Source organism: Nipponia nippon, unplaced genomic scaffold (assembly GCF_047370975.1).
Source record: "Nipponia nippon isolate SJK-2023a ecotype South Korea unplaced genomic scaffold, ASM4737097v1 scaffold_57, whole genome shotgun sequence".
Lineage (NCBI taxonomy): Eukaryota > Metazoa > Chordata > Aves > Pelecaniformes > Threskiornithidae > Nipponia > Nipponia nippon.
The window spans coordinates 317,219-461,397 of NW_028262377.1; the positions used below are offsets into that span (position 1 = coordinate 317,219).

Below are 144,179 nucleotides of genomic sequence, written 5' to 3' on the forward strand. Positions count from 1 at the left end.
TTTAAGCTAAAGCTAATAAAAAGACAAATGCAAAGAGAGTACAACAAATAAATAGCATAATAGTAATGCTATCACTAGAACACAACATCGATTATACCACACTCATTGAGGAGGGGGCACATATGTGAAGAGGCAATAGTCCTCTGAAGATATACAGCGTTAAAGACGCTTTGTTTGCCCCTCTGATAACCAAATCAGCTGTGTTTTACTATTTCCAACTCCAAACTAAAACAATGATTGAGCATTGCTAAGACACAGAGTATAACTGCCAAGGTCTTCCAAAGTCTCCCAGTTACCTTATAACTGGAGGAGGAAAGCTTATGTAGCAGTTAATTTGCATTGCTGAAATTACTCAGTTCAGGATTCTGTTAACATCCAAAGTCAGAAAAGATTTTGTTATTTTGATCATGGACAAAAAGTGAAACACAAAGATGTTAGCCAGGAAGATGCTGGAAAATTATATGATGTCCTTACATAACTGCAATGTTTATCGTAACCCACTAAAGCATTTTATTTTCAGGCTTTGTCTGGAGGGGGTATGCAGAAATGAAGGAAGTGCAATCGCTGAACATGGAAAAAAATGGCCATTGCCAATTAACAACAGATATCGAATTATGGTTAGGTTTCTTAAAAAGTAATGTTCAAAATAGTAACTTAAAAAGATTTTAACATCTACAGTTACTCCTCAGTTAAGAGCGCAGCACTTAAATACAATCAAGAAAACATTCAAATGACAATTATGGGGTTTTATCCTTATCAGTTTATAATTGGGAACAGAAGTTATAACAGGGCTTAAGAGATATAGTATAAGGAACTTTTAAAAATACAAAATAATCTTTTACATACTGCAACAACTTCTCGATTGCCACTTTTGAAAACTCTCTCCAAAACTATACTGCCATCCCAAATATTTCTGCAACACAAAACAGTACTGTGTTAAAAGCCAAAGAATTTAAGCAAGTATTTTTACAAGTCTTCTATTTATAATTTCTTAATAAAAAAATTTGTAATGTTTTTGACTTCATGATTGTTGTGGTTTAACCCCAGCCAGCAACTAAGCACCACACAGCCGTGTACTCACTCCCCCCACCCCAGTGGGATGGGGGAGAGAATCAGAAGGGTAAAAGTGAGAAAACTTGTGGGTTGAGATAAAGACAGTTTAATAGGTAAAGCAAAAGCTGTGCACGCAAGCAAAGCAAAACAAGGAATTCATTCACTACTTCCCATCGGCAGGCAGGTGTTCAGCCATCTCCAGGAAAGCAGGGCTCCATCACGCGTAACGGTTACTTGGGAAGACAAACGCCATCACTCCAAGCTTCCCTCCCTTCCCTTCCTTCTTCTTCTCCCAGCTTTATATGCTGAGCATGATGTCATATGGTGTGGAATATCCCTTTGGTCAGTTGGGGTCAGCTGTCCCAGCTGTGTCCCCTCCATACTTCCTGCGCACCCCCAGCCTACTCACTGGTGGGGTGGTGTGAGAAGCAGAAAAGGCCTTGCCTCTGTGTGAGCACTGCTCAGCAATAACGAAAACATCCCTGTATTATCAACACTGTTTCCAGCACAAATCCAAAACATAGAAAACTCGTGGGTTGAGATAAGAACAGTTTAATAATTGAAGTAAAATAAAATAGAATAGTAGTAATAGTAATAATAATAAAATACAATAATAATATGCAAAGCAAGTGATACACTATACAATTGCTGACCAATGCCCAGCACATCCCCGAGCAGCGATCGCTGCCCCCCAGCCAACTCCCCCAGTTTATATACTGAGCATGACGTCATATGGTATGGAATAGCCCTTTGGCCAGTCTGGGTCAGCTGTCCTGTCTGTGCCCCCTCCCAGCTTCTTGTGCACTGGGCAGAGCATGGGAAGCTGAAAAGTCCTTGACTGGTGTAAGCACTCCTTAGCAACAACTAAAACATCAGTGTGTTATCAACATTATTCTCATACTAAATCCAAAACACAGCACTATACCAGCTACTAGGAAGAAAAATCAACTCTATCCCAACTGAAACCAGGAAAACATCCACCCCTTATTCCATACCATATACGTCATGCCCAGGTCTTACACTTTCCAATACATTCCAATTAATCACCACCACTTTTCCAGTCTTTTGAGAGAGATATAGATAGATAGATATACATACACACACACACACATAGATATAATTTCCTTAGTCTATAGGCTATCCGTCGAAAACATTTGTTGAGTTCATTTAGTCCATGACTTGGGGCTTCATCTGTCATAACAGTCTTTCAGGGCAGGAGAGATGGTGTGTGGTGTTGGATTGTTGCATGCTGAAGCCAGTTCTGGTTCCATCACCTCTGCACTTTGCTCGGTTTCATCAAAGTTCATTCTTCATTAATCTGGGTGATTCTTACTGTATACTGTTGATAGGGCATATAGCCACCATAGAAGTGATGACATACAGCATTATATAGCAACTAACATTATACAATTCAGTTCATTGGCTATTTTCGCCCCAAATCAAATCCCCTTGAGGTACACATCGGACTTCCCCATCCTCCCGCATCACCCACCAAGTGCACCCAGGTCCTTGAGCAAAAGCAATCCCACGAATGGGTTTACCTCTGCCTGAGGCAGGAGTAACCCAGACCGTCTTCCCCAGCGTATTTTTTATGTGCACTACAGGGACTTTATCCCCCTCTACAGTACGTAAAGGTCTTGATTGGGCAGGGCCAGCTCGATTGGCAGATCCCCTAGTGTTGACAAAAACCAGGTGACCTTTGCTAAATGCGTATCCCAGTGTTTGAATGTCCCACCACCCATTGCTCTCTGTGTAGTCTTTAACAGTCCATTGTATCGTTCGATTTTCCCGGAGGCTGGTGCATGACAGGGGATGTGATATACCCACTCAGCGCCATGCTCTTTGGCCCAGGTGCCTATGAGGTTGTTTCGGAAATGAGTCCCGTTGTCTGACTCAATTCTTTCTGGGGGGCCATGTCGCCATAGGACTTGCTTTTCAAGGCCCAGGATAGCGTTCCGGGCGGTGGCATGGGTCACGGGATATGTTTCCAGGCATCCGGTGGTTGCTTCCACCACTGTAAGCACATGGCGCTTGCCTTGGTGGGTTTGTGGGAGTGTGATATAATCAATCTGCCAGGCCTCTCCATATTGATATTTCATCCATCGTCCTCCATACCAGAGAGGCTTGTACCGCTTGGCTCGCTTGATCGCAGCGCACGTCTCGCATTCATGGATAACCTGTGCAATAGTGTCCACGGTCAAGCCCACCCCTCGATCACGAGCCCATCTCTATGTTGCATCTCTTCCTTGATGGCCTGAGGTGTCATGGGCCCACTGAGCTAGAAATAATTCACCCTCATGTTGCCAGTCCAGATCCACCTGAGCCACTTCAATCTTAGCAGCCTGATCCACCTGCTGGTTGTTTTGATGTTCTTCAGTGGCCCGACTCTTGGGTACATGAGCATCTACGTGACATACTTCTACATCCAGGTTCTCTATCCGGGCAGCAATATCTTGCCACAATGAGGCAGCCCAGATGGGTTTGCCTCTGCGCTGCCAGTTGCTCTGCTTCCATTGCTGCAACCACTCCCACAGGGCATTTGCCACCATCCATGAGTCAGTACAGAGACAGAGCACTGGCCGCTTTTCTCGTTCGGCAATATCTAAAGCCAGCTGGATGGCCTTCACCTCTGCATACTGACTCGATTCACCTTCTCCTTCAGCAGTTTCTGCAACTTGTCATACAGGACTCCATACAGCAGCCTTCCACCTCCAATGCTTCCCCACAAGACAACAGGACCCATCAGCGAACAGGGCATATTGCTTCTCATTTTCTGGCAGTTTATTATACAGCGGGGCCTCCTCAGCACGCGTCACCTCCTCCTCTGGTGATATTCTGAAATCTTTGCCTTCTGGCCAGTCCAGGATCACTTCCAAGATTCCTGGTCAACTGGGGTTTCCTATTCGAGCCTGTTGTGTGGTCAGTGTGACCCACTTAATCAATGGAGCATCAGTTGTCTGATGTGTACAGGGGATCCTTCCTTTGAACATCCAGCCCAGCACTGGCAGTCGGGGTGCCAGGAGGAGCTGTGCTTCAGTACCAACCACTTCCGAAGCAGCTCGAACCCCTTCATATGCTGCCTATATCTCTTTTTCAGGTGGAGAATAGCGGGCCTCAGATCCTCTGTATCCCTGACTCCAAAACCCTAGGGGTCGACCTCGAGTCTCCCCTGCTGCTTTCTGCCAGAGGCTCCAGGGAGGGCTGTTCTCCCCGGCTGTGGTGTAGAGCACATTTTTTACATCTTGTCCTGCCCGGACTGGCCCAAGGGCTACTGCATCAACTGTCTCCTGCTTAATTTGTTCAAAGGCTTGTCGTTGCTCAGGGCCCCATTTGAAATCGTTCTTCTTCCGGGTCACTTGATAGAGAGGGCTTACGATGAGACTGTAATTTGGAACATGCATTCTCCAAAAACCCACAACACCCAAGAAAGCTTGTGTTTCCTTTTTGCTGGTTGGTGGAGACATGGCTGTCATTTTGTTGATCACATCCATTGGGATCTGACGATGCCCATCTTGCCATTTTATTCCTAAAAACTGGATCTCCTGTGCAGATCCCTTGACCTTACTTTGTTTTATGGCAAAGCCAGCCTCCAGAAGAATTTGGACTATTTTCTTCCCTTTCTCAAAAACCTCTTCTGCTGTGTTGCCCCACATGATGATGTCATCAATGTACTGCAGGTGTTCCGGAGCCCCACCCTGTTCCAATGCAGTCTGGATCAGTCCATGGCAAATGGTGGGGCTGTGTTTCCATCCCTGGGGCAGTCGATTCCAGGTGTACTGGATACCCCTCCAAGTGAAAGCAAACTGTGGCCTGCACTCTGCTGCCAAAGGGATTGAGAGGAACACATTAGCGATGTCAATTGTGGCATACCACTTGGCTGCCTTTGACTCCAATTTGTATTGAAGTTCTAGCATGTCTAGCACGGCAGCGCTCAGTGGCGGTGTGACTTCGTTCAGGCCCCAATAGTCTACTGTTTGTCTCCACTCTCCATTAGACTTTTGCACTGGCCATATGGGACTGTTAAAGGGTGAGCGAGTCTTGCTGATCACTCCTTGGCTCCCCAGTTGACGAATCAGCTCATGGATGGGAATCAGGGAGTCTCTGTTGGTGCGATATTGCCACCAGTGCACCGTTGTGGTAGCGATTGGCACCTGTTGTTCTTCGACCCATAGCAACCCCACAATAGAAGGGTCCTTTGAGAGACCGGGAAGGGTAGACAGCTGTTTAATTTCCTCTGTCTCCAAGGCAGCTATACCAAAAGCCCACCGGTACCCTTTTGGGTCCTTGAAATACCCTTTCCTGAGGTAGTCTATGCCAAGGATGCACGGAGCCTCTGGGCCAGTCACAATGGGGTGCTTCTGCCACTCCTTCCCGGTTAAGCTCACTTCAGCCTCCAATACAGTCAGCTGCTGGGATCCCCCTATCACTCCAGAAATACAGATGGGTTCTGCCCCTTCATAGCTTGATGGCATTAGGGTACACTGTGCACCGGTGTCTACTAGAGCCTTTTACTCCTGTGGGTCTGATGTGCCAGGCCATCGAATCCACACAGTCCAGTACACCTGGTTGTCCCTTTCCTCCACCTGGCTGGAGGCAGGGCCCCTCTAGTCCTGGTCATAGCATTCGTTACTCACTTCTTGTAAATGCGAATCAAAAATCCCTTTATTAAGATCAGGAGTAAGATCAGCCCTTCTACCCTGTCTGGGGAACTGCCCACTGGAAACTGGAGCAGCAATTTTCCTGGGAGAACCACCTTTTGTAGTTGTTTTTCCTTGCAACTCACGTACCCGTGCCTCTAGGGTCGAGATAGGTTTTCCATCCCACTTCCTCATGTCCTCTCCGTGGTCACGCAGATAAAACCACAGGGTGGCCCGTGGTGTGTATCCACTATATCTTCTCTCTTGAGCAGAGGGGGGCTTACTCCTAATGGCCGAGATACTGGTCCGTACAGGTGAGGAGTAGGACATGACCTCTTTGAATCGCTGGAACTCCCGGGATAATTTCTCAGCTAGCACGTCAGGCAGTTTCTCCACAGCCAAGATGCAGGCCCATAGGGAGGAAGAGAGACTTTCTTCGTATTGTCGGAGCTGGCCAGCCATTTCATCCACCGTTGGTCCCTCTTTACCTTTCCAGGTCATTATTGCCAAAGAGTTTGCATACGATGATGGTGCGCTCCGTACAAACTTCCGCCACATGGGTCGTGTGCACTGGACTTCATCTTGATCTTTGGATAACTGCTTGTTGTTCAGGTCACCATAAATCACCTCCAGCATGGCTAATTCCCTCAGGTACTGGATACCTCTCTCCATGGTGGTCCACTTGCCTGGGTGACACATAACATCTTCCTTGAAGGGATACCTTTCCTTCACGCCTGACAGGAGTCACCTCCAGAGGCTGAGGACTTTTGCCCCTTTTCCAATCTTTTTGTCAGTGCCCCCTTCCCTAGAAAGGGATCCCAGCTGCTTGGCTTCCCTACCCTCTAATTCCAGGCTACTGGCCCCATTATCCCAGCATCGGAGCAGCCAGGTGATGATGTGCTCGCCTGGACGACGACTGAAATCTTTTCGCATATCTCGCAGCTCACTCAGGGACAGAGATCGGGTTGTTACCATCTCATTTGTGGGTTCTGCCTCTTCCTCCTCCTGTTCCTGTGATGGCCCTGGTTCATCATCAGCCCTTACTAAACGAGTTGATTTCCTTGTGTCTTTTTTCTTCTGTATAGGGGCGACTGATACTGGCACAGGTTGGTTCTCTGGCGTAGCCACAGCGCCTGTTGCCGGGGCTGGCGTAGCCTCAGTGCCTATCGCTGGGGCTGGCATAGCCACAGCGCCTGTCGCCGGGACTGGCATAGCCACAGCGCCTGTCACCAGGGCTGGTGTAGCTGCAGTGCCTGTCGCCTTGTCGTCAGATCCAGAGGCCTTCTCTTCCCCTTGAGGGTTCTGAATAGTGTTGAATACGGCTCGGTAGGCATGGGCCAGGCCCCAGCACATTACAGTGATTTGTGTCTCCCTAGAATTGCCAGGGTGACAGCGTACTGTTTCCAAATGTTCTACTAATTTTTCAGGATTCTGCACTTGTTCAGGGGTGAAGTTCCAAAACATTGGAGGTGCCCACTGTCCTAGGTACTTGCCCATGCTCTCCCACACACCCTGCCACTCATAACTATCCAGCCTTGGGGCAGATCTCTAGATGATATTCTTAAACTGCTTATTAACCTTAGACAAAACCAAAACAATATTCCCAAGAAATACCAATAGATAGATCTTAACTACCCAAGGATGTTCAAGATACTGAAAAGTTGTTGTAATGAAGGAGGAAACATCATAGAAGAAGGCAGCGAAGGTGCCATTCTTTATTTCCTCCACAGAAAACCTCTCAGAGGAAGAGGTATAATTGCTAATTGTCTCCATGAGGTGGTACCCGAAGTACAGTGATGGCTTCACTACAGAACCCAAATACCAGATAACACTCAAGGTCAGTGTTTTAATAACAAATCTCCCAGGCAAAACATCACTAATCACGGCAGAGCACAGCAAACTGCAACACCCAACACCAATCTTTAACAGGTACTGCAAAAACAAGAGCATGGTGCAGATCAGGTAGACTAATAGTGAGAACAGATGAATCAAAATTATGACCGGCAACTGTTAACAGATACAAATTCCTTAATACACTCTGGTTAATCTGTTATTATCTCAAACCCTTTGGACCCCACGTTGGACGCCAAAAAGGACTGTTGTGGTTTAACCCCAGCCAGCAACTAAGCACCACACAGCCGCTCACTCACTCCCCCCACCCCAGCGGATGGGAGAGAGAACTGGAAGGGTGAAAGTGAGAAAACTCGTAGGTTGAGATAACAGTTTAATAATTGAAGTAAAATGAAATAGAATAGTAGTAATAGCAATAGCAATAGCAATAATAATAATAATAATAATAATAATAATAATAATAATAATAATAATAATAATATACAAAGCAAGTGATACACTATACAATTGCTCACCATACACACAGTCTTTCCAGGGGCATACCTGCTGTGGCATAGACTTATCCACAGCCACACTCGCTTAGAGGTGCACCTGTTCCAGCGTGGCCTTCTCCATGGGCCACAATGCCTTCAGAGATATACCTGCTCCAACATGGCCTTACCCACAGCTACAGTCCCTTCAGAAGTAAACCTGCTCCAACATGGCTTTACCTATAGCTGCAGTCCCTCCAGGGGAGTACCTGCTCTGTCGTGGGCTTATCCATGGCCACACGCTTTGAGGTGCTCCAGCATGACCTCATGCACAGCCACTGATGCTTCAAGGTGTACCTGCTGCAGAATGGACTTATCCACAGCCACAGGTGCTTCGAGGTGTACCTTCTCCAGTGTGGACTTATCCTTGGGCCACAATCCCTTCAGAGGTATACCTGCTGCAGCACAGACATAAACCTTCATAAGGTACAGACCAGAGTGAATAAGGTTTATTTTTTCTTGCTTGCTAAAATGGGAAGTGTTTGATGTCACTTACTATTTTGTAATAGATTTAATACAGTAATGAACAGTGCTATTTGGTCTTTTTTTCCTAGTGCGTTTCTATGAGGGAGTAGTAGAACTCTCTCTTACAGCTGCTGAGAAGAAAGATCCCCAAGGTCTTGGCCTTCATTTCTATAAAAATGGAGAACCAGAAGAGGATGTTGTTGGACTCCAAGCTTTTCAAGAGAGGCAAGTTTTCAGGATACCTTGTTACCGTTATATGGGGTGCTTTATTTCAGGTGACTGGAAAAGCAGCTCTTTTGGGGAAGGTATGGAGGGTAATGACAAACAAGCATTTTATAATAAGGGACAGAATATAGATGGTTTTGCCCAACATTATTTCCTTGATTATCATTGATACGGCACCAACTTAATTTGGAACAGAGGGTAAACTGATATATGCAGAAAACATTGTGATCTGAACATTACAGAAATATTTGTTAGATGATTGAGAACAAACTAGATATTGTGGCAACTAGCTGACAATAATCTATGACCTTTTTTCATTTTAGTAATTATGTTTACAAAGGCATACAATAACAACATTTGAGAAGAGCATTTCAGATAGTTGCAATGAAAATTGTGAGGCTTTTATTTTCTTTTGCTCTATTTACAGAATGAATAGCTACAAGTGTATCACTGACACCCTTCAAGAGTTAGTAAATCAAAGTAAAGTTGCTCCTCAGTCTCCCAGTGTACCCAAAAAGCCAGGTCCTCCAGTGCTGTCGTCTGACCCCAACATGCTAAGCAATGAAGAAGCAGGACACCATGTAAGAAACTTACAAAAAAAAAAAAATCATGACTGCACTCCAGAAATAGTGTGATTTGAAGGGGTGTAGAATTTATTATTTAAAAAAAAAATGGAATAGTTTAGTGAAGTAGATAATCGTCAAGATTTGTCATGAATTGGCTTCTTTATGTACAGAGTGTTCATAAAAAATGATGATATGCAAATAACATATGAACCTAAATATTGTCGCATGCATACATAGTGCTTGATGTAATGTAACCACTTCTGGAATAGCAGCTTTGGCCTTTTCTTCCCTTAGTTTGAACAAATGCTAAAGCTGGCTCAGCGTTCAACAGATGAACTCTTTAGTATTTCACTTTATAACTGGTTGATACAAGTTGATTTGGCTGACAAACTGTTACAGGTGAGCTCATCTCTATTCAAGGAAATAATTTGTTGGATGGTTCCACTGGGCTGGAAGTATCAGTATTATCAGTAATAATGCTGATGCTTTAAAAAAGAGGAGAGCGCAAGAATATAAATGTTATCTTTATGACCTTTGCAGGTGACTGCCCCCTTTTTGGAACCCTACCTTGTGCAGATGACCAAGATTGACCCAAACAAAGTCAAATATATAGATTTACTTTGGAGATACTTTGAAAAGAACAGAAATTTTAGTAATGCAGCCAGAGTCTTGGCTAAGTTGGCCAACCTGCATAGGTATGGATTATGTGTGATCTATTGCATATATTGAGGTAATTGAAAAATAAAATCAAAACCTAATAGGTTTTCTTAAAATACCTAACAGGTATTTTAAAATACTTAATTTAGGTATTTTAAAATACCTAATTTAGGTATTTTAAGAAAAGGACAAGGACAAGAAAAGGACGATGCCCAAGGACATCTGCAAAAAAAATTTTAAATGAATGGAATATGTTAGTTTTTAATCCATGGCATTATTGGGAAAAAAATGAAATATTTATTTTATGTATTATTCATTAGCTTGCAATGTATTTCCTGTTTTAAGTACCATATATTAAGTGGTCATTTCTTACACAGAACTTTATAATGTGATTGATAGTGTAACTGTGGAGCAGTGGATTGAGAAGTACTCTAAAACTGAGCCTGCACAAAGATGGGGTTTACATGGTTGGGTAATCTCATGCATGATTTAGTAAAATCAGGAGAAGTCACATTCCCAGGATCTAGTAAGAATATAACTAACCCTCAAATAATTATACTAAGTACCCATTTTACACTTTGAATATTTGTTTTGCAGCACAGAAATTTCTCTTCAGCAGCGTCTTGAATACATTGCATGTGCCATTTTGAGTGCCAAAAGTTCCACTGCCATATCCTCTATAGCTGCAGATGGTGAATTCCTACATGAACTGGAAGAGAAAATGGAAGTAAGAAAAAATATTAATCTAAGCTACACTGTAAATTTATTATTTCGCTTTGTCTCGTTGGCACATGATATTTTTATTACCAGTTCTGTAGAAACAGTTTTCTGTGCTTTCTTCACAACATGGCAAAGTTATGCAGCTGATAGGAGACTTTGAGGTGTAAGACAGTAACATTTCTACATTTAAATAAGTTAAAGTTAATTCTGGGTGTGTTCTTAAGCTTTGATTAAATTAATCCAATCTTCTTTGGGGTTTTTTTAAACAAGGTTGCAAGGATCTATCTTCAAATACAAGAAACATTACAGTGGCGGTATTCCCATCAGTCTTCAGTGCAAGATGCAGTCTCCCAGCTTGATGCTGAGCTGATGGATATAAGCAAGGTGGTTAGAAATTTCTCTGTATTAAATGTCAATTTATCACATTGGCGGGGGGGTGGGGTGGGGAATGCTTTGCAATGAATAATAATGAACTTATGTTGACTATGAAAAGTAATAGATAGACAGTTTGGCATTCCTGGTCTCAGAATGTCTGTGTTACCCTAGACTGTCTTTTTCTGTACTTTGATATTCCTTCAATTTTTAGTACTTTAATTTCTTTCGTGTATTTATCTTCTTTATTAAGCCTCTTAGATTTCTTGATTTATTGGGAGTGTCATGTTAGAAAATTAATGGTATTAATTATAACTTCATATAAAATTGGGGATTGTATTTAAGAGGTAAAACTAAATGTAGTAAATAAAAATAATTTTCATTTAGTGTTTGACAAGTTACTTAAGTTGTACCTTTACTAGTCTAATGTCTACCATACAAAATAAAGAAAAGTTGATTTTAAAAAATTCCTTTTTATCCTACTTGAAATATAAAACCTTTCTTTCGGCTGTATGGAGAATTTGCTGGCCCTTTTAAGCTCTCAGAGTGTAAGCCTGCAATTATACATTGTGCGGGTCATTCTGATCCTGTTTTGGCAAGAAATCATTGAGAAAGGTAGGTCTTAATGGACTAGGAATGGTACAAGCTAGAACTATAGGAAAATGGTACAATTAAAGCTTTTAAGACTGATTATGTGCTGCTACTGATATGCTGTCCAGGTGAGATGCATCTTTTCTGGAATATTCTGTAATATATTTGGTAAGCGTAGTTTACTAGTAATTCATTAATGTTATTACCTTTGGTTTGTGCGCCTAAAGGACAGAAAAGTAATATTTTTACGTATATGTTGGAGCATATTACATGTATGGCTTGAATAATCATGTTCCAGATAACATTTAAGAAGTCATTTTAAACTTTAATCAAGTGGAGTTTGGTTTGTGCGCCTAAAGGACAGAAAAGTAATATTTTTACGTATATGTTGGAGCATATTACATGTATGGCTTGAATAATCATGTTCCAGATAACATTTAAGAAGTCATTTTAAACTTTAAACTTTAATCAAGTGGAGTTTGATGCTCTCAAATATTTTATATATGGGTCAATACTATTCTCTGGAAACATAATGTAGGCAAACAAGTGTCATAACAAATATTTCTTTCCCAACCAGCATACAGAGAGATGACCAGTGCATGAAGAGCTCTGTTCTTGCTTGGGGTGTTTAGTAACACAGGACCCAACATCCAAGTAACAGAATCCTCTTTAGTCTTGCTTCATTGCTCTGATTTGAGCATGCTGTTTAAAGCTTCTTAACAGAAAAAACTTCAAGCCAGGATTTTGATCCTGTAAGTCCTTCTGCATTTCTGTTTCATCCTTTAATAGGAGTTGAAAACATACAGCTCATAAGATTGAAAAATAAACCAGCAGTTTTCAAAGTTGTGCATATACACTTGATTGCAGGATCAATGTCTAAGCAACTTTCCTGTCCTAGCCGTTCACTGAATGTATTATTAATAGAGTTATAAAGAGAACCTATTATATTCAACAGGTACTTCATAAGCACAACATAAGTGTATTTACTAGTTTCAAATTTAAATGCTATTAAGATAGAATTCACCACCTACAAGCATTAAAGGACAGAAAACTATGAAACAAATTGAGTGACAGAATCTCTTTTTACACAAACACTTCACCCTATAATCCGAGCGAAGTATATGCAGATGCCATTGTGTCTTTCAGAAAATACTATCTCGGGACCCATCATACTGCTAACGGATATACCAGGGTGAGACACGGAATTCCCAGAAGGAAACATGGGGGTTGACATACTAGGAGGTTGTAAACCTAAGGTAAAGGTAGGCAAATATTACTCCAATTATTTTTGATGCAAATAAAAAAAACTAGTTGAAAAAAAAATTCTCCATTTCTCCAGCAAAGGAAAAGAAGTCCTTACCTTGCCCAGGTGTTGTCAAAAAGCTAGGATTAGGATATGGACTATCAACGGTCAAATGGGAAACTAAAAAGGAAAAGAAATAAAAGTAAGTTTGTTTAAAAAACCCAAACAAAACAGAAAACAAACCCTAAAAACCTTGTGCAAAAGCAGCAAAGTTGTCAAATCACGTACTTTAAAGTTAGAAAACATAGAATTTAGTAGCTATACAGGACCCTTCCACAAATCCATTCCAACAGCTTTTAGTTATAGTTAAAGACCAAATTGCACTCATTTCTGATGGACCCAACATTCCATAAATGACCCAAATGGATATGATTCTTTCAATGGCAGTTATTAAGCATTTTTTTCAGCATTCATGTGTTATTTATTGCACACCATCTGTTCCCTGCATTGAATATAATACCGTCCACATACTTTTTCTTGTTCTTCATCTTCTGACTGCTCCCGTACCTGATATGGGCATCTACTCTCAAAGCACTCACTTTCGGTCATTAAGATCTTTTCAAAGAATACCAATTTTACCTTCAAAGCATTCAACTGAAAGAAACTAGTATTATTACTCTGATTTTTTTTACATAGGGCAGTTGGCCAGCAACACTGCAGCAACACTGTTAACTTGGGACATTCAGTTTGAGGCATCCCAAGTCTGCTTTTTTGCCCAAATGAGTCTAGAACAGAACTGTCCATGACCTCAGATTCAGCTGTGAATACTTAACTGTCCAAAACCATGAAATGCTTGCTACTCACTGGCAGGAACAGAAGAACTGAAAATAAGTCCAACGTTGCTTGGAGGAGGCAGAGCTGACGGAAATCACATTTGTGCTTCTCCACCATACCTAAAGTTTACATGCCAAGACAAAAATTCCTCACACTTCATACACAGTCCATTTAAATTTCATGTCTTTGAGAATTAACAGCAATTTTGGGGTTCTTCTAAAATGGGGAATAAAAATTAAAAAAAAAACAAAAAAAACAGCATAACTTTTCAGAAATATTTGTGACTCATACTTTTGGCACAAGAAAACTAACATAATACATGTTATATGAAAAGCATTAACATATGCAATTGCAAAGATAAGTTAGATGAACAACTAATATTTTTGTGGATGTTTTAAGTTCTGTGGTGATATGATCAGGCTTTAAAGAGAAATTTGCCAAGTCTCAAAATCAGGCTTATGCTTTAGTATCTTTAACCCTTCACTGAAAGAGTAGTCAGGCACTGGAACAGGCTGCCCAGGGAAGTGGTTGAGTCCCCATCCCTGGAGTTATTTGTATAGACATGGCGCTTAGGGACATGGTTTAGTGGTGGTCTTGGCAGTCCTAGGTTAACGGTTGGACTCGATGATCTTAAAGGTCTTTTCCGACCTTAACGATTCTATGATTCTACGATTAAAGAGCCTGTACGATAATTTAGTGGCTGTAGTGATCCTGAGCATAATATTCAGAACAACCTAAAGAATTGAAACTTACCTGAAGAATGCTCGCATAGCCCAGGCAGACACTTCTCTGTCACACGCGGCATTAGAACAGGCCAAGATAAAGCAAGTGGCACAGGCCTGATCCTCCTAGAGCATATTATACTATTAGTGTGGCAGCTTATATCAAGTTGATAAGAAATATACAGAAGTTATATTGGTCAATAACTAAACAGTAAATACTTCTTGCATCATTTTATTTAAAAGGCAAGGAAATCAGCTCTTCCCAATTATAGACAGGAAGTGAATCATAGTGAGGCATCCCACTGTAGCAGGTAAGCTTTTGTTATACACATTTTTTGCAAACTCAGTAAGGTTACTGGTAGGAAACAATCTCCATGTCTATCACCTAATTATGACTAAGATTAATGAAATTTCTACAGAAATGTAAATTAAGATTGTATTTGAAGAAAAAAATCTATATAAGTAATAATGGTTTGCATATTCTAATAGCATGTTAAAATATCACTTAGTATGTCTTATCAAAGCACAAGAGAATAGATTACAGTGAACATTCACTACAGATACTAATCAGTACTAGTCAAATTAAAATTGTAATCCACGACAGCTTCCTTCCTGCTTGTCTGTTATTTACCTTAAACAAAAAAATAGACCAGTTTACACATTTGTACTGGCCTTCAAAATGTAAAAACCTCTTCTAGTGGTAGGAATTTAACCTTTTTAGAAACTCTTCCTCCCCGGTCTTAGATTAACTCCTTTCCTAAACTAAGAACTCCATTATATATCTGCGTATGAGAAATATAAAAATTTCAGGAAAAGTGAATTACACTTCCATTTTTAGATATCATAAAAATGAGAAATTATTTCTCATTATACAATCTTGTTTTATGCAGACAACACAGGAGGAAAAGCTAATACTTAAATCAATAAATGAAATGCTAACTAGAAGTTTGTAGCAACAACAACAAAAAAAAGGACACATGCTAAAGAAAGCTATTGGATTTACATAAATATTATAAATCTTCCACAAAAGTTCTTACCTGATGCAACTCAAAAAATCTTTCAATCTCTTCTCCATCTCCACCTATATTGCTAACAAGAAGATGCCGCAGTTGATTGACAGGTCTGAATTTATGAAACATAAAACTCCCCTAAAAGTAACCCAAAATAATACAAAGTTAAAATAAAGCTGTCTTTACACTGGCCATACCAACACTCCCTCCCCACAATGCTTATCTTTAGCATTCTGAATTTTCCTTCGTTGCATTATTGGATCAAAGTGTAATGTGAATGGTGCCTAAAGCTTAGTTCCAATTCATATGCAGAAAATTCTCTGGTGAGTCTAGGAAAGGCAGGAAAAATACTGCAATGGCTATAAACTCTCCAAAAATTGAGTTGTGCTGGTTTTGGCTGGGATAGAGTTAATTTTCTTCATAGAAGCTAGTATGAGGTTATGTTTTGGATTTGCACTGGAAACAGTGTTGATTATACAGGGATGACCCCAGATGACTGGAAGTTAGCAAATGTGACGCCCCTCTACAGGAAGGGTCGGAAGGAGGATCTGGGGAACTACAGGCCTGTCAGCCTGACCTCGGTGACAGGAAAGGTCATGGAACAAATCATCTTGAGTGCCATTACGCGGCACGTGCGGGACAACCAGGGGGATCGGGCTCAGCCAGCATGGGTTTATGAAGGGAAGGTCCTGCTTCACTAACCTGGTCTCCTTCTATGACAAGGTGACCTGCTTAGTGGATGAGGGGAAGGCTGTGGATGTTGTCTACTTGGACTTTTGGAAGGCCTTTGACACTGTCTCCCACAGCATTCTCCTGGAGAAGCTGGCTGCTCACGGCTTGGATAAGTGCACTCTCCCCTGGGTTAAAAACTGGCTGGACGGCCAAGCCCAGAGAGTGGGTGGTGAATGGAGTCAAATCCAGTTGGTGGCCGGTCACGAGTGGTGTTCCCCAGGGCTCAGTGTTGGGGCCGATTCTGTTCAATATCTTCATTGATGATCTGGATGAGGGGATTGAGTGCACCCTCAGGAAGTTTGCAGATGACACCAAGTTGGGTGGGAGTGTCAATCTGCTGGAGGGGAAGGAAGGCCCTACAGAGGGACCTGGACAGGATGGATCGTTGGGCTGGGCCCAACTGCATGAGATTAAACAAGGCTAAGTGCCAGGTCCTGCACTTGGGTCACAACAACCCCATGCAAAGCTACGGCCCTGGGGAGGAGCAGCTGGAGAGCTGCCTGGCAGAAAAGGACCTGGGGGTGTTGGTTGACAGCCGCCTGAACATGAGGCAGCAGTGTGCTCAGGTGGCCAAGAAGGCCAATGGCATCCTGGCTTGTATCAGGAATAGTGTGGCCAGCAGGACCAGGGAGGTGATAGCGCCCCTGTACTCAGCACTGGTGAGGCCGCACCTCGAGTACTGAGTTCAGTTTTGGGACATTGAGATGCTGGAGCGTGTCCAAAGAAGGGCAACAAAGTTGGTGAAGGGTCTGGAGAACAAGTCCTATGAGGAGCGGCTGAGGGAGCTGGGGTTGTTTAGTCTGGAGAAGAGGAGGCTCATGGGAGACCTTATTGCTCTCTACAACTACCTGAAAGGAGGTTGTAGCGAGGTGATTCTATGATATTTTTGAATTCTGTTAATTCATACAGTCTACTCTGAATTACACAATGCAGCATCTGCAATGCTGATTAACATCAAGAGGGAGAAACTTACTTTTCATGGGAAAAAAAATACAATATATCTAAATAAAAAAAAAACCCAACATCCTCCCCAGTACCTTATGATTAACACCATGAAGTGTTGTATTATTTGGTGAATGTATTTAATGCACTGTAACACAATGTAAATGTATGGAGCAGAGCTATATGAGGTACAATCTTAACTTTAAGCTTATTAAGAAATGCAAGAATATGAATAAAGCGATTCCTACTAAAAGAATTATTACTATATAGGCAAATAAGGAAACAAACCTGCAAATTATAAACATATCACTGCCATCTGAAAAGACAACGAAATTATTTTCAGGTTTATTCATCCTTAAAATAAGTTAGGCAGGAGAGCTTCAATCGCAATACTTCAAAGTACTAAGGCCATATTACTTACCATTGTGGGAATGACTGACCGCTGTATATGTATCAGTGTACTTTTACACTGTAAAAAGTGTAAATTTACTTAGAAAAGTTAGGCAATTAGTATTATTTTTTTCTACTTTTTGGCATAATCAAAGCCCTAGCATAAATACAACAATAACTTTAGGATATTAGATATGTCTAACTAAGCAAATGCATTTTCCTTTCTTCCATCTCTAGATGATTTGGCAGCAGTATTACTAACTCTTAAAAATCCTTAAATGCTTATTCAAAAGTTTCAGTAAAACCTGAAAGGAATCAAGATAAGTTAAATTGAATAGCACACCTCTGTGCTACCAGTAAACAATCTCCCACTACTGTAATTGCCTAATTTCGATATACCAATAAAATTTCATTGGGAATGTGTTCTCTACATATCCGTCTTCATAGTTCCACATAAAAATGTCACTGTCAATGGTTAGCCAAGCTCTGCTGATTTCTGAAAATATTCCCATCATACAATTTTACTGCATATCTGAAGCACTGCTGATAACTAAATGCATTTCAGCTAGCAAAGGCAAAATCCCCTTTGGAGCACTTTAAAAAATAATATTACTTTATATATAGTAGTATGCAAACTATGCACCATAAACATTCAAAGTTCTTCATACAGAAACTAATTCCACCAGCAACTCTACACAAATAGACCTTGTTACCACTTGGAGCCTTATGAAGGGAACATGAACAATATCAAAGTTCATTTTTGGGAGTCTGACAGAAAGATCAGGGAAAAAAAAGATTATGAAAGAAAAACGTTCATTTGTAATATTATTACTTACACAACCTAACACATTATTTTTCATCAGGATACGTCCAAACTGTTCCACTAGCTCTGGGGGAAGCGGGACTCTGCGGACTGAGCTGATCTCTGGAAGATTAGGTATTGACAGCAAACTGTAGCAAACACTACACATCAAGGTTATCCCACCAGATCTCCAGCCGACCCAGGCTTTATACCCCCAGCAGTAGGTGTGTCATGTTATAAGGGGCGGAGACAAGGGAGGGTCGACCCTTAACTCTTTCCGTACAGCACGTGATCTTCCGGTCGCCAGCCCTTATCTTTACTACATTTCCCCCTCCCTTAGCTCCAGTAGTTCTGGATCTTGCTGGGGAAGCTGCGTGTAAAATAATCGATATATGGTAAGACTTATACAGACACCCATCCGTTACGTTCATGGATTTTGCCCAGTCCAGCCAGTAGTTCGTCGCGGCTCCCTCATTACTCCCCCACACCATCAGGATGCATAGGGAAATGGTAACCTGTCAAGATAAGACTCAATAGATTGATTAATGTTTATACGGTCGAATATTTCGACTGGGTACCCATTCTAGCGTCCCTTTCTCGGTTTGCACACACGCATACCCACGTCCCAGGCAACGGAGGGAATAAGGCCCCCCCCCCCCCATTCACAGGTTTGCAGGTCCCGTACTTGAACCAAAGGGTAAGGCCCTTCGTTCTCATCGAGCCGGAAATGTGCCTGGGTTGCAGTCTGGGTTTTATAGGTGTTCCCTCGAATGGTATGATTTAAGGTAATTAGTGCCGTCGTCAACAGACGCTGTGCCCGAAATAAGGGAGGGTCAAGGGGAGGGGGAACCCCTGTTCCTGGGCTTATCTTTTCCCCCTCCCTAAGTTGGTCGAGTAACTCTTTTAATGTGCGGTGCGCGCGTTCTACAATGCTTTGGCCCGTACTGTTATAGGGAATGCCATGACTCAACTGAATATCCCAGCGCGCGCAAAAGTCCTTTGTCTTCTTGCTGACATATGCCGCTCCATTATCTGTTTTAATTTTTTGTGGGATGCCAAGTTGCGCCATACAGTCCTGCCAATGTAAAATAACTGCGAGAGCATTTTGTTTAGCATGCATAGTCGCTAAAATAACTCCACTGCAGGTATCAACTGTGACATGCAGATACTTACGTGGATTAAAGGGTTCATAAATCGTAACATCAGACTGCCATATTTGGTTGGGCTGCAACCCTCGAGGGTTTACCCCTGCCTCCCAGAGGGGACCTTTGGAACACACAGGACAAGCAGCAATCACAGAGCGAGCATCTTGCAACATAATGCCAGCGAGCCTAGCTAAACCGTGAGCTCCACAGTGGAGGAGCTCATGCAGGCGGAAAGCTCGCCTTAGGTTAGAAGTTTCTTCAACCGCCAGTATGCTCTTTGCTAAGCTGTCTGCTATTTCACTCCCAGCAGAAAGAAAACTCGGTATGGAACTATGACTATTAACATGGATAGGACAGACAGGAGCGGTTCTCATTTGCAGTGCGGTGAGCAACATTCCGGCAATCTCCGACATTGCCCCAAGTGCCCATCGGCACTTCTTCAGTAACTTATATACATAGCAAGAGTCTGTGATTAGATCCAAGGCCTCTTCGGGCCATTGAGTGAGAGCCATCCATACCGCTTTGGCCTCAAGATACTGCACGGATTGCCCTTGATCTTGATAACTAATGTGGGTCCACTGACCATCCTCCTGCCATGTAACGACAGCTTTCCCAGTAATCGATGACGCGTCGGTAAAAACCGTGCGGCCTCTGGTGGGTTGTTCAACTATGGCACTAGCTGGCAAAAAATGGAGTACCTGGATTATCTCCCCACAGGGGTGTGGTCTTAGACCTTCAATACGACCCGTAAATTCAGCTATCGCCGCTTGCAGGAGCCCCACTTGTGGAAGTACCAACTCCCACTGTGCCAAAGAACAGGGCAATGCGATGACCTCTGGGTCCTTCCCTGTTAAGTGTTGAGTTTGCCTCCGACAGCGGAGAATAAGCTGGGATAATAATGTTGGCCAAGAAATTAAAGCCGTCTTTGGTTTGCCTTGATACAACCAAGCAAAAGGCCAGCCTTTTTCACCATTATTTTGAATTAGTAAACCATGGCCAGCGGTATCGGTCACGTAAATCAGGGCAGTGACCGGTTGTTCAGGTGTAAATCGAGCGAGACCCCAATGCTGGGCCTGCTCCATAATTGTCCTAAGAATCTCCTGATGGTTTCTTGAAAGAGTCCTTGGAGCTAGGGGGGAATCTCCTCCTTTCAGGAGTTGATATAAGGCACTCATTTCTGCCTCAGATATTGGAATAAAGTTTCTAAGCCACAATAGTTGTCCAATTAATTTTTGTGCCTCATGGAGTGTTGTCACTGTAGTCCAAATTTCAAATGATTGTGCTGTCACGCTTCGTGGCCTCAGTTGAGTACCTAAATACTTTACTGCACGCCCTACCTGTGTTTTCCGAGGCTCAATGTGTAACCCATGTCGCTCCAAACTGACTATCAGCTGCACGTGTGCCTTTTCCAGTAACTCCTCTTGGTTGGACGCCAATAAAACGTCATCCATGTAATGGAAAATGATGACCGTAGGGAAATTTTCTCGAATAGGGCGTATCGCAGCAGCTACAGCAATTTGACACAAGACTGGTGAGTTTTTCATGCCCTGGGGTAACACCTTCCATTGATATCTGGCGCACGGGTGTTGATTGTTAGGCTCAGGAACAGTAAAGGCAAAGCGTACTCTATCTTCTTCATGCAAGGGAACACTAAAAAAGCAATCTCTAATATCTATAACCACTATTTGATAGTCAGGTGGAATCATGGCCGGAGAAGGGAGGCCCGCTTGTAGCGGACCCATGTCTTGTATGCATGCATTAACTGCGCGTAGATCATGTAGCAGTCGCCACGCTCCCGATTTTTTCTTTATCACGAAAATGGGGGTGTTCCAGGGACTTGTAGAGGGTTCGATGTGTCCTGCGTCAAGTTCTCGTTGTACCAATTGTCGAACAGCCGCCCTCTTTTCCTCTGTCAATGGCCACTGCTCTACCCACGCTGGCTTATCTGTCAACCAGGTGAGTTTTAATGGGCGGACACAGGCAGTGGCCATTATGATAAATTTGTACGCAGCACTATATTCATCTTCTGCAAGCAACATCGTCCCAAGATGACAATGGGTAACTCAGCAATGACGGGGTTACACCATGCTACCCTAGCTTGTCCGGATTCCGGATCCTTCAACATAATTTGCATTGGGTTCCTGCTTTGATGCGAGGCCTGCATGCCTCCCACGCCTTGCAGCGAACCTCTCGGTTCGAGTGGCCAATCATCTGGCCATAGATGTGATGGGATTACTGTAACATCCGCTCCTGTATCTAAAAGGGCTCTTAACACGAGGCGTGGTGGTCCCCCCAACTCTGGGAGCCATGGGGTAACTATAATATCTACTTCTGGTCGTGTGGTCATGTTTAGGGTGAGTGCCACATACGGCGAGGCTCTATCCCCAGCCTCCTCTATTGCGCGCTCCCATCTCCCCAAGGCAGCTGAGTTGGATATTGCATCATTGGGACCGCAGGCAACTGTGCTGGTCCCGGGGAAGGAGAGACTCCCTGTGCCATACATTGCGCTGCTGTCGTCGGGCCTGTTGAGCTGATCACTGGGGCAGGTGGGGATGGCACGGCCCTCAGCCATCCCCTCTTCTCGTTTCCCCAGCCCGGTCTCCTTTGCTGACTCCCCGATTTGCACTGTCGAGCTCTGTGGCCTAGTCGCCCACAGCGCCAGCATCGTAGGTCTCTCTCTCCTTCCCCTGTTCCGGGGGTGTTTATTTTTGAAGGGCATTGTCGCGCCATGTGTCCTTGCCCCCCACACTTATGGCACGTAAGTCGTGCGCCGCGGCAGGCCGCATGGACCGCAGCCACTACCGGTTGCATACTTTGCACCTGTTCCTGTTCCAGCACGTAACGAATCATCTGTGAAAGCGTGGTCCCTATGGGTAACTGTCTTAGCAACACTGCAGTTTGTGGGTTTGCTTGCGTACGTGCACAGTCAAGCAATATCGCCTCCTTAGCCTGCTCAGGAAGTCGAGCAACCTGGAGCGCCGCTTGCCCTTTGTGAAGGGCTCACTTAACGATTGCCGTATTTGGACCCATGGAGGCTCCCTTTTATCAAGAGCCGCGATGATGCGTATCGCTTCCTGGGCAGCTTTCGAAGATGCAGCAAAATCGCGCCCCCGCATTCGCTGAGCCTGTGCCTGAGGAGTTGCGAACTGCCCTTCACCCATCAGCTGCTCTAAAGTCACTCCTGCCATGGGATGGTTGGCCTGTTGCGCCTCAATAACAACTTGGGTGCACCGATTCCTCCACTCCTCCCTAAACAATACCATCATCGAGGGGGTCAATACGGCCCGCATCAACTGAATGATATCAAAAGGTGCAAGCGGCGTTGCAAAAACACGGTCTAGTAGGACTTGGGTTTCTGGGGAATTTAATCCATGACTTTTCACCGTTGTGACCAATTCTTTCACCAACTTTGCATCTAACGGTTGCCACTCATATCCTCCACCTGGGGCTGCTCGGATAGGAAATGCTTGAATCGGAGGGGCCTGGAATCGCACTCCTTCCAAGACACAATTTTTTGCAATCATCTGCCAATCCGTCCCGATTGCCCTCTCTTTCGGCATTCCCCCTGGCATAAGACTTTCCGCATTTGCCACCACCCCTCTCAATCGGCTGATCAATGCCTCGAGTTCCCTTGAAACCTCGTTAGTCCGTCTCGGAAGCGGGGGCAGATGAGCAACAATCGAGGATCCCTCGTCACCCCCTTCGCCCTCACTGCTATCAGAGCTCATGGGGTAATCGTGTACAGGCTCCCTCCACTGTGAGGGAATACCAGTTTGATTTCCCACTGCCCCAGGGATAGGGGCTCCCTCTGGTGGCTCAGGTATCACTGGCAGTGCCGGGGGAGCCCTACCACCCCCCCCCCCGATGTCCTGCGCTCCGCTCTCTGTGTGTCCAGCACTCGTCGATCACTGGGATACAATGGGGCGTCCTCAGGTGTTTTGCCTTCCTTTTCTCCTTCCCACCATCTTCCTTCATGTAGTTCGCGATACCGCTGGGATCCCACATCAGCCCCCGGGACCCAATCCAGCAACCTATCAGTCAGCTCCCTTTCCACACATTGTTGCAACTCGCCCCAGGGGTATTGAGGAAGTGGCAGATCCGCCGGTGCAGGAGGCGCCGAAGGTTCCGTGGGCGGCCGCTCTAAACTCCCCACTTGTATCGGGAACACCTTTCCCAACTCCTTTGTTCCCGCTGCGCCATAGTCTCCCTGCACCTCCCCTTCCTCCGTTGGCTCAGCCCCCAGTAACAACGGTTCCGTCTGTGTCCCACAGGCCACTCCTTCCCAGCCAGCCTGTGTCCCCTCCGAAACTAAACTTGTTGGCTTTTCATTCCCAGGAGATTCATGCCCCATCAGCACGCCACGTGCAGCAGGCCGGCGCCACCCTGCCGCAAACCCCCTCTTGAGCACCCTTGTCGTTACCGACTTTAGTACCTTTATGAGTTCCGCGAGCTCCATCACTGTTGCCTGATCACGTCGGGGTCACCACTGTGTAGCAAACACTACACATCAAGGTTATCCCACCAGATCTCCAGCCGACCTGGGCTTTATACCCCCAGCAGTAGGCGTGTCATGTTATAAGGGGCGGAGACAAGGGAGGGTCGACCCTTAACTCTTTCTGTACAGCACGTGATCTTCCGGTCACCAGCCCTTATCTTTACTACAGCAAACCTGGTCCTTGCAAAGGATAATCCATATCTGACATACCAGAAACAGTAGGGCTACCTGCAATTAAGAACAACGAAAAAGATTAGACTTCCTATAAAGGATTAGAAATTTTAAAAAAAAAAGTTTATATTCTCTTTCTCTGTCTTTACCTGATTGTTTCCTAAGCTGTGAAATCTAAATTAGACTAATGTGTGTTTCTTGTTTTAATTTAGATTAATAACACAGGCCTTCAGATTATGCAGAAAAACATGTCTTGATACTGCAAAGACTTTAAGCATATAAGTACCACTACTCACAAGATATGTGTGAACAAAGGCTTCTGTAGGAGCAGGACCATAAACAATAAATCTAAATCTCAAATCAGACATGAGATCTGCAAACAAACTCTTACAATAACTCATCTGGCCCCCAGCCTACTCTTTACACCATTTTTTCCATGATACTCCCCAGCCCTTTTTTCATCGTATGGCCAGACATTAAATATGCTACATGAACAAGCCAGGAGCATATTCCTTCACCTAGAAAAGCTAATCTGTACTTCCAGTATCAAGTTAAAATACCCATGTACCCCCATTATTTTATGTGCTGTGTATCCACGATGCTGCTAGGGCAGCTACACTTTGGCCGTGCACATTACAGCATATCATAACAGAAAACAGATACTCTTTATTTGTATCCTGACACCTGCTGGATATACATTGATTAGGTCACCTACAGCTCTAGAGTGCCTCTTCACAGCCCACTTCACCAGACAGTTGGCACCAATGAAGCAGAAAATGGTATCTTGATGTTTCAAGGAGAACAAAACAAATGTTTGAGAAGAGCTATACCATACATCATAACTACATGTGGCATACAGCTATAAACAAATAAAAGTCACTCAAAGTGCTAACCAAGGCCACCCTGCAGGGAGCCGCGGTGCGGCGAGCGCACTGGAGCGGCTGAAGCGACGAGAGCCCGAGGGCCACCGAGTACTCCTTACCAGGCACCGGCACCACCAGCAGCTCGGACAGGTCCGGGTAGCAGCGATCACACTGGATCTGGCGGTCGATGATACAGCCCGCGATCTCCAGCACCTCGCGCGCGGTGGGCACCACAGGGCTCACTGCAGCGGGCATAGTGTGAGGTGGGGTTGGGGAAGGCTCCACGCACGACCAGAAGGCGCGAGCTCACTACCTGCCGCTCCGCACCCCGCCAAATCCCGTCAGGCCTTGCGCGCGTGACGCAGTTCCTGCTGCGCTGATTGCCTCTTCCGCTGGCGGGAAGGAGTGTAGGGTAGGATAGGGCGGGGCGGGGCGGGGCGGCGGAGAGCGCAGTAGGGTAGTGGGTATCACGGCAGCTTGGAGTACTGGACAGGGATTGCCTCTAGGCGGTACTTGGTCGGCCTGCGTGGAAAAGGGGTTCCAGTGGGAGGTGACAGACAACACCTCCTGGGGCTGGGGATTGAGCATGGCTGGAGGGGAGCTGTTGAAGCAGGGCAGGCTGACAGTCGCGTCGGGGTCGTGCTGCTTCACCGACAGGCCCTGTGGTCTGGCGGGTCGCCGCGCTATCACTATGGGCCACCTGAGGGCCAGGCGCAGTCTGTTGTCGCGGGCCCGCAAAGGCACAGGACAGGCTCGAGGAGAGCAGTGGGAAGCAGTTCCTGTCAGTGTGTGACCTTGGGTGGTTCCCTGCCTGTTTCTCTGCTAGGTGGCCACTGTAGCTCTCGGGGTATGTGTATGTGTTCCTGTGACAGCTGTGTCAAAGATATTTTATACTGCGAGCCTGATGTGATATTGTGGCAAGACCATATGGATCAGAGTTATTAAAACATACACAGATTTTGTTTGTAGTGATGTAAACCAAAAAAAGTGAGAACTCCCCTTCAAAAGCATGCACAGAGTCTCTGTTTGGAGCTAAGGTGTGGAAGCAGAGTAAGTTGCCTTTGCACCGCACTGATGCAGTGTGGCTGTTGCTTTTCCAAAATTTGGGCTGATGCATCAATGTGACTGTAGCACATGCTGTTAACTTACCAGGATTGGGCATCTGTTAAGTGTTTCATCCGCTCCGGACAGTGTAGGCACTCCCAAGCCTTTGTAGGAAGTCTCAGGGCTGGGTGAAACCTGGATTTCAGGGAAAGGGTTTGGTTTGTAAATCATGTTTACTGCCCTGACTGCAGTGATTCTCTGCTCCTGGATCAGTCCAGTGCCCGTTCTGTAAAGTTTCTATGAGAGAGCCACCTGGCATGAGAAAGGAAATCCCCCCCACTTTTCAAGTGGAGAACCTGAAGTTAAGCCCAAATCCTGCAGGGTTTACATGGCAAAGTAGTAAATTCTCCCTGTATCTTCTCAAGACTTCGTCGAGGCCTTCCGAGCAGCAACGGGAGAACGGCACAAAGCCACAGCCGGCTTCTGGCGACTAACACATGAAGCCGGGACATGAAACACCCCGCGGGCCCTGGGCCCGGCTGGGGGAGCGTACTGAGCGCCTCTCGCCGCGCCCTGTCGCTTCCTGCCGGCGCCTGTTGTGATTCCGGGGCAGCCACAGCATGGAGCCGGCGGCGGAAGGCGGTGAGTGGCGGGGTGGTGCGAGCCGAGCTGAGCCCAGTGTCCCTGGCTGACCCCCGTGGTTGTCTTTCCCCCTCCTTGCAGGCGCTGAGATGCTGGTGGGACCCGACCCAGAGCTGGCGGCCACCATGGGCTTTTCGGGCTTCGGTGCGTTGCGATGCAGGCCGGGGGGCGCCGGGCGCCCGTCTGAGGGGCGTGGGGGGTGGTCGCTTGGGGCTGGCGGCCCTTGGGGGGGGGGGCGGGGCAGGCTGGCGGTTGGAGGTGGAAACGAAGCGGTCTTGCCCGTCGCCCCTCCTGGCCTGGAGCTGCCGGAGTGCCTGTGGCCAGTGTGAGTTTGAGTCTCCTTTTTCTTCATTTTCAGGGAAGAAAGCTCGGACTTTCGACCTCGAAACTACGTTTGAGCAAACGAGAACTGCCGTGGAGAGGAGCAGGAAGATCTTGGGTAAGAAATGCGAGTGTTGTCAGCTAATGCATTTTAAAACGTGTTTTGTTTTTCTGTCTTGGGATGATGTTTAAAGTGTATCAGATTGGCTAACTAGAAAACAAACAAACAAATGCAGTTTTGTTCAAGGAAGATAGCCCTAAACACTTTGGGGCTTGGTAAATAGGCAAGTTATTAATTTACATATGTTGTTAGAGTATGTAAGAGCAATGTGCACGTGTGAGGTTCCTGTTGTGAGGCATAGCTTACAGATACAGGAAAAAAGTGAATTTGAACACAAGACTCTCTTTCCTTCTTTTACTTAGCTGTGTATTTATTTTGGAAGGAAAGTTGGTACAGATAACTTTAATCTAGAGAGAACAGGAAAAAAAAGAAGAAATGTGTGTGTCTTATAACCTGCTGTTTGGTATATAGCAGCCCAAAAGTTTGTCTCTATCTTCTGCTGTGCTGGGAGCAGGTAAGTTTTCAAGGTGGTGGTTTGAGAGTGGGAGATGGAGAAAATTGTACGTTTTGCTGCCCGTATCCAAGCAAACACCGTTCCAAAGATGGTCCTTAGGAGACACTCATGTATGTTCTAGAATTCCGTTTGCCAACCCAAACGGTCCATGCTTTCTCCCTCTGCTTGGACAGCATGTGCAGAATGTGTAGGGTTTGGTGTTTGGGTTTTGGTTTGTTTTTTTTTCTTTTCTTTTTTTTCATGCGATGCCATCATGATTGAGCAGTTTCTGTCCTGCTAGATTAGGCCTAATTTGCTCTCTAAAATGTTGTAGTTTATGAAGATGATAGACTTGAAGCCCCTTATCATGAAGAAAGCAATTTTGTATGAAAGAATGAGATCATTGCAGTGTTGGTTGTTTTTGTTTTGATTCTACACAGAACCACATGAACAGACCCCTGTGGAGGCTCATTGACTTTATGGCCTTCAAGACACTGTGAAATTCAAATAGACAAGGGATTCCAAAACTTGATTTGGACCCTTTTTTTTGTATTGGCTGAATCTAAACACAACAAGATTTCTTCCATGTTGGAAACCTTTTCATGTTTGATACTGGTTCAGGTTGAGCTATCATTCCTTTTGAGAGATCATCTGCTTACACCGTGTTTTAGTTTAGGAGGGAAATCCAGTAAGCGATTACAAAAACATAATGTTTTTAAGTCAAGATATCTTGAATTGCATCTTGAATGTCTGTCGTCGTCCCCCCCCCCAAATGTTTCTAGGCTCATACCCATAAAGGAAGCACAAAGCATTTTATTGTTTATAAGATTAGTCATTTTACCAAAAATGACAAAGCTTTGTATATAATTCAGCTGTTTAACTTAGAAACAAATTTTGGTATTTATAATATAGTAATCAGAAAGGTGTACGTTTTACAGCTTTTTTTGGGTGGGGGGGGTAATGTGAGCATTTTATTTTCAGATTTCTTAAAAAACACTGTTGACTCTTAATTTTTTGGAATACCTATGATAACTTTTGGAAACATCTCCTCCGCTACCCGAGCTGTGGAGAAAAATGAACTGAGATCAAAATATGTTTCCTGGTTCTGTATCTTGCAGGCATTTGTGTTTCTCTTCAGAGGAAAATGCTTCCTAGCTTTGGTACAAAACATGTTTGGTGGTTTTGGTTTTTTTTAGTTTAGTTAGCAAACAGTCTTTACTCTTAAACTATGTGAATGAGCAAAAAAGAAAGTCATGTTTCTTGTATAGATTGAAAGTAATTTTTCTCTGCTTAATAGAAGTTATTTGAGCACTTTTAGAAATACAGTAGCTGTATCTGTTCCCCTGTCATAATCCTACCATTCTTATTTTAACTTTGAAATGGAAGATTCTGTTTACTTTGATTTTGTTGCAATGTTCCACAGGGATTCTTTTTCAGTAAGTGAAGTGGGAATAAAGAGAGTTGTATTTATTTTCCATAAGTCATATTTAGAGTTAATTTATTTACACATATGTATACTTATGTACTAATTTACACTGCGCTATGAAAACCTCAAGAACTCTCTGAGGTAATCATACTATTTTATTATAGTGTTGAAAATACTGAAATATCAGCATCATTATATGATCAACTTATGTTTGATAGTATGTACAAACTAACAACTATATCAGGAATAGTGTGGCCAGCAGGACCAGGGAGATGATAGTGCCCCTATACTCGGCACTGGTGAGGCCCCACCTTGAGTACTGTGTTCAGTTTTGGGCCCCTCACTACAAGAAGGACATCGAGGTGCTGGAGCACGTCCAAATAAGGGCAGCGAAGCTGGTGAAGGGTCTGGAGAACAGGTCATACGAGGAGCGGCTGAGGGAGCTGGGGTTGTTTAGTTTGGAGAAGAGGAGGCTGAGGGGAGACCTTATTGCTCTCTACAACTACCTGAAAGGAGGTTGTAGTGAGGTGGGGGTCGGTCTCTTCTCCCAAGTAACAAGGGACAGGACGAGAGGAAACGGCCTCAAGTTGTGCCAGGAGAAGTTTAGGTTGGATATTAGGAAAAACTTCTTCACCGAAAGGGTAGTCAGGCATTGGAACAGGCTGCCCAGGGAAGTGGTTGAGTCCCCATCCCTGGAGGTATTTAAAAGAAGGGTAGACGTGGTGCTTGAGGACATGGTTTAGTGGTGGACTTGGCAGTGCTAGGTTGACGGTTGGACTCGATGATCTTAAGGGTCTTTTCCAACCTTAACGATTCTATGATTCTATGAACTGGAAGGTGTTTGCATTTTCCTTGTGACATTTTATTTTTCTGGGTGATCATTGCAGTAGCCATGGAAATTTGATTTATATGGAAAAGTAATCTATTTTAAGGTAAAATCCTTTATTTGCTGTTACCTTTTCAAATATTTCATATAGGTCTGAAAATGAAGAAAATTGTTTTACTGTCCTCAGCAGGCCTCTAATTTTATTATTTTCTAAAAGTCTTGATTATTTGTCATTTATGCGCTCTCCATATTCAGAGGCTCATGAAAGAGAGAAGGAAGACCAGGCTGGAAAATAATTTAGAAGTCCACACACTGATTCATCAGCTTCAGCCTCCAGTGCAACAGGAGTGGGTACTTAGATATGGTGGGAGATTCCATGTAATAGCTTTCTTATCTGAAGAGTTGTGGTTTGGGTTTGGGTTGGGGTTTTTTTTGTTTGGTTTTTTTTTTTTTTTTCTTTTAGAGCATGAGCATCATTTAACTTGTGTGAACATGTCTATGTTATCTGAAGTCTTTCAGTGGAAATACTGATTTTTTTTTTTATCTATGCTTTCTTAAAGATGTGTCAATATTTGTAAATATTGACATTATATATATTTAATAGTTAATTTTGCAGTCTCCTCCCTAATCCTGTTTGGCATACTTTTGACATACAAGAATATACTTGTTCATGCCTGCTGAAAAATAAAGCAAAATAGGTAGAGAGACTCCGTATGCACATTGTATGGAGTAGCAGTGGGGTTGAGAAAGTATTTTGATTTGACTTCAGACTGAAATTTTTACTCCCAAATTTGTCAAAGTTTGCTTGTCATCGATGAACAATAAATGCTACTGCTTTGACTGTTTGAATTCTTAAATTTTGGGAAATCAAAAGTAGCTGAATATAATGGGGGCCACATCACTCAGGGATGTGTGGCAGGGATTGTGGAGGTCAGTGCACTGTAAATTTTTAGGTTTCTATATCTATGGAAATCTAATAACCCATACAAGACTCTAGCAGACCTATAGATGTGTGTGTGTGTGTGTATATATATATATCTTGTGAGCTGATAGAGTCTATATGTGGTAGGTGGTTATAGACAAACTTGTAGTGTTTCAGACTGTGAACAAATTTCTATTACAAAATTTATTTTTTGTCTGTTGCTCTATAGAAAGGTCAAATGAGCTGTGGACTCTCACTGAAATAACTGATTGCACAATATACTACCCTATAGATCCTGTGTTATGTCTTGTGCATGAGGGAAAAATATTCTGTGCTCCCATTCACTTTTGATGATCTTCGATACCTATCTGGTGAAATAATGGAGGATGACAAGAATTTAAATGTAATGTGATTGTGTACTGTATATGGGTGACTTCAATATAAGAAGTCAATTAAAACAAATGGTAAGGTGGAAAGTAGTCAGATTATATAGAGCCTTTCCCTAATCTTCTCATTTTGGTAAGGGACTTGAGAGAACTCCAGGCTCTTTGTATAAAAGAAGATAATAACTACCTTTCAGTATTCTGAGTTATTAGGTAGGATCTGGTAACTCACCAGAGTTCTGTTGATATTAAGTTTTCTTTGTTTTTCTTTTTTTGTTTTTACTGAGGTTTGAGAAGGGAGGGCATGACGTGAAAAGCTCATGGAACTGGAAGCTGAACACGTCAGCTTGCAATTTTATATTTCCTTGTAAATTATGATACGTAGTGTAGAACTTTGTGCTGAAAACAGGAAGCCGGTGAAAGCGACGTGCCATTGTGACTCGGCCTTAATTCAGAGGAACAATCCTACAACTGACAATTGAAGTCTGAAATGTAGGACTCTCAGTGCTTCTTTTTATAATGCAGATTTTAGTTACTGTAAACTGATCTAATATATTATGGCTTGTTCTATTCTCTGAAAATGGCAACACTTTCCTGAATATTACTTTTTAAAAAAAATTCTTCATACTAATTTTTTAATTTTTAAAAGGGAGTTGGTCACTCCAAAACAATGTGAAGAACAGCTACTGATTCTTTTTGTTTTTGAACTACTTTGCTACAGAGAAATGTTTCCAATAGTTATGGTACTTACATATTTATGCATAAGTACAATAATAATTATGCTTTGTGAAATGAAAGCATCTGCTAGTATATAAAAAGAAAAAGCCTGAGAAAATAGTGGATGATGTGAGGAGAGTGAACACACGGGGGAGATATGCCCACATACTTGCACAACTCTCAGAATGTTTTTCGTTATTTCCCGTGTGCCATCTGTGCTCTTATGCGGCTTTCTTTTTTTCCTCTTACAGCTTGTTTCACTTACTGAGGAGGTAATGAGGGAAAGCAAAAAACAATTCTTTACACTTCTCTGAATCCTGGAAAAGGGGCTGACAAACTGGTTCTTTCTTTACAGCCTCTGGTAGAGGAAGACTGTAAGGCTGAAAGTTGCAGGAAATGCCACTATATGTCTGCTCTCTTATTTTGTCCTTTCTGTCAGCACCATTCCTGGTCACTGTCAGAAGGGTATTACTCAGCTAGATGGGCTTTTGGTCTGGCTGCATTGGGATGTTCTTATGTTTGAATCTCTTCCAGTCAGGACAGAGGATACCAGTAGCTGTAGCACTTGGCTGTCTCTGCCAAGCTTGGAGTGTGGTGAAAAATAGCACTGCAGTTCTGGCCATTTCACATGCAGAATGATTACATTGCCTCTCAAAGTATTGAAATGTTTGAATCGATTGATTTATCCTCTCTAGCAAATGAGGGAATGCTAAGGATATGTAATTAGGAAGCTAGATATTGTTCTTGGGTGTCTATAGAAAGATCTGAAAATCTGGGACTCCAGGATTGGAAGGGCCTCCTTGAATCATTATATTGTATACACTCTTCTCACTGGCAGCTACAGTGTATGTTTGGTTCCATTCCAAAACTAATTACATTATTTATCTTTTAGGGAAAAGATATGTGGTTTGCTAGTCTGGGAATACATATTGACTCTTAAAATACAACTCTTGCATATAGTATTGTAAAATTGTTAGTTTTGGGGATACCGAACATGAAGAACTTTGAAGGTCCCAACCCATCCCTCACATGCTGGAAAAGCTTCCTTTTAACAAAAGGATCTTGATTGCCCCATTGTTGTAGAATAAGAGAAGCTCTTTTTATTTGATTTAGATTTATTAGATAATCATATCCTGATCTAGGTCTTTAAATGTCTCTCATCACTATGCAAAACAAAGTTTGTATGTAGAGGTAATATGTTTTATTAGGCTAGTAAATATAGTTGGAAAAATTAGACAAGTTTTCAGGCATGCAAGCCCTTCTCATCACTGTAACATCTGAGGGTCTAATTCATGTTGGTTTTAGTTTGTTTTGATTTCTTCCTAAAATAGAATTCCACTTGCTCATCCAAGACAAATATTTGCTGTGTAACCTATTACCTGCTTGGTGTACAGCTGTTTTGGGGAGGGCTGCATTCTCTGTCACAATTACACTTTTCTTAATGCTTTATTATGTTCTTGAACTTGTGTGTTTTTATTATCATTTTTAAGTGATAACCCAAACTTTAGAAAGAACCCAATACCTCTGTAGTCATCTTTTTTTCTTTTGCAGTCTGCTCACTTGTAAACTCACATACATGCTCTTAAAATATAAGCTCCAAAAGTAAGCCTTGCAACTTGAGCTTATCTCACTGAATCTGAAAGGAACAGCTGATTTCTGCTGCAAGGTATCACTATAATGATAGTATGTAACCTAGTCAAAAGGCAGTTTTCTGCTTATCATCACTTTTAGACCTTTTGCCAGTTAGAATGCCACCTACTTGATAACTACCAGCAGAGGGAGCACATTATTTTGAATAAACTGAATGAGCGTGGATTAAATAGTTCTACTTACTTTCCAGAAATTTTCCAATGCCAAAAATAATGTGTTCACACAACTGATTTGGACGACAGTGGAATGATAATTTAATGTAACTTTTAGAATCTAGATGTGTGATAGTTTACTGAATAGCAAATATTTTCTCAAAAGTGCCTGATTCCCTGTACTACTTTACTGGCATTATAAGGCAAGTGCCATGCTTTGTGTTCTCACTCTGGTTGTGAACCTGGACCATTACTCTTTTGAGTTCCACCCAGCCAACAGAGGTGCAGAGTGTCTGCACAAGCTGCAACCCGAAGCAGCATCTTGAAAATACTCTGTAACAACGTTTTCTGTTGGCTTCTAAGCAGTATTGAAACCCATATTAATGATGTGGTACTGTTATTTTTACAGTTCATCTAACTTTTTCTTTGTTTTATTCTTTTTCTTTGTTTTATTCTGTCCAGTTTTTTGAATTATGATATTCCTATGATATTCCTTTTTTTAAAGCTTTGTTTATGCTTTCAAGATGATGGTGGGCCTACACTGTTAATAAAAATTTGTTTACATTTTACTGCTAATTTCAGTGTTTACAAATTTATATCAGTGCTCAACATCTTTTATCTGAAAATTCCTGTGGAAGTGCTGTTGTTCTTGATATAGTAATTTTTTAAATTTTTCCATGCATAGAGACAGCCTGTAGTAAAAGTAGCTCAGATGAAGAGTTAATGCAATCTGTGCAATCCCAGACTTCTGCTCAAGGTCCAGCTGAGAATACTGATAATGATGATGAATTCATCGGGCCACCACTTCCACCTGGGTTCAAGGATAGTGATGATGATAATGACAATGATGATACAGAGGAGGAAGATAATGTAAGTATTTTGTTCCTCTTTAATGTTTTAACAGTTTGAGTAGACTAACTTGTAAGTATGCTCTTTCCTTTATGATTGAATTTGAAGGTGAAGTATGACTGTTGTTTGAAATGCAGGGGGTTTGTATTTTTTCTAATGATTATTCAACAGATGCAAATAATTTTCATTTAAAAATACCCAGATTTTTTTAAAATGTATGCATGTGAATCTCAAGGGAAATTCATCATCAATTAGTATACATTGTTTACTCTTTTTCTTTTTTGTTTTTGCATTTTGAAATAGCTATATAAATAAAGATTTTATAAAAATATTTTATATAGTTTGTTTCCCAATGCATGTGTAGGGTGTTTTTCTCCAAGAAAGGGGAGGTAGAGGTGGGCTTGAATCTAGGGAGAATCATTGTGCCAAAACTGTTCTGAGAAAATGTACTGCTGTAACTGAGGGGAGTGTTTTGTTTGTTTTTGGTTTGGTTTTTTTTTTCTAAATCTAAATAAGTGCTAGACTGGTTTGTTAGAGTGAATATAGGTTGTATATATGTATGTTAAAAGCAAGGAGAAAACCCCAAACAGCCTAATTTGGGTATCAGATAGTTGACAAATCTCTCTCTATTTAGTTAAAAGTTTAACGGTTTGATGTTCTTTCTCCAAAGACTCCTGGATTGAATATTTTGTGGCAGTGGATTTTGTATGATGGTTTCTATGTTGTTTTGTATTAACAATGGTAAATGGTAAAAGTCCTGTAAAAACAGCCTTACTTATGCTGTTTTGAACTATTTGGTAGCAAAACCTGTATGCCCTGTTACATAAATAGAAACCTAATCCTAAAAACTAAATTCTAAGGTGTCTCAGGGGTTTCTTGTCAATTCCTCTTCAGTTTTGACTAGGTGTTTAGTTCTTTTCCTGTAAAATCTCTTACCTTGCATCTTGTGAACTAGAAAACAAGTTTAGACTACTCGCTTAAAATGAGCGAGAGCAACTTCTTGAGCAATGACATAACTGATTTTTAGAGCGAGCCTAACCTTGTATGATCACAAATTTTTGGGGATTTTTTTTTTCAGGGGATAAGTGACGGGAAATTCTGATGCTTTAAGGTTTTTTATTACTTTGTCTGATCTGCTTGTTGCCTACTGATTTCTTTAAATATTAAACTGTACGTTTTTAGCGCCATATCTCCTGTGATCTCATCTCTACCCCAGATATGACTTGTTTTGTCTTAGGGAACCAACTGCTGATAAATCCCAAACTTTCTTTGAGAATGTTGTAAGTCATAAGTGCCTTAAGTTAACTCATGAATTAATATTGATCTATATCAGGAATTCCCTTAACTTTGAGGTGTAATGGCACTGTGGAGTGAGTCCATATTCCTGAGGATGTTGTAGACTCAGCAGATTTCAGTTGCTGTGGATCATGTCATATTGAAGTCACTACTTCTTTTCTGCCAATTTTCATCTTTTCTCCCATCTCAGGTCTGCTTGTTTATATGTATTTTCAGATTTTACAGTGCTTTATCCAGAAATTTAATCAAACATGAATCTCTCCAACAGATAATCAGAATAATAGTTCCTGTCTTGAAAAGTACTTACATTTTTTGATGCTGAAGGAAATGTTTGGTCTTGTTCAGTTTTGGCTCTAAATAGTTTTCAACCTTTTTAATTATCCAGAGTGTTAGTGTGTACGCAGATTGTGGTGAACCCAGATGCTTGTCATTTTGGAAAAAACCCACAATATATTGGATTTACACAAAGAAGAACAACTTCTGAAAGTATCTATTAATAGCTGCTAAGTTTGTGCATGTATGTACTAGGAAGTGGTAAATCTCAAAAAATGTATGCTTATTCTGCACAGGTATTTTGTTCTTTCTTTGGGGTCTCACCAGAATGCCCTTATAAATCACAGCTCTCCCTAGCTGTCCCTGTTTCTCTTCCCAGAAAAAACAATCTTTTGCTCTGCTTTCAGCACTTCTGAAGCTTGTAACTGCCTTATAGCACTGAATAATTAAAGCCACGCAGAAAGAAACAATCAGGCATGGGAATCAAGTCCTGCCAGGTATCTTTAATCTTTGGGAGAGTAAAAGTTCTTCAAGATGCTCAAAGGATTTCAGTGTATATGACACTAAAATAAAACAGTGTAAATTTGAAATCATGTTATATCCTGGCAACTAAACCCGAGGTTAAGCTTCATGTCTGCTAATATTTCATAGAAGTATTGCACAAAACTTTGCATCAGAAATCTCTTGTAGCTATTCATCCCAATCTTTTCTACGCAGACTTTACTGTTCTTTACTTTGTTTCCATGTTGCGTCCTTACTTATTTTCTTAAACAACAATGGAGATTTGAAAACACTAGAACTATAAGCAGCAATTGTCTTGGGGGGGGTGGATGTATATTTCTGTGGAATGCCTTCTTGTCAGGATCTTAAGGAATTAAATTGATTTCTAAACTGAGTGTCTCTAGATTGCTCTTCCTAATAATTAATGGAATTTTGGATGTGTTGGAAAATCATAGAGAATTTTGCTTAAAAAACACTCTTATCAGATTAGCTAAATAATGGTAGTTCATCTTATAACTAAATTTTTCTTGAAACTCATGCCAAAAATTACTAGGGTTTTCTTTTGCAAATGAGAATTGATACAAATAGCTTGTGGTTTGAGCATAATTTTATTGTAAGACTGGATTAAAATTTTGGAAAACTTTTCCCCTGGTTCCATGGTCTATTTGAGACATCACTTTCTGTGGTTAGCAAAAAACATTATATATTTAGCTTGCTGTAATTCCTTTCTGAAATAAAATACATATACCTTTCAATTAAGTGTGTTGGCAATGGTCTTGCCTACATATACTGAATTGGCAAAATTATTTGGTTGCATCAAAGAAAGTTTCACCACGTTGGTCAAGTAAGCTATAATGGAAATACACTAAATATTCAACATCTGTTTTATTGCATCATCAGTGGAAGGCTGGCATCCTTTGACATCTTTTTTGTCGAGTAATTTTAGTTGAGTAATTTTATTAGGTTCACATGAATCAAGAGTCCTATATATACTACTGTTTCAGTTTATGGTATAATCATCTCTTTCACCTCAGTAGTGAGTGCTATATGGATTCCTAAATGCTGTCATGTTCAAACTACAGATTAGTGCCAAGTTGTAGCTGACTCATTCATTTATTCATATGTATGGAATAAATGAGGGCTTGTAGGAGAAGGTAACTAAATGCTGAGCACTCGTTTAGGTAGTCATAGCAGTGTGGGAGAGCAATATTATTTAATAATTGAGAAATGGCAGGAAGATGCATAACATCTCTTAAGTGGTAAAACTCTGTGTATTTTTGGAGATAATATGTATGTTCCACAGAAAAGGGTAAGGCTTTCAGTAGTAGAGATAGCTTATGAAGCGAAGAGGGGATTATCAACAATGAAATAGAAAATATGTGTTTCTTTTTAATCCCTCTGTGTTATAGTGTGATGTGTACCTGTCTTCTGTTGTCCTCCATCAAAGATGGCTGCGCCTTAGTAGGGCTTTGTGCATTGAAATCTCTAAAATGCGGTCTATTATACATATAAATAATTTTGGAAAAAACGACTGGATTGTTACTTTAACTTGATGTCTGTCATGTGCCAATGAGATATGGATTTCTTAAAATTTTTATATAATTGCTTGTATGCCTGTCAGATTTATGGATTCTGTGCACTGAATATAACTTATTTTCATTATCTCCCTCTAAAGGGCAGTGGGCATCTTGTTTAGCGAAACTCTTGCTTTAGTTCTATAAATTTCTCTAGAATGTCAAAGGGAAAACAATGTGCAGAAACAGCTGATTTTACTTCAACCTGTCTTTCTCAGTAGTCACTTTGTTTGCTGGTTGACTGTTTTAATTTATAGCAACATAATGGTATTATTTTTTGTGTATATATATAGTTGAATAATGCTACAACTGGCTCAATAAAATGTAGGTACTGGAAACCAGAATTAAAAGGCCCCAGTGAAAAGTTTCAGACAGAAAGGTAACTTGCAGACTGGTGTGATTTAAGTTTGTCTGAACTTAAGACAATAGTTACAAAACAGTCTAGAATAGATTTGGTTGAGAATAAGCAGAGTGGCAGAAATATGAGACTTGTGGGTTTTCAGTCTAAACAGTTAATTTATAACTGGGAAGATTTTGTGTCAGCATGGATGCCAGAGGCCTTTGGGGTCTAGAGCCTCCCCTTACTGCTGCTCATGAACTCAGTTTTCTTTCCTGTGAAGGGAATTGAGAAACAGCTGTGCTCGCCTGATTTCCTGTTGATCGATTGGTGATCACAGTATGATCCTGTGAACCCCAAGGAAGGCAGGTGTTACTGTTATGAGAACTCTGTGATTCCTTTTTCTTGCTTGTACATCAGACTGGTTGGTACGCATGGGGGCAGAACTGGGAGAGGAGAAACAGAAAGCTCCATTGAATAATTCTTTTGTTTCCAGATGGATTGTGAGACTGTGTCTCTCTTGTTATCATATTTTGCTGCTGAGGTAACTTATTTAAAACAAAAGCATCTATATTTTTGACCGTGAAGGAAACAAATTTTTCTTTAATAGTTATATGAGGTGCAGTTCTGTACTCTGAAGTCTTGTGAACTTTGTATAACAGATAAAATGCATCAAAATACTGGCTTTGTCCTGGTAGCTTGCCACTGTCTCTCAAGCCTGACTTTAGATGTGGTTTTTATTACAGGGACATCATTTTTCCACCATTGCTTGTTCAGTTGTTGCTTTTGCTTTCTTACGAGAGACTGTCAATAGAGACATTTGTCAAAATTGGTTGCTATGAGATTAGCATCTCTTGAGTCTAGGGTTGGCCCAGAACTGCCCAACTCACATCATGTATTCTACTGAATTATCATCAGGTGGAAGGAGTAGCTGGTGGTTATTGTCTTTGAAGGGAATTTTTCATACCTTATTGGTGTTTTTATAGGAAAATTAATAATAGCAGTTAAATGCTGAACATTTTGCCTTGTTATGTTTTAAATCAGCACTGTTAGTTTTTGAATATTATACACTTCTGTAATTTACATTTACATATGATACAAACCGAACATAAATTTTTGACGTGAGCCATAGATATTGCATTACATAACAGATTTAAACGCATCAAAACCAAAAGTAGCACTCAGCCTGCGAGGCACGCAGCTGTGGCAACAGAAAATTCTGTGGCTGAGTGCTAGATCGAGGTGTACCAGGGGGGCTGCAGGGACCAGGGAAACCCGAGGAAGAGCAGAGAGCCCCACCAGGAGCCAGCAACTGTCACGAGAGAGGCTGATGTGGCTTGGGTGTTGCCAGGAGCAACCATGGGAGATTTAAACGGTCCTAGGGAGCACTAGCGACCAGGGCGTGCAAACAGGGATCGAGAGGGCGCACAGAGAGGGTGCTGCAGTTTGTGCCGCAGAAGGGTGCGTGAGAAGGGCCATGCGCACTGCTTGTAGGCCCACAGCCTAGGGAAGTGCTCTAGGTATCTGCCAGGATGGTGGGCACTCGCCTCAGAGTTAAAACCAGTGTTTCTACAGAGAAAGCCCCTGAGATGTCTGACACTTCCACCCAGATGGAACCGGTAAGGAAGGAGACTTCAGTACAGACGGTACGTTGCAACAAGTGCCCAGACCTTTCTCCTGGAGAAAGGGTAAATACCTGCAAAAGACATGCACAGGTTGATGATCTGATGCATCAGGTGGCCGAGTTGCAGGAAACAGTTAAAAGGCTGTGCAGTGTTAGAGGGGCCAAGACCGAGATAGATAAGTGGTTTCAGAACCATGCTCCTGTGGCAGACACCACAGAGAATGAGGCACCTTGGACCCTGGCGACCCACAAAAGCAGGACTCTGCTTCAGTCCCCACCCTTCAGCATTACAACCAAAACCAGATATGAAGCTTTAACAGCCGTAGACACCCACGAGCAAGGTCTGCAAGGAGAAACTACCAGCAGCACACAGTGGATACCGCAAAAAGAAATGACGTGTGCTCCTAGTGGGTGACTCTCTGTTAAGGGGCGCTGAGGCGCCCATCTGCTGGCCTGACAGGGAGTCACGAGAAATATGCTGCCTTCTGGGAGCTAAGGTCTGTGATGTTGCCGAGAGGGTGCCACAACTTGTCAAGAGCACAGACTACTATCCATTGCTACTCTTTCATGTGGGCACGAATGACACGACAAGCCGGAACCTGGGCAGAATCAAGGAAGACTACAAAGCCCTGGGGATGCAAGCAAAAAGTATTAGTGCCCAAGTTATCTTTTCTTTCATTTTACCAGTTAGAGGAAAGGTTGCAGCCAGAAATAGATGTATAATGAAAATCAACTTCTGGCTTCATAGCTGGTGCCTTTTTGAGGGATTTGGCTTTTATGACAACGGGACATTCTTCGATGACTATAGTCTGTTAGGGAGGGATGGGATCCACCTGTCTAGAAGAGGCAAGGGAATCTTTGGCAGCAGGCTGGCCAACTTGGTGAGGCGGGCTTTAAATTGAAGGACTTGGGGGGCGGGGTCCAAAGTGGCAACACTCACGCCATTGTAACCAACTGGGGAATAAGCCAGGCCAACCAGAGCAGTGACAAATGTTCCTTAGCTGCCTTCCAAGATGAGAACCAGAGGAGCAACCACCTCAAGTGTATGTATACCAACGCATGCAGCCTGGGGAACAAACAGGAGGAACTGGAGCTCCGCGCCCAATCAGAAAGTTATGATATCATAGGAATAAATGGAACATGGTGGGACAACTCACGTGACTGGAGGATCGCAATGGATGGATATAGGCTGTTTTGTAAAGACAGGCAGGGAAGAAGAGGAGGAGGAGTCGCGCTCTATGTTAAGGAGAACCTTGAATGTATAGAAGTCAACTACGGCGATTGTGGAAGCCCTATCGAATGCCTCTGGGTCAAGATCAGAGGGGTCGTCTCCAAGGGGGATCTTACAGTAGGCATCTGCTACTGACCTCCAAACCGAGACGATAAGGCCAGCGAAGCAATATTTGGGTCACTTAAGCAAGCTTTGGGTCAACAGAACCTGGTTCTTATGGGTGACTTCAACTATCCAGACATTTGTTGGAAGAACAATACAGCAGCTCACATGTCATCCATCAAGTTCCTGGAATGTGTAGAGGACTGCTTCCTCATACAAACATTAGATGTGCCAACCAGGAATGAGGCGCTGCTGGACTTGCTGCTCACAAACCAAGAAAACCTGTTTTGTAACACCTCGGCCTTGGCTGCAGTGATCACAATATTGTGGAGTTTGGGATCCTGCTGAGCACGCTGAAGGTTAGTACTAAGACAAAAGTTTTAGATTTTAGAAGAGCAAACTTCAGCTCGCTCATAGCTCATTTGGGAGGGATTCCATGGGAAGCTTCCATGGAGGATAAAGGAGCTAGCGAGCGCTGGGAGTTTTTCAAGAACGCTCTCCTGGAAGCACAAAAACAGTTCATGCCCTTTAAAGGCAAGGGAAGTAAGCTGAGCAAGAGACCCCCTTGGCTTAACTGCAAGCTTCCAAGTCTGCTCAAAACCAAAAGAGAAGCGTACCAGAGATGGAAAAGTGGACGAATACCCATTGAGAACTACAAGGGCATTGCCAGGGCATGCAGAGATGCAGTTAGAAAAGCAAAAGCTCAGCTTGAATTGAAATTGGCCAGAGATGTCAAAAACTAGAAGACTACAAGAAAGGGTTCTTCAGGGTTCAACAAGCAAAACCAGAAGGAAAATATTGGCCCACTGTTAAACAGGAGAGGTGAATCAGTCACCAACAATGCTGAAAAGGCAGAGGTTCTCAACACTTTCTTCGCCTCTGTCTTTGCCAGCACTGTTGGGTCCCAGGCCTTGGGAACAAAAATCCAGGTTGATGCAAACACAGACCCACCGTCAGTGAAGGAAGAAGAGTTAGTATGTGAACTATTACAGGAGCTTGACCCCTGCAAACCGATGGGCCCTGACAATATCCACCTGAGGGTGTTAAGAGAGCTGGCTGACGTCATTGCGAGGTCACTCTCCATAATCTTTGAGAAGTCATGGAGATCGGGGGACATCCCAGAGGACTGGAAGAAGGCTAATGTCACCCCCATCTACAAGAAGGGCTTAAAGGAGGATCCAGGAAATTATAGGCCCATCAGTCTTACTTCAATCCCTGGGAAAGTTATGGAATGGATCCTCCTGGGGACTATCACAAGTCAAATGAAGCACGTGATTGGGAAAAGCCAGCACGGATTCACCAAGGGCAAATCATGCTTGACAAACCTGATTGCCTTCTATGACAAAGTAACCTGCTCGGTTGACGTGGGGCAAGCAGTGGACGTTGTCTACCTGGACTTCTCCAAAGCTTTTGATACGGTTCCCCACGGCTTCCTTCTGGAGAAATTGATGTGTTACAGTCTAGACAAGTGGTCCACGTGGTGGGTGGGGAACTGGCTGACAGGCTGCACCCAGAGGGTGGTGGTAAATAGCTCCTTTTCAAACTGGCAACCCATCACAAGTGGGGTCCCCCAGGGATCGATATTGGGCCCAACGCTGTTTAATATCTTCATAAGTGATCTGGATGATGGGATCAAGTGTACCCTGATGAGGTTTGCTGATGATACCAAACTGAGTGGGGAAGTGGACACTCTGGAAGGGAGCGCCACCCTGCAGGAAGACCTGGATAGGCTGGAAGAGTGGGCTAACAAGAACCTTATGAAGTTTAACAAGGACAAGTGTAAGGTCTTGCACCTGGGAAAACATAATCCAGGAGTGCAGCTCAGGCTGGGATCCACCTGGCTGGAGAGCAGCTCTGTGGAAAGGGACCTGGGGGTCCTGGTGGACAGGAAGCTCAATATGAGTGAACAGTGTGCTGCTGCAGCCAAGAAGGCCAATAGGATGCTGGGTTGCATCAAAAAGGGCATCACCAGCAGAGATAAAGAAGTCATTATCCCTCTCTGCTCGGCGCTTGTCAGGCCACACCTGGAATACTGTGTACAGTTTTGGTCCCCGCTATACAAAAAAAGATGTGGACAGGCTGGAGGGGGTCCAGAGAAGGGCCACCAAGATGATCAAAGGTCTGGGAAGCCTGCCATATGAGGAAAGGCTGAGAGAGCTGGGTTTGTTCAGCCTTGAGAAAAGGAGGCTTAGAGGTGATCTCATCGCCATGTACCCGTACTTAAAGGGGAGCTACAAAGAAGATGGAGACTCCCTTTTTACAAGGAGTCGCATGGTGAGGGCAAGGGGTAATGGGAACAAGTTATTCCTGGGGAGATACCGATTGGACACGAGAGGAAAATTTTTTACAATGAGAACAATCGGCCATTGGAATAATCTCCCCAGGGAAGTGGTGGATTCCCCAATATTGGATACTTTTAAGATTCAGCTGGACAAGGTGCTGGGCCATCTTGTCTAGACCATGTGTTTGCCAAGAAAGGTTGAACCAGACGATCCTTGAAGTCCTTTCCAACCTGGTATTCTATGATATGTGAATTCTGACTTGAGTTACTTTTTTCTATGAATTTTTTTAAGTTCATTTTATATACTCAAGTCTTTGTGGTAGCTGTTGTAAAGCATTTTTCTGTGTTTGATTAAATTCTGTGTTAATACCGATAGTAGTTACATTTAACAAATAAATATTTAGTTTTATTGATTTATTTAGTATAGTTCACCTCCATTCATGCCAGCAGTAATGATTCTTAACAAGGCATAATATGCTTGTAAGTATTTATACAGATACTTTACAGTGCTTGTTTTGTAGTAGTGTAAGGGACATTGCTATATTGAGTATATTTTAAGGATGTTAGGTACACTTGGCATCAAGTCCCTCTGATATTTTCCTCTTGTTACAGTTTTCCTCTTTATATGAAAGACTTATTAATTTGGGGAGTGAGGAAGATGAGTAGAGTTGTCTATTTGAAGTGTGATCTGTGCTTTTCTGTAGTGCTTTTTCTTCTAACGGAGTAGAAATCCTGGTTGAATTGTCAGTGCTGGTTTTTCATATGGTCGTAAGCTGAGGGGAGGAGGGAGGAAGCAGAGCACTTCCTGTAGCCTGAAGCTTTTCAGGTTTGGTTTCTATCCCCCAAAGTATGCTTTTCTGGAAAACCTGAAGAAAATCTTTTGTTTCCAAACAGGGATGTTTTAAAAGAGAAAATGGCTTGTTTTTCAGAGGACAGATTCTTAACGAGGGCAATATTTCATGTCGTAAATTTTGAGGTTGGGAGATGTAGTAGTGTCTTTGTCAGCATTTTTGCCAGGCAAGGTGCACTGGGTGTGTATCTGGTGTTTGTGCAACCGAAATAAAGTCTGGCTGGAAGGGGACAGGAGACTAGCCAAAGCAGTTATGTCAGGGTTGGTGGGTAGACAGCTTTAAATCTAGGACATAGTGCATTTTTCAAGGTAATGGATGACACCTATTAAAATACATTAGTAAGAGAGCGTGTATTTATGAATATTATCTTCTACATGTGATTAGATAAATGTCCTGAGATCTTTTAACAGAATTTAATGGAGTGCTAGCGTCTTGTGACAATTTTTTCCTCACTTGAAGCAACAGGTATAGAGGTGGTTGTTGGAAGAATTCGCCAGATGGATTTGCAAGGCTTTATCTTCTGTATGGAGCTTAGTTACAGTTGATTCCTCTTTGGAATCCAGAACTATTTCTCCCTGCAGTACCAAAGGGATACTAATCATGTTGTAATTATGTCCCTGAAACAAGTACAGCCTTGGGCCTCTCCAAGGTTATGGTCTGATTTGGGCATATTTCCAAAATGATAGCATAGTCCTATTCCAAGTTTTAGAATTGCTTTGAGACACTTTTAAATTTTTGCAGGGGTTTAACAGGACATACCAGTAATATTCACTTGTTTGGAATGGAAGAAAGCCATTTCCTGCTGATTTAAATGGAGAATTTAAGTAGACTGTAATTGCTCCAATTAGAATTTGGCTGTGGTACCAGGCTAAAAATCGTGGTCTTGTAAAAATAAATAAATGTTATGGGAATTTTTAGTCATCCTAAGGAGTTAAAACATTTAGGCTGAGGATTGTCTGTTCTGGTAACTGCTGAATCTTATCTACTCAGCGATGTTTCATCTTGTCTAAAGAAGAAAAAGTGAAGTAAGCTGAGCAAAGCAATTTTAGTGTGTGCAATAGAGACAGAAAAGTGCAGTTTTGAGGATGAGAGGCATTCTTTTTGAACTACCTCTAGTCATTGATACATTGATGAAAAATAGGTAGCAATTATCATTGCTTTCAATTTCCTTTTGTATTACCTTCCTTATATGGTCAGGAGGAAAATACTTTTGTCAAATCTGTGCATAATATGTTCTTAAGTCTTGACAGTATTTCTGCTGTAAAAATCAGGAAAATAATTTTCTTTATATTAAACTTGGAACAAGTCATGGATTTTTTGTTAAGGATCATCGATGTAGCTACTAGCGTTGCAAAGACTGAGCAAGATTATCTCAAAAATGAGTTAGAAAGGATTTGCAAGCTTCAGAAAAAAGTTTAAAAAGGCAAAATCAACCCCCTAAATTTTGTATAACGAAGCTCATTGTAAATATGTGAGAGAATCAGTCAGAAGCTGGAAGGGAAGGAATACTTATAAAAAGAAACTGAGAGTATCGTACAGACAATGTACAAGAGGAAGCTAACAGGGTAGTTCCCTTAGGGAATGTTTGTCTTTCATAAAAAGGCATGGATATTTGTTCTCTCCTCTCCAACCCAGTGCCCCAGAGTAAGCAATTACCAATTGCCCCCAGAGAAAACAAATGTACTTACGAGATCTCTATTTATCAATTCTGCACAGCATAGTAAGGCCAAGACTTCTCTGCTGTATGCCATGCTATCCCTTTCTGGCATTATATTGGGTTTAATTAATTAATAATTTCATTAATTTTAATTAAATTTAATTTTAATTAATTAATTTAATAATTTAATTAGTAATATGACTAAATATGAGAAGTTTTAGAATGTTTTCTCTACAGATAGATACTTAGTCCTATGAGTTTGCTTCTAGAAATCTTTTGTGAGAAAATTAATAGGCATATAGTTGTTGACTTCAAGGTACTTAAAAATTAGAGAGAGGTGACTTTAGTAGTATTAAATAAAATGTGATGTAGAACATAATTATTGTTACTACTGTCCTTTTTAATAAAGTTTAGAGATATTATGTCCTGGTTTTACTCTTTGCCACCTTCTTTAGAGACCCTTCATCAGGTCAGCCTGACCTGATGGAGCCTGTAGAAAGCTCCTTTGGGAGCTGCTGGTACCACTTCTATATTTGGAAAGGGAACTGCTAAGAATGATGCAAAGTGTTCTTCATCTCCGGGCCAGATACACTGTGGCTGCAGAGCTCCCACACTTGAAAAATGGGATCCTCGTGCTCGTCTCTCCTGAGACCCTTGGTTTCTTTATAGCCAGAAGATTTTGTGGAAGCCGATGTCCTTAGAGGGAGAGTAAAAATGTTGTTTTCTGACAGGTGTGTTTGAGGCATGGGTAACTTTGAGGCTGTACAATTCTGTGACAATTCTCTTACGAAAAGAAAAAAAATTCTAAGTCTTTCTAAGCACATATTCTACATGCGTACCTCAGTCACAAGACTGAACTTTTGATATAGTATTATTTAACAAGAATATGTAGTTGTAAATGTTATGAAATTCCATTACACAATGGTATATGAACATCTGATCCTAAATATTATGACTTTATTTACTTCCAGTAGAAGTTGGGATCTTTGGGGATGAAGGGACTGAAATGACTTTATTCTTTGAGAACCTAAAACACGCAGTCAAAGCAAAGCAATGACTACCTTCTTAGATGATGCTTTTGTTGGCAATTGCAACAAATTTCCAATGTACTTTTATAAAGAAGCACAAATACCATATTGTATCTGTCAGTGTTAGAATGGATAAAATATTTCTAAATTTAGAAAGGGAGCTAACAGTGATATTAACACAGTATTCTACACTGTTAGTATCACTGTGGAATACATAAATGGAAGATAGCAGGTTTTCTTTGTATCTGGCATATGAATGTTGTCTTTTTGAAAAAGTTGTTTATGCTCTAAACAGAATAATGAGAAATACAAATATAGAGAACTCTTGCTTGAATGAAGAGAAAATAAAGTGGATGATAACAAGTATTTGAAATATTTATGATGGGGATGATTAGATAATTTAGGCTATATTTGAAGGAAGAGTGTAAGTGACATGCAGTTACATTTCCTTTACAAAACAAGTCTTCACAGGATTTTTGATTAACAGATGATTTATGTTAAACTGTTGGAGCTGCAGACTGCTCCAGTGGTATCCTTGGAGAGCAATTTTGTTGACTTGGAATATCTGCTGTTTGTTTAAAAGATGGTTTTGGATTTTTATCAATGTTTTACAACTGCTGCAATGGTATCTCTTATTTGCAGGTGGGCACTTAGCAGTATACAGGGACTATACATACTTGATGCTAACACTACCCAGATCACAAAACAATCATACTGAACTTCTTTCCTTTACTCCTGCTTATCTTTTTTTTGCATTTTAATATCTAATACAATTATTTTCAAATCATTAGGATTTGAAAAATATTTTGCTGAGTTACCTTGTCTACTATTTATAAACGTTTATTCAACTTGCATCATTGTAACTGAGGATTGATAAATGTTCATAGAACCAAATGTTATGGGAATATATTCAAATTTTTTTCTGATTTCCTTTCATAAATCAAAAGACTTTCTCTAAAGGAACTGAAGAATCATAAAGAATCATTCATATGAATTTTTATTAACCATCCCCTTTCATGGTCCAGTCCTGAGGCTTTTGAAATGTGTTTAAAGCTCTTAGTTGGATTCCAGTGAGTGCACTTGTTGCTTTTTTTTAAACTATTTATTCCTTTATTCTACTAGAAGTATTTTATTTTAACTTTGAAAATTATCAATGGTTTACATCTGTTGTTTTTGTAGAATAACTTTTTGAAATGTCTCAAAGAATACCTACTTAATGAGGAATAAGATAGAAGAAAACTGAAAAAGAAGCCTTTAAGATTTTACATCTATTTATATGAGGACCCTAATGTAGTTTAAAGTCAGGTGAGTTAAAGTCAGGTGAGCATTTGGTTTTCAACTAAAACATTACTTTGTAAAGCAAAAGTTATTTTCATATCACTAGCATCATGTGCAAGAGTAGTGAAAAGGTGATAAATTATGTAGCCTTTCCTTCCCAATATAAAAAAAAAAATAGTTCAGGCAGGACGTTTATGCAGTAGGGATAAGGAGCTTTCTGCTCAGTTTTCTAAAATGGGGCTTAATGCAAATAGCTAATAAATAGCTATCTCATGAAACTCAGGTTCATTATTTAAGGTTGGAGGATTAGATCCTTTTCCATGTAAACACTCGTGTTGACTTCATTGAGACTACATACGTGGACTTCCAGTTTTGTAAGTGGGACTGAGTATGCATAATCAGTGGAACTACCAGCATTGTACGTTTGCTTTTACACTATTAATGAAAAAGAAGATACAGACAAAACATAGTTTGCTACTAACAGGAAGAAGGTGATTTGTGACTTCCATTTTTATTTTGAGGTTTAATTAATTTGTCAATGTTTAGTAAATAAAAATGTATGATATTTTTGCAGCAAAGTGTGCTCTCAAGGTGCAAATAGGAGCTCGTGGAACTAAGCAATCTTCTATATCTCTGTGTGAGAGCGGTGACTGACTCCTAAAATAACCACCCTGCATTCTGGGCAGCTTGGGATAGCACTGAGCTCCGCACAGGCTAGCTACGAAGGAATGCACTGTGGGGGCATGGGCAGGTTGTTCATTCTCTGCTGTTGTGTCTGCACTGCAGTTTATACATGATTTACCTAGCTGATAAACAAGTTTGAGTTCATCTACATGAGATGCAGTCAGTTTGACTTAAAAAATTTGCCTATTTCTTTGATACACCTTAACCCAAATATTGCCAGCTAACATCAGTATTCTTTTTTTTCCTTCCCCAAAATTGAACTAGGGGGCAGTGAAAACATCTTAGATGCATACCAGCCTTCTTAGAACTTTTGTCTTGCACAGTTTCTGCAGCCCCCTTTAGCAACTAGCTTGGAACCAGTTTTTAGAGTAATTAGTACTATGTAAAGATTTTGATTGGGATTATTTAGATGCGTGGAATTCATTGCAGTGAGCATGTATACATTATCATGTGGTGAAACACGAGGTCTTAAATCAGGGTTGCCACGGTGGCCCTTTTACAGTACTCAGGTCCCATTGGTCATCTTTCATATAATAATTAGCATGAATGCAGGAAATTAATCCTGGAAGTGCTATAGAAATTAGGAATAGAACTTATTTTTCTATGCATGACCAAAACTTTTGTCGTGGAAAAAAAGGTTTTGAATAGTTAAAATAGTCAATTAATTAATTAAAAGCATATCTGGAATGAAAGCAAAAGCTAGAGTTCTTACTAATATGTGAGTTGTTGGCATGGAAATGCTAGAAAGCTTGGCTTGTTTTTTTTAAGTCAAGTATTTCACAAATATCACAATATAGATGATATTTTCCTATCACCTAGACACACACAAGTCTATGGGGCCAGATGGGATCCACCCAAGGGTACTGAGGGAGCTGGCGGAAGTGATCACCAAGCCACTTTCCATCATCTATCAGCAGTCCTGGCTAACTGGGGAGCTCCCAGTTGACTGGCGGTTAGCAAATGTGACGCCCATCTACAAGAAGGGCCGGAAGGAGGATCCCGGGAACTACAGGCCTGTCAGTCTGACCTCGGTGCTGGGGAAGGTTATGGAGCAGCTCATCTTGAGTGCCATCACATGGTACGTACAGGACACCCAGGGGATCAGGTCCAGTCAGCATGGGATTATGAAAGGCAGGTCCTGCTTGACTAACCTGATCTCCTTCTATGACAAGGTGACTCGCTTAGTGGATGAGGGGAAGGCTGTGGATGTTGTCTACTTGGACTTTAGTAAGGCCTTTGACACTGTTTCCCCCAGCATTCTCCTGGAGAAACTGGCCTGGTCATGGCTTGGGCAGGTGTACTCTTCACTGGGTAAAAAACTGGCTAAATGGCCGGGCCCAAAGAGTTGTGGTGAATGGAGTTAAATCCAGTTGGCGGCCAGTCACAAGTGGTGTTCCCCAGGGCTCAGTATTGGGGCCAGTTCTGTTTAACATCTTTATCAACGATCTGGACAAGGGGATCGAGTGCACCCTCAGGAAGTTTGCAGGCGACACCAAGTTGGGCGGGAGTGTTGATCTGCTTGAGGGTAGAAAGGCAGAAGGATCTGGACAGGCTGGATGGATGGGCCGGGGCCAACTGTATGAGGTTCAACAAGGCTAAGTGCCAGGTCTTGCGCTTCGGTCACAACAACCCCATGCAACGCTACAGGCTGGGGGAGGAGTGGCTGGAGAGCTGCCTGGCGGAAAAGGACCTGGGGGTGTTGGTTGACAGCTGGCTGAACATGAGCCAGCAGTGTGCGCAGGTGGCCAAGAAGGCCAATGGCATCCTGGCTTGTATCAGGAATAGTGTGGCCAGCAGGACCAGGGAAGTGATTTGTACTTGGCACTGGTGAGGCCGCACCTCGAGTACAAGAAGGACATTGAGATGCTGGAGCGTGTCCCAAGAAGGGCAACGAAGCTGGTGAAGGGTCTGGAGAACAAGTCTTATGAGGAGCGTCTGAGGGAGCTGGGGTTGTTTAGCCTGGAGAAGAGGAGGCTGAGGGGAGACCTTATTGCTCTCTACAACTACCTGAAAGGAGGTTGTAGCGAGGTGGGTGTCGGTCTCTTCTCCCTAGTAACAAGTGATAGGACGACAGGAAATGGCCTCAAGTTGTGCCAGGGGAGGTTTAGATTGGATATTAGGAAAAATTTCTTCACCGAAAGGGTCATTAAGCATTGGAACAGGCTGCCTAGGGAAGTGGTTGAGTCTCCACCCCTGGAGGTATTTAAGAGACATGTAGATATGGTGTTTAGGGACATGGTTTAGTCGTGGACTTGGCAGTTAATGGTTGGACTTGATGATATTAAGGGTCTTTTCCAACCTAAATGATTCTATGAAAACAGTGATTAATTCTAAACTTTTGAACTACATCTGAATGGCAACAATTAAGGCAGTTGAAACAATTCTTTAGCCTTTCTGAATTTTAGTGCACAATTTTCAGACTAGAATCTTTTAGAATCTTGGTTAAGATACAATGTAACATAGATTTATATATATCAAGAACTTGCTAGGCTTCACTTAAAATAGAAATTGGGGTGAGAAGAATCATAGCTCATAGAATAATTACTCTTTTTTTTTTCTGAAGTCTGTAACCTTCCAAGTTTCATGCAGCCTGTTGCTTAGGGAGTCTTGGAACATGCTGTTCTCTGCAAAGAAAGCAAACTTGCATATCAGGCTATAACCACAGCTGTAGGGATCAGCTGGCTTTCAGTGCTACCAGATTGATAACCTTTTTCAGTACAAATAGTCAGTGTATGTCTCTTGCAAATCGAATGTCATGATGTTACTGCTCTTGTCTTATAACTAAGAAGAAACATATTTATCAGTGACATTCCTTAAGTAGATTAATTGTATTACTACCTTTTCTACTGAGTACTGAAAATATCAGGAATGCAAATTCAAAAGAAAAAATAACTAGCTTCATTATTCTCAGTGTCTACAAATTGCACATACCTATTTTACAAGACCACTGTGACACAAAGTACTGAATCACTTTAAAGACAACCCCTTCTTATTCTATAGTTTTAAGTCTTGGTTTTTGTGAGCATTCTGTGACTTAAGACCATCTAAAAATTAAATTTTTTTTTAACTCCATTGATTCTTCCTGTGGAAAAAAATTAAAATTCTTGAGAAGATGTAAACTCCCACATACTAGTTGCTTCTTTGTATCTCGTGTGTGTTCTTTGTATGTTTGCTTTTCCTCAGGTTTTCCCTGCCTCATTTAGATGACATACGTGTGTGTAGGCACACGAGGTGAAATGTTGGGTCACATAGAAATGTGTGATAATTTTGTGACTGACTTCAGTGGAAGTATGTGTGACATCCAAAATTATATCCTAGAAGTAACAATGCCAGAGTCAACCTCACAGTATATCTCGATAGAAAATATTTTCTAAATTCTGACATGGATCTGTTTTCTGCCAATGATATAGTAACTTGTTTTAATGACTTCGTTTGTTTTAACTTGGAATTAATTACCTCTCTTTTCACAGAGTCCTTCAGAGTTGTTCGTCTGTTTTAGGATTAAATACTGCCTTATCTGTTTCTTTGGTGAGGGCAGCCAGTTGTAGTTGCTCTCCAATTTCTCCGATGTTTTTTTTTTTGTTTTTGTTTGGTTGATTGTTTTTTTTTCCTGTGACAGACCTCTACCTTGTCATAATTGATATTTCTTCCTAAGGTGCCTTTTAGGAGTCAGGCATCCTGTTGATCCTGTGTCCCCTTCCTGCTGGTATCCCCCTCTCTGGTGACTCCATGTCATATTTTTCTCCTTTCTGAAAAGGAATATCTTAAAAATATGTTTTTAAAATATCAAATAAGTGTTTATATTGTGATAGTGCAAGCCCGTAAGTAATAGAGTAATAAAGGAAATTTCTGCATTTAACAGCTATGCAGAACCTTTTAATTATCTTTAAATTAAGGGTATAAATAGTACCAAGCTTAGTCCAGTTGCTTTCCATAAAGTATTTTTCTTAGGGAAGGCAAGTATGATATGTTGAATAGGCAGTGAATTTATGAGAAAGCCCAACAGTAGTTTTCTGTGATTTCCTGAAGTCTTGTAGTCCAAATAAGAAGCTGCAATCAGTGTTTTAATGCAGAATGAGCAGTAGTCAACTAGTTCACTGCATTTTCAGCAAAAATATTAACTCCGCAGAGTAAGATGAATCTCACTAAATCTAAACTAGCTATAACTATGCTATTTATAATGCTATTTTAAATGAGCATCTGTCCAAATCACAATAGTTATGAAAACTAGTTCTGTCCTGTCAAAAAATAATAGTTGTCAACTGTATCGTAGAATCATAGAATACCAGGTTGGAAGGGACCTCAAGGATCATCTGGTCCAGCCTTTCTAGGCAAGAAAGTTTAATTCTGTATTTTAATTCTATGTAGTTTAATGTAATTTTGCATTAGCTTACCTCTTGGGAGTTGTCTCATAGTGTAGGAACTAATGGAAGCTGCAACCTTGTCCAATACTTTTAGGAGGTAACCTCCTGATGGACTCTGCAACCAAGTTTGAGTGGGTGGCAGAATATCATAGGAATTACCCAACTTCTCTGGCTGATTAGGAGAAAAATTTGTGTGTAACTGCATCTTGAAGTACTGTATACAATCAGATTTATGATAGCAGACCTTTTATAGTACATTTCATCATGGATCATACACAGCAGTTACATGATACAGAGGTGAATTAGGCAAATAAGAATCAGTAATATGAGAAAATAGCTTTAAGCTATGTTTTCTCTGGTAGTTGCATAACCACTAATGTAATTGGCTCACTTTCAGAACTAAATTGAGCAGGAGAACTTCCTAATAACCAATTTTGGTTCAAAGCTGTTTGCACATACTGCAATTTCTGCAGATAAAAAATTAAATCAGGAGTGATTGAGGCACAGAGAGTCTAAAAGAAATATTATTGGTGGTTTTAGGATTTATTTGTTAGGAAATATGTCTTGCAGGCCAGGAGCTGATACGAGAATTCAAACACACATGCAGCATGTTTGTATTTGAAATAAGGTGAATAAATAATACTTTAATCTCTGACCACTTGTCTCTCATCAAAGGAAACAACCCAGTTTTAGATTTCATAGGTTTTTTGAAAACACTGCGTGGCAGCCTCTGATAATACAATACCTGAGTTCTGTCTGTGCCATTGTTCTTGCTGAAAAGGCATGGAGGAGAAGCTCTGAGGCACACTGACAGTAATCTCTCAGCTTGGTGATTTTAAAACAAGAAGGGCTTACTGTGTAAGTGTTAGGCTTAACATACCATACCTTGTTGTAATTTCAAGTTCTAAGGAGGTCATCTTGGGTCTTTCATCCATTGGGGTAGATAGGTTAAATTGCATGTGTTTCACAATATAGCTTATGAGTTATTTCAGTTCTGTCCTGATTTCAGCTGGGATAGAGTTGATTTTTTTCTTCCTAGTAGCTGGTATAGTGCTGTGTTTTGGATTTAGTATGAGAATAATGTTGATAACACGCTGATGTTTTAGTTGTTGCTAAGTAGTGTTTGCACTACTCAAGTACTTTTTAGCTTCCCATGCTCTGCCAGGTGCACAAGAAGCTGGGAGGGGACACAGCCAGGACAGCTGACCCAGACAGGCCAAAGGGCTATTCCATACTGTATGACGTCATGCTTAGTATATATACTGGGGGAGTTGGCGGGGGGGGGGGGGGGGGAGGGATTGCTGCTCGGGAACGGGCTGGGCATCAGTCAGTGGGTGGTGAGCAATTGTGTCATGTATCACTTGCTTTGTATATTATTATTGTATTATATTATCATTATTACTACTACTACTACTACTACCATTCTATTTCATTTTACTTCAATTATTAAACTGTTCTTATCTCAAACCAGGAGTTTTCTGACTTTCACCCTTCCAATTCTCTCCCCTACCCCACTGGGGGGGGAGTGAGCGAGCGGCTGTGTGGTGCATAGTTGCTGGCTGGGGTTAAACCACAACAGTCCTTTTTGGCGCCTGAACAGGGACAAAGGGTTTGAGATAATAACAGATTAATCAGAGTGTATTAAGGAATTTGTATCTGTTAACAGTTGCTGGTCATAATATTGATTCATCTCTTCTCAGTATTAGTCTACCTGATCTGCACCATGCTCTTGTTTTTGCAGTACCTGTTAAAGATTGGTGTTGGGTTTTGCAGTTTGCTGTGCTCTGCAGTGATTAGTGATGTTATTTGTTATTAAAACACTGATGTTATTTGTTATTAAAACACTGACCTTGAGCGCTATCTGGTATTTGGGTTCTGTAGTGAAGCCATTACTGTACTTCGGGTACCACCTCATGGAGACAATTACCAATTATACCTCTTCCTCTGAGACGCTTTTTATGGAGGGAATACAGAATGGCACCCTTGCTGCCTTATTCTATGATGCTTCATCCTTCATTACAACAACTTTTCAGTATCTTGAACATCCTTGGGTAGTTAAGATCTATCTATTGGTATTTCTTGGGTATATTGTTTCAGTTTTGTCTAGAGTTAATAAGCATTTTAAGACTATCATCCAGAGATGTGCCCCAAGGCTGGATAGTTATGAGTGGCAGGGTGTGTGGGAGAGCATGGGCAAGTACCTAGGACAGTGGGCACCTCCAGTGTTTTGGAACTTCACCCCTGAACAAGTGCAGAATCCTGAAAAATTAGTAGAACATTTGGAAACAGTATGCTGTCATCCTGACAATTCTAGGGAGACACAAATCACTGCAATGTGCTGGGGCCTGGCCCGTGCCTATCGAGCCGTATCAAACACTATTCAGAACACTCAAGGGGAAGAGAAGGTCTCTGGATCTGACGACAAAACGACAGGCGCTGTGGCTACGCCAGCCCTGGCAACAGGCACTGCAGCTACACCAGCCCTGGTGACAGGCGCTGTGGCTACGCCAGAGAACCAACCTGTGCCAGCATCAGTTGCCCCTATACAGAAGAAAAAATACACAAGGAAATCAACTCGTTTAGTAAGGGCTGATGATGAACCAGGGCCATCACAGGAACAGGAGGAGGAAGAGGCAGAACCCACAAATGAGATGGTAACAACCCGATCTCTGTCCCTGAGTGAGCTGCGAGATATGCGAAAAGATTTCAGTCGTCGTCCAGGCGAGCACATCATCACTTGGCTGCTCTGATGCTGGGATAATGGGGCTAGTAGCCTGGAATTAGAGACTAAGGAAGCCAAGCAGCTGGGATCCATTTCTAGGGAAGGGGCAAAGCGATTAGAAAAGGGGCAAAAGTCCTCAGCCTCTGGAGGTGACTCCTGTCAGGCGTGAAGGAAAGGTATCCCTTCAAGGAAGATGTTATGTGTCACCCAGGCAAGTGGACCACCATGGAGAGAGGTATCCAGTACCTGAGGGAATTAGCTGTGCTGGAGGTGATTTATGGTGACCTGAACAACAACCAGTTATCCAAAGATCAAGATGAAGTCCAGTGCACACGACCCATGTGGCGGAAGTTTGTATGGAGCGCACCATCATCGTATGCAAACTCTTTGGCAATAATGACCTGGAAAGGTAAAGAGGGACCAACGGTGGATGAAATGGCTGGCCAGCTCCGACAATACGAAGAAAGTCTCTCTTCCTCCCTATGGGCCTGCATCTTGGCTGTGGAGAAACTGCCTGACGTGCTAGCTGAGAAATTATCCCGGGAGTTCCAGCGCTTCAAAGAGGTCATGTCCTACTCCTCACCTGTACGGACCAGTATCTCAGCCATCAGGAGTAAGCCCCCCTCTGCTCAAGAGAGAAGATATAGTGGATACACACCATGGGCCACCCTGTGGTTTTATCTGCGTGACCATGGAGAGGACATGAGGAAGTGGGATGGAAAACCTATCTCGACCCTAGAGGCACGGGTACGTGAGTTGCAAGGAAAAACAATTACAAAAGGTGGTTCTTCCAGGAAAATTGCTGCTCCAGTTTCCAGTGGGCAGTTCCCTAGACAGGATAAAAGGGCTGATCTTACTCCTGATCTTAATAAAGGGGTTTTTGATTCGCATTTACAAGAAGTGAGTAACGAATGCTATGACCAGGACTAGAGGGGCCCTGCCTCCAGCCAGGTGGAGGAAAGGGACAACCAGGTGTACTGGACTGTGTGGATTCGATGGCCTGGCACATCAGACCCACAGGAGTATAAGGCTTTAGTAGACACCAGTGCACAGTGTACCCTCATGCCATCAAGCTATAAAGGGCAGAACCCATCTGTATTTCTGGAGTGACAGGGGGATCCCAGCAGCTGACTGTATTGGAGGCTGAAGTAAGTTTAACCAGGAAGGAGTGGCAGAAGCACCCCATTGTGACTGGCCCAGAGGCTCCGTGCATCCTTGGCATAGACTACCTCAGGAGAGGGTATTTCAAGGACCCAAAAGGGTACCGGTGGGCTTTTGGTATAGCTGCCTTGGAGACGGAGGAAATTAAACAGCTGTCTACCCTTCCCGGTCTCTCAAAGGACCCCTCTGTTGTGGGGTTGCTGAGGGTCAAAGAACAACAGGTGCCAATCGCTACCACAACGGTGCACTGGTGGCAATATCGCACCAACAGAGACTCCCTGATTCCCATCCATGAGCTGATTCGTCAACTGGGGAGCCAAGGAGTGATCAGCAAGACTCGCTCACCCTTTAACAGTCCCATATGGCCAGTGCAAAAGTCTAATGGAGAGTGGAGACAAACAGTAGACTATTGGGGCCTGAACGAAGTCACACCGCCGCTGAGCGCTGCCGTGCCGGACATGCTAGAACTTCAATACGAACTGGAGTCAAAGGCAGCCAAGTGGTATGCCACAATTGACATTGCTAATGCGTTTTTCTCAGTCCCTTTGGCAGTAGAGTGCAGGCCACAGTTTACTTTCACTTGGAGGGGTGTCCAGTACACCTGGAATCGACTGCCCCAGGGGTGGAAACACAGCCCCACCATTTGCCATGGACTGATCCAGACTGCACTGGAACAGGGTGGGGCTCTGGAACACCTGCAGTACATTGATGACATCATTGTGTGGGGCAACACAGCAGAAGAGGTTTTTGAGAAAGGGAAGAAAATAGTCCAAATTCTTCTGGAGGCTGGCTTTGCCATAAAACAAAGTAAGGTCAAGGGACCTGCACAGGAGATCCAGTTTTTAGGAATAAAATGATGCTCCATGGAGTAAGTGGGTCGCACTGAACACACAATGTGCACAAATAGGAAACCCCAGTTGACCAGGAATCTTGGAAGTGATCCTGGACTGGCCAGAAGGCAAAGGTTTCGGAATATTGCCATAAGAGGAGGTGACGCGTGCTGAGGAGGCCCCGCTGTATAATAAACTACGAGAAAATGAGAAGCAATATGCCCTGTTCACTGATGGGTCCTGTCGTCTTGTGGGGAAGCATTGGAGGTGGAAAGCTGCTGTATGGAGTCCTGTACTACAAGTTGCAGAAGCTGCTGAAGAAGAAGGTGAATCGAGTCAGTATGCAGAGGTGAAGGCCATCCAGCTGGCTTTAGATATTGCCGAACGAGAAAAGTGGCCAATGCTCTATCTCTGTACTGACTCATGGATGGTGGCAAATGCCCTGTGGGGGTGGTTGCAGCAATGGAAGCAGAGCAACTGGCAGTGCAGAGGCAAACCCATCTGGGCTGCCGCACTGTGGCAAGATATTGCTGCCCGGATAGAGAACCTGGTTGTAAAAGTATGTCACGTAGATGCTCACGTACCCAAGAGTCAGGCCACTGAAGAACATCAAAACAACCAGCAGGTGGATCAGGCTGCTAAGATTGAAGTGGCTCAGGTGGATCTGGACTGGCAACATGAGGGTGAATTATTTCTAGCTCAGTGGGCCCATGACACCTCAGGCCATCAAGGAAGAGATGCAACATAGAGATGGGCTCGTGATCGAGGGGTGGGCTTGACCGTGGACACTATTGCACAGGTTATCCATGAATGCGAGACGTGCTGCAATCAAGCAAGCCAAGCAGTTCAAGCCTCTCTGGTATGGAAGACGATGGCTGAAATATCAATATGGGGAGGCCTGGCAGGTTGATTATAGCACACTCCCACAAACCTGCCAAGGCAAGCGCCATGTGCTTACAATGGTGGAAGCAACCACCGGATGCCTGGAAACATATCCCGTGACCCATGCCACCGCCCGGAACACTATCCTGGGCCTTGAAAAGCAAGTCCTATGGCGACATGGCCCCCCAGAAAGAATTGAGTCAGACAACGGGACTCATTTCTGAAACAACCTCATAGGCACCTGGGCCAAAGAGCATGGCATTGAGTGGGTATATCACATTCCCTATCATGCACCAGCCTCCAGGAAAATCGAACGATACAATGGACTGTTAAAGACTACACTGAGAGCAATGGGTGGTGGGACATTCAAACACTGGGATACACATTTAGCAAAGGCCACCTGGTTAGTCAACACTAGGGGATCTGCCAGTTGAGCTGGCCCTGCCCAGTCAAGAATTTTACGTACTGTAGAGGGGGGTAAAGTCCCTGTAGTGCACATAAAAAATACGCTGGGGAAGACAGTCTGGGTTACTCCTGCCTCAGGCAGAGGTAAACCCATTCGTGGGATTGCTTTTGCTCAAGGACCTGGGTGCACTTGGTGGGTGATGCAGGAGGATGGGGAAGTCCGATGTGTACCTCAAGGGGATTTGATTTGGGGCGAAAATAGCCAATGAACTGAATTGTATAATGTTAGTTGCTATATAATGCTGTATGTCATCACTTCTATGGTTGCTATATGCCCTATCAACAGTATACAGTAAGAATCACCCAGATTAATGAAGAATGAACTTTGATGAAACCGAGCAAAGTGCAGAGGTGATGGAACCAGAACTGGCTTCAGCATGCAACAATCCAACACCACACACCATCTCTCCTGCCCTGAAAGACTGTTATGACAGATGAAGCCCCAAGTCATGGACTAAATGAACTCAACAAATGTTTTAGAGGGATAGCCCATAGACTAGGGAAATTATATCTGTATGTGTGTATATATATATATAAAATATATCAAAAGACTGGAAAAGTGGTAGTGATTTATTGGAATGTATTTGAAAGACCTGGGCATGACGTATATGGTATGGAATAAGGGGTGGATACTGTCCTGGTTTCAGCTGGGATAGAGTTAATTTTCTTCCTAGTAGCTGGTGTTTTGGATTTAGTATGAGAATAATGTTGATAACACGCTGATGTTTTGGTTGTTGCTAAGTAGTGTTTGCACTACTCAAGTACTTTTTAGCTTCCCATGCTCTGCCTGGCGCACAAGAAGCTGGGAGAGGGCACAGCCAGGACAGCTGACCCAGACTGGCCAAAGGGCTATTCCATACCATATGACGTCATGCTCAGTATATAAACTGGGGGAGTTGGCCAGGGGGGGTGGGGAAGGGATTGCTGCTCGGGAACGGGCTGGGCATCAGTCAGTGGGTGGTGAGCAATTGTGTCGTGTATCACTTGCTTTGTATATTATTATTGTATTATATTATTATTATTACTACTACTACCATTCTATTTCATTTTACTTCAATTATTAAACTGCTCTTATCTCAACCCACGAGTTTTCTCCCTTTTACTCTTCCGATTCTCTCCCCCATCCCACTGGGGTGGGGGGAGTGAGCAAGCGGCTGTGTGGTGCTTAGTTGCCAGCTGGGGTTAAACCACGACAAGTTCTTTAAGTGCAAGTTTGTAAACAGGCCTATCACTTGAACAGTAATTATCATCTTAGAGCAAATATCTAAGCTTATGAAAAATTCCAGTGTCTTAGAACTCCCTCACTTCCTTTATTGTGCAAAATTTTGACAGCACAATGTGTATCTACCCTGTGCCTGTCAGTGTTAATAGATACTTCTAAGCTCTTGATACGTACAACCAACTACAGAAATATATTTACATGCATTTGCTCGCTCTTGCCAGCTTGTTCCCTCACCTATGTTCCACACTACTGGAATTGTTCAGTATCATAGTGGCTGTGAGGACTTGAGAATGCATGAATAGCCTATGGTGGGTTTTAATAGATTTTTTTGTATGTGTTTGTTTTAAAAGCAGGATTCTTTTGCTTTCTCTGTTTTCTTCTTTCTGTATTGCACTGAAATTCCAAGGGCAAGTGGTTCACAAGTAGGAACAGGTTGCGATCAATGTCAGGGTTTTCCCATTTTAATAGATTGCCCTATACAGTAGTTTGACTTCTACATGAAATAATTGGCTTATGAAGGGAGATTTCACCTAAATAAAGTGACCTGGGAGGAGTTTCTCCCTATCTGTAGAGGTTTATCAGGATCTCATGAGAGGAACCTGAAGACAAGAGGGTGCCATCATTCTCTACTCTGAGGCCTGTTTTTGGTATCTCAGACTGAATACTACCTGTTGTAGCCAGATGAAATGAGGATCCAGAGTATCTGAATGTGTGATGAATCTCTAAGTTAAACTTAAAAACAACCATATAAAGAAAAGTGCCTTCAAGTGATCTGTACACTCTTGGACTTTAAACAAAATAATGGCATTGAAAAACTCAAGGCAAACCAGTTTGTTTTGTAAGCTTATCTACTGTGCATTTTGTGTGGCTCCCAAGAGGTGAAATGTAAATTATTAAAAATCCTGGGAAACAGTCAAGACTGGGACAGCAGTAGGTGTTATGTGACATAGCATTAGTTTCAGAACTAAGCCGTATTACTTCATGGATCACATGTCCAAGGTGAATGTCAAACATGAGGTTAAGGTGAAGAATTCAGGCCTACAGAACAAATTCCAAAAATGGGAGCTAAATTCTGTCCAAGACCAGCAAACTGTGCAAAACTGGGAATCCTTGTTTTGGCTTCCTTGCTAGTTGTCTGGAAAATGTCCATAGCAGGGAATTTGAACAAATCTGAGCCAAAATTCTTGGACTGCATTTGATTCAGATTATTTTATGGGTTATATGTTCCTTCCCACCCCTTCAACTTTTCCTGTGGAAAGCCAATAAGTGTTTATAAGCTTTCTGCTTCTCTCACACTTGTTTTTGGCTTATTTTGTACTTTCGATTCTCTTTTGATAGAACAGCAAGTTGGATCTATGTTATAGCATTTGCTTGTTACAGGAGCAGAACTACTGGAGGGTTTTTTTTAGTTTGCTTATTTATAGAAACAGTAGTTACGGAATCATGCATTCCTCTGTAACTTCATCAGTCAGTCAACCAGCAGATATGAAATACCACAGATATATTTTCTCAACAATTGCAAGATTTCACTTGTAATATGAGCATTATACACAGAGATCTTTTTTTCTAATGTGGGTTTGTCCTGGTTTCAGCTGGGATAGAGTTAATTTTCTTCCTAGTAGCTGGAATAGTGCTGTGTTTTGGATTTAGGATGAGAATAATGTTGATAACACACTGATGTTTTAGTTGCTGCTAAGGAGTGCTTACACTAGTCAAGGACTTTTTAGCTTCCCATGCTCTGCCCGGCGCACAAGAAGCTGGGAGGGGTCACAGCCAGGACAGCTGACCCAGACTGGCCAAAGGGCTATTCCATACCATATGACGTCATGCTCAGTATATAAACTGGGGGGAATTGGCCGGGGGGCAGTGATCACTGCTCGGGGATGTGCTGGGCATCAGTCAGTGGGTGGTGAGAAATTGTATAGTGTATCACTTGATTTATATATTATTATTGTATTATTATTACTACTACTACCATTCTATTTTATTTTACTTGAATTATTAAACTGTTCTTATTTCAACCCACGAGTTTTCTCACTTTCACCCTTCCAATTCTCTCCTCCATCCCGCCGGGGTGGGGGGAGTGAGTGAGTGGCTGTGTGGTGCTTAGTTGCTGGCTGGGGTTAAACCACTTTGTTCTGTAAATGAGCTTGTAAGGGACTTAGGGTACCTCAAAGTATGGCATATTAATAATAGGCATTTATAATAGCTTTTTGCTTGGTAGATTCTGAGTAGCTCAAATACATGAATGAACCTACAATATTTATTAATATATCATTGTAGCACACCTGCAAGATTGGACTTTTTATCCCATTTAAGACATGGTACTTAGAAACACAAGCAGGGTCTTAATGAAGATCTCACAGCAGATATGTAGTAGGTATGGTGTCTGAAATCTGGAGTTCCTTATATCTAGGACTATTTTTTTCTTTCCTGACTCCAAAAGAAAGTAATTATAGAGCATCACCTGAACATCCAAAATTGTCATCTCTGTACACTATACGAGTGAGTGAGTAAAAAAATACATTGTTAACTGTCTATAATGACCAAGTTGAAGATGCATGTTGCTATTAATCCATCTGAGCTAGATTAACAAGGTTATTATGTACACAATTAATAGTGACTTAATTTGAATTGTATAAGCCAAACTTAAATTTTAGATTGTAAAAGTAAGAAGACTCTTCTGGTAACTCAAATAATCTTTGTATAGTATGGAGTATCTACAGCAGCTACTTGTGGAGCAGAACAAAGAGCCTGTTGAATAATTTGAGGGAAGATCTCATAGGATGTATCTAGTACTCTACATTTTCTAAGTTATGGAGTGAGAAATATATATGAGGGCTTAACATAATGTCAATACAAGTCTGTGAAATGAGGCATTTCAGTAAGGTATGATGTTCTTGAATTTTTGCCTTCTTTCCCCATGCACACAGGTAAAATTTTGTGTATTGTCTAGACAGTGGATCTTTATCTTAGTCTGGTTTAAAAAGTGAGGGCGTTGTTTCTGTATGCTTTTATACCTCAGGCTCCTTGAGGAATGACTATACGAGTGTTAGGTTTCACATGTGAGCATCATTCCACTGTAAAATGTGTTAGGGTCATTGCTCTGTTTCCGTATAATCCACAACTGAGCAATATTGAATAATAGTTGTTTAATTGCTATGTAGAAATGAATGGCTCTCTGTTTAGTTGTATGTCTTGTCAGATTTAATTGCAGTCATTGGGAATTTTCAGGCTACGTTATTTGTATTGAAATCAGTATTTTTTTTTTTATACAGTATGCTGGAGGGCTTTCATCACTTATAGATACTATAGTAAGGCATATCATATAAATGAATAGAAGGTAAGCATGGTTTATAATTCTTGGGCACATCTTTTAAAAATGATTTGGTTTATGATTAAAAATAAAACCAAGATATTCACACTGGCTGTGACTTTTAACCTAGTGCTTAGTATTTGCACTGAACATACTGCAAATAATTTTCAAGGTTGATGGGTATTACAGTGGTTTTAATATGAGATACACCAACTGGCCATAATGCACTACCTTCTTCTGACATAACAGCTTTAGTTAAAGGAATATACCTGAGTGAAGCATGGAGAAAGGTGTGTTCCTTCCAAGCATGGACCTCACGTGTACAATATAAATGTATCTTTTCCTATTTCCAGATGCATAGTTAAAGTCACTTTAGCAATTTATTGTCATGTCACATTGCATATAATTGTGCTGCTATAACACAGCTTAAATGTTAATGTTTTGAAGGTAATTTATGAGTGGCATGGGAGAATTAGTAATCAAAACAGTAATAAAATTGGAACCAGCTATGGGAGCTAGATAGGAAATTGTCCTTCCTCCCTGCAGTAACTTAGATATGCTATAATTTTTAACCCCTACCCTCACCCTGTGGTTGTAGATCTTCTTTGCATGACTATCTGATGACCCCACCCTACCCCCCGTTTTAATTCCTTATCCTAATTGATTAGTAAGTTTGTAGACAACTGGAATATTTGTCACTGAGTGGGACAGTATGCTTAAATTTGTCTCTTTTAAGATCTTGGAGTAAACATTTGAGTGAACACCTTTTTACAATCAGAATTGGAGAACTATTGAAAAGTATGGTCTGTGGACAACTCTCTAGAGATGCGTTTGTTTAGTTTTGCTGACTGTAGTGTGTTTGCTAAGAATAACAGGATCCCTGAGGAATTTGAAGAACTTCACCAACATTGCTGAATAAAACCTTGTAGCAGATTTCTTATGATAGATATTATTTATTCAAATTTTTCAGATGAGGAAATAGAGTATGCAGGAATGAAATAAATTGCACAAAGTCAAAGGTCAAGGATTGCTCTACAGCTAAATGGTGTATTGTTTTAATTTTGGTTGTTAAAATATGTGTAGTTTAAAAGAGATGGCTCACTAATGCAGTTGCTGTTATACTGGTATAGAGGTTCTTATTCGTATTGCCTTGATGTTTATGAAATTCTGTGCCAACATGATCACCAGAAGTCTTAAGGTGAACATCAGGCTCTTGTTTGACGAGAGGAAAAATATATTTTCTATTCTATTCTGTTTTATTTCCATTGTAATAATCTCCATGTGTGTTTTAGATATAAGTGCTGTATATTGAACATCTATTGGTTGTGTTGGCTTTTTAAGTTTTGATGAGTCCAAAATTAAAGTTTAGAGGGTAGTGCTGCTAATAGACTTAACTCCACTGCTTATGAAACTTGCAAAAGAAACTAGTACTTATTCTACTGCATATATTATTTTAATGTACTTCCATAGAAGTGCACATAACTAAAATTACCTTTTGCTGCATGAATTATAAAGGCTTAATAATATCACCGACTTTTAAAATATTTGGAGGGGAGGCATTTTTTTTGCAAAAAGTGTTAAACTTTGTAGATGTATGGTTTGAATCCTAAAATACTTCATAAATAATTTAAGACAGAAGACAAATCTGGAGAACTGTAAAGCTATTTTAATGACTGAAAAGCATCTAAAAGTGTTCTAATTATTAAAAGCCAGGATACTGCTTCTGGAATTCTTAGTGTAACCTTGGTTTTCATAGTTTCTCTCGGTGAGTCAAGTGAAAGAACTTAATGCATTTTTTTTCCTAAATTTTGCCAAAAGTTGATATGATAAAGAGTTTGTACAGTTTAGATAAAGTATGTTTTAGAGTGAGTTTAATGTAAATAATTACGTGATCTGGCTAGCAAGTTGAAAAATGTTATGCATTAATGAAAGTTAGGTTCAGTCTGGTCCTGCTTCTCATGTTGTGTTCTTAGATTCTTTCATGTGCGTCTTCTAGGGCATATTCCCTGCAGTAGAAATCCCATGTGGAATTTATGAGGTACAGAAATTCTTATCAAACTGGATGTGAAATATGTGAATGCCTGTTTGCGCAAAGTGAGGCCTGTTTGCATCTGAACATGTGCATTTGGCTTCGAAGAGATGGAAGTTCACAATTATTTGTCCTTTCTGATTTCAGAATTAAGCTGCTATTTGGTTACCTGCCAGCCTGAGCAGAGCTTTCAGAGCAGAGCAAAGATGTTAGTTGTGTGTTTTGTTTCTCTTGTTGTCAGCTGATCTATGGTTATGTGTGCTATTTTGCTCTACTGTTTCAGAGTAAATAAAACTATTCCTTTAGGTCAAAATGAAATATTCTATTCAGCTCTAAAGAATAATCTTAATAACGGTTATATTTGACTGAAAATGCTAGTGTTTTTTTTCATTCTCAACATGGTAGGTAGTAGTAATTTTGTGTATCTTGCTGTAGTAAAACTGTATTGACTGAACATGGGTGTTTTGGTGGTATGTGGCAGTTGCGCATACTGTTTAGCAAACATGAAGTATTTATATTTATACACATTTGAAACTGAGATGATAAAGCTGAAATACGCAGTTGGTTATGTGAGCAGAATGTAACATATCTGAAATATCACCAGAACACTCAGCTTAAGTAAATCGCTCTCCCAGAAACTGCAAAGGAAACTTGAATGACCATAGGCAATTTTAGATTTAAATCAGTTTTATCAGTGACTACAAATTGCTTTAGAAAAGGCTCAAGAGAATTTCTCTGGTATACATTTTGAGAACAATTCCCAGGTCATAAATAGTAATATAAACTATGACTTCATAAATCAAGGGCTTGTTATAAATTTTGAAATTATCTGAACGAGATTTTAGAATCTAGGTGAAAAAAAGCAACCTCCTGAAATCTATCTGAAAATATCACCCAGGAGACAGATCAGGCAGGCTTTTTGCTGTACTTTAGAAGTATGATGTTTATATCTAAAAATGTATTTGCAAACTGTGCTGAGACTCTAATTGCAATACCTTTTGTAAATTGTTAAGGCATTGGAGCCTTTTCAGAAGGGGGCATGCCAGTAAGTTGCACGAAAGGGAAGAAGAGGTTTAATTCATGTTATGTGTTGTGTCTGGGAATGGTCTCTGAATTACCATTTGACCCATCATCTAATAAAATATGTTGTATCTGACCTATAATAACATTACGAATGTGTAGTTTTAGGCAGTCATATGTTGGAATGAAGATTTAATCTTCTAATATTTTTTTTATCTTTCTAATCTTTTCCCTTGCTGGTTAAACCTGACAAAACACTCTGGTTCAGATCATAAGAAAAAAATTTCATGAGGCTGTGAATTAGATGATGTTGAGAGAAGCTAGCCACAGTATCGTTTCCATATTGAATAAATAAATTTACTTCCTGTAGGCATTCGAAAGGAAGTTCATCTATTTAAGCACCTCCTTAATTCTTGAATGCACCCCAGAGTAATGCATCTTAACTCACTAAAGAATAATCTCTCCTTAGTCTTCCCGTACTTAAATTTCAAGACATGAGTTCTGTGCTGCTTTTAGTGTTACCCAAATTAAAGGATGACTGGGGGAGATAGCATTATGTAGAGCCCTTTTAATGTTTCTGTTCATTCTGAAGGTTTTCTGCATTTGTCATGGAGTTACAAGTTATCTATGTTTTTCCAAGAGTAACAGATATTGTGGGTGTTTCATGGGAATATCATCCAAGATGATTCATACCAGTGTTTCCATGTATCCTCCTGTTTTTCATAATATTTTCCTTTATCTTTTTCAGGCCAAAATTTTAGATAAACAAACACACATATAGGTCCTGATTCATCCAACCTAATCAAGGCACCTATGTTAGGAATTGAACTGCCTTGCACTCCCTGAATAGTTCATGACATGGAGAGGTCTCCAGATTATTCAGTTTTTTGATACACTGATTCTTTTTCTGGAGTTATCTGTCCCTTTTTGAAGGCTGTATAGGAAGTCTAAAGTAACTGTTTTCCATATTTAGATGCATCGCATTTGTAAACTTAGATTATATGAATCTAGGGCAAACTGAATTTAATAACATGCAAGTTTGCATCAGAATACATCTGTTAACTCTAACACCTAAAAGAGAGGAAATTGAAAGTTGTTGAAATGTTCTCTCAAATCTGGATGCTTCCTTATGCATGCAAGTTTGTGGATAATGCATTACTATAAACCCAAAAACGTTTCTATTTTCCTGTTGCTGTAAAACAGCATCTTATCCATTTCTCACATTGTGGGTTGGTTTGGTTTTTTTTTTTTCATACTCCCATCTTTCTCTTGAATGTTGGCTTATACAACCTTAGTGTCTCTCTCAGACATTTATTTTCAATTTAAGTTATGGAGGAAAATAATGAAAAATTGTGACTTGGAAAAACTGCCTGTTTTACAAGTAATATGGTTTTAATCAGTGCATGAGGAGTAACTTGTGGAACAAAGCATGAACATCAGTGTGCATTTGTTTGCAATAGGGGTTTAAAAAAAACCAAACAAAAACAACAAAAAAAAGCCACAACCAGAAAAAATCAATTTAAATTCTTATTACTGTCTTCAGCTTTCACTGCTGTCATGGAAAATTCAGCTGGGTGCCTAATGGCTTAAAACATAATTCTAGTCTGAAAAGAGGAATGAGGCATGTTTTCTTCCAGATCTGTGAAATACACCTCTCACACCTCCTTTTATTTTTCTTCTAATAGCATTTCAGACTCAATATTGAAGGATGGAACAAGATTCTGTTCTCTCTGTTCATCATCACTAGAATAGTCTCTTGAATTTCATTCATTTACACATATGTAGTATCTATCCAAGTTGGATGTGAGATAGAAAGAGCAAACTGCATGTTTGTGGCTCTGAACTTAACCACAAGACAAGGAGGTTGTGCAAGTGTCCCCCTGTGAAGTTTGTTAGACTTCTGTATGAAAAGAGAAGCACTTGGGTTGGATTATAGGTGATGTTTGAGAGAGAATACTTTGACCTGTAAACTGAACACATTTGATGCAGAAATTGGCAAGCAACAACAAACATGAGTTGCTTTTTTGTTCTTCTAAAATAAAATTTGTTTAAAGCCTTCTGCTATTGGGATTAGCATATCGTTGTGCCTGGATACCATGGCAGTTGGACCAGATTTCTGTGATGCTGTTATAACAGTTTATCTGTACAATTCAGCAGTTTTCTGTGGTGTTTTATCTGTCTAGACTGAGGAGCTTGTGGTGTTGTACCTTTTTGCTTTGGGAATTACTGTGTCGGAAATCCCATCCTTTCTGTTGTGATTGTTGACAAGTTGTCTGCCCGTTTGTTTTAGTCTTAAAATTGCTTAAGAGTATTTTCTTTCAAGATGTTACATAATTTACAGCACGAACACTTTTATTAGGAGACGTTACATTTCTCTTTTTAACTACTCCGGTCACTCTTGATTACTATTTTTTTAATCACACCTATTACTTTGAACTCTCTGATGGAGAAGAATGGAAAATATAGAAAATTATTATTTCCTGGTCACAAGAAAGAAGATTTCAGCACTGTCAGTCTGTATGCTGGAGTCTAAAATAAAAGCCTTTCAAAGGCTCTCAAATGTTCCTGCTCCCCCCACCTCGCCCCCCAGCAGTGTGGCATTTGCTTTTCCATGCGATACAGTCACTTTGGAGGGGAAGAGAGGAGGCTTTAACAAAACTTAAAAGAAAACATGAACATGACATATTTAAAAAAAAAAATGCTTGAAAACAGAAAGTTCTTTTTTCTTAATTGCCAGAAGGCCTGGGATTTGGATGATTAAAACATGGTTTTCTGCAGAGAGTCCTTCAGTTGGGAGTTTGAATTGCTGCTGCTACTTAAGTTGCTGAAGGTATTTCCATCACCATTTGATGCTAGAGTTTTGGGGGTTTTTTTGTCCCCCTCCTGCTTCCACTGGCTATTCCTGCTGTCCATTAGGAACCCAGTTATTCCATCTGTCTTCTAGCGAGGCAACAATCATCTGTGTCAGACCACCTCTGTTAAATTTGTTCTATGAAACCCACAGTTTCATCAGAAATGGAGAAGTCTCTGTAAAGGGTAGCTCCTGCCTCCTTTTCTTCACTCCTGCCCATGAACAGACAGCATCTTCCATGCAGGGTGTACCAAAGCAGAGACTCAAAAGGGCAGGGTGTGAGTATTTAAACATTTCTGCTGGATGAAATCCAGCAGAAGGGACTTTTCTAGTATAGTGCTTAAGGTATTTAAAGTAAGTAGTAGCCAAGCCAACTTTAACCTCTTCCCCTGCTCAAGGCAGGGGAAGTGCTCACATTTAGTTTAACCAGTTGTAGTTTTGCATGGTTTTCTCCATGCTGTACCATAGCTCTGCTTCCACAAATAGGAAGTTTCTTCAAGTCTCCAGCAAGTCAGCGTTTTGGGGGAGCTCTGAGAACACAGGAGCTATCCAGAAAAGGAAAGTCGTATTTGCTTCCAGGGCAACATCTGATCTTGAAATCCTCAAGGAAGGCAAGATCCTCTATACTGCAATCTAAGGACAGTTCCAAATACAGAGAAAAAAAAAATTGTATTCTTTCCTCTGTTAAATAGTAGTTTTGTGGATGCCCAGAAAAGTTCTCATTTAAGGGCCCAGTGTGTGAAAGGTTACCTATAGCTTGCAAGTCTCTTTCATGCAGGACAGTTTCCATATAGTGAATTACAGACCTCTGCAAACACAGCAGTAGAGGTACTTTTAGGCATAAATGCATCATTCTGCCCCTCTCTGGTTTGGCCATGAAAAGGTGAGTCATTTGAGGACCTACATACTAACTTTGAGGGTTTTGGGGGGAGGGAGAGGTTGGATTCTAGTGGATTAATTTATTTATTTTTCACCAAGTTCAGTTCACAGTTACTGCATATGTGAGATCAGCAGAGTGTCTCCTGGACCTGGCCCTTGTTGCGTCATTGTGGAATTTACATTTTGTTTTTCATAGTCTTTGCTTTTATCCATTTAAGCCTGTGAACATAATCTAATTTCAGACTTCTAAAATGACTTTTGGATGTTCAGTCTATTAGCAAGGCTAACAGATGGTTAAGGTTGAGGTATTTTTTTAATTGTAAGTTCATCTCTCTGATCCTGTTTAGTGGTGGGTTTTTTGGTGGTTTGTTTTTTTTTTTAATTGCTGCAAGACCTGACTTTTTCCCCAAGCCAAACATTTAGTTTATCATATAGATACCAGCCCATTCTTTTCTCAGCTCCTGTATCCCTCTGTCTTCTGACAAATCCCAACTATTGCCCATATTCACAATCCCAAGGATATTGAAGGATGTCTTGTAGAAGTCTAGATTTTAACTACTTTTTCCTTTTGTGTCCATTTTCTCAATTGTTTGATTTGACCTGCATCATTGGATTATTTGGATGTTTTTGTCTTTGATTTTTCTCAAGAGATCTTGGAGACTCTGTGACCTAGTATCAGCCTGTGTTTTCTAGTGGCATATTTTCTGAGTATTGCTTGAAGATAAGGAAGCTCCCAAAAGGAACAAGAAAAAAAACCCCACAGTATTTAGGAACAGCGGCAAAGTGAATAGAAGAGTGTTGTCAGGCACAGGAGCTTAACAGTCAACTAGGACTGGAATTCCCTGAAAAAATGTAACTGCAAATTGCAAATGTGATTCCTGACTTGCAGTGTCCCTTTGCAGAAATTATTTGAAAGGTACGACTTTTCATTTTTGAGTAAAACTGTGAACTCCTAGAATATGCAATTTCACAGATTTAAGATATATATTAATCTTGTGAAAACCAGGAAATTGAGAATTTTTGTAAAAATATAAGGAAATATGTTAACACCAAAACTGTTTTCCTTTATTTCTGCTTAAAGAGAAAGATAAATTTAACATGTTGTCTTTGTTCTTATATGGTTAAAAAAAAACAAAAACCCCACACAAAAACAAAACAAAAACAAAAAACAACAAAAAACCACACAAACAAAAAAAACCCAAAAAACCAACAGAAAAATCCTGTTATCTCGTCTACTTTTAATTACAATACAAATTTTCTGGAACAGTGTTATTGAAATATTAAAATCAATTTGTATAAACTGGCAGTTGAAATCCAAGCAGCAATTGGAAGATCTGGAAGTGCAGGTACGCTTTGGGCAAACTCTACCTTTTCGATTAGTCAGACTTACAGTAATATTCCAATATACATGGGATCCTGTTGTTCAAATCAGCATAAAATGTATTAACTATATTTTCCTTTGAGAGTGAAAAAGGATCATATTGACAGTCTTTATTTGGAATGTAATAACTGGAAAAGTGGTAGTTGTATCTGAGTTTTGTGCGCACATATAGGCATTTGTTGTAGCAGGTTAGAGATGTTTATAGTATTCTCAGTAATTTAGGAAGTTCATAGTTACTAAAATAGAATAAGCCACCTTGGTTTTTTGTAAATATTTGGCTCTTTTGAAGATGTTATGCCAAGATGTGTTCCTGGACATTATTTTAATTTTTTTGTTTTGAATAGTCTAAACAGTTACTTTATCTGTCAGGCATCCCTTGGACACTGCAGAATGTAGCACTGCTAGCACTCACAAAATGTCTGACTTTCAGACTCGGGCTGTATTGGGTGGCAGAATGTATTCCTATCTGTTGTTCTCCCTTAAAGATAAGTAGCCAGAACGGTGTTCAACATGAGTGCACTGTAAAGCAAAAATGTTTTTGAGAGTGGTTCACTTTTCTCATTAAAAGAGGGATTTGATTATCGTTACCTGGAGGAGCTAGCAATTAAAATTAAATAGGTTTGTTCTAGCACATTTTGTTTATTAATTTAAAGTTTTTTGTTTGAATTATTGAAAGAACTCTTAAAGTAGTTAAGATACCCTGTCAAAATTAAGTTCAGTGCTGACACAATATAGACATACAATACCTACCTTTGTGGTAAGGAATATAAAATAAGCAACTTTGCAATGATTAAGATGAGAATGACCAAAATGCTGTTTCTCCTTCCAGCAACAGATGGTTTCTGTGAAAGCCTTTGATTCACAGTAGTAGTACATCTTTCGTTGTGGGTGATGGCAGTATGAATCTTGGAAGCTGGCTGTTTCCTTTTCACACTTCTGTTTTTATGGAATGTGCTTAGATGGCAAGTACAGGCAGCAGCTGTTGAGCAGTTTTTTGCATCACTAAACCAGCAAATACCAATTTATAGTGCAGGGAATGATCAAGTATGGAAAACTTCATTTGTATTATAATTATACCTTTCTCTGGGTGCTTTATAGTGTCAAATTGAACAATAAACTCATTTTCATAAAGCTTCACTTGGGAATTTTGAGTTACACCTGTTTCTCAACTTCTAAACCACTAAGGCTGTGAAAGTGGCTCTTAATGCCATGTGGGCTATACCTTTCACAAGGTCATGTGTAGCTATTTATAAACCTTTATTGTTACCTTTTCAGACTTAGCATGGACCACAGTCCCATGATTTTTTTTTTTTTCCCCTCAGGTGCATATATAAGATTTCCATGCTAATACTAGAGTTTCCCTTCAAATACCTGTGACTATCAAAGATATGCATATGCTGTGAATGTGAAAACAGAGGGCATGAGTGTTCTGCTGGCTTATCTCTGTGTGTGTGTATATATATACATGAGAAAAGGGAAAGGAACTATACAGTTGGTTTGGGAGTCAGAGCTGTTGTTAGTGGTAAGAAGTAAAGTTATAAAGAGAGGTAGGTTTGGCTAAATCAAAGATAATGAAAGTTTCAGTTTTATCAAAGAAATAAAGCTGATGGAACTAGAGGAGAAAACGAGTATAAAGGAAATCAGCCTGGTGCTTTAGAGACTTTCTGTGGCAAGAGTGAAAAAAGGGAAGGAACTGGCAGAGATGGATAAGGAAAGAGATAGAACATATAATATGAAGTGTGCTTACAAATTATTTTAAAATCAAGCTTTGGCAACAGAAAATTATAACAAACATATCTGGCATCAAAATGATGGATTGTGTCTGTTTTAGGAAATTACATGGTACCAGACAAATGAGCATTTTGAGAATAATGATTCAAATGACATTTGTAGAACCTTGCAATTACTGCAGTACTTTCAGTATGTTTCTTTCTGTGTAAATTAACTATTTTCATATTTGTATTACAGATGTTAGTGTGGTGTGTTAGATATTTTAAATTATAATTGCTTTTGATCTTTATGTTGCTGTTAAATGAAATGCCCTGAATTACATTGTTTTGACTATGTTATGGCTGCCATTGAAGTGGCAGTCGTGAAGCCCCATGAGATCTGGGGGTAATCACACAAGTGGAAATGGGAAGCCAATCCATGATCTTAATAAACCATGTAGGTAACTTAGCTCCTGTAATGAATTTCTAGATTTTTTTTTCTCATTAATTTAATCTACTTCATAGATTAATTTTATTTGAAAAGTCATTGTATAATATGATGGATTGGCTAAATCACAATTCAAGATCATTAGATATTGTTGATTAAGAAGCAAAGAGAATTTTAGTGTTTTCTAAAAAGGAAAAACATGAAATCTTTTACTGTTTTTGTTCTTTATTAAGGTAGTCTCATATTTTTTTAACTTCTTAATTATTCCTCATACTTTTAGGGGTATATCCATAAAAATAAAAATCTGGAATCAGTCTCTCGTTTCTGATCCACAACCCCCCCCCTTCCCTTCCTCAGGTTATGGCTGGTGTGAGGGAAACATTTCTTACCTTTATATATATTGCAGTGGTTGGTTTGTTGGTTGGTTTGTTTTGTCATAGCACTGTTTTCACAGAGGTGGATTTTCTTTTTTTTTTTTTTTTCTTCTCCAGAACCCTGTCAAGAAAATTCCAGATTCTCATGAAATTACACTCCAACATGGGACAAAAACAGTAAGTAATAACACATTTTCAACACTTCTTGGTGTTTTTTAGAACTGAGCCAGTCTATGAAAAAAGTTAATGAATACTTATTGTCAGCTAAAGATCAAGAAACTAATTCTTTTTCTTAATTTGTTATTTTAGTCTAGCTCTTTTCTTATTGCAATGAAAGTGCATTTTAGGACTGCCTTTTTGCTTTCTTGTAATAACCCAAACCTAACTCCATTTGACTCAAATGTAGTCTCATTTTCGTCTTCCTTTTTGTCAAATATACTCCCTGCAATTATTAGAGTTTCTCTTCTAGTCTAGACCTTCCTAATATAGATGTAGGTCTAATCTAGATTTTTCTCTGACTTGACATGCATTTCAAAGAGGATGTTATTGCTGAAGTTTCCAATGACCTCTTTGTATACATATAAATACAGGTCTCCTTCATTCACCTTGAGTCTTTAAGTGCCTTTTATACACCATTCTTAATTTCTTGAAACCTTGTTCTTCCTTGTCTTTGACTACATCTTTTCTAGGTTTCACCTCAAATATATTGCTCCTTCACTTTCTTTTAAAGAACCCGCTCTCTGACTTGGAACTATTATTTCTTTGTTCCCAATGTTTTTATCTCTGGGTAAACTCATCTTCCAAAATGAATTCAACTGTTTTTATGTGCTTATTAATCAAAGATCTACTTCTGTAGAATAAAAGTTATTTTCTGACCATGAATAGCCCTGAATCTATTCCCAAGTCCTTTCCCCATATTATTCTTTGGTCATTAAAGATGGTGCTGCTGTTTATCCTCTTCAGTTTTGGCCATGACTTAGGCTTCAGTGAGAAAATAATACTAGTATTCCTTTTATTGTTATTACATTCCTGTGGAAGCACTGTCAGCTAGTTAATAGAATTCTCACTGATGGCATTCCTGAGAATTTCTTGGAAGGGGGGGAAGAAAGGAAAGAAAAATAAAACTAAAAATTCTTTGAGAAAAATGCTTTTTAAACAATCTAAAGAAATGTATAGTTTTCCTTTATTGGGTTTTTAAGAAAACTTGTTGATTAATTTTCTGTTTATTTTATGTAATTAATAAAACAATACATTTAATAATTTAATATTCAACAATATTAAATACTTATTTTAAATAATAAAGTTAATTTGCAATAGATGTTAATAAATTAAAACATTAAACATCAATAGTTTATTAGTTTAAGATTTGAATATTTAATATTGCAATTCTTAATATTTATAAAAGGATTTTATTTTATATTATATATTTATATTTATTTTATATATATTTATTAATATATATTTATTAAAGGAATTTTCTGGAGGTTTAAACTTAGCAGTAAAGATCATAAATGTTTTTATAACCTTTCAGAAATAGTTATTTGCAGAAGTGCCTAGTCATTAATCTGGCATCAAACTTAGAGTGTGGAGAGCTGATAAGGCATACCCATTTGTTTTATTATAGTGCTAGGCATATAGATGGAGATGGAGGAAAGGAAAGAAGTAATAGGTGTGTTTATAAATGAAATTAAAAGAGATTTTTTTTTATTTTCAAGACCTGTAAAAGATGCATTGTATTAAACTAAAAAAAAGCAGAGTTGATTTTTATCCACACAATGCATGTAATTTCTTTGCATACCAGGATTTCCCATTTTACATGTGACAGTAACTCTGATTTTGCAGTATGTTTCATGAATACATTTCCTAACAACCTTTATTATGTAAAACATTTTGATTGATTTTTCTCTATATTAAACCAGTAAATCTTTTTATGTTTTCTTAAAGCATAAGCTCATGGTATTTCTAATTAAAAGGCTTTGTAAAGGGGAAGTTACAGTTTTGGAAGACTTCTGAGGTATTTTGACTATATGAGAATGCAGCTGTCATCACCTAGAGCAGAGGTGAATTGTAATGTGGGTATATATAGCACAGTTGGATAAGATTGGATACAGTGAATGAAACATATCATTGGAAAAAACAGCTCTTCTGTAGAAAGACTATCTTGTTTTGGTTTTGTTTGTTTGTTTCAGAATAATGAAACTACTCACCCATGCCATTCCACACATCAGGATGGGAGCAACTTCATGTCTTGATATCAGTGTTTTACACTTACACTTTTTAAAATACAGTCTTCTCATTATGTTCATACAGTATACTGTATTTCAGCTAAACTTACGTATCCCATCTGTACCTCTTCAGTCTAATGAACTTGGGTTTGATGATGGCTGTATTCCTGTGCAGCTGAAAAGTCTCAGAAAAGATTTCCCAAGCTGCAGGCTGGAGAGTCTTTCCAGAAACCTGATTAATTTCCCGGTTGCCTTGCTTGTGCAGTGTAATAGGAGTTACTGTTCCCAATGAAACTTCAGGGATATTTTTTTTTTTTTCCCTCCTGACACTTTTGATACATAGGTGGGTATGAGAAAGAATACGTAATCATAGGTATTCTGAACAGTGTGCTTTCTAATGTCTCATATCACAGCTGCTCCTTCCTATAGTAGAATAGAATACTTGAGTCTGTTAACTGAATGCATGATTAATCTGGAGATGCCCAGTTTTTCTGCATGTTAGAAATCATGAATGAAATGAATGGGGTTCAAAGCTTGCATTTAAATCATAAAAGGGGCATTTTTTTTTGAAACACATAAGAGGTTGCATCTGTTTAATTCGTAAATCAAATATGTCACAGTAACATAATCGGTAAATGGAGTTTAATTAGATTTAACTAGATTTAGTGGGGGGAAGGGGATGGAGTTCTAAGCACTAGAGAAGAGCCAGGGGTTGCTGAGGCATTAGGAAGCAACAGGGAAAAACCTGTGAATTGCCTCAAGGAAATTAGGGCGAACCCCTCTAAAAAGGGGATGTGGCTGATAGCCCAGCTGAAGTGCCTCTATACCAATGCACACAGCATGGGAAACAAACAGGAGGAGCTGGTAGCTGCTGCCCAGATGGAAAACTACGACCCGATTGCTATCACGGAAACTTGGTGGGATGAATCGCACAATTGGAGTGCTGTGATTGATGGCTATAAACTATTCAGAAGGGACAGGCAAGGAAGGAGAGGTGGGGGAGTTGCCCTCTATGCTAAAAATGGGATTGATTGCACAGAGCTATCTTTGATGAACAGCAATGCGCAGGTCGAGAGCTTATGGGTGAAAACTAGAGACCAAGCCAACAAAGGAAACTTTGTGGTTGGTGTCTACTACAGGCCACCCGATCAAGGAGAGGAGGTGGATGAAGAGTTCTTTCTTCAACTGCAGGAAGCATCACGCTCGCAGGCCCTGATCCTGACAGGGGACTTCAACCACCTGGACATCCGCTGGAAAAGCGGCACAGCGAACTGCGAGCAATCAAGGAAACTACTGGAGTGCACTGAGGACAACTTCCTAGTACAGGTGTCGGAGAGCCCGACCAGAGGAGAGGCACTGCTGGACCTGTTGCTCACTAATGCGGAAGGACTTATCATCGGAGAGGTCAAGACTGGAGGTAGCCTGGGCTGCAGCGATCATGCCCTGGTGGAATTCTTAATCTTGAGGTGTACAAGATGGGTAAAAAGTAGAGTCAGGACCCTAAACCTCAGAAAGGCAAACTTTCGACTGTTTAGGGCACTAGTGTGTGGGGTCCCTTGGGAAAGTGCCCTCAGAGGCAAAGGAGCGAATGAGAGCTGGGAGATATTTAAAGACAGTTTTCTTGGGGCGCAAGAGCTCTCAATCCCGATGTGCAAGAAGTCGGGCAGGGGAGGCAGGAGGCCAGCTTGGCTAAGTCAGGACCTCTTAGCCAAACTAAAAGACAAACCCAAAATGCATAGGCAGTGGAGGCAGGGATACACATCCTGGGGAGATTATAGGGATATGGCCCAAGAGTGCAGGGAGGGGATCAGGAAAGCCAAGGGGCAGCTGGAGCTGAACTTGGCTAGGGATGTAAAAAAATAACAAGAAGGGTTTCTTCAGGTACATAGGACAACAAAGGAAGATGAAAGAAACTGTACCCCCCTGATGAGTGAAATGCGAGACCTAGCTACAACCAACATGGAGAAGGCTGAGGTACTCAACAACTTTTTTGCCTCGGTCTTCACTGGCAAGTGCTCTAGCCATGCTGCCCAATTCACAGAATCCAAAGGCAGGGACTGGGAGAATGAAGAACCACCCACTGTAGGAGAAGATCAGGTTCGAGACCATCTAAGGAACCTGAAGGTGCACAAGTCCGTGGGACCTGATGAGATGCATCCAAGGGTCCTGAGGGAACTGGCAGATGAAGTTGCTAAGCCACTCTCCATCATAATTGAAAAGTCATGGCAGACTGGTGAAGTTCCCGGTGACTGGAAAAGGGGAAACATAACCCCCATTTTCAAAAAGGGAAGAGAGGAAGACCCGGGGAACTATAGGCCGGTCAGTCTCACCTCTGTGCCTGGTAAGATCATGGAGCAGATCCTCCTGGAAGCTATGCTAAGGCACATGGAAAACAGAGAGGTGATTGATGACAGACAACATGGCTTCACTAAGGGCAAATCGTGCCTGACAAATTTGGTGGCCTTCTACGATGGGGTTACAGCATTGGTGGATAAGGGAAGAGTGATTGTTGTCATCTACCTGGACTTGTGCAAAGCATTTGATACTGTCCTGCACAACATCCTTGTCTCTAAAATGGAGAGACATGGATTTGATGGGTGGACCACTCGGTGGATAAGGAATTGGCTGGATGGTCGCACTCAAAGAGTTGCAGTCAACGGCTCGATGTCCGGGTGGAGACCAGTGACGAGTGGGGTCCCTCAGGGGTCTGTATTGGGACCAGTATTATTTGACATCTTTGTGAGGGACATGGACAGTGGGATTGAGTGCACCCTCAGGTAGTTTGTGGATGACACCAAGCTGAGTGGTGTGGTTGATGATACTCTAGAGGGAAAGGATGCTATCCAGAGGGACCTTGACACACTAGAGAGGTGGGCCCATGCGAACCTCATGAAGTTCAGCAAGGCCAAGTGCAAGGTCCCGCACCTGGGTCGAGGGAATCCCAAGCACAAATACAGGCTGGGGGATGAGTGGATTGAGAGCAGCCCTGTGGAGAAGGACTTGGGGGTACTGGTGGAGGAAAAAGTGAATATGAGCCAGCAATGTGCGCTCGCAGCCCAGAAAGCCAATTGCATCCTGGGCTGCATCAAAAGAAGCGTGGCCAGCAGGTCGAGGGAGGTGATTCTGCCCCTCTACTCCGCTCTCGTGACACCCCACCTGGAGTACTATGTTCAGCTCTGGGGGCCCCAGCGTAAGAAAGACATGGACCTGCTCGAGCGGGTCCAGAGGAGAGCCACAAAGATGACTGGGGGGCTGGAGCACCTCCCCTATGAGGACATGTTGAGACAGTTGGGGTTGTTTAGCCTAGAGAAGGCTCCGGGGGGACCTTATAGCGGCCTTCCAGTACTTAAAGGGGGCCTACAGGAAAGATGGGGAGGGACTCTTTATCAGGGAGTGTAGTGATAGGACGAGGGGTAACGGTTTTAAACTGAAAGAGGGTAGATTTAGATTAGATATTAGGAAGAAATTCTTTACTGTGAGGGTGGTGAGACACTGGAACAGGTTGCCCAGAGAAGTTGTGGATGCCCCCTCCCTGGAAGTGTTCAAGGCCAGGTTGGGTGGGGCTTTGAGCAACCTGGTCTAGTGGAAGGTATCCCTGCCCATGGCAGGGGGGTTGGAACTAGATGATCTTTAAGGTCCCTTCCAACCCAAATCATTCTATAATTCTATGATATGCTGCAGTCCTCATAAGCCAAATGGGTTCAGAAATTTGCGCTGCTGGAGAGCCTCCGAGGGCAACGTCAAGCTTGTTGGGTTGGACAATAGATGGCTAGTGTCCATCTTTTAGCCATTGTCCCAAACAGCAGAATTCACAGTCCCCATGTATGCAGCTAGGGATGTCTGCCCAGTGCGCAAGGAAAGGACAGGAACGTTAAACCAGGACACTAAGCAAGGAGCTGATCAAAGAAGCTGAGGATGTAAGAAGCCTTTCATCCTATTCTGTCTCTCAAAGAGGCTTAGGCAGCTAACTGAAGGAAGGTGAAAAATTTAGGGTTAAGCATACACAGGCCAGTGCAGACATGCATCTCTCCTACACTCTGATAAGGTAGTTCATATGGCTTGTGCCCTGGAACAGTATAGCTGCAGCAACATGTCTCTCTTCTTGATCAAAATGGAGGTACTTGTTGATGTAAGCAGAGCACTGAATTTAAATTGTGCATGTAGGTACCCATCTCTTAAGTCCCTCGAGTGTGAACATGAATGTGTTGTATAGTATTGTGTCCTGATGGTTCTGAGCAATTTCTTAGAGTTCATCGGAGTAGGATTTGGTGTTACATCAAGAAATAGAGTGGGTAGTCAAGAAGCAGGACCATATCATGTTACATGCTGCAGAAGCAGAAAAACACATCTGTCTGCACCAAAGAAACTTGAAATATAAATATAGGATGAAAATCTAGAAAGAGTTAGTAATTATGGTCCTGGCACACTAGTTAACCTAAGCCCTATTGTTATCAAAGTTTTGGTAGAACATGTAGAACAAGCAGGGAACTGAGGGAGTAAAAATGGGTAATTTGGGTGGTACTTACAGTGTGTGTGAGATGTGCTATTGGAGATCTCATGGTTTAACCCGGCAGGCAGCTAAACACCACACAGCCATTTGCTCACTCCCCGCCCCCAGTGGGATGGGGGAGAGAATTGGAAAAAAGGTAAAACTCATGGGTTGAGATAAAGACAATTTAATAGGACGAAAAGGAAGGGAAAATAATTATAATGATAAAAGACTATACAAAACAAGTGACACACAATGCAATTGCTCACCACCCGCTGACTGATGCCCAGCCAGTTCCCAAGCAGCAGACCCCCAGACAACTTTTCCCCTAGTTTATATACTGAGCATGATGTCATATGGTATGGAATAGCCCTTTGGTCAGTTTTGTCAGCTGTCCCAGCCGTGTCCCCTCCCAGCTTCTTGTGCACCTCCAGCCTCCTTGCTGGCAGGGCAGTATGAGAAGGCCTTGACCCTGTGTAAGCACTACTTAGCAACAACTAAAACATCAGTGTGTTATCAACATTAATCACATACTAAATCAAAAACACAGCACTATACCAGCTACTAGGAAGAAAATTAACTCTATCCCAGCCGAAACGAGGACAGTATCCACCCCTTATTCTATACCATCTACGTCATGCCCAGGTCCCACACTTTCCAATACATCCCAATTAATCACCACCACTTTTTCAGTCTTTTGATATATACACACAGATATCATTCCCTAAGTCTATGGGCCATCATTCTAAAATGTCCGTTGAGTTCATTTAGTCCATGACTTTGGGCTCCATCTGTCATAACAGTCCTTCAAGGCAGGAGTGATGGTGTGTGGTGTTGGATTGTTGCATGCTGAAGCCAATTCTGGTTCCATCACTGCTGTACTTGTCCAGTTCTATCATTGCTGCACTTTGCTCGGTTTCATCAAAGTTCATTCTTCATTAATCTGGGTGATTCTTACTGTAATACCATTGATATGTCATACAGCAACCACAGAAGTTATGACATACAGTATTATATAGCAATTAATATCATACAATTGAAATCATTGGCTATTCTCACACCCAAAAATCAAATCCCCTTGAGATACACATCAGACTTCCCCATCCTTCTGCATCACCCACCAAGTGCACCCAGGTCCTTGAGCAAAAACAATCCCACAAATGGGTTTACCTCTGCCCAAGGCAGGAATAACCCAGACTGTCTTCCCCAGCATATTTTTTATGTGCACTACAGGGACATTATCCCCCTCTACAGTACGTAAAATTCTTGACTGGGCAGGGCCAGATCAACTGGCAGATCCCCTAGTGTTGACTAACCAGGTGACCTTTGCTAAATGCGTATCCCAATGTTTGAATGTCCCACCACCCATTGCTCTCTGTGTAGTCTTTAACAGTCCATTGTATCGTTTGATTTTCCTGGAGGCTGGTGCATGATAGGGGATGTGATATACCCACTCAATGCCATGCTCTTTGGCCCAGGTGCCTATGAGGTTCTTTCGGAAATGAGTCCCATTATCTGACTCAATTCTTTCTGGGGTGCCATGTCACCACAGGACTTGCTTTTCAAGGCCCAGGATAGTGTTCCGGGCAGTGGCATGGGGCACAGGATATGTTTCCAGCCATCCGGTGGTTGCTTCCACCATTGTAAGCACATGGCGCTTGCCTTGGCAGGTTTGTGGGAGTGTGCTATAATCAACCTGCCAGGCCTCCCCATATTGATATTTCAGCCATCGTCCTCCATACCAGAGAGGCTTTAGCCGCTTGGCTTGCTTGATCGCAGCGCATGTCTCGCATTCATGGATAACCTGTGCAATAGCGTCCATGGTCAGGTCGACCCCTCGATCACGAGCCCATCTCTATGTTGCATCTCTTCCTTGATGGCCTGAGGTGTCATGGGCCCACTGAGCTAGAAATAATTCACCCTCATGTTGCCAGTCCAGATCCACCTGAGCCACTTCAATCTTAGCAGCCTGATCCACCTGCTGGTTGTTTTGATGTTCTTCAGTGGCCTGACTCTTGGGTACGTGAGCATCTACGTGACATACTTTTACAACCAGGTTCTCTATCCGGGCAGCAATATCTTGCCACAGTGCGGCAGCCCAGATGGGTTTGCCTCTGCACTGCCAGTTGCTCTGCTTCCATTGCTGCAACCACCCCCACAGGGCATTTGCCACCATCCATGAGTCAGTACAGAGATAGAGCATTGGCCACTTTTCTCGTTCGGCAATATCTAAAGCCAGCTGGATGGCCTTCACCTCTGCATACTGACTCGATTCACCTTCTTCTTCAGCAGCTTCTGCAACTTGTAGTACAGGACTCCATACAGCAGCTTTCCACCTCCAATGCTTCCCCACAAGACGACAGGACCCATCAGTGAACAGGGCATATTGCTTCTCATTTTCTGGCAGTTTATTATACAGCGGGGCCTCCTCAGCATGCGTCACCTCCTCCTCTGGCAAGATTCTGAAATTTTGGCCTTCTGGCCAGTCCAGGATCACTTCCAAGATTCCTGGTCAACTGGGGTTTCCTATTCGAGCCTGTTGTGTGGTCAGTGTGACCCACTTAATCAATGGAGCATCAGTTGTCTGATGTGTACAGGGGATCCTTCCTTTGAACATCCAGCCCAGCACCGGCAGTCGGGGTGCCAGGAGGAGCTGTGCTTCAGTACCAACCACTTCCGAAGCAGCTCGAACCCCTTCATATGCTGCCTATATCTCTTTTTCAGTTGGAGTATAGCGGGCCTCAGATCCTCTGTATCCCTGACTCCAAAACCCTAGGGGTCGACCTCAAGTCTCCCCTTGCTGCTTTCTGCCAGAGGCTACAGGTAGGGCTGTTCTCCCCAGCTGCAGTGTAGAGCACATTTTTTTACATCTTGCCCTGCCCAGACTGGCCCAAGGGCTACTGCATGAACTGCATCTCCTGTTTAATTTGTTCAAAGGCTTGTTGTTGCTCAGGGCCCCATTTGAAATCGTTCTTCTTCTGGGTCACTTGATAGAGAGGGCTTACGATGAGACTGTAATTTGGAATATGCATTCTCCAAAAACCCACAACTCCCAAGAAAGCTTGTGTTTCCTTTTCGCTGGTTGGTGGAGACATGGCTGTCATTTTGTTGATCACATCCATTGGGATCTGATGACGTCCATCTTGCCATTTTATTCCTAAAAACTGGATCTCCTGTGCAGGTCCCTTGACCTTACTTTGTTTTATGGCAAAGCCAGCCTCCAGAAGAATTTGTACTATTTTTCTTCCCTTTCTCAAAAACCTCTTCTGCTGTGTTGCCCCACATGATGATGTCATCAATGTACTGCAGGTGTTCCGGAGCCTCACCTTGTTCCAGTGCAGTCTGGATCAGTCCATGGGAAATGGTAGGGCTGTGTTTCCACCCCTGGGGCCGTCGATTCCAGGTGTACTGGACACCCCTCCAAGTGAAAGCAAACTGTGGCCTGCACTCTGCTGCCAAAGGGATTGAGAACAATGCATTAGCGATGTCAATTGCGGCATACCACTTGGCTGCCTTTGACTCCAGTTCGTATTGAAGTTCTAGCATGTCTGGCACAGCAGCACTCAGTGGTGGCGTTACTTCGTTCAGGCCCCAATAGTCTACTGTTTGTCTCCACTCTCCATTAGACTTTCGCACTGGCCATATGGGACTGTTAAAAGGTGAGCGAGTCTTGCTGATCACTCCTTGGCTCTCCAGCTGACGAAACAGCTTATGGATGGGAATCAGGGAGTCTCTGTTGGTGCGATATTGCCGCCGGTGCACCGTTGTGGTAGCAATTGGCACCTGTTGTTCTTTGACCCTCAGCAACCCCACAACAGAAGGGTCCTTTGAGAGACCGGGAAGGGTAGACAGCTGTTTAATTTCCTCCGTCTCCAAGGCAGCTATACCAAAAGCCCACCGGTACCCTTTTGGGTCCTTGAAATACCCTTTCTTGAGGTAGTCTATGCCAAGGATGCACGGAGCCTCTGGGCCAGTCACAATGGGGTGCTTCTGCCACTCCTTCCTGGTTAAGCTCACTTCAGCCTCCAATACAGTCAGCTGTTGGGATCCCCCTGTCACTCCAGAAATACAGATGGGTTCTGCCCTTTATAGCTTGATGGCATGAGGGTACACTGTGCACCGGTGTCTACTAAAGCCTTATACTCCTGTGGGGCTGATGTGCCAGGCCATCAAATCCACACAGTCCAGTACACCCGGTTGTCCCTTTCCTCCACCTGGCTGGAGGCAGGGCCCCTCTAGTCCTGGTCATAGCATTCATTACTCACTTCTTGTAAATGCGAATCAAAAATCCCTTTATTAAGATCGGAAGCAAAATCAGCCCTTCTACCCTGTCTAGGGAACTGCCCACTGGAAACTGGAGCAGCAATTTTCCTGGGAGAACCACCTTTTGTAATTTTTTTCCTTGCAAATCACATACCTGTGCCTCTAGGGTTGAGGTAGATTTTCCATCCCACTTCCTCATGTCCTCTCCACGGTCACACAGAAAAAACCACAGGGTGGCCCGTGGTGTGTATTCACTATATCTTCTCTCTTGAAGAGAGGAATGCTTACTCCTGATGGCTGAGATACTGGTCCGTACAGGTGAGGAGTAGGACATGTCCTCTTTTTGAATCGCTGGAACTCCCGGGATAATTTCTCAGCTAGCACGTCAGGCAGTTTCTCCACAGCCAAGATGCAGGCCCATAGGGAGGAAGAGAGACTTTCTTCGTATTGTCGGAGCTGGCCAGCCAATTCATCCACCATCTGTTCCTCTCCATCTTTCCAGGTCATTATTGCCAATGAGTTTTCATATGATGATGGTGCGCTCCATACAAACTTCCGCCACATGGGTCATGTGCACTGGACTTCATCTTGATCTTTGGATAACTGCTCATTGTTCAAGTCTTTATGCATCACCTCCAGTACGGCTAATTCCCTCAGGTACTGGATACCTCTCTCCATGGTGGTCCACTTGCCTGGGTGACATATAACATCTTCCTTGAAGGGATACCTTTCCTTCATGCCTGACAGGAGTCGCCTCCAGAGGCTGAGGGCTTTTGCCCCTTTTCCAATCGCTTTGCCAATGCCCCCTTCCCTAGAAAGGGATCCCAGCTGCTTGGCTTCCCTACCCTCTAATTCCAGGCTACTGGCCCCATTATCCCAGCATCGGAGCAGCCAAGTGATGATGTGCTCGCCTGGACGACAACTGAAATCTTTTCGCATATCTCGCAGCTCACTCAGGGACAGAGATCGGGTGGTTACCATCTCATTTGTGGGTTCTGCCTCTTCCTCCTCCTGTTCCTGTGATGGCCCTGGTTCATCATCAGCCCTTACTAAACGAGTTGATTTTCTTGTCTATAGGGGTGACTGATACTGGCGTGGGTTGGTTCTCTGGTGTAGCCACAGCGCCTGTTACCGGGACTGGCATAGCCACAGTGCTTGTTGCCAGGACTGGCATAGCCACAGAGCCTGTCACGGGGGCTGGCATAGCCGCAGTGTCTGTTACCGGGACCGGTATAACTGCAGCGCCTGTTGCCGGGACTGGCATAGCCACAGCGCCTGTCACCGGGACTGGCATAGCCACAGTGCCTGTCACTGGGGCTGGCATAACCGCAGCGCCCGTCACAGGGGCTGGCGTATTGGCAGCGCTCGTCACAGGGGCTGGTGTAGCTGCAGTGTCTGTTTCCAGGGCTGGCATAGCCGCAGCATCAGTCGTTTTGTTGTCAGATCCAGAGGCCTTCTCTTCCCCTTGAGGGTTCTGAATAGTGTTTAATAGGGCTCGGTAGGCATGGGCCAGGCCCCAGGACATTGCAGTGATTTGTGTCTCCCTAGAATTGCCAGGATGACAGCATACTGTTTCCAAATGTTCTACTAATTTTTCAGGATTCTGCACTTATTCAGGGGTGAAGTTCCAAAACATTGCAGGGGCCCACCATCCTAGGCATTTGCCCATGCTCTCCCACACACCCTGCCACTCATAACTATCCAGCCTTGGGACAGATCTCTAGATGATATTCTTAAAATGCTTATTAACCTTAGACAAAATCGAAACAATATTCCCAAGAAATACCAATAGATAGATCTTAACTACCCAAGGATGTTCAAGATACTGAAAAGTTGTTGTAATGAAGGAGGAAACATCATAGAATAAGGCAGCGAAGGTGCCATTCTGTATTTCCTCCATAAAAAACCTCTCAGAGGAAGAGGTATAATTGCTAATTGTCTCCATGAGGTGGTACCCGAAGTACAGTGATGGCTTCACTACAGAACCCAAATACCAGATAACGCTCAAGGTCAGTGTTTTAATAACAAATCTCCCAGGCAAAACATCACTAATCACAGCAGAGCACAGCAATCTGCAACACCCAACACCAATCTTTAACACGTACTGCAAAAACAAGAGCATGGTGCAGATCAGGTAGACTAATACTGAGAAGAGATGAATCAATATTATGACCAGCAACTGTTAACAGATGCAAATTTCTTAATACGCTCTGGTTAATCTGTTATTATCTCAAACCCTTCGTGCCCCACGTTGGGCGCCAAAAAGGACTGTTGTGGTTTAACCCCAGCCAGCAACTAAGCACCTCACAGCTGCTCGCTCACTCCCCCCCACCAGTGGGATGGGGAAGAGAATTGGAAGCGTAAAAGTGAGAAAACTCATGGGTTGAGATAAGAACAGTTTAATAACTGAAGTAAAATAAAATAGAATAGTAGTAATAGTAGTAGTAGTAAAAATAATAATGATGATGATGGTGATATAATAATACAATGATAATATACAAAGCACGTGATACATTGTGCAGTTGCTTACCACCCGCTGACCGATGCCCAGTCTGTCCCCGAGCAGCGATCGCTGCCCCCCGGCCAACTCCCCCAGTTTATATACTGGGCATGACATTATATGGTATGGAATAGCCCATGGGCCAGTCTGGGTCAGCTGTCCTGGCTGTGTCCCCTCCCAGCTTCTTGTGCGCCGGGCAGAGCATGGGAAGCTGAAAAGTCCTTGACTAGTGTAAACTCTGCTCAGCAACAACTAAAACATCAGTGTGTTATCAACATTATTCTCATCCTAAATCCAAAACACAGCACTACACCAGCTACTAGGAAGAAAATTATCCCAGCTTAAACCAGGACATACAGTTATATGCAATAATTGTATCACTGTCCAAAATTTCAATTTGTTATAGTAAGTGTACATGGGAAGCAGACAATTCTTTTGAATTTCAGGTTCAGGAAATAATTTTGCAGTTCCCATTTCCATTTGGTTCCTGAAATATCCCACAATTCATTTCTTTTGGATATCAAAAGCATTAAACACCACCATGGCACCATAACACTGGAACGGGTTGCCCAGAGAGGTGGTAGATGCCCCCTCCTTGGAAACATTCAAGGACAGGCTAGATGGGGCTCTGAACAATCTGATCTAGTTGTAGATGTCCCTGCTCATTGCAGGGGGGTTGGACTAGATGACCTTTAAAGGTCATCCCAAAGCATTCTATGATTCTATGATTGCAACTTGGAACGTTGCCCAAGGTGGATCAAAAAGGCTGAGTCTTTCTGCCAAGTACCAATGCTGTCTGGGCACAAAAGGTCATTGCTGTTCTAATTTTTAGCTTTGATAGAGAAAATATTTGATGATCAATATTTAGCGGCCTTCTCCATGGAAATCCCATTTTCCAGACCTGCTTCTATTGGTTAGGGCTCCAAACAGCAAAACACTCAGGCACACGCATAACTTCAAGCAACTGAGTAGTCCCAGCGCTTTGGGCTGCACTGCTGAAGTGAGTGGGAGTCTTGCCATTGAATTTTATAGGAGCATTATCAGATTTTAAGTGCTTTGCTGGTTCAAGGCCAATATTTTCTCAGACTTCAGAGGAAGCCAGATTGGGCCCGATCTCTGCACAGCCTCTCCTAGAAAGACCAAAATAAAAACAAATGATACTAAGCAACAGGAATGCACATAGCATAGAGGAATGTATCACTGAACACAAGACAAGCCAAGGAAGCATTATTCATTGAAATACTGGAATAGGAGAGAATGGTAGCAGGTTTTCTTCTTCACAATATCCTTCATGCAGAGTTTTACAGACATATAATTTGTCCAGCTAGCAAACAAGCATCTGTCTGACTGAGATCCAGACAGGCAAAGTAAACCTTCCGCAGAGCCAGGGCCACAGTCTTTCTCCAGCAGAAGGGGCTTATGCTGCACTGATTAGAGAATGGGCTCTGTGAAATACTATGTGCACTTATCATCCATTTCACACACCTATAGCACCAGTGAGCAGGATCAGCCCCAGATACAGGCAGAGTAGACAGCTAACTGTCGCAACACACCTCCAGCAGTGGCAGAATGACCATGGCCCTTTTGCTCCTTTGGTCTGTACCTGCAGCCAGCCAGGGTGAAGGTAGAGGCGAGAGCAGGAGAGGCAGCCACTGCTGAGTTCTGGGCCTCTCCCCTTGCACCAGGCACCCACATGTCACTCCCACAGCAACCAGAGCAGCAGTCCAGAAACGTCCACCTCTGCCCCTGGTAGGAACAACCTTTCTGGAGCAGCAAGAGCCAAGTCCTGAGCCAGCCTTGCCCCAACACCTCCACAACAGCATTTCAGAGAAGTCATTGGGTCCATATTACAGTGCCATTTGGCTTAATATAGCTCTGTTCAAACAGCGTTTGGTGCTATGGTACTCCCCTCACATTAAGAAATTCTTCCCACATTAGGGTTTATGAAAACATCCATTTTGTCTGATCCATGTATCATTTACATACACTCAAATCTTGATATATTCTGTGTATGACCCACTATAAGTTTTAATGTAGCATCTATGTCTATGTGGAGACATAACCATGGCCAATGATCAGCATAGCTCCTCTAAACCAGCTGAATCCTGCAAGAATGCAGTCTCTCAGGTTTGAAACCTCTGACTGATACACTTATATCTTAATTTAGGAATAAAGCAACCTCTTTTCAGTTTTTTTCTAGTAAGTGGTTTTTTTTTCCCGTTGTGGCTGCTTTAGACAATGCCTCTTTAGGTAAAAACCAGCAGGTATACACCTGATTCTGTTACTCCTTTAAGAGTAATCCAGTTACATGTGTTGCTACTCCTATTGAAGTCAATATGATTATTTTTCTGGGTAAGATTTATTCCTCTAAAGCCTCAAAACACAGACCCTTGCTTTTCTGCTATATTTCCTTCAGTGGGATAGCCCATGCTGGGAGAACATTTATTTACTCCTCTCATTCCATTCAACCACACAATTAGCTAATTCTTTTAGGCATGTGTATCTTTTTATGAAATACAAACCAACTACCAAATACTCTGTTGTTTCAAGCCAATTAAAATCAATGCTATACAGAGCATATGAACAACTCAGCTCCATGAAAGGCACATACCTTGAATTGCTAACCAGCTCTGGATAGACCAGAGAATGCATTTTAAATGACAATGTCACATGCAGCTTGTGAGTGAGTAAGAAGCTATGCCACTATGATGTCTCTGGAAATAAGTGCTACTGTTTTCCCTAGGCACTTCATGACCTTGTGTGTTGATCTCCATCCACTTTCCAGGACTGTAAATAAGAGCACTTGGAAAAGCTTTTCTGTTCACACATTTGTAGTTATGAAGGAGAAGTCCTGGATGGAAGCATGGCATCCAATCAAGCAAGCGCAGCAGGTGGCACAGGACAGACTGCATAAAGCAGATCCTACAACTGGGACTTCTACAGCATTTTATTATGGCAACAACTAAATATATATTTATCAAACAACATTAAATAGAAAAAAGTGGTTCCCATGCACAGTAGTAAACTGGCAAGTTTCCAGTCAGCAGTTTTACTGTTGGCAACACAGAGAAATCATTGCTGGGGTCATCAAACTGCTGGGAATCTGCAATTACTTTTATCATAATTATCTAGAAGCACTTCACTGGCCCAGTAAGGAACTTTGTCTGGGCACCCATATACTCCCAGAAGAACTCAGATTTGGTAGAAAGAAACTTAGACTAGTTAATCTGAAATGCTTCATTGATAGTTTTGTAAACATGTTATCAAAGGGACTTTTTTTTTTTTCCTTTCTCAGTTTCACTAGTGGTGATATTTTCTGCTTTCTCTATTAATTTCTATTTGTATTGTTCTGTTCAGGGCTATCCGTGCCAAATGACTAAGAAGCAAGATTACAAAGTGGCTTTTATCAATTACAGATTTTTTTCATATTGTCCATGCTAGTGTGATAGAAAAAAGGCTGTCAGCATAGTGTCTGGATGCTGATGATCTGAACTACAACTCTCCTAGAGGCAGAAAAGAAGCCTCAGGAAACCACAGCCACCCTATCATTCTCACATAATGAAGAGAACCCCGACACGGAAAATGACATGTACATGATAACATATGTGCTAAACATGCTGCCAAAATGAGGAAGCACGAAGTCCTCGACACCTGCACCTATCAAACACACTAATGCAGTTATAGTGAGTACATCACTATTTTTAAAGAAAAACCTCCATCATCCCCACTATTTCCTGGAATCACCTTTAGTAATTTTAGACATATAGAAAAGAAGAAAAAATAGAAGCAGAAATAAGTAAATGGGAGACAGCTGTGATTGTTGGCAAAGTTTCTGCTGCTTCCTTCCTGTAATCTTTATAGATTACATCACCTGCACATTGTTCTCTATATGATCAGCTATAACTCCGTATTTGCACTTTCAAAGCCAATCACTGCCTACCCCAGCTTGCCTTGCAGCTCCTACCCAACGTTGAGAGGCCAAATAAAATGCAGGAGATGGGTCCTTTCCTGAGCTTCTAGCACCCACCAGAACCAATGCAGCCACACAAACAGAGCTCCTGTCAAAGCATGCGACCACACAGGCTTCACACTGCAGGGTGTGTGCAGGGATATTCCCAGAGCTGGAGGATGATAGCAAGCACACCTGTGGGAGGTGTGACCAGGTAGATGAATTGCTCTGTTTGGTGGCCGAGCTTCAGGAGGAAGCAGGCAGACTGAGGAGCATGCAAGAGTCTGAGATGGAGAGCGACCAATGGAGCTGTGCTCTGCCATCTCTGGTACACACAAGCCAACTCAGCATAGCCACTACTAAGGTAGGTCCAGGTTCTGTTTTGTGCCAGGAGGAAGGCAGCATTAGAAGGGATAAGGAGCAGTGGAAGCAGGTTACTGCATGGAGCTGTAAAAGGAACCCCTCCTTACCCTTTCAGATGCCTTTACAGAATAGGTATGAGGCTCTAGGTATGGTAGACGAAGTGCATAATAAGATAGAAGAGGAACCTATGCAAGTACTCTCACCAAGGTAAAATCAACCAACCCCTCACAACAAGACCTGCATTAAGACCAGCACCGAGAAGAAACAATGGCGAGTTATGGTCATTGGTGATTCCCTCCTGAGGGGACCAGAAGCACCCATTTGCAAAGCAGACCCTCTTTTCAAGGAAGTTTGCTGCTTCCCTGGGGCCTGAATCAGGGATGTTACCAGATGACTGACGAGCTTAGTACAGCCTTCAGACTATTACCCACTCTGGCTCTTTCATGTGGGCACTAATGATGTCGCAACAAGAAGTCCAAGGTTGATCAAAAGAGATTTCAGGGCCCCTAGGAAGAATGCTAAAAGATTCAGGAGCACAAGTAGTGTTTTCCTCAATCCTCCTAGTAATAGGGAGAGACTTTGGAAGAAACAGACGAGCCCAAGACATCAATACCTGTCTCCAGGACTGGTGCCTCTGCCAGAAATTTGGGTTTTATAACCACAGAAGAGTCTTTCAAACACAAGGTATGCTGGGGCCTGATGGGATCCACCTGTCCCAATGGGGGAAACATGTTTTTGCTCATAAGCTGGTAGAACTGATAGAGCTTTAAACTAGAATCGATGGGGGAAAGGGATACCATCAGGAGAGCTGAAGGTAAGCCAAGGGTTGGCATGGCATCCCCTGAGGGTGGCAATGCTAGTGGCAACATTTACGCTGCTCCTAGGAGCACAGAAGGTTCAGGAGCACATCTGAAATGCTTGTACACCAACACATGCAGTATGAGAAACAAACAGGATGAACTGGAAGCCTTGGTCCATTCCCAGAGCTAGGATGTCATTGGTATTAGTGAGACTTGGTGGAATGAGTCCCATGATTGGAGTGCTGGGATAGAGGGCTACAGGCTGCTCAGGAGGGATAGGCAAGGCAGGCGAGGTGGAGGAGTAGCACTGTATGTAAGGGAGAGGTTTGACTGCACAGCCCTTACACTTAGGGATGATGTGGTTGAGAGCCTCTGGGTGAGGATTAGGGGGATGGAAAACAAAGCAAATGTCATAGTGGGTGTCTACTATCGATCACCCAGCCAGGATGACAGCACTGATGAGTTATTCTATAGGCAATTAGGAGAAATCTCTGGATCGGTAGCCCTTGTCCCTATGAAAGATTTCAACTTCCCAGATATCAACTGGGAATATCATCCTGCTGTGACAAGCAAGTCTGGGAAGTTCCTGAAGTCTCTTGAGGATAATTACTTGTCCCAAGTACCCAGGGAGCCAACTAGGAAAGATGCCCTAGACTTGTTTGTGAATAGAGAAGGACTCATGGGAGATGTGATGGTAGGTGGCTGTCTTGGCCACAGTGATCACGAAATGGCTGAGTTTAAAATTTTCAGTGTAATGAGAAAAAAGGTCATCAGAGTTGCTACCCTGGATTTCAAGAGAGCAAACTTTAAGCTACTCAGGAAGCTACTTAGCAGTGTCTCCTCAGAATCTGCTTTTGACGACTCAGGGGTCCGTGAGTGCTGGTCAGTTTCTAAGAACCACCTAACTGCTGGTCAGTTTCTAAGAAGCACAGGAGCAGGCAATCCTATTGTGTCGAAAGTCAAGCGAGCGGGGCAGAAGACCAGCTTGGCTGAACAGGGGACTCCTCGTGGAGCTCAAGAGGAAAAAGAAACGGTATGAGCAAGGTTAGGCTTCGCAGGAAGATTACAGAGCCATGGTTCGCATACACAGGGAGAAGACACGAAAGGCCAAAGCTCAATTAGAGTTGAAACTGGCCAGTGTTGTGTCAGACAACACGAAGGGCTTTTTAAAATACATTAGTAGCAAGAGGAGGTCTAAGGAAAACATTAGACCAATACTTGATGAAGATGGTCACCTGACAAATAGGGATGAAAAAAAGCAGAGGCATTCAATGCTTTTTTTGCCTCAGTCTTTAATAATACTGATAGACCTTGGGCTGCCTGGTCCTCTGAGTCGGAGGACCACGAGTGTGGGAGCAGTGACTTTCCATTTGTGGACACTGAAATTGTAAGGGACCAGCTGTATCAGCTGAATGTTCACAAGTCCATGGGGCCTGATGGGATTCATCCCAGAGTACTGAAGGAGCTAGCAGATGTTATGGCAGGACCCCTCTCCATCATCTAACAAAGTTCTTGGGAGTCTGGGAAGGTCCCTGCTGACTGGAAGCTAGCCAACGTTATTCCAATTTACAAGAAGGGCGTGAGGGAAGACCCAGGGAACTATAGACCTGTTAGCCTAACCTCAGTTCCTGGAAAAATTATGGAGAAGATTATACTGGGCGCTATTGAAAGGCATTTAAAGGACAATGCAGTCATCAGGTACAGACAACATGGATTCATGAAGGGAAAGTCCTGCCTGACTAATTTGATATGCTTCTATGATAAGGTCACCTGCCTAGTGGATGAAGGGAAGGCAGTAGATGTAGTCTTTCTGGATTTTAGTAAGGCTTTTGATACTGTCCCTCACAGCATCCTTCTGGACAAGTTGTCCAGCTGTGAGATGAGCAGGTTCACGGTACGCTGGGTGAATGGCAGGGCTCAAAGGGTTGTAGAGAATGGGGCTACATCTGGCTGGTGACTGGTCACCAGCGGTGTTTGTCAGGGCTCAATCCTAGGGCCAGTTCTGTTCAATATTTTTATCAATGATCTGAGGCAGGAGCTGAATGCACCATTAGCAAGTTTGCTGATGATACCAAACTGGGAGGTGCTGTTGTCTCTCTTGAGGGACGAGTCACAGAATCATAGAATCATTAAGGTTGGAAAAGACCCTTAAGATCATCGAGTCCAACCGTTAACCTATCACTGCCAAGTCCACCACTAAACCATGTCCTCAAGCACCACGTCTACCCTTCTTTTAAATACCTCCAGGGATGGAGACTCAACCACTTCCCTGGGCAGCCTGTTCCAATGCTTGACTACCCTTTCGGTGAAGAAGTTTTTCCTAATATCCAACCTAAACTTCCCCTGGCGCAGCTTGAGGCCATTTCCTCTCGTCCTATCACTTGTTACTAGGGAGAAGAGACTGACACCCACCTTGCTACAACCTCCTTTCAGGTAGTTGTAGAGAACAATAAGGTCTCCCCTCAGCCTTCTCTTCTCCAAACTAAACAACCCCAGCTCCCTCAGCCGCTCCTCATGAGACTTGTTCTCTAGACCCTTCACCAGCTTCGTTGCCCTTCTTTGGACACGTTCCAGCACATCAATGCCCTTCTTGTAGTGAGGGGCCCAAAACTGAACACAGTACTCGAGGTGGGGCCTCACCAGTGCCGAGTACAGGGGCACTATCACCTGATACAAGCCAGGATGCCATTGGCCTTCTTGGCCACCTGGGCACACTGCTGGCTCATGTTCAGGCAGCTGTCAACCAACACCCCCAGGTCCTTTTCCACCAGGCAGCTCTCCAGCCACTCCTCCCCCAGCCTGTAGCGTTGCATGGGATTGTTTGTGACCCAAGTGCAGGACCCGGCACTTAGCCTTGTTGAACCTCATACAGTTGGCCCTGGCCCAACGATCCATCCTGTCCAGGTCCCTCTGTAGGGCCTTCCTACCCTCCAGCAGATCGACACTTCCACCAAACTTGGTGTCATCTGCAAACTTCCTGAGGGTGCACTCAATTCCCTCATCCAGATCATCAATGAAGATATTGAACAGGACTGGCCCCAACACTGAGCCCTGGGGAACACCACTCGTGACCGGCCACCAACTGGATTTGACTCCATTCACCACCACTCTCTGGGCTCGGCCGTCCAGCCAGTTTTTAACCCAGCGTGGAGTGCACCCATCCAAGCTGTGAGCAGCCAGCTTCTCCAGGAGAATGCTGTGGGAGACAGTGTCAAAGGCCTTACTAAAGTCCAAGTAGACAACATCCACAGCCTTCCCCTCATCCACTAAGCAGGTCACCTTGTCATAGAAGGAGACCAGGTTAGTGAAGCAGGACCTGCCTTTCATAAACCCATGCTGGCTGGGCCTGATCCCTCGGTTGTCCCGCACGTGCCGCATAATGGCACTCAAGATGATCTGCTCCATGACCTTTCCCGTCACCGAGGTCAGGCTGACAGGCCTGTAGTTCCCCGGATCCTCCTTCCGACCCTTCTTGTAGAGGGGCGTCACATTTCCTAACTTCCAGTCATCTGGGACCTCCCTGGTTAGCCAGGACTGCTGATAAATGATGGAGAGTGTCTTGGCCAGCTCCTCTGCCAGCTCACTCAGTATCCTCGGGTGGACTTGTGAGCATCCAGGTGGAGGAGCAGGTCAGTGACTGCCACCTCTTTGACAACCGGGACTTCATTCTGCTTCCTATCTCCATCTCCCAGCACAGGGGCCTGAAAAATCCGAGGATGACCAGTCTGACTATTAAAGACTGAGGCAAAGAAGGCATTAAGTACCTCAGCCTTCTCCTCATCCTTAGTGGCAAAGTTTCCCTCCGCATCCAACAAAGGAGGGAGATTCTCCCTGGCCCTCCTTTTGTCGCTGATATATTTGTAAAACATTTTTTGTTATCTTTAACGGCGGTGGCCAGTTGAAGTTCTAGCTGGGCCTTTGCCTTTCTAATCTTCTCCCTGCATAACCTCACAACATCCTTGTAGTCCTCCTGAGTCACCTGCCCCTTCTTCCAAAGGCGGTAAGCTCTTCTTTTTTTCTTGAGTTCTAGCCAAAGCTCTCTGTTCAGCCAGGCCAGTCTTCTCCCCTGCCTGCTCGACTTGCGGCACATGGGGACAGCCTGCTCCTGTGCCTTTGAGATTTCCTTCTTGAATAACATCCAGCCTTCCTGGACTCCTTTGCCCTTCAGGACTGCCTCCCAAGGGACTCTGATAACCAGACTCCTAAACAATCCAAAGTCTGCCCTTCTAAAGTTCAGGGTAGCGGTTTTGCTGACCCCCTTCCTTACTTCTCCAAGAATTGAAAACTCTATCATGTCATGGTTGCTGAGCCCAAGACAGCCTCCGACCACCACATCACCCACCAGGCCTTCTCTGTTCGTATTCAGCAGGTCCAGCAGGGCACCTCCCCTGGTTGGCTCGCTTACCAGCTGTGTCAGGAAGTTATCTCCCACACAGTCCAGGAACCTCCAAGACTGCTTCCTCTCTGCTGTGCTGTATTTCCAGCAGATATCTGGTAAGTTGAAGTCTCCCGCGATAACAAGGGCTAGGGATTGTGAGACTTCAGCCAACCGCTTGTGGAATACTTCGTCTGTTTCCTCGTCCTGGTTGGGTGGTCTATAACAGACTCCCACCAGGATATCTGCCTTATTAGCCTCCCCCCGATCTTTACCCATAAGCAGTCAACCTTATCATTACCTTCGTTGAGCTCTAGACAGTCAAAACACTCTCTAACGTACAAGGCTACCCCACCACCTCTCCTTCCTTGCCTATCCCTTCTGAAGAGCTTGTAGCCATCCATTGCAGCACTCCAGTTGTGTGAGTCATCCCACCAGGTTTCCATGATGGCGACCACATCATAGTTTTCCTGGCGCACAATGGCTTCCAGCTCCTCCTGTTTATTGCCCATGCTGCGTGCATTGGTGTAAATGCACTTCAGTTGGGCTATAGATCTCTTCTCCAACACAGGCATGCCACCCCTAGGCTCATCCCAAGCAAGCCTGGTTTTATCCCCTTCCCCCTTCGCATCTAGTTTAAAGCTCTCTCAATGAGGCCTGCGAACTCCTGGGCCAGGATCCTTTTCCCCCTTTGTGACAGGTGAACCCCATCTGTCTCCAGCAGGCCTGGTGCCATGTAAACTGCCCCATGATTTAAAAACCCAAAATTCCACTGCTGGCACCAGCCTCTGAATCACATGTTAATGAGATGGGTCTTCCTGCTCCTTTCCGTATGCCTCCTGGCTACTGATGGGATGGAGGAAAACACTGTCTGCGCTCCTAATCCTTCAAGTAATTGCCCCAGTTCTCTGAAGTCCCTTTTGATCGTCTTTGTGCCTCTATCAGCTACCTCATCACTGCCAGCCTGAACAACCAATAGCGGATAATAACCGGATGCTTTTACCAGCCTAGAGAGCTTCCTGGTAATGTCTCTTATCCTTGCCTCAGGGAGGCAACAGACTTTCCCTATGGGATGGGTCTGGTCGGCATATCAGGCCCTCTGTTCCCCTCAGAAGGGAGTCACCTATGACAATTACCCTTCTTTTTTTTCTTACTAGTAGCCGTTGTAATGCGTGGGGCTGACTGGTTCCCCCTAGTCAACCCCTTGGATGGATCACTGTCCATATCTTCATCCTCCTGGCCCTCGAGTTCCAGAGCCTCATAACTATTGTGTAAGGGCACCTGGGGGGGCGAGGTAGGCCAGGAGAGGATTTGCCTGCTGTGCCGAGCAGGGATCTGCATCCATCCTCCTCCGTCTCTTGGGTCCCCTCCCTCCACCTGGCAGCACAAGGGCAGGGGAGCCTCTCCTTCTCTTGATGCTTCCATCTGGCGTGCTCGTCTCAGGGATGGTAGGGAGTGGCTCCACCAGTCTACCTCCCTCTCGCACTCCCTGATGCTCCTCAGTCTTGTGACTTCTTCTTTCAGCTCTGCCACCATGCTGAGCAGATCCTCCACCTGCTCGCACCTCACGCAGGTGTTGTCTCAGCAGCCCTCCATCACCAGAGCAAGGCTCTGGCACTCCCTGCAGCCAGAGACCTGGGTGGCTGCGTATTTTAGTGGGAGCTCCATCTGCGTTGCCACACCCCTTCTGGCAATGGCTCTTACCTGAGTGGAAACCCTGGCTAAGTCTCTTCCGGGAGGACATAGACCACAAGGAGAGCTCGCCAGCTGCCTGCTCGCTCTGCCCGCGCAAACTGCCATGCCACGCCCTTCTGACGTGCCACACCCTGTTTGCCCATCCTGTTCGCCGCACTCCTGGTCACTCACGCTCCCCAGGGGCCCGTTTAAATCTCCCACGGTTGCCCCAGCAATGCCCAAGCCCCGTCTGCCTCACTCACGAGAGCAGCTGGTTTTTCTTTGGCACGAGGGCCCCACCAGGCTCTTTATCAGGTTCCCCGGCACAGGAAACCCCCTTTTCCACCCCAATCTAGCGCCCAGTCGCAGGACTTGCCGTTGCTGCTGCTGCGTGCCTCACTGACTGAGTCCTTGCAGAGGGATCTGGATAGATTGGAGCATTGGGCAATCAATTAATGGCATGAAATTTAATAAGACCAAATGATGGATTCTGCACCTGGGACGGAGTAACACCAGCCACAAGTATAGATTGGGAGAGGGGTGGCTGGAGAGTAGCCCTGCAGAAAGGGATCTGGGGGTGCTGGTTGACAGCAGGCTCAGTAGGAGTCAGCAGTGTGCCCTGGCAGCCAAGAGGGAAAACTGCATCCTGGGATGCATCAAACACAGCATAACCAGCCAGTCAAAAGAGGTGATTATCCCACCGTATTTAGCATTGGTGCAGCCTCACCTAGAGTACTGTGTGCAATTCTGGGCCCCACCATTTAAGAAGGATGATAAGGTACTTGAATGCATCCAGGGGAGGGCAACAAAGCTGATGAAAGGGCTGGAAGGCATGTCCTATGAGGAGGAGCTAAGGACCCTGGGTTTGTCTAGTTTGGAGAAAAGGAGGCTGAGGGGAGACCTCATTGCTCTCTACAGCTTCCTGAGGAGGGGAAGTGGAGAGGGAGGTGCTGATCTCTCCTCCCTGGTATCCAGTGACAGGACATGTGGGAATGGCTCAAAGCTGTGCCAGGGGAGGTTTATACTGGACATTAGGAAGCATTTCTTTACCGAGAGGGTAGTCAAACACTGGAACAGGCTTCCTGGAGAGCGGTCGATGCCCCATGCCTGTCAGTGTTTAAGAGGCATTTGGACAATGCCCTTAACAATTTGATTTAACTTTTGGTCAGCCCTGAAGCAGTCAGGCAGTTGGACTAGATGATCGTTGTAGGTCCCTTCCAACTGAAATAGTCTATGCTTTCCTGTAAACACCTTCCTCTTACTTTTATTAAACTCCTTACTGTCTAGAAACAGATTCCAGCCCTGCAGTACAGCATGGAAAGATGATGGAGAATTATAAGACAGAAAAATTGCACTGAAGAAAATGCAGAATTTCAAGTAGGAGTCTAAATAGAAGTGGTTTTACTCTGAATTTCCAGTCTGATAGGTTTAAATTTTTATCATCCTGTGGCATTATAACAATTCAGAAATGTGACATTTTATCCCAAGGCAGGAAGGAGGAGATTGCCATTAACGACACTGAAGAAAGAATGTGTCTTTTCTCAAATCATCCATTGTTTGGAGTTCATGTAGGACCTCCAGCCAAAGTAACTTGTGATACTGAGGGCTTGTCCATCAATGCCATTAGGTTTCTCTCTTCTCTTTTGGAAAGAGAGACTGATAGTCATTTTTAATCCCCACCAAAGACATGTTTTCCTACACAGTCTTTTGAGCTGCCAAACCCTGAGCCATAGCAACAAAGCACAGTAGGAATCATCCCTTCTGGAAGCCTAGAAGGGCAGGAAGAGAGGTATGCCAGTGTCTCTCTATTTATACATTTAAAGCGTATGAGGAGACTGGTGGGGCATGAGGACCATGCCAGCTAGGAATTCCTTGCAGAGCTAGTATTGCTAGCTACTCTGAACCTAAATTTCTGTGTCTAAGCTAACTGCCACTCAGTGGAAATTACAACTCATGTGCTTTGCCAATATTTTGAGATAAATAAGATATACTGGAAACTAAGGGATCATGTGTTTTGTTAATAAATACAGACTGCATGGTATTTTTAATGACTTAGTTAAGCCACACAAAACAATCCAATAATTGCGATATTTAAAAAAAAAATCCAAATGTTCCATCCTGGAATTACTGGAAAATCATGGAAGAGGCTACCAAGACTGCCCACAGACATGGGCAACTAGAGGAGGGCCAGCTGCATGCAATAAAGGCACATATTTTATACTAACAAAACCAATTTACTATACATGGAAAAAATATTTATTTGATCAAGATCTGCATCACATCTGATAAATATTTCTTGGTACACCAAGTTTTTCCCAAATGAGTCAAACACATGCAATCTTAATAATGCACACATAAATACAAAAAAAAAAATCAGATTTTTTTTCTGGAAGTCAAGAGGGGAAGGAAAGAAAAAAAAAAAAGTCCTTTCTAAAGAGAAGAGTAACCTGTTTAAAGCATGACTCAACATACAAGAAAATGAAAATAAAATCAATGAAAATGAAAATATATTTATTCACCAGGCAAATCTGCTTGCAATTTATTGAGATAAACCAAAATTTGCTTCTGTACCTTCCAGAATAGGAAAATCTGTTAGGTAAAATCACTAGAAACACTGAAAAGTATTAACAATTCTATTTTTAGAGCACTTCTTAATTGTTCCCATGGAAAAAAATGTCCTTTTAGTACAGATTGAGAAACTTTCAGCAGATTATTTCATTTCTGTTTCTCTTCTGAGCCAAGTTTTTTTTTTTTTCTCTCCCCCCCCCCCCCCCTTTTTTTAACTGATATGGCCAAAACCTTCTATGGTGTAACACCAATCAGTATATATCAGGAATTAAATTGTTCTGTTCAACCCTTAGCAGATAAAACTTTGCAGCTTTGACTGTAGCAATGCCCTCATTGATTGATTTTAATGGTTTAAACCAGAGAATTTCCCTCACTTTAACTGTCTCATTTGACACTATTAGCTGATACTGATTGCCTGGTCTTTTCCTTCCTTCTTTGGTTTTAGTTTCTCTCAATTTTTCAGGCTCACAGAAACTGAGGTTGTTTTTTACTTGCAGCTTAGCTGTATTGTTCCAGATTCAGTTGTACACTCTTTATTGGTGCAACTTGATAATGCAGCCCAGAGTATTCAAATCTAATTGTGCACTGCCCCAGTTCTGGGAACTTGACTCAAAGGGCTGCCCAAGAGCTTCACAGCACCTCAGAACCACTGGATCTTCATGCCTCAAAGCAGCCCCAGGTCTGCACCCACGCCCTCCTTCTAGTCAGGGAGGGCAGTGAAAGGCTAGTCAAAGTTGGTTTTACATCTTTGTATTGAGAAACTTCAGAGGACACTGAATCAAACCCTCAACTGAAAAATATTTCTGATTATTCATTACCAACTTACATTCTTCCTTCATGTGCTCATTTTTTTTAGATATTCTCTGGCAAAGACTCGATATCTCTGATCTGTTGATTCATAAAGTTCATTTTAGCCTTCATATTTCAAACCTGGTTCAGCTCTGCAGAGGTTTATCCAGGAACAAAACAGCACTCTTTCTAAAGAGGACCTAGAAAAGCTCCAAATGGATGACTAGCTTGTCTCAGCCCCATGAACAGCCATTATCCTCATGAATAACAACATAGGAGGGAAACTGCTCTTGAAGTTTGGTCATAATCATCCAACTGTTCCATGATCTGCCTTTAACAAGGCCAGAACTAGTTGTTGCAAATGCAAGGGGAATAACCCAGCAGTAGACAGATGGAGGCATGAGCTACTCCTTATGAGAGGTCTCATTCCAGTCCATAATTGTTAGCAGAAATAATAAATAAGATGCTATTTATTACACAATGCAGCATTTTGTCAACCTAAAGCTTTTTTCTTTTCTTTTTTATGCTTCTTAATTATTACCCAGTCTTTACCATCTGCTGAAGAGAGATACGATAGCAAACACCAGATTATCTTCACCAGTATCTGATACAGCTGTTTCATGTCAGAATTGCCTAAAATGTTTTTCTCTGAAGGAAATGATAAATCACAGTCCTCATTTTTCAGTACACATTCCAAGGCAATGGTTTCCAAACTGTTTTGGACCTTGCTCCACTGTCAGTTCTCAACATTACTTACACACCAATCACCATTGCCGTCAAGCATTTAGCTGAACTCCTAGGAAAGCACAGCTGTGTGTGCCAGCTGTATGCCATACCCTTGCAGGCCACCATTTGGGACAGTCTTCTGCTAAGAAACAGGTTTATATGCACAGGCCACAGTACAGTCAGAACCAAGTCTCCCCTCATCACATACAAGGGAGATCTGGGATACAAGAAAATTTCTGTCTTCCTATAAGTCCTGGATGAAGGCCAGGGATAAGTGACAGTCTGGTGTTCAGAAGAGCTCAATGATCCTATTTTTCTCTGCATGCTGGAAGATTAACGACAAAATGCCTTTGTTTCTGCAGAGCACAGTACAAAATATTGGAAAGCATCTAGTAGGAGTCCACCAAGAGAGCAAACAAGGGTTGAGATGCCTGGAAGAGACATGAAGGGGACATGTTTATATACCTTCCTCATACCTCCCTACATGCACACAGAGGTGCTCACACAGCATGTGTACTCGTGTTACTCAGCAGGAAGCTCCTGAAGGTGCTGGTGTCTCCCCGACACCTTGCCACCATGTCAAAGCATCGTCCACATCACAGCACTGGCCCTAACTAGTTCTGTGAGGCTGCCTCCTGCTCCTGCACCCTCTCCCTTGCAGGGCTGCTCTTTCCCTGCATGTGGTGGTGCCAGTAGCTCTGAAGATCTGAACAACAAAACCTTTGATTCACTTGATTCAGTGACCATGAAGTGCTGAGTGCTCCCTGTACTCCTTCAAACACCTGGGCCAGACCCTGCTGTCACTGAAGTACAGGGTTTTGTGTTTGAATTCTGTGAAAGAAGCACTGAAGCCTGCTGCCTGCTCAAGGGACTCAAACCCTCCTGACAGGGCTGATGAAAGGGGGAGGGCTCACATTATGTGTCTGCTTCATTGCTGAAACCTCAAATTTTGATGCTTCCAAGCTTTCCCCAACAGGTCATTCTCCAAACTTGAAAATTAAGCAAATGCCTGAAGAGAGGAGACACAGGGAGTTTCTTTCCAGCTGACTGGCTGAGGATTTTAACTTTTTGGCCTACAGTTAGCAGAGCACCTACCAGTTCATGTGAAGCTGTAAGTGTGTCATCAGGATACCAACATGCTTTGATAATTACTCTAGTGGGTATTAAAGTTAATCCTGTGCTCTATAGATCACTTACAAAACACAATAACTGAACCAGAAATCCTTATGCGAGCACGTCTCTGACACATCCGGCGTAAACTGGAACCCAACTGTCCTGTGATTATGAAATCTGAGGCATGGCAGAGCAGCTTATGTCAGATCCACTGCATATCCATGAGTCTTAAACCAAGACTTGTGAATATAACCCATGCCCTTCCTAGCTTGTGAGAAGGGTCATGAGCAACTGGTGAAACTTCAGACCAAAATAGCCAATGCATCATTCAGAGGACCCAGCTCTTCCTCCTTGAAAGACCAGACACCCATCCCAGATGCACTGGTCCTACCCAGCTATATTCCTAGCGTGAATCTCCCATTCCGGAGAAAGCCTAGAGAAAAAACAATCATCTACATTCTAGGCTTTCTCAATCTTGACTCAAGGCAGGACACAGAGCTAAAGTCACCTTAACAGGCATGATGGAGAAGGAAAGATATCCATCCTCCTCACCCTGCTGCTCTTCTTTGCTACCTCCCTGCAGCAGCTGACATGTTATTGTCAGAGAAAAATAGGATGAACATGAACTATGCTAAGGTAGTTTGTGTCTTTCCCAATAGGAGGAATTCAGTTGTATTGGGTTTGTGTGGCAAGGTTTTGGTAGCAGGGGGACTACAGGGGTAGCTTCCAATCAGTAAGTTGACTTTGTGAGAGGCACAACTTAAATGCCTCTATGCAAATGCACACAGCTTGGGGAATAAACAAGAGGAGTTAGAGACATGCGCGCGCCTGCAGGGCTATGATCTTATCGGCATCACTGAGATGTGATGGGATGGCTCCTATGACTGAAGTGTTGGAATGGAAGAATACACGCTTTTTAGGAAGGACAGGCAAGGGAGATGAGGAGGGGGTGTCACCCTCTATGTCAATGACCAGCTGGAGTGCATGGAGCTCTGCCTGGGGATGGAGGAGGAGCCAACTGAGAGCTTATGGGTCAGGATTAAAGGGAGGGCAGGGACAGGTGACATTATAGTGGGGGTCTGCTACAGGCCACCCAACCAGGAAGACCGAGCGGATGAGGTCCTCTATAGACAGATAGGAGCAGCCTCACGTTCACAAGCCCTGGTCCTCATGGAGGATTTCAACCACCCCGACATCTGTTGGAGGGACAATACAGCAGGGCATAAGCAATCCAGGAGGTTCCTGGAATTGATGATAACTTCCTTCTCCAAGTGATAGAGGAGCCAATGAGGAGAGGTGCTATGCTGGACCTTGTTGTCACCAACAAGGAGGGGCTGGTGGGGAATGTGAAGCTCAAGGGCAGCCTTGGCTAAAGTGACCATGAAATGGTGGAGTTCAAGATCCTTAGGGCACCGAGGAAGGCGCACAGCAAGCTCGCTACCCTGGACTTCAGGAGAGCAGACTTTGGCCTCTTCAGGGATCTGCTTGGTAGAGTACCATGGGATAAAGCCCTGGAGGGAAGAGGGGCCCAAGAAAGCTGGTTAATATTCAAGGATCACCTCCTCCAAGCTCAGGAGCGATGCATCCCAACAAAAAGGAAGTCAGGCAAAAACGCCAGGAGGCCTCCATGGATGAACAAGGAGCTCCTGGACAAACTCAAACACAAAAAGGAAGCCTACAGAGGGTGGAAGCAAGGACAGGTAGCCTGGGAGGAATACAGAGAAATTGTCCGAGCAGCCAGGGATCAGGTTAGAAAAGCTAAAGCCCTGATAGAATTAAAACTGGCCAGGGATGTCAAGGGCAACAAGAAAAGCTTCTATAAATATGTGAGTGATAAAAGGAAGACTAGGGAAAACGTGGGCCCTCTCTGGAAGGAAATGGGAGACCTGGTTACCCAGGATACGGAGAAGGCTGAGGTACTCAATGACTTTTTTGCCTCAGTCTTCACTGGCAAGTGCTCAAGCCACACCACTGTCCTGGTTTCAGCTGGGATAGAGTTAATTTTCATCTTGGTAGCCGGTATGGGGCTGTGTTTTGGGTTTAGGATGAGAACAATGTCGATGATACACTGATGTTTTGGTTCTTGCTAAGTAGTGCTAAGTAGTTGCTAAATAGGTGCTAAGTGGTGCTCACATTGGTCAAAGACCTTTCAGCTTCCACTGCTCTGCCAGGTGCACAAGAAGCTGGGAGGGAGCACAGCCAGGACAGCTGACCCAGACTGGCCAAAGGGCTATTCCATACCATATGACGTCATGCTCAGTATATAAACTGGAGGAAGAAGGAAGGGGGGGACATTGGGTATGATGGCGTTTGTCTTCCCAAGTAACCGTTATGCGTGATGGAGCCCTGCTTTCCTGGGGATGGCTGAACACCTGCCTGCCGATGGGAAGTAGTGAATGAATTCCTTGCTTTGCTTTGTTTGCGTGCACGGTTTTTGCTTTGCCTATTTAACTGTTCTAATTTATTTTACTTCAATTATTAAACTGTTCTTATCTCAACCCATGAGTTTTCTCCCTTTTACCCTTCTGATTCTCTCCCCCATCCCACTGGTGGGGAGTGAGCGAGCGGCTGCGTGGTGCTTAGTTGCTGGCTGGGGTTAAACCACGACAACCACCCAAGTCGCAGAATGTAAAGGCAGGGACTGTGAGAATGAAGAACCACCCACTGTAGGAGAAGATCAGGTTCGAGACCATCTAAGGAACCTGAAGGTGCACAAGTCCGTGGGACCTGATGAGATGCATCCGAGGGTCCTGAGGGAACTGGCAGATGAAGTTGCTAAGCCACTCTCCATCATAATTGAAAAGTCATGGCAGACTGGTGAAGTTCCCAGTGACTGGAAAAGGGGAAACATAACCCCCATTTTTAAAAAGGGAAAAAAGGAAGACCCGGGGAACTACAGGTCAGTCAGTCTCACCTCTGTGCCCGGCAAGATCATGGAGCAGATCCTCCTGGAAACTATGCTAAGGCACATGGAAAACAGAGAGGTGATTGATGACAGACAACATGGCTTCACTAAGGGCAAATCGTGCCTAACAAATTTGGTGGCCTTCTACGATGGGGTTACAGCATTGGTGGATAAGGGAAGAGCGACTGTCATCATCTACCTGGACTTACTTGTGCAAAGCATTTGATACTGTCCCACACAACATCTTTGTCTCTAAACTGAAAGACATGGATTCGACGGATGGACCACTCGGTGGATAAGGAAATGGCTGGATGGTCGCACTCAGAGTTGCAGTCAATGGCTCAATGTCCAAGTGGAGATCGGTGACAAGTGGGGTCCCTCGGGTCTGTATTGGGACCAGTATTATTTTACATCTTTGTGAGGGACATGGACAGTGGGATTGAGTGCACCCTCAGGTAGTTTGCAGATGACACCAAGCTGAGTGGTGCGGTCGACACACAGGAGGGAAAGGATGCCACCCAGAGGTACCTTGACAGGCTAGAGAGGTGGGCCTGTGAGAACCTCATTAAGTTCAGCAAGGCCAAGTGCAAGGTCCTGCACCTGGGTCGGGGCAATCCCAAGCACAAATACAGGCTGGGGGGAGAACAGATAGAGAGCAGCCCTGTGGAGAAGGACTTGGGGGTGTCGGCTGATGAGAAACTCAACATGACCCGGCAATGTGTGCTTGCAGCCCAGAAAGCCAACCGTATCCTGGGCTGCAAAAAAAGAAGTGTGGCCAGCAGGTCAAGGGAGGTGATTCTCCCCCTCTACTCTGCTCTCATGAGATCCTGGAGTACTGCGTTCAGCTCTGGGCCTCTGATCCCAGGTTACAACAATTTAAAGGTATATTTCCATTTCAATCTCCACCCCTGGTCCCTTTGGACCAGACCATTGGGTTTAACATTGCAACGAACTCCTCCCCTTGCCCCTGCTCTGGCTTGGACTTATCCACAGACTGCAGCCCCTTAGGGATTTGCCTGCTCCAAGTGGAGCCTTATTATGAGCCACAGTCTCTCTGGGGGCATTCCTGCTGGAGCATAGATTTATCCACAGCCACAGTCACTTAAAGGTGCACCTGTTCCAGCATGGCCTTCTCCATGGGCCACAATGCCTTCAGGGATATACCTGCTCCAGCATGGCCTTGCCCACAGCCACAGTCTCTTCAGAAGTAAACTTGCTCCACCATGGCCTTACCCGCAGCCACACGCTTTGAGAGGCTCCAGCATAACCTCATGCACATTCATCGATGCTTCGAGGTGTATCTGCTGCAGCATGGACTTATCCTTGGGCCACAATCCCTTCAAGAGGTATACCTGCTGCAGCACAGACATAACCACATCCACAGACGCTTCAAGACATACCTGCTCTGGCACGGGCTTATCCACTGCTACAGACGCTTCGGGGCGTCCTGCTCCTGTGTGGACTCATCCACAGGTCACAGTCCCTTTGACTGGAGTTCACACTGGAGTTCCAGCCTGTCCAGTACAGCAGCACAGAAACAGCAGCAATGCCCTGGCCATCTGCCAGCGCAGGCGCATGGCCATTGCTGTTATCAAAATGTTCCCAGGCACAGCAGAGTAAGATGATAAGCAGTACAGCAAAAGCAAAAAGCAGCCACTAATGAGCACTAGACTCTAATATACAGGAAGGCAAGCAAGCCCCGTGGCAAGTACAGAAGCCTGGTGATTAATAGCTAAACAGCAATAACAGCTATAAATTCGATCTAGCACATTCCACTCAAACCTGTCATTATCTCGAACCCTTCAAGCCCCACATTGGGCACCAAAAAGGACTGTCGTGGTTTAATCCCAGCCAGTAACTAAGCACCACACAGCTGCTCGCTCACTCCCCCCTCCCCAGTGGGATGGGGGAGAGAATCAGAAGAGTAAAAGTGAGAAAACTCATGGGTTGAGATAAAGACAGTTTAATAGGTAAAGCAAAAGCCGCGCGCACAAGCAAAGCAAAGAAAGGAATTCATTCACTACTTCCCATCAGCAGGCAGGTGTTCAGCCACCTCCAGGAAAGCAGGGCTCCATCACGTGTAACGGTTACTTAGGAAGACAAATGCCATCACTCTGAATGTCCCCCCCTTCCTTCTTCTTCCTCCAGTTTATATACTGAGCACGACATCATATGGTATGGAATAGCCCTTTGGCCAGTCTGGGTCAGCTGTCCTGGCTGTGCCCCCTCCGCAGCTTCTTGTGCACTGGGCAAAGCATGGGAAGCTAAAAAGTCCTTGACTGGTGTAAGCACTACTTAGCAACAACCAAAACATCAGTGTGTTATCAACATTATTCTCATCCTAAATCCAAAGCACAGCACTATGCCAGCTACTAGGAAAAAATTAACTCTATCCCCGCTGAAACCAGGACAGCCCTCCAACATAAGAAGAACATGGACCTGTTGGAGCAAGTCCAGAGGAGGATCACAAAGATGATCAGGGGGCTAGAACACCTCCCCTATGAGGACAGGCTGAGACAGTTGGGGTTGTTCAGCCTGAAGAAGAGAAGGCTCCGGGGACACCTTATAGCAGCCTTTACTTAAAGGGGGCCTACAGGAAAGATGGGGAGGGACTTTTTACAAGGGCCTGTAGTGATAGGACAAGGGGTAATGGCTTTAAACTGAAACAGGGCAGATTTACATTAGATATAAGGAAGAAATTCTTTACTGTGAGGGTGGTGAGATACTGGAACAGGTTGCCCGGAAAAGTTGTGGATGCCCCCTCCCTGGAAGTGTTCAAGGCCAGGTTGGATGGGGCTTTGAGCAATCTGGTCTAGTGGAAGGTGTCTCTGCCCATGGCAGGGGGCTTGGAACCGGATGATCTTTAAGGTCCCTTCCAACCCAAACCATTCTATGATTCTGTGAGAAGATGCCAGAAGCTTCCCCTGTGTCCGATAGAGCCATTCACCATGTGATCCAAAAGTAGCATTCATGAATAACCCTTTCTATATCCCTGGTTAGGTACAAGAACCTTCCCATACTTTCAAATGGGAACTTCAGCTCTTAAGAGACATCAAGCACTCCAAACACCAAAGTAGCACAAGATGTTAGGAGAATATCAAGCCTATGCATGCTATAAATTGGTTCAAATCAAGGCCAAGGTCTTGATCTTTATCTTTGAGGCATTCTTTTTGCCTAAGTCCTGGATATATAAAAGGCTATGGGCTAAGGGTGGGTGGGGGAAATTTCCTCAAAGCCTAGGGGTATAACCCTGGGTACCTCAATACTCACTATTCTACACACAAAATTCTTTGGTCTTATCTTCCCCTTACTTAAACACACAGAAATATCCACAGTTAAAAAAAAAAAAATCCTTGCTGAAATAAGATATTCTACATAAATTGTTTCTCTTCAAGCAAAGAATAAAGAAAGCATAACAAAACTTAAGAGTTCAGATACATTTTGAGATTCATTGGGTACCACAAGACGGAACAGTCTTTGCCTTATAAGCTCTCCTAGAGCCACAGGGGGCAAAGGCCAAGCCCAGACTGTGGGGAAGGCAAAGAGATGGAGAAGACACAGCTGGACTGGCAATAGCTGGGGAAGCTGAAGGATGCAGTGGCTTTTGGGAGCAGACAGAAGAGATGCATCATCCCACTGGTGCAGCCTGCCTTGAAGTGGGTTAAGCTAACCTTCCAACAAGCACCAGTACTCATATAGGAGCTAGTAAGGAATTACACTTATAATTTCCATCCTGGATTATATACAATGGCTCCCCATGTACACTCAGACTTACCTAGCAAGGAAGAGATGTGTCCTTCCAAGAGATTCATGCAATATGCTCCCAGGGAGATAGAGCTCTGTTCTTAATATCACAAAAGGGATGCAATTCCCAATTTCATATATGGCTTTAAGAATTAAGAGGGGGCTTTTTCCTTCTATTTCATATGCAAAGAGGGGTTGGAACAGGGTTAGAATTTTCTATCAACCTTTGTTTTTACCTAGCAGTCTTTTTAACCATGTTCCTTACCATTGTTGTTTCCACTAATCTTAATTATTTTAATCAGGCTCATTAGCCTATTCATTAGACTTGAAGTAGAGGTAATTCTCTGTGAGCTCTGAGTTACAATGACATTAAGACTAAATAGCTATTAATATTATTAATCTACATGAGCCTTAAAAAACAGTCAAACTGAGGTTAAAACCACAGCAAATAGAGAAATTAGCAGGAACATTGAAAGTAAATGGCCATTTTGGTTAGATTGTCAAACTGAGATGGCAGGGAATAAATCTTCATAAATCCTTAAACAGGAAGTTAAAAGTAACTATTTAGGTAATTACAAATCATATGAGCAAATTTTTGCCCGCAGCAATAAAATCAGATTTCAGCTGGGTGTTCATTTTATTGCTGGAACCAAATTACTGTTTATGTCTAGATCACAATCTCGAGGCCAGCAAAGGCTTCCTCCCTACCTTTGTATTGTATGGAAGCTAATCTGTTTCCTTCTACCTCCCCACAGAAATTATAGACTTCAACAGGGCAATCTTTGAGGGAAATGTCTAGCAGCTTGCTCTCAAGACATATGTGTATATGTATAGAGAGATATATGTAGCCGACAACTTAACTTCTCTGGAACCTTTCACAGAATGGGACACAAAGATTGCAGTCTGAGATTTAGGCTAAAAGATGAAGCCTTCACCCCACCCTTTGGCCCTCAGCTGGCCTCCCCAAGAGCATCTCTGCTGGAGCCTCCAGGCAGTATGAAGCATGCATTGGATTCGGACAAGAAGTGTACAATCCAGGCAGTTCGATATATGCTGCTAAGCCAGAAATTTCCTTAAAATAGTACCTGCGTGTCGAGGACTGTTATGGAACCAGAATTGTCTCGACATTGCCGTTCTACCGCCATCTTCTGGTTTCGACATCCAGCCCCCGACGAAACCACCACAGGATGCCCATGCAGAGACCAGGACACGAAAGGTGGGACCATGAACTGCACGCACGCCTGCGCAGAGGCCAGGACGCGAAAAGTGGAGGCCAGGATGCGAAAGGCAGAGCCATGGACTGCACGTACGCCTGCGCAGAGACCAGGGCGTGAAAAGCAGAAGCGCAAACTGTGTGTACACAGACCCATTCTGCGCATGTGCATGGCCCTATAAAAGGACCGCGTGCGCCTTTTGAGGCTCTTTTTCTCTTCTCGTCCTACCCCATGCACCTCCTTGGAAGCTGCTCCTGCGGACACAGAGACTGGACCTTTGATCGACGGGACAACGCTGGACTCGGAGTGGCGGTAGCTAGTTCCCCTACGTGGCTCTCTTCTCCCCTGCCTGAGCACGCTCTTTCTTTCTCTCTTTTTTTTCCTCTCCTTTTCTCTCTTTCTTCCCCCCCCCCCCCCCGTCTTCCTACTGGGTCCTCACCCCTTCGTTCACCAAAACAAAGTCAAAAGGTCGTATGGCATTTGACCTCGTTTGCGTCTTAATCTCGTCCTTGGGATCGTATCGAAACCTCCCCCGACATTGGATCAGGACATTTTAATTGGCGTCACGGACAGGATCCCCTGAGACGAGAGTGCTACCTTGTTGCGGTGTGCTGTGTGACTGTGGGTGAACGAGACGTACGAGCAAGTACGAAGCGAGTGCGGAGTTCTGATCCGCGGCTCTGCCCTCCCGCGAGGGAAGCAGCCGGAGACGAACGAAGCGTGAGGAGGGAGTGAATGTTGGTTCTTCTTTGTGCATAACTTACATGTTAGTGTACGGTTTGGCCTCCTGGGAGCGTATAGGGGGAACTTGGATACTGAAGCGTGACCATCTCAGGACGAGACTCCCCTTTGTAGGAATTTTTGGTTATTGGTGTACGGTTTTGGTCTCCTGGGAGCACATAGGGGAAACTTGGATACTGAAGTGTGACCCTCTCAGGACTATATCCCCTTTGTAAGTGATGGCCGCCAGAAAGGCAGTCGATGTTTGTGACCATGTGCTTTCGCTGGATGAAGGGACAAAGAAATTGTATGGCCTCTTGGAGGCGCACCAGTCTCGCCCCTCGCCCCAGGGACAAGACTGGGCAAGGGAGCACTGGTTTCAGTTACAGAGTGTGGTGGATAGAATAAGTACATTGCAGAAGGAGACTAAAGTTAAGAGGGGGAAGGGAAAGGCTATAATTTGTGCGGTGTTGGGAGCGAGTTTGGCTGCCGCGGTGGAGGAGAAAAAGCAGAGGTCCTGTCGGACAGATACGTTGGTGAACTCCCTGCAGACGGTAATAAAAACTCTGCAGGAACAATTGGAGGAGGAGAGGTGCCAAAATGCGATACTAAAAACTGAGTTGAAAAGTCAACTTTTAATGGAAGCGGATACGCTGCCGGGGGCAGAAACAATGCCCGCGGAGAAGGGGATACGGCAGATTTACCCCCAGGGCGACTTGTATAAAGCCAAAGAGGCCGTGGAGAGCCTCCCCCACATGTACCCGCTGGTCAAAACGGAGTATGTGTATGAGAACGAGGGTGATAATCGTCCCTAAGTTATTACTAAAGAGGTCCCGTTTACAGCAACTGAATTGGCAAAGCTGAGAAAGGACTTTGCAAGGAATACAAAGGAATCGGGGACTGAATACGTGTGGAGAGTGTCTTTGTCGGGGGGGATGGGATCTTGCTGTCAGAAAAAGAGGCGGAAGGGTATTGGGGTCCGGGTGTGTTTTTAACTATGGGTGATCTCCGAGCCCCATGGTCGTTGACCCAGAGAGCCGCGTATTGGGCGGGGGGGGTTGAGCCCCCTGGAAAGGGGAGACCCCTTAGCTATAATGGGCACGGTAGATCAATTAGTAGAGAGTGTGCAAAAGGCGGCGTGCCTTCAGATGACGTATGATTGGGAGCTCAAGCCCCACCTGGGCTCCCCAATGTTAATGTCTGTAGACCCGGAGAGAATGACTCCCCTGATACGGGGACTGCCCGACTCCCTGAAACCCATTGGGATCCAATTCCAAGGGTGGATTTATAACACCTCCGGGGGAGAAAGGATTGCAGCCGCTCGGGAAGGGATAACGACCCCTGACTGCCGGAGGCTAGGGAAGAAAGTATGGACATGGGGGGAGGTGGCTCAGGAGTTAATTGATTTTTGGTAGGAAATACGGCCCTGTTGGTGGACCACCCCACAGAACCGAGACCAGGGCTGTGCGGGCGGCAGAACGAGTTAGTGGGCGGCAGTCACCCCTTGGGAGCGGCCGGGACCCGACCGGGAAAGGAAAGCCCCTGAGCCGACAGGGACTGCGGCAGTTGGGGCTCCAGAAAGGCGTTCCTCGAGATGTAATGGACGGGCTCCCAACCAAGAAATTGGAGCAGCTCGTGCGGAGATGGTCAGAACAAGGGGCCATTTCGAGGCCAACTCCTAGTACCCCACCCCTGATAAACTTTGGGGAGAAACCAGCCGGGGGAGAAAAGACAGCGGAGAACTAAAACCTCTGCCCCCTGAAGGGGAGGGCGGAGGGTGGATGTTCATAAGACAGCTCACCTGCAATGCAAAGGGAGACATGCCGCTCACGGTAGCGGTGGGACCAAAGAAAAGACCGGTAACCTTTTTAATCGATACGGGGGCGCAAATTACCGCACTGAGTCGAACAGAAGCGGAACGATGCAGGATCTCGGTTCCCTCTAGAAACCCGATTGTTTTAAACGCTCTGGGAAAAACACACTCGGTACCTATGACCCCAGTGTCGCTATGGTTACCAGGGGAGGACGGCCCTGTTAATACTATGGTGGCCATAGGATCCTTTCAAATGAATCTCTTGGGCATGGACGTTTTAAAGGGCAGACAGTGGCACGACGTCCAGGGAAACGCGTGGTCTTTCTGCGTCCCGCAGATCAGGCGGTTGGCCGAAGCCCCCGGCGTGGGGGTGCGCCTGTTGCAAACGGCGCCTGCCCTCCCCCCTTCCAAATTGACAAACGTGAAACCCTACCCGCTACCGATAGGAGCCAGGGACCGAATCGCGCCAGTGCTGGAGGACTTAAAGGGGCAGGGGACTATAGTTCCCACTTACTCCCCCTTTAACTCCCCGGTATGGCCGGTCCGAAAACCAAACGGCAAATGGAGGTTAACAGTAGATTACCGGAGGCTGAATGCCAACACAGGCCCATTAACAGTCGCTGTACCGAACATTGCCGAGCTCATAGCTGCCATTCAAGAGCAATCACACCCTATTATGGCAACTATTGACGTTAAAGACATGTTCTTTATGGTCCCCCTGCAGCCGCAGCCGCAGGACCCGGACCACTTTGCTTTTACCTGGGGGTGGCAACAGTACACCTTTACACGGCTCCCTCAGGGATACAAGCACTCCCCTACCTTAGCCCACCACGCGCTTGCACAGGAGCTGGAAGCAATTCCCATAAGGGTGGGGGTGAAGATTTACCAATGCATAGCAAAATTGACGCTAAATAGACTGTTCCTTCCTTTTGACCCGAGAAGTGAGTTTGCTTCTACTTCTGTTTTTCAGGAGGGAGCAGCTGATCCGGACACACACCATCCGAAGATCAGTATGTCCATGTTATTCGTGGTTATACTAGTTTTGAAATGTACCTATAAAAGCAGTGGAGGACTAATTCCTTCACCCTCCCCTGACCTGTTGGATCCCTTTAAAGACAATGAATTGGTATTATTAGCCAAAGCTGTAAGCCGAGCTTTTAATTTAAGTCATTGTTGGGTTTGTGGGGGACCTCTGGGGCTGCCAAGTTGGCCTTGGGTGTCCACACCCCTCACCCTGAAAGGGTTAAAGCCAAAATAGACAAAGCCACTGCATCAAAATGCTTCCTGAAAAGCCTAGGGGCAAGGAGGATATTTAAATATCTTAGTCACTTAACTAAACAAAAGAAAGGCCTTTGTGATTTAGGGAGTAGTTAAGAATGGTTGTAAGATAAGGGGGCTCTGGGATAATCCCATCTCAGACAACTGGGCCTTGGGAGAACAAATGCATGGAAGACAGGAAGTCACAAAAGAATGACAACAGCCTTGAAGGACACAGTTTACCTGATGCTGGGACTGAGTTTGCGCAGAAGCAAAGGTCAATCAGCGAACACAGTGAAGAAGACTACCAGCCTTCATCTGAAGACCCCCAAAGACCACCTGAAGACCACCATGGGAGATGACTGCGCATGCGGATCGGACATGTGCAGATGTTAATGAGTTCCAGGAAATCTCATGTTTATGTAAATGATTTCTCGGAAATCCTGTGAATATGTAGGATTTTACAGTATATAATCTCTGAAAGTCCACCAAATCGGTGGAGCACTTATGGTGGAGAATTCCCAGTGCTGCCCAGGGCTGCAATAAAGAATACCTGCTTAATAGTAACTTCGTTGCTATTGAGTTTCATTTCAGGGACTCTCTGAATACTCTGAATCTCCCCAAGGGAGAAACAGACTGTGAGGAGAAGCATCCGTGAATTTTTGTGTATCAGTTTTGGTGACCCAGATGGGACCCTCTCTGCTTGGCTGCAGGACCCGTTGAGAACGGGACTCCCTAGGGTACCCCCGGAAAATTTCCGGAGGGACTCCTTGCCTCAATCGGATCGCTGCAGGAGCAGACAAGGGACTGTCTTTGGAAAACGGTATTCTTCCTTAAATTTGGTTTGGGACTAGTCATCTGTCGGAAACCCCTGTAAGCCGTGAGTGGTTCATGCTTGGTGGAGTATACCGGGCTGCTAGCGCCTTAAAGGTATACACTTGGGGGGCACTTCAGTGCTCATTTGGAACTCTTGCATTTGGGTATATTGGATCTTGGCTTTGGAACTCAGTTATTTGATTTTGGGATTGTGTTTGGCATGTTATAAGGACAAGTAGTTGCTCTGTGTTTGCTTTTAGGATTTTTGTTCATTGTGTTGGTATGTGAGCGTTTTTGTTGTCAAAAGTGTCTATACTGTCCTGTGCGTGTGTGAATGAGTCGTACTCTTAGTACGAAGGGAGTGCGGAGTCCTGATCCGTGGTTTCGTTGTCCCGCGAGGGAAACGGCTGGAGACGGACGAAGCAAAAGAAAAAGATTGTAAGGATGTAAACCAGTAATTCTGTAACCCTCTAAGTGGTAAAGTGTGGACCGTGGAACTCACAGTTAAGATACTGCAGGAATACAGGAGAGAACTGGGACCAATAAAATGGGAGGGTCACAACAAAGTAAAGAGATACCAAAGAAATCTCCATTAGGTTGCATTTTATATCACTGGAAGGACATAGGGGGTCCTCCTGGAGGAAATGTGAATAAGAAAACTCTAATTAAGTATTGTAATCAGTGATGGCCATTGTATAAATTAGATGATGAAGAAAAGTGGCCTGTGAATGGGACTCTGAAGTATGATGCCTTGCTGCAACTCCTGTTATTTTTAAGGAGGGAGGGGAAATGGGACGAAGCTATGTATGCAGATATGTTTTTCACCCTCCGAAATCACCCTGAGTGGCAGAAAGATTGTGGTTTTAATTTTGCTCCCCAAGATCCCATGGCGTTGGCTTTGGAAAAGGAAAATCAGAAAGAGTTAGGGAAGTTGAAGCGATGTTGTTCAGCATGTAGTATTGGACAGAGGTGTTTGAAGGTGAAAGAGAGACCCAGAAAGGCAGAAGAAAAGTGCCTTTCCAGATGGATGATGTGGATAAGTGGAAGGATGCAGTTAAGAGGTCTAGGGAGGACCCAAGTGGGATTGTGAAAAGGTTTGAGTGGATTACTAAGAATTTGGACCCGGATTGGAAAGATGTGGATCTTATGCTAGATGCTATGACTGAAACTGAGAAGCAGCTTGTATTAAAGGCAGCCCGAGCTCATGTAGAAACATAGATTGAGGGATGAGTGTTACAGGGCACAGCCGAAGATCATGTGCCCTCCAGGGACCTGGGTTGGGACCCTAATGATCCAGCTCAGTACCATTTGTTGCAACCATACCGAACCTGGATCAAATTGGGAATAGAACATGCGATCCCAAAGGCAGTTAACTGGTCTGCTCTGTATGCTATCAAGCAGGGGCAGACTGAAACGCCCACGGAGTTTTTAGATCACTTATGGGCTGCTGTGAGAAGATTTACTGCTATGGAACCGGAGTCAGAAGCTGCCATGCAGCAGTTGGTATCTCTGTTTCTGGGACAATCCACTAATGATACCAGAAAGAAACTTCAGAAACTTAGGGAACCAGATATAAGGAATTTAGAAAAGTTGCTGGAGGAAGCGTGGAGAGTATATCGGAATGGGGAGGGGGAGGACAGAAGGAAACTGGGAAAGGAGATAGTGGCTGCGTTAGCCACGTTCTCTGTATTGAATCAAACCTTGTTACCTATAAGTAAACAAAATGTTAATGTTGTGGGAGCAACTGGGCAGGTTGAAAAAGCTTTTTTCTTGAAACCATTAAAATTTAGAATTGGGAAGAGTGTGGGGATTCACAAATTTCTCTACCTGCCTGAGGCTCCTAGACCATCACTGGGAAGGGACCTATTAGAACAACTAAATCCCGACATAAAATTTAGAAATGGGGAAATTGAGTTTAAAATACCAGACAAAAATCACATTGGAATTTTAAGCTTGGTTCTTACTGAACCCCAAATTAGAGAAGAAGAAATTATACAAGAAATAAACGACCAGGTATACCCAGGAGCGTGGGCCTCAGGAATACCTGGAAAGGCTAAAAATGCTGAATTGGTGGTTGTTAAACTCAAAGCAGGGGCATGACCTGTTAGGATAAAGCAATACCCCTTGAAATTGGAAGATAGGCGAGGGGTAAAAAGTATTATAGAAGAGTTTATAAAATTTGGACTATTAATTGAATGCTCTTCAGAATATAACACTCCCATTTTGCCCATCAAAAAGCCTGATGGCAAAACTTACCAATTGGCGCAAGATTTGCGGGTAATAAATAGTTGAAGATTTGTATCTAGTAGTGGCAAACCCATATACTCTGCTGACTGGTTTAAAGGAAACCTATGAATGGTTTACTATATTAGACCTAAAGGATGCATTCTTCTGCCTTACCTTGGCTCTAGAAAGCTGCAATTTATTTGCCTTTGAATGGGAAAACCCTGATACAGGACGAAAAACCCAACTGACCTGGACAGCGTTACCCCAAGGATTTAAAAACAGCCCTACCATTTTTGGAAATCAATTAGCTAAGGTATTAGAGACCTGGGAGAGGCCCCCAGGAAATGGGATTCTTTTGCAATACATGGATGATATCTTAATAGCCACAGAAAAGGATGAAGAGTGCAAGGAATGGACTGTGAGTTTGTTGAATTTTCTGGGATTAAGTGGTTATCGAGTCTCATTACAGAAAGCCCAAATCTTGAAGAAGGAAGTAATATACCTGGGATTCGTGATTTCCAAGGGACAAAGACAGCTCGGGAATGACTGAAAGGAAGCCATCTGCAGAACTCCAGAACCGACTACGGTAAAAGAGCTTCGAACCTTTTGGGGAATGACAGGTTGGTGCCGATTATGGATCTATAATTGTGGACTTTTGGTTAAACCTCTATATGAACTGTTGAAAATAGCCAGACACAATTAATATGGACTGATGAAGCTAAGAGGGCATTCCAGGAAGTGAAACTGGAGCTAATGAAGGCTCCAGCTTTGGGCCTACCAGATGTAAGGAAACCTTTCTGGCTGTTCTCATATGAAAGGCAAGGAGTGGCTCTGGGAATTCTGGCCCAGAAGCTGGGTCCTTATAAACGAGCTGTAGCATACTTCTCTAAACAATTGGATGGAGTAAGCAAAGGATGGCCGGGATGCCTTTGGGCAGTGGCTGCCGTTGTTTTGATTATCCAAGAAGCTTGAAAATTTACTCTGGGACAAAAGATGATTGTGCACACTTCCCACACTGTAACCTCCGTTTTAGATGATATAGAAGTCATAAGCGATAAACAGGAAATGGAGACTGTTGTGCACGATTGTATAGAAACTATTGAAACTGTATATGCAAGCAGACCAGACTTGAAGGAGGAGCTGCTGGAGGAAGCCGACCGAACCTGGTACACTGATGGGAGCAGTTTCTTAAAGAATGGAGTTCGAATGGCAGGATATGCTGGAACCACCACAGACCAACTGGTGGAAGCAAAGTCACCCCCTAAGGGCACATCTGCACAACGAGCTGAAATAATTGCCCTAGTGAGAGCGTTGGAGCTGGCTGAAGGGCTGTGAGTAAATATTTGGACGGATTCAAAATATGCCTTTGTAGTCCATGCCCATGGAGCAATTTGGAAGGAATGAGGACTCTTAACTGCTCAAGGGAAAGGTATAAAACATGCTGATATAATTTTGCGACTTTTAGATGCTGTACAACTTCCGTCACCAGTGGCGATTATGCACTGCAAAGGGCATCAGAAAGGTAACACTGACAGGGAAGTGGGAAATAAATTGGCTGATTATGAGGCCAAACATAGCTCTGGAAACATTAAACAAAAAACCTTGAACCAATAATAACTAAGGAAACTTATTGGACTGTCTAGTCAAATTAAAGATGATACCTCCCATCATTGGTGAGATATCTTTTGGGATACTCACCCTCTGCAGAGAAAACTTTGAATGTTCTAGTCCACCCACTCTTGATATTATTGGTATTTGTTATTATACTAACAGTTGTCAATTGCCTTTTGTGGTATAAGCTGAAGAAATTGGCTATGAGAATTTGGGCCTTAAACTTAAGACCTTTGTAAAGAAATTTACAAAGTTTAAAGAAAAGGGGGGAATGAAAGGGTTAAAGCCAAGATAGACAAAGCCACTGCATCAAAATGCCTCCTGAAAAGCCTAGGGGCAAGGAGGATATTTAAATATCTTAGTCACTTAACTAAACAAAAGAAAGGCCTTTGTGATTTAGGGAGTAGTTAAGAATGGTTGTAAGATAAGGGGGCTCCGGGATAATCCCATCTCAGACAACTGGGCCTTGGGAGAACAAATGCATGGAAGACAGGAAGTCACAATAGGATGACGACAGCCTTGAAGGACACAGTTTACGTGATGCTGGGACTGAGTTTGCGCAGAAGCAAAGGTCAATCAGCGAACACAGTGAAGAAGACTACCAGCCTTCATCTGAAGACCCCCAAAGACCACCACGGGAGATGACTGCGCATGTGGATCGGACATTTGCAGATGTTAATGAGTTCCAGGAAATCTCATGTTTATGTAAATGATTTCTCGGAAATCCTGTGAATATGTAGGATTTTACAGTATATAATCTCTGAAAGTCCACCAAATCGGTGGAGCACTTATGGTGGAGAATCCCCAGTGCTGCAATAAAGAATACCTGCTTAATAGTAACTTCATTGCTATTCATTTCAGGGACTCTCTGAATACTCTTTCTCCCTTGGGGGATTTGGACTGTGAGGAGAAGCATCCGTGAATTTTTTTATCAACCCCAGCCCAAATTGTGAGTAATTATAGTGAGACCACAAATGACACTTGAGGTGATAGTGGAATGTGGCCAATTCAATTTCCTGCTGTGGGGCAATATTTAAATCTTGCTCAAAAGGGAGGGGTCTATGTGGGAGAAAGCAAGTGCCAATGGACACTTAAAAACAAGTTGGCAAATGCCAATAGGGGTATCTCCATATGGGTGTGGCTTGATAATGCTGGATGCAGTGGAGGGTTCAATGGATACTGGGTGAATAAAAACAAAATGTTAATTCTCCAGCAATCTAGGGACCATGTCTACAAGGAAACCTGCAAATGGAAAAACAACTTCAGGGCCTGGTATTGTGCCGGCTGGATGAATAATAACTCAATTGTCTCCTTTAGCCCCATGGACAATGATAAACCAATGTATTTCCAGTTCCCCGAGGATGCAGCGGGACCATTTGCCAATGGGGCCACAGCTATAAAGTGGCCATTATTGGATTTGTGGACATACTGCCTATAAATGACTGCCAGCGCATTGGTCAGGGGTCTGTTATGTGGGAATTATCTGACCTTTATTCTTCCTTCTTCCACAAACGGGTGGCTCTCAGCTGGGGATAAGATTGTATGATAACCTGGAAGATGGAAGGATTGACCACAGCAAGCGAGCTGTTGAGGTGAACATAGGCGGAACACAAAAATGGGGGAAAAATGAGTGGCCTCCTGAAAGAATAATCCAACATTATGGGCCTGCCACCTGGAACCCCAATGAACAGATATCAGGGGCAAGGGAACCAATCTATAATTTGAACTGTATAATCCAATTACAAGCGGTTTTAGAAATTGTTACCAATAAAACTGCCAATGCTGTAGATCTTTTAACTCGACAGTCTCAACAAATGTGCACGGCAATCCTTCAACACAGTATGGTTTTAGACTATTTACTGGCGGAAGAAGGAGGGGTATGTGGGAAATTATATGTCTCTGTTGTTTAGAAATAGATGATGTAGGCGAGGTAGTCCTCCAATTAACCAAAGACATTAGAAAAATAGCCCATGTCCCTGTCCAAACCTGGAATGGTTGGAATGGTAATTTATGGCCCTGGCTGCTGGGGGCACCCTGGGTGAAACAGTTGCTGTTATATTTGTTATGTGCATTTGCCACTTTAATGTTTTTACCTTGTATAATATACCCTGTTTTGTTCAGCTAATATGATGTGGTATCTAATATGCAGTTTGTACCTACCACCTCACCTGATGGCATAAAACAAATCTGTGCTGTTCATGGGGTAGAACCCACCACAATAACCATTGTTTAGACCTCTTAAAAAAAAAAAAAAAATTGCATATTCCTACCCATGTCATACTCACCAGTTGTTCTGTACTTGTTATAATGGTGAGCTACCTTACCCAATGGATTTCTCAGGGTGGTTCTGTAAAGTTGAACATTGTTAAACTTAGGTTAAGGAAAAAGAGTGGTTACATTGGATAATGTTCCCATTTGTTTGTTTGCAATTGAGCACACTCTTACCATGTCCCATGTCACCTTTCTCCTCCACACCTCCCCTTTTTCTCTGTTTCTGTCTCCACCTCTGCTCTGTTCTCTCTCTCTCTCTCTCTTTCCCTTTCCCTTCCCACCTCTCCTACCACTGTGAAGACTGCATTGTCGAGCCACGGGGTGGTGTCAAGGACTGTTATGGAACCAGAATTGTCTCGACATTGCCGTTCTACCGCCATCTTCTGGTTTCGACATCCAGCCCCCGACGAAACCACCACAGGATGCCCATGCAGAGACCAGGACACGAAAGGTGGGACCATGAACTGCACGCACGCCTGCGCAGAGGCCAGGACGCGAAAAGTGGAGGCCAGGATGCGAAAGGCAGAGCCATGGACTGCACGTACGCCTGCGCAGAGACCAGGGCGTGAAAAGCAGAAGCGCAAACTGTGTGTACACAGACCCATTCTGCGCATGTGCATGGCCCTATAAAAGGACCGCGTGCGCCTTTTGAGGCTCTTTTTCTCTTCTCGTCCTACCCCATGCACCTCCTTGGAAGCTGCTCCTGCGGACACAGAGACTGGACCTTTGATCGACGGGACAACGCTGGACTCGGAGTGGCGGTAGCTAGTTCCCCTGCGTGGCTCTCTTCTCCCCTGCCTGAGCACGCTCTTTCTTTCTCTCTTTTTTTTCCTCTCCTTTTCTCTCTTTCTTTCCCCCCCCCCCCCGTCTTCCTACTGGGTCCTCACCCCTTCGTTCACCAAAACAAAGTCAAAAGGTCGTATGGCATTTGACCTCGTTTGCGTCTTAATCTCGTCCTTGGGATCGTATTGAAACCTCCCCTGACACTGGATCAGGACACTGTGATAACAATGAATATAACAGCAATAAAAAAAGAACACGTGAGGCTATCTCTGAACCCTCCTCTCTTGAATAGATGATCAGAGTATACCTTGGGTATTACCAATATCTGGTAGAGCTTTAAAAAGCCCTAAAGAGCCAGAAAGACCTCTAAAAGTGAACAGAGATACAGCAGCAAGAAAGTATCAGAACAAGTCTGGGTCCTTGCAATCTGGCACTCTCCACCTGGGCCCTCCATTGCTGTAGCACAAAGCAACTGGGAACAGACAATTGCTTGCCTTCCCTGCTCCCAAGCTTCCCAGGAGCATTTAAAAGAAATTCTCATCCTCAGAGTTGTATTTTTTTCTCTTCCATGGAAGAGGTCTGGAAAACTAGCTGTATAATCATCAGGAGGCATTATATGTGAAGGTGTACAAAACATATTCATCTGTCATGGCTTAACCCCAGCCAGCAACTGAGCACCACACAGCTGCTTGCTCGCTCACTCCCCCCACCCCAGTGGGATGGGGGACAGAATTGGAAGGGTGAAAGCCAGAAAACTCATGGATTGAGATAAGAAAAGTTTAATAATTGAAGTAAAATGAAATAGAACAGTAGTAACAACAATAACAATATAATAATATACAAAGCAAGTGATACACTCTACAATGGCTCACCACCTGCTGACCAATGCCCAGCACATCCCCGAGCAGCAATCGCTGCCCCCTGGCCAACTCCCCCCAGTTAATATACAGAGCATGATGTCATATGGTATGGAATAGCCCTTTGGCCTGTTCGGGTTATCTGTCCTGGCTATGCCCCCTCCCAGCTTTCACACCTGGCAGAGCATGGGAAGCTGAAAAGTCCTTGACTGGTATAAGCACTACTCAGCAACAACTAAAACATCAGCATGTTATCAACGTTATTCTCATCCTAAATCCAAAACACAGTACTACACCAGCTACTGGGAAGACGAAAAAAAAAAAATCAACGCTATCCCAGCTGAAACCAGGACAGTATCCACCCCTTACTCCATACCATTTATGTCATGCCCGGGTCTTACACTTTCCAATACATTCCAATTAATCACCACCACTTTTCCAGTCTTTTGAGAGAGAGATATATATTAGATGATAGATATATATACACATACACAGATATAATTTCCTTAGTCCATAGGCTATCTGTCTAAAATCTCCGTTGAGTTCATTTAGTCCATGACTTGGGGCTTCATCTGTCATAACAGTCTTTCAGGGCAGGAGAGATGGTGTGTGGTGTTGGATTGTTGCATGCTGAAGCCAGTTCTGGTTCCATCACCTCTGCACTTTGCTCGGTTTCATCAAAGTTCATTCTTCATTAATCTGGGTGATTCTTACTGTAATACTGTTGATAGGGCATATAGCCACCATAGAAGTGATGACATACAGCATTATATAGCAATTAACATCATACAATTCAGTTCATTGGCTATTTTCGCCCCAAATCAAATCCCCTTGAGGTACACATCAGACTTCCCCATCCTCCCGCATCACCCACCAAGTGCACCCAGGTCCTTGAGCAAAAGCAATCCCACAAATGGGTTTACCTCTGCCTGAGGTGGGAGTAACCCAGACCGTCTTCCCCAGCATATTTTTTATGTGCACTACAGGGACTTTACCCCCCTCTACAGTACGTAAAATTGTTGACTGGGCAGGGCCAGGTCGACTGGCAGATCCCCTAGTGTTGACTAACCAGGTGGCCTTTGCTAAATGTGTATCCCAGTGTTTGAATGTCCCACCACCAATTGCTCTCAGTGTAGTCTTTAACAGTCCATTGTATCGTTCGATTTTCCTGGAGGCTGGTGCATGATAGGGGATGTGATATACCCACTCAATGCCATGCTCTTTGGCCCAGGTGCCTATGAGGTTGTTTCGGAAATGAGTCCCATTATCTGACTCAATTCTTTCTGGGGTGCCATGTCACCATAGGACATGCTTTTCAAGGCCCAGGATAGCGTTCCGGGCGGTGGCATGGGTCACGGGATATGTTTTCAGGCATCCGGTGGTTGCTTCCACCATTGTAAGCACATGGCGCTTGCCTTGGCGGGTTTGTGGGAGTGTGATATAATCAACCTGCCAGGCCTCCCCATATTGATATTTCAGCCATCGTCCTCCATACCAGAGAGGCTTTAGCCGCTTGGCTTACTTGATCGCAGCGCATGTTTCACATTCATGGATAACCTGTGCAATAGCGTCCACGGTCAAGCCCACCCCTCGATCACGAGCCCATCTCTATGTTGCATCTCTTCCTTGGTGGCCTGAGGTGTCATGGGCCCACTGAGCTAGAAATAATTCACCCTTATGTTGCCAGTCCAGATCCACCTGAGCCACTTCAATCTTAGCAGCCTGATCCACCTGCTGGTTGTTTTGATGTTCTTCAGTGGCCTGACTCTTGGGTACATGAGCATCTACGTGATGTACTTTTACAACCAGGTTCTCTATCCGGGCAGCAATATCTTGCCACAGTGTGGCAGCCCAGATGGGTTTGCCTTTGCGCTGCCAGTTGCTCTGCTTCCATTGCTGCAACCACTCCCACAGGGCATTTGCCACCATCCATGAGTCAGTACAGAGACAGAGCACTGGCCGCTTTTCTCGTTCAGCAATATCCAAAGCCAGCTGGATGGCTTTCACCTCTGCAAACTGACTCCATTCACCTTCTCCTTCAGCAGTTTCTGCAACTTGTCATACAGGAGTCCATACAGCAGCCTTCTACCTCCGATGCTTCCCCACAAGACAACAGGACCCATCAGCGAACAGGGCATATTGCTTCTCAATTTCTGGCAGTTTATTATACAGCGGGGCCTCCTCAGCATGCGTCACCTCCTCCTCTGGCAAGATTCTGAAATTTTGGCCTTCTGGCCAGTCCAGGATCACTTTCAAGATTCCTGGGCGACTGGGGTTTCCTATTCGAGCCCATTGCGTGATCAGTGCGACCCACTTACTCCAATGAGCATCAGTTTCATGATGTGTACAGGGGATCCTTCCTTTGAACATCCAGCCCAGCACTGGCAGTCGGGGTGCCAGGAGGAGCTGTGCTTCAGTACCAACCACTTCCGAAGCAGCTCGAACCCCTTCATATGCTGCCTATATCTCTTTTTCAGGTGGAGAATAGCGGGCCTCGGATCCTCTGCATCCCTGACTCCAAAACCCTAGGGGTCGACCTCGAGTCTCCCCTGCTGCTTTCTGCCAGAGGCTCCAGGGAGGGCTGTTCTTCCCAGCTGCAGTGTAGAGCACATTTTTTACATCTTGCCCTGCCCAGACTGGCCCAAGGGCTACTGCATGAACTGTCTCCTGCTTAATTTGTTCAAAGGCTTGTCGTTGCTCAGGGCCCCATTTGAAATCGTTCTTCTTCCGGGTCACTTGATAGAGAGGGCTTACGATGAGACTGTAATTTGGAACATGCATTCTCCAAAAACCCACAACACCCAAGAAAGCTTGTGTTTCCTTTTTGCTGGTTGGTGGAGACATGGCTGTCATTTTGTTGATCACATCCATTGGGATCTGACGATGCCCATCTTGCCATTTTATTCCTAAAAACTGGATCTCCTGTGCAGGTCCCTTGACCTTACTTTGTTTTATGGCAAAGCCAGCCTCCAGAAGGATTTGGACTATTTTCTTCCCTTTCTCAAAAGCCTCTTCTGCTGTGTTGCCCCACATGATGATGTCATCAATGTATTGCAGGTGTTCCGGAGCCCCACCCTGTTCCAATGCAGTCTGGTTCAGTCCATGGCAAATGGTAGGGCTGTGTTTCCACCCCTGGGGCAGTCGATTCCAGGTGTACTGGACACCCCTCCAAGTGAAAGCAAACTGTGGCCTGCACTCTGCTGCCAAAGGGATTGAGAGGAACACATTAGCGATATCGATTGTGGCATACCACTTGGCTGCCTTTGACTCCAATTCTTATTGAAGTTCTAGAATGTCCGGCATGGCAGCGCTCAGTGGCGGTGTGACTTCGTTCAGGCCCCAATAGTCTACTGTTAGTCTCCACTCTCCATTAGACTTTTGCACTGGCCATATGGGACTGTTAAAGGGTGAGCGAGTCTTGCTGATCACTCCTTGGCTCCCCAGTCGACAAATCAGCTTATGGATGGGAATTAGGGAGTCTCTGTTGGTGTGATATTGCCACCAGTGGACTGTTGTGGTAGTGATCGGCCCCTGTTGTTTTGTGCCTTTGTGGTTGAGCTCGATTTTCTATCCCACTTCATCATGTCCTCTCCATGGTCACATAGATAAAACCACAGGGTGGCCCGTGGTGTGTATCCACTATGTCCTCTCTCTTGAGTAGAGGGATGCTTACTCCTAATGGCTGAGATACTGGTCTGTACAGGTGGGGAGTAGGGCGTATCCTCTTTGAGTTGCTAGAACTCATGGGACAATTTCTCCACAGCCAAGATGCAGGCCCGTAGGGAGGAAGAGAGACTTTCTTCATATTTTCAGAGTTGGCCAGCCATTTCATCCACCATTTGTCCTTCTGTGTTTTTCCAGGTCAGCATTGCCAATGCATTGGCATGCAACAATGGTGCACTCCTCTGTACAAACTTCCGCCACATGGGTCGTGCACTGGACTTCGTCTGGATCTTTTGATAACTGCTCATTGTCCAAGTCATTATAAATCACCTCCAGCATGGCTAATTCCCTCAGGTACTGGATACCTCTCTCCATGGTGGTCCACTTGCCTGGGTGACATATAACATCTTCCTTGAAGGGATACCTTTCCTTCACGCCTGACAGGAGTCGCCTCCAGAGGCTGAGGGCTTTTGCCCCTTTTCCAATCACTTTGTCAATGCCCCCTTCCCTAGAAAGGGATCCCAGCTGCTTGGCTTCCCTACCCTCTAATTCCAGGCTACTGGCCCCATTATCCCAGCATTGGAGCAGCCAGGTGACCATGTGTTTGCCTGGACGACAGCTGAAATCTTTTTGCATATCTCACAGCTCACAGAGGGATAGGGATCGGGTGGTTACCATCTCATTTATGGGTTCTTCCTCTTCCTCCTCCTGTTCTTGTGATGGCCCTGGTTCATCATCAGCCCTTACTAAACAAGCTGATTTTCTTGTGTATTTCTTCTTTTGTATAGGGGTGACTGATACCGGCACAGGTTGGTTCTCTGGTTCAGCTGCAGTACCTGTTGCCGGGGCTGGCATAGCCACAGTGCCTGTTGTTTTGTTGTCAGATTCAGAGACCTTCTCTTCCCCTTGAGGGTTCTGAATAGTGTTTAATAGGGCTCGGTAGGCATGGGCCAGGCCCCAGCACATTGCAGGGATTTGTGTCTCCCTAGAATTGCCAGGGTGACAGCATACTTTTTCCAAATACTTTACTAGTTTTTCATGATTCTGCACTTGTTCAGGGGTGAAGTTCCAAAACATTGGAGGGGTCCACCGTCCTAGGTACTTGCCCATACAGTATTCCCAAGAACTACCAATAGATAGATCTTAACTACCCAAGGATGTTCAAGATACTGAAAAGTTGTTGTAATGAAGGAGGAAACATCATAGAATAAGGCAGCAAGGGTGCCATTCTGTATTTCCTCCACAGAAAACCTCTCAGAGGAAGAGGTATAATTGCTAATCGTCTCCATGAGGTGGTACCCGAAGTACAGTGATGGCTTCACTACAGAACCCAAATACCAGATAACACTCAAGGTCAGTGTTTTAATAACAAATCTCCCAGGCAAAACATCACTAATCACGGCAGAGCACAGCAATCTGCAACACCCAACACCAATCTTTAACAGGTACTGCAAAAACAAGAGCATGGTGCAGATCAGGTAGACTAATATCGAGAAGAGATGAATCAATATTATGACCAGCAACTGTTAACAGATACAAATTTCTTAATACGCTCTGGTTAATCTGTTATTATCTCAAACCCTTCGTGCCCCACGTTGGGTGCCAAAAAGGACTGTTGTGGTTTAACCCCAGCCAGCAACTAAGCACCACACAGCCGCTCGCTCACTCCCCCCCTCCCCGGTGGGATGAGGGAGAGAATCGGAAGGGTGAAAGCGAGGAAACTCATGGGTTGAGATAAAGACAGTTTAATAACTGAAGTAAAATAAAATAGAATAGCAGTAATATAGTAATAATATACAAAGCAAGTGATGCACAATGCAATTGCTTACCACCCACTGACCAACACCCAGCCCGTCCCTGAGCAGCGATCACTGCCCCCCAGCCAACTCCCCACAGCTTATATACTGAGCATGATGTCATATGGTATGGAATAGAGCCCTTTGGCCAGTCTGGGTCAGCTGTCCTGGCTGTGCTCCCTCCCAGCTTCTTGTGCACCTGACAGAGAGCATGGGAAGCTGAAAAGTCCTTGACTGGTGTAAGCACTACTTAGCAACAACCAAAACATCAGTGTGTTATCAACATTATTCTCATCCTAAATCTAAAACACAGCACTATACCAGCTACTAGGAAGAAAATTAACTCTATCCCAGCCGAAACCAGGACAGAAGCCAAGTAGCACATACCTTCTTTGAAACACTTTTACTTACGTCCTTCTGCATGAATTAATTAAAATGCTATGCAAATACTTCCTACACTACCACATACATAACCAAAATATAACTTACTATTTGAAGATATAATTTTAGACCTTGTACTCAGCATATATTAAAAAATACAATGATGTATATTTATATCATTTTCTAGATTCACAGATGAGTGACAAACTTCAGAAATGTTGTTTTTAGTGAAGAGAAGCAGACAGACAATTTCATATTGAGATGTAGAAGACAACAAGACTTTCAGGACTTTTTCAAGATTTATTGAAGAATTACATTTGCCATATGCCCAGAAGTTAAGAGTTTAGGGACAGAACTGCAGTTGCCACTGGCTGCCCAGTAACCAGGGTGACTGTGCTGTTTATGCTAGCAGAAGACCTTGCATTTCTTTATGACCAGATACAAGGAAGGAATGGATGCAGGCCCTAGCAGATCTTCGCAGTCATCCAGTCCTAAGAAATGACTGAAGGAAAAATTCAAATTTTAACTGCTCAGCAGTGGTAATTTATGACCAAAGAATGATGTGGCACAGAGGGCAAGAAGGCCCAGTTGGGCCTTCTTGAAGAAGTTAAACTGGCTGGAAGCAGGAATGCCAGAGAGACTCCCTGCAAGGGACTGAAGTTTCCCTTGATCATGAGATAAGAAACAGCCTCATCCTTGTCTTGTAGACCATCCTGAAATGCCAGCACTCAGAGGCCACTTTTGGGCAGCAGAGCTGGGGAATGGACCCAAGGCCAGGCTGAGGTGCCCCATGCAACTGCTCACAGGATTGGTGCTGGTGCAAGCATATATAAGGAATCTGCTTGTGACTGTCTTTACAGATTCCTTGTAGAACTGGTTATTGCAGTAGGATTCTGCCCAATGCATTGTTCATTTTATTTATATATATATACACATATAAAAATTTAAGCATAAATGTGTTTAATTCACCTCAAGGGGTACAATAAAAATTCCCCAACAGGATACAACAGCAGCTAGAGCAGATGAGGTAATACCTCCAGTAACATCATACTTGCTAACACACACTGCCCAGACTGGGAACAGCATGAGATAAGGCCTTAGTTCACACAGGTCTTATCTATATCTTTGCTTCTCAAGCTATACTTGGCTGCAGTCTTAAGGAATTTGTTTATGTCATTGTAGATTGCATGGAGTTGTCTTTTGTCTCCCAGCTCAGTTCTTGGAATTCTTTCATTAGCCTTGTTTGTTATCTACCATCCGTCTCTTCTTTTTCTTCCTCATCTGTCTGATGTGGTCATTACTAAAAAACTTCTTCATTCCATGATGGGAATTTGCACAATTGTCCACATTATTTACTTAGTGAATTCCAGTAGCCCAAAATAAAAGGATCAGATTCTGATATTGGCTAAGCTTATGTAAGACTGGAATAACTCCACTGATTTGAGAAGAATTTGCCTGGATTTACATTGGTATGACTAAGATAAAAATCTGGCCCAGAGTTTCTATTTCTTCACTCACTTTTAACTTCACCAATCACACAATCCTGGCTGTTAATAACTTGACTAAAACTGGAAACAGGCTTTTTCATCGTCTGACCCTCCATGGTCTTTTCCAACTACAGAATATCAGCTGTCTGTCCCAGGAAGCTTCTGTTGACTGATGCAATTTAAACCTCCAGCCTAAATTCCAATTAATAACTTAAAGCTTTTACTAAAGTGCCATCAGAATTTTTTTAACAAGTTCTAAATGCGTGAGAAACTTCAAAATCAGCAAACTACTACTTGTTTAGGCTCCGACTCATTTATAAACTAACACAGCTACACACTGGCTGTGAGTTATTGCAGTATCCTCCCTTCCAAGGACCACTTACACACTCCAGAGGGATATAGTGTGACTGCTGTAAATAAGAAATGGGAATGTTATGTTTAGCATTTCTTTTGCTGTTTATTGTCAGTAATTCTCTGCAGTACAGTGATTTTATCTTGTGGATAAGACACATATGGTTGTTGATTGGCTTCTGCTATTGAGACTTTTGTCCTCTGTTGACTCTGCCTGTCTCTGGGCATGCTACACTGGCAGAGGCACCGGGGGTATGCACCACTTGTGGTTCATTGTCACACAAAACTCCCCCCAGGGCAGCAGCAATTTTCTTGCTGTGATGAGGTGATGACCACAGACATCAAGCACTTTCATGTTACAGGTCACTATCCATAGCGGATTTGGTAACACTGCACAACTGAATGCCACTGAAGCCAGCAGGAGCACCATCAGGCTTTAGGTCAGCAGAGTTTGGGTAGCAGCTCATTCATCCTTCTGCATTATGTAAGGCATCATGGCTGTGTATTACTGGTGCACTGGGTGATAGTTCCTGTAAGAAAACTATTTTTCTCCCTAGTGATTTATTCAAAGCACTTAAATCAGTGGAAAACCAGTGGAACCCTGCAATTTTTACTGTAGCTGACTGGCACAGCCATCTTCAGAGTTTAAAAATCAATAAACTTACTGTAGCTGAAATTATCTAGACCCAGATCCATCAACAGGGTAATATCATTTTTAGCTTGCTGCCTGAGGGCACATAACTGACATTTTGTATATATAAAGTATTGGCGTTCCTCATATGCCAAAGTTTAAACCACAGAAAGAATCTTCTGGCAGATTATAACAGAAGCTCCACAGAGGCAGTTGAAACTGTCTATTATCTGCGCGTGCCTGTGTTGACTAAAAGTTACATGTAGGCTGCACTCCACCATCCAGCAATCAGAGGCACAATGCTGGCCTTATCCCTCCAGCAATTCAGAGCAGGAGCTCCCACCAGCATCGGGGCCACTTTCCCACATGCATCAAGGGAAGAGTCGCCCTCTGCAAAACCCAGCAGGAGCTGCACAGGGAGTGCCCCATATCCCCCACCACACTCTCCACAGCTCTGGAGGGTAACCACACTGCTTCAGGCACTCGATAAAAGGAATTAGGAGTGTACAGAGATGGGAGGATACTATGCAAGCGTCACCTAGGAAATTATTTTAAAGGTTTATAGACTAGCAAAAGGTGGAAAGTCCATAAAGCAGCTTGCACAGAGAATATAAAGAAGTCTGTTCCTAACCTCTTACACTGAATCCCCCCCGACAGCCTGAGGCCTAGGAAGAGGGGAATTTTTCCACCTATACTGGTTTCTTCAGGCTGCTTGAATGAGCTCTCTTCAGTCTTTAATGTTTGTTTCTCAAATCCTCGCTTTCTTACTTGTAAATCTAGGATGCACAGTGTTTGTCTTTGTGTGTTTTTTTTTTTAATAGAAAGATAGTGAACATCTGTTTGCAGTAGTAATTTTTGTGATTTTTAATTATGATAAAGCTAGTCAGTGTAGCGTGTCATTTTAGCTCTTCCATTTAAAACCTCAGGAGAAGAAAAAGAGCAGAAATTGTCTGTTTAACTAAGCCTTTCTCCCCAAGTTAAAATGGCAACATTTTAGAACAAATGTATGTGTGTTATTGAGACAAGAGTTTATATTAATTTTTTTCTGTACAACTTAGTAATTCATATTAAAGCCCTCATTAGTGTTCTCATGGCATAAAAGTCTTTAATTCAGTGTAACTGTAATTTAGACCCATTGCAAGTTTTATTTGTATTTTCAGTCAGGCTTATTGTCAAGGAAGGTTTGCTACCACATAACTCTCCTGTCCCTGGCTTGTGATCACACTCAGCCACTGCAGGTAAAGCAGTTAAGCATGTGCAAAGCTTAGCCATACTCAATGGGCCAAAAATAACACTTATTTATTATGAAAGGCTGTGTTTTACTCCCTTTCCATAGTATTTACCAGATTTGCGCTTCTTTATAAAGATTTTGTTTCCATTTTTATGAGAAATTGGCACTAAGAAATTCCTACCTCGCCTACCAGATTTCCATATTCTGATCAAACACTGCAGGAGAGCGTGATAACTTTTTCTATAGGTGTATATACTCAGATGCAATAATATACCTAGTTAAGGCAGCCAGCATTTTTCCTATTGTTCAAAGCTATGATTTTGTTTTCTGCCTGTTCCAGTATTACATAGCTGCTGCCTTTCCTCCACAAACATTAAGTTCATCTTGAGGGTAGGCTCAAGTGGTTGACCTATAACAAAGTAAACACGTAGCTAAATCACATGAGCTCAACACATGCTTGTGTGAGGTTACTTGACAGCCTGGGGTCTGTGAAAGCAAATGTGTAGCCGCAGCAGTACAGGCTGCTCTAGAGGGGAACAGTTTACACAAAGGCAAATCAGAGCTTAGATAAATATCCTCTGATATGGAGATGTTGCAACCTTGGTCAAGATCACTCACCTCACAGAGCTTCATTTCACAGCCTCCAGGGTGGTGAAAACCACATTGTCTGCTTACCAGAGCACTCCTCTCTGCCCATCACTGGTCTGCCCTGACACTTCTCTCTATTTAGGAACTGTCCTGGGCTGTTTTCTGCTCTAGACAGGCTCTCAGCAGCACCAAAGTTGGGCACATCAGAGAAGGAAGAAAGAAAAGTTTGAGTGGCTGATCAAAACATCACCCCCCTCTTCCCACAGCAATAAGAAGCACATCTCCCAGGGGTCCAGTAGGAAGCATTCAAGTGTAGTTTAATCTTTTCCTTCAAATACATTGCCTCAGGAGCAAACACACCCACAAGTATCAAACTATAGTAGAAAGGATCTATAAGCCCCAGTAACATTTCTGTAACTAGGCTGGATATCCTCTGCCCTGCGCAGCTTGGCCCTCTGCTCCAGTCCCACCCCGCACCCATTCCAGCTTCACTGCCCACATGTCCCTTCACCCTCTCCGCACCACACACCCCCTTCTCAGCAGTCTCTCTTCTCCCCTTCCAGCCAAGCCACTCCCAGCCAGCCTTTCCCCACCCCAAGGGGACTGAAGCAGAACAAACATATTTGCAGACATGGTGCTGTTCTCTCCACCTGCACATCCTCTTATCCCTTTTCTCTCTACCTGTGTCCATCCACAGCATTTGGGACATGTTCCAAAACTCAGCAGTTAGCTCGTTCATATTTTTTGGTGCTTTTAACCTATGAAAGCACACACACCCCCCCCAAATAGTTTGAAAAGACAAAATTCAAATTGCACTCACATTTAATTAAGAGACAAATTTTCAGGCACCAACTCCCTCTGTCATGAGGGACAAACCAAGCACACAAGTCACTGTGTGCACAGGCAGCATGGTGTCTAAGTACCCCAAGCTTTGGCTACAGATAAGGATTTATTCCAATATAGTTGCAAATGAAGGTGCAAATTACTCACTGCAAAACTAACTCCAAATTTCTGTATGCCAGAAATGCCACACCTGATCAAGTCAGGCTAAAAGTTTGGTCCCAATAATTCAACAGCTACATATACTGAGTGATGACTGAACCTTTGGTAAACTTGGAAAAGGTTAGTCATTTATATGAAATAATTGTTCTCTGCACACAGAAAACAGCTCTTTTCAGCATCTAGTGTCATTAACACATGTCATTGGTTGTCTGCAGAAGGGTTCTTTCAAGTATATGGAGTTGATCAAAATGCAGATGTGAACACTGCTCATATCTAAAGAGAGCTTCTTTTTACTTTTCATTTCTCCTTCCCTTTTGCTCAATGTAAAGTGATTGATTACAATATTATGACTGCTGGTGGTGTAACATTTCAAACCCACCAGAAGTTAAGATTTCTGCTCATAACAGAATCTTAGTAATGCATTTTTAAAACAGAGTTTTTCTGGCAGAAAAACTTGATGTGAACCAATGGCTAACCACCACAGCCAATATCAAGAACTCCAGCTTCCCCAGCATGCTTTCCAGGTCTGACTGGTAACTTCTAAAAGCTAATGGGTTCTCTCTTAAAAACACACACAAAATATTTTTATACTAAATACATACAAGTAGACAACATCCTAACAGCAGCTAGATTGTCTAGTTCAACTTTTTCCTCTCTCTTCATATAGTGCCTAGCATAAGAGAAGCCTGGCCCATGATGAAATCACCTGTGCACATCCTGCACAGGGAAACAGAGGTGATCCTGCCTCCCACAGCAGTGGGACATGGCAGCCTCTCTCATGCCCTTCAGGTGGTGTTTATTCCTGCTGTCAACAGCAGCAGCATGCTGACAGTGTTACTAACTGTTTTGATCTTGTTGCAGGATGAATAAACAAACTCACTGGATTGGGACCAACCCTATACCTCTCCTCTTAAAATCCATCCTGCATCTCCCACTGCATTAGCCAGACTCCCATCTGCACTCCCATGTATTTTTGACACACATGCATGTGTGTGTCATTCTGGCACTTAAATATAGAACATTCAGCAATTCATGTTGTCACTGGAAACGTAACTTGAATTTCTAGTAGTTTGGACTCAATTGAGTGCTAAAGGTCAGTTTGCATCAGTTTTTTTATATAATGAATAAAAATTAAGTGCTCAAAAATAGGTCTTGCCCAAATGAATGTCCTTAGTCAACTAGGCTTATTTCAGAGTAGTGATGCTTTGAAAACCTATAAACACAATAGTTACTGTCCTATAATCAAGGAAAACAAAATCCAACTGCTATCCTGAGAAGTTTCCAGAATTTTATCACCCACACAAAAGAAGCCAAACATTCTTTTAAAGGAATTGCCCTCAAACATAGAAAAGCTATTTCAATCAAGCTGCTGGACTGCTTTGTCACCTGTGCCCAGCAATGGAACACTTTTTTCCTTTAATAGATATGTTTCTTAAAACATCCTGATCATAAGTGACCTTTGGTTTTTAAGCAGAGCACAACTGAACAGTTTAGTCCTGCTCCTCTTCAGGTCAGTGGGAAACCTGCCACCACTTCCAGCACAGTGTGTCTCAACCTGCAACACGCACAGGGCTCTACCCTGCAAAGCCATTTCACCCCACCTCCCCCCACAAAGTTCATGGACAAGGGGGGCTCTCAGCCCCTCTGAGGATCACGGCCAAGAGATGCTTTCCAAATGATCCACTGCTCAGCATGCAGCTGACAGATGAGAGATGAGAGCACTGTGGGAAAGTAGCTTTCAGTTTTGATTTAAAGAGTGAAAGGGCAGCAGTATCTCCAGCATCTTCAGGCAGGGACTTTCATGGATGAAGTAGCAGCTGCCCAGTCTGCATAAGTTTATGAAATGGTGAGACAAGCAGGCTGCTATCTGCATAGCCCTTTGGAGGGTGGAAGGTGTGATCAGAACATACAGAGACAGAAAGAACTCAAGTTCAAACTCCGAAAGGCTTCAGAGTCAGTGGAAAGCAAATTACTGCAAAGGAAATACTGAAACTGAACATAAGCAAAGAAGTAGGATAATACTCACTAGCAGCTGGTGGAGCCCTGGAAGTATGTGCAAAACAAATTATGGCAATTTTTTGTGTGCAGGAAACCAGCATGAGAGGCATCACAGTTAAAAGTGGTTAGAAACAGTTTGTTGTCAGAGAAAGGTGCACTGGCAAAATAAACAGTTTTTCATTAACTTGTGTCAGTCTCAGGAAAATCCCCATTAAAAAAAATCTAAACATACTTTTTGTCATCAGCTGGGAGAACCCTTTTATTTTGCTTTGAATTTTATTTCAGTTGCTTTGACATTTACATTTTATCATGATGCTTACAACTACTACAAACTACTATCTAAATCTCCTAATGCAACAGCTAGGAGATGCAATGCTTATTTAACTTTTTAAAATTATCAGATACTGAATTATAATTTAAAAGACACCTTTTTATCCTAATCAAAGAACTTATATTGTAAGGAAGGAGCTTTGGCCAGCTCAATTTATTACAACATATCCAGACAAGACAAATACAGAGTTACGTATTTCAAATGGAAAAGATGCAGGTCCAGGAGACAGAGTGCTGATATTTCTGAAAAGGTTAAAGTCAGAGTTCATCCCAAGAAAAACCAACGACTCAAACATTAAAATCTTCCTCCTACAACTATGCTTCTATAATAAAGGTGCTTAAGAAACAGCACCAAACAGGACAGGGGAAAAAAGGAGTGCAGATCCCCAGGCAATTGCTGGGGATGTAACCAAGGGTAAGTTTCTAGATTATCTAGTCCCTGACACAGTGCAGAGAAAGAACAAGAATTTTAAAACAAAGTGATGACACAAAGACTTATGAATAACATCTAATACCACATCAAAACACAAAATTTTCCTGGGTGAAGCATGTACAGATCTAAGAGCAGAAGCCAAAAAGACAACACAATAGCTTGAGGAGTGACTCCAAAGGAGACCCTGAGAGCCACCTGGGGGGGGACAAAGGGGCTCAAGTGAGCAAGGACCATCAGCCAAGGGGCTGCAAGCCTCTGGGGATCCCCACAGGCAGGGCAGCAAACAAACCACCTTCCCAACACACAGGAAGCTCTAGACCACAGGGAAATAAATACAACACTCTCAGCAAATAGTAACCAGCTCCTCTGAAAGCTGTCCCAGGCTCCTCAGGCTGTCGGTTTAAAACTAGCCCTCAGATTCTGATTTTCCACATCTCAGAGGCTTCATTACAGAGTTATTCCTCATGGGCTTAGGTCTCTTCCTCCCCCCCGCCCCGCCAAAAAAAAAACCCCAAAACACACCAAGAATACAGCCGCTTACCATAGAATTTAATATTATCAACAATGACCACAGATGACAGAAAAAATAGTCTATTAACCAACATTTCAGATCATCTCCAAAAACTATTCAGCCATTTCAGACAAGTCATTACCTTTGCAGTCATTCTCTCTCTTCACAGGCTGGCAGCAACAAGAAAATTCTTGCATGGATTGCATTGAAGTTTGCTAAAATTGCTTGTGCCAAGTTAACTCCAAGTCTTGCAGGAAAACCAATAGAGCTGTGATGAAGCCAAGGGGGTGGACTACTCCCATGTGTTTCCCATTTCCTAGTCAGCATAAGCTGCAGCAGATGCTGAGAGCAGACAGAAATTACACAGAGCTTGTTTCAGCTTTGATGGTCGTATGGCCAGTTATTGGGACTGCAGCTGTTGAAAGCTGAAGGCACTTCTCTTCCCATTGCCTGTCAGACAGGTGCTGACATCCTAGGGAATCTTACCTGAGAGATTGCACACTCATAACACCAGCATTAGCATTTGTCTTCTAAGGTATCATCAGCTTAGCAAGAATTCATTAAACCTGGTGATTCTTAAATATTTCCTGCTGTGCAGAGTGCCATTGCCCTTGCATTTTCCTGTGCACCTGTGCTGCATTTCCCCTGGTGCCAGGGAACAAGCCATCAGGTCAAGATCCATCTTTCTCCTTAGGCTACATCTTCCATGAGAAGCTGCCTGCAAACTTCCTGCCAAGGAAAGCTGGCAGAATCAAGGCCAGAAGAAGCACAATAAAGTCCCCTCTGGGGGACTCCGGTGCTCTGGGAAATTGTGGAGGAAGGAATATCTATGTGTTGCATATGCACACAGCAAGGGCTAGACAAGAGGAGCACTTGTCCCAGGGCACTGCTCAGGGAAAGTGGAGGGGAAAAATTGGGCCAGAATTATCTTGGAAATTACATGGGGTGGGCTGTGAGCAAGCCATCCCAGCAGCAGTGGCTGCAGGGAGGGAGCCAGGGGAGAGAAGGGCTTTCAGGACCACAGGGTACTGCGTGTCAAGTGTGTGTTTCCATACAGATGCAAGCATTTATATCAGCCGGCCCCAGGACACAGAGTAAGTGCTCTGTGTGAAAAACACACCTCCAAGTGCTCCTGACAACACACATTCAAGCATTGAAAGACAGATCCTCTCTCTCCTCTACTCGCATCCTATAAGCCTGTCCTCATCCAAGCTCATTTTGCAGAGATGCCTCTTTTATGAGACTAGTCACCTCTGGTTTCCTCTAACAACAATAAAGAGACACAGAGCTGCTGCTCAGCTCTTAGGTGGACTGAATTGCCCTCTGCAGAGGCTGTACCCTCCATGAACTACTGAAAAAGTCTGTGGCAAATTAGCTTTTCACTTGGGCACCTGAGCTGCCTTGCTGAAAGTTAGGTGGAGGGGGAGCTAACCCACAGCACCTCTCTCAACCTATTTCAGTTGGCTTTTACCAAAATAATGCAAGGTCAAAGGGGCAGAAGATGGTCTAAGAGCATCAGTGTCAAGGGTCTGTGTTTGTCTACTCTACTACCATTCCCCTTCTCCCTCCCCCCACCAAGAAAACCACATTAAAAACTGTAGCCACCTTGATACAGTGGGGAATGTGATAAGGACTGTTGGAATTCCTATAAAGAGAACATAAATGAAATGACATGTTCAGAGGATTCAGTACCAAACAGTTTTGTTAGTTTGGGGCTTGGTTTTGATTGTTTTGGGGGTTTTGGTGGTGTTTTTTTGGTTTTGATTTGCAGTGGTTGTTTTTTGGGTTGTTTGGGGTTTTTTTTGGTTTTTTGTTTGTTTGTTTGTTTTAAATGATTGCTTCCTCTTATATTGCTGGCAGAGAGGTAAGTGCTAGAGCCATGAGCAGAGAGGACCAGTACCTACCACCTGTGCTCCCATGGGCCAAGCTGTGAGTGCTCCTGGCTACACACCTGCTGGCTGCCATGGCTGGGGGGCAGGCAGCACCCAGGCACAACCCCTTTGTGGCCCTGATGAGAGCTTTAAAGATGCATCATGAAAGACTAAAGACTGGGTGACAGAGGATGAAATAGCAAGTTTTAGGCACAGAGGAGAATCTATAAAGGGCGGGGTGAAAACCAATGCAAGGGTCACTAAGAGCAGGTGGAAGGTGCTGCTTGCAGCACCTGGAGAGAGTGGAGAGGGTTGCAGTATGGAAAGGCAAGAACTGCTGTGACCATCCTGGGGCTACACAAACAGTCAGACAAGTACGAAGGAGTATCGAAGGAGCCAAACGTCACTGAAATTTTGACTGAGACCTGTGCAGAACTGGGCTCATGTCCTAGGTTGTCAGAAAGCAAGAACTACTTGATTTCAGGAACAAGTATTTTGATATCTTGGGAACGGTATCTGAATTAAGGAATCTGTTGATGTTTTGGGGTAACTGACTTCACGTTAAAAACTACCTTGACTAAAGCCTCCCTGGATTTTCCCCATGCGTTGTACTGTTTGACATCTGACCCCTGTTCCTATAGCAAAGGACAGTGGGATTTTTCTGAACAGATGTCATGGTTTAACCCCATCCAGCAACTAAGCACCACATAGCCGCTCGCTCACTCCCCCCTCCCCGATGGGACGGGGGAGAGAACGGGAAGGGTAAAAGGGAGAAAACTTGTGGGTTGAGATAAAGACAGTTTAATAGGGAAAGCAAAACAGGAAATTCATTCGCTACTTCCCATCAGCAGGCAGGTGTTCAGCCATCTCCAGGAAAGCAGGGCTCCATCACATGCAACGGTTACTTGGGAAGACAAACACCATCACTACAAACATCCCACTCCTTCCTTCTTCTTCCCCCAGCTTTATATGCTGAGCATGATGCCATATGGTATGGGATATCCCTTTGGTCAGTCGGGGTCAGCTGTCCCAGCTGTGTCCCCTCCCAACTTCCCGTGCACCCCCAGCCTACTCACTGGTGGGGTGGTGTGAGAAGCAGAAGAGGCCTTGACTCTGTGTAAGCACTGCTCAGCAGTAACAAAACCATCCCTTTATTATCAACACTGTTTCCAGCAGAAATCCAAAACATAGTCCCATACAAGCTCCTATGAAGAAAATTAACTCTATCCCAGTCAAAACCAGCACAACAGACAAAGGAAGGGTCTTGCAATATAGGTTCATTCCCCCCTCTAAAAACACAAGTTTGGCTTTAAACATGCCAAGGAAGAAATAATTGATTCCTTGAACCAACAGCCTTTAAACAGCTCCCACCATGATATCACACACTCTTCCTGAAGAGACCTGACAGTTCTTCCCTAGCTCTTTTCTAAGTGTCCCAGAAGAAAAACACAAAGGGAAACATAATGAAGGAAGGCTGTGGGGAAAACTCCCCTTTTCCCATTTCCAGAAAAGTTAATTCCTTGGGATCTTAGCTAATAATGATATAATCTGAACTCCTGCACAAGAGTGAATTTCTTCTTTCAAAAATAAAGAACATCATCTGGTTTCTATTTCTCATTTCCATCCTCCCAACAAAACCAGAAGTTCTCAAAAAGCTGATACAGTGGTTCAGAGAGTACAGGTGAGATATTTGATGGAAAGAATGATGTTGGGAAAGGATCTGAAAAGAGAGGGAGCAGTAATAAGGAATGTGATTTGACTCAAGGCAACAATAATTCTCCACAGGAAACAGCTTTTGCATAAGCTTGCTGAAACTATCCCTCATCCAACAGCACCACACTGACTCTGGAAGCAACCAGTCTCTCAGGAAATCATCACACTGAAGCCAATGGAAATATCAGAGTAAGAACAACAGAGAGAGTTCCCAATATTGATTTTGTATTGGCTTTCATGGATCTAAGACAGCAGATATCTGTAAACCTTTGTAGCAACTTTACCAACAGTTATCTGTGAAGCTTTGTAACATCATACCATCCCAAGATATACAATATGAATTTTTTTAAAGAATCTGCATTGCAAATTACAACATTTTTGGTGTTTCTTTCCAGCCTAAAACCAACTGATCATATCTCTCCTCTGAATTTGGGATTCTTTCACACCTTCCCTCATTTATTCACCCCTACATTCCTAAATGGCTGCATTCTATTTCAGTTTGCTGATTAATGCTATCTATTTTTTTTTCCCACTTCACCTGCAGAAAAGCAGTGTAAATATAACTCCATGCTGAGACATTTAAAGTTCCAGGAACCAATTCAGCAAGAAGCTTGCATGTCTAAGTATGCTAATCATCCCTGGTTCAAAGTCAATGTTTCACTGCTTTGCTGAATTGAAATGCTAAACGTAATCTTCAGAGGAACTTCCTTTAAGATCACATACATCATTGCACTTCAGAGTCTTACTAACTATGGAGAGCTCAGAGACATAGGCAAGAGCATGGTACATTATCCCACATTTTTCCTTGCTAAAAGAGATAGAGGTCTAGGCACGATCCACACAAAAACTTCACAAAAATCAAAGCAAAAGTGACTAGCTCCTACTGAGTGATTTTAAAAGGAGCCTGATATAAATAAAATATTTCAGTTTGCATTTCTGTCCCAGATTACAGCCCCAAGTTTTCAGAACTTTTTTCCTCACTAAAGATTATTTTCAAATGGGTAAGTTCACAGCTCTATTAATCATTGTTATATCTATTTTTCATGTGAGCTATTTCCTCTAAATTTGTAACAAGTCATAAGTCTTCTGCTCTGCGAAAGTATATTCATAAATGTCTCTTTCTGAACACAGAAACCAAAGAAGTGTTTCTGGTTCCAGTAATAGCAAAGTTTTCCCAAAGTAAGCCAGCATGTTTAAGCACTACAAGCTGATGGTCAGCACACATTATAACCATTTTACGTAAAAAGATTCTAAACAAACATTGCCATAA

At 43.3% G+C, this 144,179-nt stretch overlaps 3 protein-coding genes across 17 annotated transcripts; 2 read left to right on the top strand and 1 right to left on the bottom strand.

Annotated features, from left to right (window-relative positions):
• Positions 1–6,404: 6,404 nt before the first annotated feature.
• On the bottom strand, positions 6,405–18,918 carry LOC148051689 (nuclear pore complex protein Nup155-like). 15 transcript variants are annotated; one of them, XM_087735446.1, is made up of 7 exons: positions 17,572–18,918; positions 17,439–17,466; positions 15,504–15,555; positions 14,498–14,592; positions 13,775–13,960; positions 13,028–13,090; positions 10,556–10,693 (listed from the first exon to the last, which is right to left on the bottom strand). In XM_087735446.1, exons 2-5 carry the CDS (start codon positions 17,453–17,455, stop codon positions 13,894–13,896), a joined length of 231 nt encoding a protein of 76 aa, XP_087591572.1. In that variant the 5' UTR covers positions 17,456–17,466; positions 17,572–18,918; the 3' UTR covers positions 10,556–10,693; positions 13,028–13,090; positions 13,775–13,893. The 15 variants fall into 15 exon arrangements, with proteins under 15 accessions (XP_087591563.1, XP_087591562.1, XP_087591569.1 ...); XM_087735438.1 differs by having other exon boundaries at positions 13,775–13,863; positions 17,572–18,914; XM_087735433.1 differs by having other exon boundaries at positions 13,775–13,863; positions 15,504–15,614; positions 17,572–18,910.
• LOC148051690 (nuclear pore complex protein Nup155-like) lies at positions 9,207–12,321 on the top strand. The gene is made up of 4 exons (XM_087735447.1): positions 9,207–9,342; positions 10,582–10,711; positions 10,975–11,088; positions 12,245–12,321. The coding sequence occupies exons 1-4, from the start codon at positions 9,323–9,325 to the stop codon at positions 12,257–12,259; spliced, it is 279 nt and encodes a 92-aa protein (XP_087591573.1). The 5' UTR covers positions 9,207–9,322; the 3' UTR covers positions 12,260–12,321.
• A 7,644-nt stretch (positions 18,919–26,562) lies between the features above and the next one.
• Positions 26,563–79,327, top strand: LOC148051691 (uncharacterized). Its single transcript, XM_087735455.1, has 6 exons — positions 26,563–26,702; positions 26,784–26,846; positions 27,061–27,141; positions 34,339–34,523; positions 74,990–75,049; positions 78,289–79,327. The coding sequence occupies exons 1-6, from the start codon at positions 26,681–26,683 to the stop codon at positions 78,958–78,960; spliced, it is 1,083 nt and encodes a 360-aa protein (XP_087591581.1). The 5' UTR covers positions 26,563–26,680; the 3' UTR covers positions 78,961–79,327.
• Positions 79,328–144,179: the final 64,852 nt, after the last annotated feature.

Bases quoted from the DNA above. Each gene is read 5' to 3' on its own strand.
- LOC148051690 (XM_087735447.1), top strand. From the start codon at position 9,323: ATGAAGAAGCAGGACACCAT. The intron at 9,343-10,581 runs GTAAGAAACTTA...TTTGTTTTGCAG, and splicing joins ATGAAGAAGCAGGACACCAT to CACAGAAATTTCTCTTCAGC. The intron at 10,712-10,974 runs GTAAGAAAAAAT...TTTTTAAACAAG, and splicing joins AACTGGAAGAGAAAATGGAA to GTTGCAAGGATCTATCTTCA.
- LOC148051689 (XM_087735430.1), bottom strand. From the start codon at position 17,503: ATGAATAAACCTGAAAATAATTTCGTTGTCTTTTCAGATGGCAGTGAT. The intron at 14,593-15,503 runs GTAAGAACTTTT...AATATGCTCTAG, and splicing joins GATTTTTTGAGTTGCATCAG to GAGGATCAGGCCTGTGCCAC. The intron at 13,961-14,497 runs GTAAGTTTCAAT...TCCCCATTTTAG, and splicing joins GCTATGCGAGCATTCTTCAG to AAGAACCCCAAAATTGCTGT.
- LOC148051691 (XM_087735455.1), top strand. From the start codon at position 26,681: ATGGAGCCGGCGGCGGAAGGCG. The intron at 26,703-26,783 runs GTGAGTGGCGGG...CCCTCCTTGCAG, and splicing joins GGAGCCGGCGGCGGAAGGCG to GCGCTGAGATGCTGGTGGGA. The intron at 26,847-27,060 runs GTGCGTTGCGAT...CTTCATTTTCAG, and splicing joins CATGGGCTTTTCGGGCTTCG to GGAAGAAAGCTCGGACTTTC.